The sequence below is a fragment of the Xenopus tropicalis genome, chromosome 7 (genome assembly GCF_000004195.4).
Source record: "Xenopus tropicalis strain Nigerian chromosome 7, UCB_Xtro_10.0, whole genome shotgun sequence".
Classification (NCBI taxonomy): Eukaryota; Metazoa; Chordata; class Amphibia; order Anura; family Pipidae; genus Xenopus; species Xenopus tropicalis.
The window spans coordinates 81,430,640-81,574,818 of record NC_030683.2 but is presented as its reverse complement, the minus strand read 5'-3'; the positions used below and the strand labels follow the sequence as shown (position 1 = coordinate 81,574,818).

At 39.3% G+C, this 144,179-nt stretch overlaps 5 protein-coding genes across 9 annotated transcripts in view; 2 read left to right on the top strand and 3 right to left on the bottom strand.

The window, feature by feature from the left end:
* The first annotated feature begins 34,626 nt into the window (after window positions 1-34,626).
* On the top strand, window positions 34,627-44,997 carry il10ra (interleukin 10 receptor subunit alpha). 2 transcript variants are annotated; one of them, XM_031906396.1, is made up of 7 exons: window positions 34,627-34,977; window positions 37,950-38,070; window positions 38,675-38,850; window positions 39,927-40,096; window positions 40,909-41,056; window positions 43,179-43,303; window positions 43,563-44,997. In XM_031906396.1, the coding sequence occupies exons 1-7, from the start codon at window positions 34,902-34,904 to the stop codon at window positions 44,328-44,330; spliced, it is 1,584 nt and encodes a 527-aa protein (XP_031762256.1). In that variant the 5' UTR covers window positions 34,627-34,901; the 3' UTR covers window positions 44,331-44,997. The 2 variants fall into 2 exon arrangements, with proteins under 2 accessions (XP_031762256.1, XP_002932948.2); XM_002932902.5 differs by having other exon boundaries at window positions 34,628-34,977; window positions 43,560-44,997.
* A 9,446-nt stretch (window positions 44,998-54,443) lies between these two features.
* Window positions 54,444-58,518, bottom strand: smim35 (small integral membrane protein 35). The gene is made up of 4 exons (XM_031905445.1): window positions 58,484-58,518; window positions 56,641-56,751; window positions 56,413-56,446; window positions 54,444-54,683 (listed from the first exon to the last, which is right to left on the bottom strand). Exons 2-4 carry the CDS (start codon window positions 56,747-56,749, stop codon window positions 54,566-54,568), a joined length of 261 nt encoding a protein of 86 aa, XP_031761305.1. The 5' UTR covers window positions 56,750-56,751; window positions 58,484-58,518; the 3' UTR covers window positions 54,444-54,565.
* Window positions 58,519-71,232: 12,714 nt separating this feature from the next.
* tmprss4 (transmembrane serine protease 4) lies at window positions 71,233-96,541 on the top strand. 3 transcript variants are annotated; one of them, XM_031905145.1, is made up of 14 exons: window positions 71,233-71,546; window positions 79,919-79,988; window positions 80,394-81,033; window positions 81,172-81,503; window positions 83,409-83,561; window positions 83,646-83,775; window positions 85,671-85,784; window positions 87,481-87,524; window positions 88,843-89,005; window positions 91,117-91,283; window positions 92,519-92,617; window positions 93,540-93,676; window positions 95,098-95,253; window positions 95,702-96,541. In XM_031905145.1, exons 1-14 carry the CDS (start codon window positions 71,544-71,546, stop codon window positions 95,711-95,713), a joined length of 2,220 nt encoding a protein of 739 aa, XP_031761005.1. In that variant the 5' UTR covers window positions 71,233-71,543; the 3' UTR covers window positions 95,714-96,541. The 3 variants fall into 3 exon arrangements, with proteins under 3 accessions (XP_031761005.1, XP_012822151.1, NP_001039074.1); XM_012966697.3 differs by having other exon boundaries at window positions 71,237-71,546; window positions 80,394-81,503; NM_001045609.1 differs by having other exon boundaries at window positions 71,297-71,546; window positions 79,919-79,967; window positions 80,394-81,503; window positions 95,702-96,084.
* Window positions 96,542-102,134: 5,593 nt separating this feature from the next.
* On the bottom strand, window positions 102,135-129,957 carry scn4b (sodium voltage-gated channel beta subunit 4). 2 transcript variants are annotated; one of them, XM_031905038.1, is made up of 6 exons: window positions 129,778-129,799; window positions 129,552-129,655; window positions 109,143-109,324; window positions 106,384-106,627; window positions 103,892-104,021; window positions 102,135-103,274 (listed from the first exon to the last, which is right to left on the bottom strand). In XM_031905038.1, the coding sequence occupies exons 2-6, from the start codon at window positions 129,622-129,624 to the stop codon at window positions 103,190-103,192; spliced, it is 714 nt and encodes a 237-aa protein (XP_031760898.1). In that variant the 5' UTR covers window positions 129,625-129,655; window positions 129,778-129,799; the 3' UTR covers window positions 102,135-103,189. The 2 variants fall into 2 exon arrangements, with proteins under 2 accessions (XP_031760898.1, NP_001011311.1); NM_001011311.1 differs by lacking the exon at window positions 129,778-129,799 and adding an exon at window positions 129,863-129,957 and having other exon boundaries at window positions 102,137-103,274.
* Window positions 129,958-136,205: 6,248 nt separating this feature from the next.
* Window positions 136,206-144,179, bottom strand: part of scn2b (sodium voltage-gated channel beta subunit 2) — a 17,709-nt gene continuing 9,735 nt past the window's right edge. Inside the window, exons 3-5 of the mRNA NM_001123431.2 lie at window positions 142,592-142,802; window positions 140,487-140,683; window positions 136,206-139,158 (exon numbers count right to left, since the gene is read on the bottom strand). Of these exons, the coding sequence (NP_001116903.2) occupies window positions 139,135-139,158; window positions 140,487-140,683; window positions 142,592-142,802 (432 nt within the window). The 3' untranslated portion in view covers window positions 136,206-139,134. The remainder of the gene's footprint in view (window positions 139,159-140,486; window positions 140,684-142,591; window positions 142,803-144,179) is intronic.

The window sequence follows — 144,179 nt, the reverse complement described above, 5'->3', positions numbered from 1 at the left end:
GTGGCTGATTATCTCATGTTTGCTGATAAAAGGGACAGATTTATGATTGCTTGAGTCTTTGGGTTTGAGCAGTCATAAAACTGACCCCCACCCTGTGTTAAGATACTTAATTCCCAGTTCCTTTGGTTTAGGTATGCTATAAAGCCGTGCTTGAATCTTCTTTCTTGTTAAAGAAAATAGAGTTTCTAGGTTAAATGCCAGCCCTGCCCCAGCCCATTCCCTGCCCCATAAGGTAGGGACAGGGGTCCATAGTTTTGAAAGTGTCACACAATGTTTCCACAACTATACCACTGACCCCTGTCAACTGTGATCATAAGAAATTTCTCTAAAAAAAATAATAATGAAAAATGACTCTATCATGGCAATAAAGATAAACACAGTCAAAATTAACATCATAAACTCTGCATTGCATCAAATTGAAGATTAAAAGCCCTCTGTCTTCTGTTTCCTATAATGCAACAGGGAGCAGCTGCCCTAATGGTACCAAGTGATGTCAGCCATGTTAAGGCCCACTTTGGTATAACACTCAAACTCTTTAAATAAGTTCACCAGCTTGCTTGCCTATGTTTTTCTCTAATGGCTACACATGCCTATTATTAAATGGTGACCCCCAACACTGGCTTACTTTCCCACTGGATCTTTTATGTGGCTGGGACAGAGAGGTGCTTATTTAGACCTTATTAATGGATGGGATGCTTTATAAGCATATATTCTGGCCTGAGCACATAGTTCATAAAAATGTGCACACACAAGTTTAAAATGTGCACAAAAAAATAATTTTTTTGCACATATAGCCGAAAGGGAATTAGAGGGAACTTGGACAACAACTGCTATTGGGCCTACGGAGTACATTTCAATATATAAAAGTATGGGCAGCCCAGAACTTCCTTCGCTTTATTTAAAACTGACTGAGGGGATTATTATTTTATTATATTATTTTTCAGAAAAATACCTGCATCTTTACATTCTCCTCAATACTTGTGTCTTTTGTTAAAACCATGGTTGCACCTGATATTTTGCAAATTTGCAAGGTGGAAATACATACTCAGATGCAAGGAAGCCCTGAAATTAACTATTTGCCGTGAGGAATTGCTACTACCAGGGCTTATTCTCAGTGTTGAAGATCTTTTTTTTGCTTTGAAACTTTAGAGGTTTTTAGAATTTTGAAATTGGTTTTTGTGTGACATAGAAGTTGCAGTTATTGGGCAACAAGTCTAAAAATACAATGTTTTTGCGTAGTTTTTCCCAAACGTACTTTTTCAGTTCAGATTTTTTGATAAATGTCCCACATTTGTGGAAATTAGTTTATTCACAGGAAATGTTTTTCTGCTGAGACAATGTTTTTCACCTAGACATGTGTCTAGGTGAGTGCCAGATTATTCAACACTTGTTGCATAAAAATCACTTACAGATCCCAAAAGCCACCCCATTGTGGCCAGTATAGGGTCCTTTTTTGAGGGCTCAGTTGATAACTGTTTTCAGCCAATTGTTATTCAAAAAATGTTGGTCTATATTCTGCAGACTTTTTAATCTTAGCCTTTAAGTCTCTATGGTCCCACGTGTATCTTTCATTGACGGTTATTACTATCTCTGGAGGTGAGTGGCCACAATGGAGTGGTGGGGCAATCCTTTTTGTAACCATGTAATTTGGTATGGCTGCTATATTGACAACCTGATTTTCATCTGGTCAGGCTCCACTAAGAAACCCTGGTGTCCTTTGTCAATTGTGTAAATAGAAATGATCTGAATTTGATTTGCACCATGATTAAGATATTTGATTTTTTTTTAAAATTTAAAGGAGAAATAAGTACAAGGTGTATTATGTCCAGATCTATCTTGAACCTATAGCAAGGAATAAAATCATATACGCAAAACTGTTCTTTTGTAGAACTATATTTGACACGGCCATGACTTTTTTTCTTACTTGCCGAATTTTTGCGCCAGTTTCTGAAAAATTTATAAATGGCGAAATGCGGAAATTCACGGCAAATCCATGCCTTGTAAAAAAAATTCACTCATCACTAGTCAGGAGATGCAGAGCTAACAGTCTTCATGATGGTTTGGGTTTTCATGCTTCGCTTCAATACAGTGAGCCGTGATTGCCTCTCTGCTGGCTCCTTTCTATATAACTGCGATAAGCATCATAAACTTAGGTGGTATGCAATATGTAGTGTCTAAGCCAGGGGTGGGCAGACTTTTTCCATCAGCGATCGACCGATGACTCCTCCCCCAAGACGCAGCGTACGTACACGACTCAGTGTACGTACGCATTCACGCGCACTGCCGCATCCCCCGGCTTCGCCGCAGTACACCAGAAATCCATGGGGGATCAGCTGGTTGACCACGATCTTCTTGGCCACCCCTGGTCTAAGCCCTGCACTGAACACAAATAGCAACATGAATGGCATCATTTTCATTTTTTATATGTGAATTGCAACAATTATGATGTCTTATTAGTGAACTTGCTACAGAAATATATATGGGAATGGTAACATTAATATCTCTAGTTCTTCTGCAGCACGTTTGCTTGCTTTTTCTTGAAACTACAGCACAGTTGTTTACAGGTTTACATGGTTACACTCTAGTGTTTTTGGCACCCTTTTCATTAGAAATGGGGGACTATACTGTGTAATCACTTTCTGTTTGTTTTCTTTTTTTCCTTGACAAAAGTTACAAGTGGTGACCAAAACGTTTTTTTTTTTTTCAAGACCTGTGGAGTGCTATACTTTCTTCTTTGTATCTATTTGTTATCAGGACCCAGACGGATATTTTTTTTACTGGTGTGTGCTCCTTCCAGTATGTATATATATATATATATATATATATATATATATGTATACACGCGTAAGATAGTAAGTTAGGTTGAAAAAAAAAGACTCACATCTGGGGCCAATACATTGGATAGCTTTAACAAGGGGTTGAATATATAGTGCTACTTAATCATTGTCTGCATATAACTAAGGGCAAAAGCACACAAAATGGACCTGGTGCTTGATACTGTCTTGTACATGTTTATAATGTGGTGTAAAATGCCCTTAAATGCCACCAATTCCTTTACATGTTTTTGGAGGAATAGTTTGGATTAATAAAAAAAGTCAAACAGATGCTAAAGCAGCTGCACATTAATGTCTTCACAAAATAAAGAGATCAACTCAAAAGTCAATGTTTCGTTTACCAGTAGGAGTTGCATAGTTAATATACTGCCCCAAGTACGTAAGCATATATGTTTAAAGATTCAAAAATTAAAGAAAATGACATTAGGTTACTTTTCATGAATTTTGTAGTTATGCATAAAAACACAGCTTTTATTACTTCTTAATCCTATATCACATGCAAGTTTCTAGCTTTTTTTTGCCATACTTCTGAAAACACATATACCATGCTTGCAGCACATTCTTTAGTTGTCAATTGAATAATGGGAATTGCATTTCATCAATTATATTTATGTCATTAGCATCATCATTTATATACAGTGCCAACCAGTGTCAGACTGGTCGCCCTTGGGCCCTCTTGAGAACCTGACAAATTCAGAGAGTCAGCTCTCACAGAAATTACATATAGATTGCATAAATAGTATAGGTAAATGGAATAGATTTGGTTGATGTGAATTCTTCTAGAATGGGGTCCATTAGTGTAAATGTCTTGACACATTCTGACTTGTTTTCAGAACTTACTCCAAACACATGTTCACTAAACATTTAGGGGTACATTCATCAAAATACGTTTGTTTTCCGAATCCAATAAATTCATATTTTTTCTATGTTTTCGTACTGTATGTATTTTTTGTGACTTTTTCGTACTTTGCAACAATTTGTGCGACAAAATCGTATTTGTCGCAACGAGTATGAAAGTTTCAGATTCATTAAAGCTTTGTTATCGTGACTTTCCTTGGGCCAGGTGGTTGCCATTGAGTCCTTGAGGCTTCCAAAATCATGCACAGAAGGATCAAAGTCAGAAAGGGTGCCGTTTATGATCGTTTGGAAAATTTTGTGATTTTCAGAACGCCATTAGAATTTATCGTGACTATTCCGATTTTTTTTTTAAGCATTTTCGTGACATTTCTGATCATCAGAAATTATCGTATTTAATCCGAATTTTTCCCATTTCGGGATTCGAACTTGTACTTTGATAAATCTGCCCCTAAGTCACATCATATTATCTGCACTTCATAGGACTGGGCAGAACATGTTAATAGTTTGTGGCTCTCTAAAACCAAGGCTAGGTCATGGCTGTAGTTTAAATGCCAAGGTATAAATATATGAGTTATAAAAGTAAAAGGGGGCAGACAATCTTGACCTCACTCTAATGCTACTCTACTAGAATAAGTAAAGGTACCTAGTAATTGTAATAAAATGTTTAAACATGACAAATGATTCTGCTCATGACTAATTACAATGAATACTAGCCAAAGCAAACATACAATAGTTTCATTATATACACAATACAAATAAAAAAAATGGATGGCAAAAAGCCCAGAAAATTAATAAAACAATCAGGGAAATAAACAAGTGACAAAACACTTTTCTGAGTTTAGCAGGAAATTTGATCCAGTATTGGGGGAGAAGTAACATTACCAAGCCTGAAAGATTTTTTGATATATGCCTGCAATTCTGGTCTCTGGGGGATACTTGTCATGTACCTGTATACCCTTATGTAAATCTATATTTCCCTGCCCTGTTTTATGTTCAAATTGAGAGTAAGTTTATCACCTGAATTTTCTTCCAGCTTTTATACAGTCTCAAGTCCAGTGATACTGGATGCATATACTTCATACTGATAAACTTTTTATTCTGATCTACTGCTTAATCTCCAGAGCAATATTAGGGCAAGTCTCTTAAACCATTAAGCCCTGGGTCTTCCCCCATAAGATTTATCGCTAAAATCTGCAAAAGTAAGGTCAATTAAATCAAAGCTATTTACAACTTTTATTAACCAGCTGCAGATCTGCAGACTGCTGTGACTCTAATACTAGTTTGTGGACCCTTGAAACACGGCTCAGTTTTGGTTGTAAAATGTCTTCTTTATAATTAGGCACAAATATATCAAATACAAAAAAAGAGGAGTCTTATGACCACAGTTACTGTTTTACTGAAGTAAGTAAAGGATCTTAAAACAAATATTTAAGAAATAAGTATCAGTGCAACAAATACAATTAAAAAATGTATTGTGATGGATTTGAATTATATATCAGTGTTTAATAGCACCCAAAATGTTTGTGGAATTACTGTAACTAGTTCTCAGAGGCCAATTCAAGAAAAGGAGACCCCAAGAGTTACCTTACTATCAAATTTTCTATCAACTAACTACAGATCAGGGGCCCTGGGTACAGTTTCACACTTTCTGCAAAGAGTTTGTGTGTTCTCCCTGCTCTATAATGGGTTTTAATAGATACTCCTACACTCCAAAACATACAAGTGTGACAGGAACCTAAGACTGTAGGTTCCAGTGGGGCCTGGAGTCATGTGAATAATGTGCAATCTATGTAAAGCACTGCACAACATATCAGTAAAATATAAATAATAATCTGTACTAGAATTCTGCACATAAAGAAAAAAGCCACTGCTGTTTTTATGAGAAAGAAAAACTGAGAGAAACACTTGTACCAGAATGTATACCCAATTCAAGCACAAAAATGGATTCAAACCTTTCTCAGACGTAATGTAATCGTTGTTTCCACAAATTCCCTGAATAAAATACTGTAATATTACATGTCTGTTGTAGAATTAAGGTCAAAACATGAAAAACAAACAGACTTTGTTGCCTTTATTTAATATTTATAGATAAATTGAGTGTGTATAAAATTACATTTACGTATAATAAAGGCAAAAATAAGAAAGATATACAAACTGGCTACACTGAAAAAGTCATTGTTTTGCAAGCCGCACATCATCAGAAAATGGAAACCACAGAGACAGGCGTATGTACAGTGCACATACTTACTCCCTTTTTTGTTGTTGTGTGCAATACATAATGAGTCATTGTGTAATTACTGAGTTGGAACCAAACACTGGGCTATTAAGTCCAGCCTTTAACAAAACCTATTTAGTGCACTTTTGTTAGTGAGCTGTTGATTCGACTGGGTACAATTGGAAACATAAAAATTGGCAACTTGCACATGATCTTGGTGTGTATGGCAGCTCCATGTATTTCTATGTGACAAACAAAATCAGCTGGCAACAGGGTTTCTTAAGCAACCAGATCTAACCCCTTTAATACCTGGCCATAGGTTGCTACACAGGGATAGCTAGACAATATGAATAAACACCTCTGAGCCATGTGTGGCCTGCTTAAAGGGGAACTATTTCAAAAATGTACATTGAATATAAGCTTCAGCTCATGGAAATAAGAATCTTTCTACATATAATTACTTAAAAATGCTGTCCCTTTCAAAGATATTCACATTACTCTATCCCTCTCCATGCAGGTCAGATTTTGATTGCCAGGTTGATCTTTCTACATATAATTATTTACAATGCTGTCCCCTTTCAATGATATTCATGTTACTCTTTCCTAGCAGTGTTAAAACTAGTGTTAAAACTAAACTCAATTTTCTGACTAGAAAATCTAACAAAATTGCACAAATCCTGCATGTAGAGACTAGAGTAGAGTATTTCTGGGCAAAGAGAGCCACTCCCCGAAAGGATTAGACCCAACTGTCACTCAAAAGCTGACTCTGAGTCCTGCATGAAGAGTATGAAGAAAGACAAATTGCTGAGGGGGGATTATTTCAAAAGCAGTACATCATTTTTTATTGATTATAGTTACAAAGTCTCTTATTTCAGTAAGAAGCTAATATCACATTTTAATTTTCACAATAGATCTGCCCAACTAGCAGTGTGTAGGGAGCTACTTATGGGGCTTCCAGCTGATCACCAGGGGGTGATCTGCTGCATGGAAAATGGGGCAATTGTCCTACTGGGTACACCATAGAAACATTTTGGCCTCAGGAATAATAAAAATTATTCTAATGGCAATGCATTTGCAGTGCTCTGGCAAAATTGTGGTTTATTTGTGATTTCTGTGATTTTCCTATACTATATATGAACTACAGATTACATGGCTCAGCTTTCAATGAATACTCTCACCAATACAATCAACTAATTCAGTTATAATGGTATGTTTTTTCATATATATTTAAAACAGCCTCAATTAACAAAAATATTATTATAGCCCTTTAACGTGGCATAGACAACAATCCAAATGAAGAATAGTTAAATAAAGGGCTACATATGTACCTAAAGTGAGGCACTATTGCACAATAAGGTAGAGTGATCTACGTATCACAACACTGTTATCTGAGGAGCCCTGTGCTCCAATGAGGAGGTGTTTGTGTTCAACATAATATTTGGTTTAAAGTGCTGTGTTTAAGATATTGAATAAATCATATTTGAAATATGATATAGTGTTAATGTGCTGCCTTAACCTAATTTTTGTGCTCTTTGGCATTCCCATTCACTGAATCATGGTGCCGTGACAACAACCTGCTGCTCAACGTCAGCAAAACTAAGGAGCTCATTGTGGATTACAGGAGACTGCAGGGAGGAGGCCATACCCCCATTCACATTGAGGGAGCAGAGGTGGAGAGAGTCAGCTGCTTCAGATTCCTGGGCATCAATATCAGTGAGGATCTGAGTTCTGCGAAGCCTGAGGAGGTTTGGCATGGACTCCAGAATACTCACAAACTTCTATCGATCCACCATTGAGAGTATTCTGTCCGGCTGTATCACCACCTGGTATGGCAGCTGTAATGCTTTGGACCGCAAAGCTCTGCAGAGGGTGGTGAGATCAGCACAGCGCATCACCAGGACTGAACTGCCGGCCATGCAGGACCTGTACAGACAGCGCTGTAGGAGGAAGATGCAGCAGATCCTCTCTGACCCCGGCCACCCCAGCCACAGACTTTTCACGCTCCTACCATCAGGCAGGCGGTACAGGAGCATCCAGACCTGCACCAGCAGATACAGAGACAGTTTCTACCCACAAGCCATCAGGCTTCTGAACTACTGACATTCTGCCTAACACACACTCCCCATAACTACTGGACTCTTCGCAGTGTCACTTTAAGCAAAGCCACTTTATATCCTCACTGCACAATTCCAAATATTTCATTGCATTTTTTTATTGTAAATACTTGTATTATATTTAATATTGTTTTTTTTTTGTCTATGTAAAGTTGGGGGGAACAAGGGTCAAAAAATTTCATTACGGTAATGATGCTTCATTGTTATTTGTATATGACGATAAAACTTGAAATAGACCAAGAAACTCACTGACTGACAAAGGCCTAAAATAATCAGTTGCTCTTGCTATCAGTCAGAGGTTCAAAGCATGTTGCTTGGAGCAGAAAACAAGGTTAATACAGCACATTAATACAATATTATTGGGGTAATGTAATGAAAGTCACAAAGTTTGCACCAATTCTAGAACCCATAGCAACTAATCGACCTTTAGAGGTATACCAGAAAATGTTTTCTTAGCCCCGTGCAATTGAAATGGTATTGTTTATACCAGATCAATAAAAAAGTAAAACACATCTAATTTGCCTAATGTAGAGCTTAATATTATTATTATTAATAATAAATTTCAGCCGACCCAATGTTATGGTGTATTGGGCATCTCTTCATTTACATTACATTATATTTTAACATACCCACACACAACTCCCCTTACTTTAGGGAATACTACAAGTAAGGTTGCCAGATCTTCAAGTTAAAATTATATTCATATACAGTCCACATGTATCATAGCTTTTTAGCAATTCATTTAGATAAAGGTTCCAAATAGCCCTGTTCCACTGCAGCCATGCATATCTATTTGTCATGTTTCTAAATCATTTATGTTTTTGAAGGTCTTTTATTGTAATATTTCAGGTTAAAATACAAATTAATTATAGACATATATATACTACAGGCCTTTATGCATGAATATTAGTCTATGCAAATCTATGCAAAAAGGTGGGTTCCAGCTTATTCATTTTAATTGAGAGACTTTTGCTTATGAGGCATATTGATTTCATAAACATATACAGGTATAGGACCCGTTATCCAGAATGCTCGGGACCAAGGGTATAGCGGATAAGGGGTCTTTCTGTAATTTAGATCTACATACCTTAAGTCTACTTAAAAAACAATAAAACATTCATTAAACCCAATAGGATTGTTTTGCATCTAATAAGGATTATTTATATCTTTATTGGGTCAGACTTGGGGGTGCAGGGCCCACCGGGGCTCCCGCCCCAGGGGTCCTGCAGGTGCCCCAGCCAGCCGTGTCTCCTACCCCCCCCCCAGGGGCCTCCTAAACCCCCCCCCCGCAGGGCCCCCACTCGGCGTCCTCCCTGAACGCGCATAAATTGAATGCGTCAGGGGAGGAACAGTCAGTAGGGGGAGCGCCGGCAAGGGTCGGAATGGGCCGCTGGGGCCCACCGGGATTTTTTGGTCCAGTCTGACCCTGATTGGGATCAATTACAAGGTAACTGTTGTATTACTCAGAGAAATTATTTGATTAAAATGGAGTCTATGGGAGACAGGCTTTCTGTAATCGGAGCTTTCTGGATAATGGGTTTTCGGATAAGGGATCCCATACCTGTATTACTATTGCATAAAATGCCAGTATTTTAAACTGACATATATTGCATGGCTGAAGAGAAAACAGAGCAGCCTGCAGCACACATCTGAAGTAAATGATAACTATTTACAAAATGGATCTGGTCTTAAAGGACAATTATGCCTTCAAATAATGTATGCCTCTATATAAATGTAGGGGATCAGAGAACCCTGTACCCTGTTTCTCAGTCTGTGATCTCATCCAGCCTAGCTACAGCCTGGGGAGGGATCCGGTTGGCTGGCTGCCCCAGTGCACGTCTGGGAGAGGTGTGCCTAAAGGTGGCCATACACGGGCCGACTATAGCTGCCGATATCGGTCCCTTGGACCGATTCGGCAGCTAATCGGCCCGTGTATGGGGAGAGCAGATCGGCCTGGCCGACCGATATCTGGCCTGAAATTGGCCAGATCTCGATCGGCCAGGTTAGAAAATCTGGTCGGATCGGGGACCGCATCGGCTCGTTGATGCGGTCCCCGATCCGACTGCCCCATAGCCGCCCACATAATCTGATCGTCTGGCCCCAGGGCCAAACGATCGGATTATTATTTTTTTTACCTAAATGGTCCCCGATATCGCCCACCCGTAGGTGGGGATATCGGGGGAAGATCCGCTCGCTTGGTGACATCGCCAAGCGAGCGGATCTGCTCGTGTATGGCCACCTTAAGCTTTGGAGCCAAAAATCTAGGGGCGGGCCCAGCAGTTTATAAAGGGAGCCCCTGCTGTTGTTTGCCAGAGTTGAAAGAGATACAGTGTGAGCAGCCATATTGTGTGTTAGACTTGAAAGAATAAAAGTCTGCTGGGCTGCCAGGAAGGAATCAGTCCTCTGTGGTGTCTCTAGGTGTGTCCCCTGCTGTGAACAGGTATTGTTCGTTTGCCTGCTACGTGGGAGCAGCCACCTTTATACAGGGAAGGTACTCTGGGGCAGGTAGCGCTACCTGGGGGGACTAAAGAGCTCTTGGGGAAGGGACTGAACTAACCTAAAGGTTGTGGTTTATCCGGATCCAAGTGGGGATTGGGCATCTATAGAGAATGTCGGTGCCAGCTGTGGATAAACTACATGGGTTCCTCAGAGCAGGAAAATCAGTTATACATAAAGTGTTAACTTCCAACTCCAACAGTTATATAAAGTTTAACATTTCTGCCAAACCTGTGTGTGATTATTTCCTAGTGGAAATCCCCTAGAGGTGTGTTCCTCAGTGTCCACTAGGTGGAGGCACTGCGCTGTTCCCAGTTCCCAGTATCAAATTCTTTGAGAACACACATCTCCTGAACAAACAGCCCATATATAAGTGAATGTGCCAAGAAAGGGTTACATAAATATATCAGCTCAAATGTACCCTGCTTCATCTAAACCATTTTCAGATGTGCCATTGGGTAATCCTAAATAGAAAATTGCCAGCCGCCTCAAGGTGCACAAAAAAAACCAAGGACACACATACATGTTAGGTCACATCAGCCAATTAATGGGCAATTTTCTTTTACTCAGACACTTCTTCCTGGTACAGTAAGAGGTGATTTCTGAGGGAGCACACAGATCATCACAAGATGGTGACTAAAGGGAAGGGAAAAGATATAAAAGGGTAATATTTACTGATTTATTTTACTGGAACATATATATATATATATATATATATATATATATATATATATATTTATATTCCAGTTAAGATTAAGGTTCTTTAATAGGCCATGTAATATGAAATAAACTGTTGGTTAAGTATTCATTCTGGAGGTTCAGTTTTCCTTTTAAGGAAATGCACTGGTGGCATATATTTGAATATATGCTGCCCCTTTTGTATTAAAGTAGAACCTCAGTAAGCCTGGTTGCTAGCTGGCATGGTTGTTAATGCCATATTCATACTGATTTATGCCTATTCTGCATTTCAAACAAAACAAAGTCACATGGCCAACAGGAAATCCACTATATATTCAAAGGGTCGTGAACACCCTTCCACTAAGAATTATCTATTTAAGCCAGCAACAGGTTGGGGAAGGCCCTTTCCTGGAGAACTGGTTTGGAAAAAATGGAAATGAAAGAAAGTAACTCGACCTGCACAAAGCCTCAACCCAACTGAACACCTGTATGATGAACTGGAAAACTGATAGAAGCCAGGCCTATGTATTCAGCTTGTCCTCTGCTATGGCAAAAGCCAAGGGAACTGAATCATCACTATTACTATGTTGGGCTGAAAACCCCAACCTACTGTTCTTCGACTTCAGCTTATTCTTCCGCTTTTTCTTATTATTATTATTTTTAATGCCCCCCATTTTCTAAACGCTACGCCTCCTACAGTTTTAGGGGTACAGTACCCAAACTCTCCACACTTCTTCGCCCTATAGCGGAGCAGGTTGCTTGTGCTTTTCTAAGCGATCCCACCCCCCGTCTTTTTGTGGCGCCGCTCCGAACCCCCCAATTTTTCCATTGACTTTTACAGGGAAAATTTCCAAACTGCTGCCACACTTACAGCTTTGAAGCTACACCCCACAAACTTGAATGACATAATAATGGGGTCACCCCGAATGAAACAGCGACATTTGTTGGATGACCCCAAAGTGGGAGGGGACAACAACAGCCAATCAAATATCACGCATTAACCTTTATGGGGAAATTGAAACTGCTGCCAATCTTACAGCTTTGAGGATACACTCCCCAAACTTGAATCACATAGTCATGGGGTCAGCCTGAATGAAAATATGACGATTGTTGGATGCCCAAAAGTGGGCGGAGCTATAAACAGCCAATCAGTTTTATCTATTGACTTGGCGGAAATTCAACCTGCTGCCATTTTCACAGTAATAACATCAGGGTCCCCAAACTTTGCAGAGTTAGGCAACAAGTAATTTTGGTTCAAGATTAGAAAAAGTGGGCGGAGCCCCCAACAGCCAATCAGATTTTACCCATTGACTTTCAACGGGGAAATTCAACCTGCTGCTATTCTCACAGTATTAACACCAGGGTCCCCAAACTTTGCACAGTCAGTCACTGGGTGACTATGTTCCAAGTTTAGAAAAGTGAGCGGGGCCAACAACATCAGATTTCACCTATAGACTTCATATGTTTAAATTTAAACTTCTGCCATCCTTTAAATATTAATACTAAGGTCCCCAAACATAGGTACCTATGAATATGTGTGCAGTCACACTAAACATGTTAGGTTTATATCTTTAATAAAGCTTTTTTTAAATTTTATCCGCTGTCCTGGAGTCTGACGAGTGCATGCTGTTTTGTGCTGGCTATTAACACCAGGGTTCCCAAACTTTTCACACTTGGGCAACAGGGGGCTGCAGTTTTAGTTTTGAATAGTGGGCGGAGCCACCAACAGTCAATCAGATTTACCTATAGAATTTTATGGGTTTGATGCCACGGTTCTACGTATTTAAGTTTTTTTTTTTTGTGGGCGGAGCCAACAACAGCCAATAAGATTTCACCTATAGACTTCATATGTGTAAATTTAAAATGCTGCCATTGTTTAAATGTTAATATCAAGGTCTGCAGAGCTAGTCCCACCAATCAGATTACTCGTTTACTCACTCGTTTACTTTCAGTGAAGAAATTTATAAATTTAAATTAAAACCAGGGTACCCAAACTTTGCACAGTGGTTTTTACTGTATAACTGTGGTCCAAGGTTAGAAAAAGTGGAGGGAGCCAACAACAGATCAGATTTCATTCAGTGCCTTCACGTTTTTCAACCCAACATGAAGTTTGTTCTCAAACTTCCCTTTCTAGTTTGGTATACTCTTTCATACAGAAGTAGTTCTTATTTTAGCTATAATTAGCACTGTGCTCCAGGGCATTGTGGGTGGCTCTTTATGTGATCAGAAGAAAACAATTATGAGCATTAATCATAAATGCAGGCAAACAAGTTAGGAACAAACTCATACTTCACTTCAAATTCATTTAATGACAGCAGGATAAGTGCATATATGATCCCCATGCCTACCTGTACCTTCACATTAAAGGGAAACTTCACTTGTAAATTACATTTAGTATGTTACAGACAGACCTATTGTAAGCAATGTTTTGAGTGGTCATTATTTATTTTAACAAGCAAAAAATTGAGTGAGTCAGAAGGCAGAACTCAGAAATATTTATTATCAAGGGATACTAGATAGGGCTAAGGCCAATGTGTACTGAGACTTTCATTGTAGCAGAAAATAAATGTCAAGAGGAAATGTTTAAATTCCTGCAGGGGTTCTTTGTCACCCGTCAACAGCAAATCCTGATTTAAGATACAGAAGTTTCTGCAGTATATGTTACCCTATAACCTAATTTCTCCTTATGCCTATAGGCCTCAGAATACCTTGGGTGTCTGAAGAACCAAGTCTAGGTGCTTGTGCTGGTGTGTACTTCAGGTAATTGGAATGTTAGGATCAAGGGATTTTCAGCCGTGTGTACTGCCTGGGAAGGTTGCTGGTAATTTGGGGTTAATTGTTTATAGTAGTTTTTCTAATAACCTCAGTGTTTTTCCACCACTGTATGGGTGCCTTAGAGTGAGTAGCCATGTGTTTTGTTTTTAGGGTTATGATGACATAGTTCATAAGTGGGGTCACCAGAGGCAGGGCCACAACTAGGGGTAGACAGAAGAGGCAACTGCCTAGGGCGCAAAAATTGGGGGGCGCCAGGCAGGAACTTCTCCTGCTTACCCCTAGCCCACGCTTCCTTCTCATTGCTCCTGCCGGTTGTCATTACATGGTGGGGGCAATGACTCCCACCCCCGATTGACGGAACTGCGTATGCGAGCACATGCGGGGGGGGGGGAGGCGCAGGGGCGAGGTGGTCGGCCGGGTTGCCTAAGGCATCCGGTCGGCTAGGCCCACCCCTGACTGGAGGGCTATAACTACAGGGTTACGACTTACTTATTCCATTCATGCTGGCTTTAAGGCATCTCGAGTCATACTTGTCCACGATTGGCCTACCCTCCCAATTTTGTCAGTATCCTCTTCACCTCTGTGACACCCTTTAGTAGACCATAATCACCTCCAGAACCACAGGGAAAAAGCTCTAACCTAAACTGTGACCCACTATGAGACCTAATGTGGCCATACACAGTCAGAGTTTAGTCTTCTTCCGCCAACATTCTGATATCAGTCATAAATCTAAATGCAATAATTTGGACTGAAATTGTGGGTGATATATCCCTAAAAATACAAATCAAGGGATGTTCTGAACGTCCGAAAGTGACTTCATGGAAATGCATCGTAGGTCCCCCAAGGATATCGTCTGACACAAATTACCTGTGCAGATTTTAGAAAATCAAAAATTATTTAGGAAAGGGGTATTATTGTTGGAAAATGATAGGTGTTGATGGGACAACATTGGGACAACACTATAAAAATTGATCAGGGCGGCAACAGTTAAATATGGGCATGCCTTGACTAATGGTTTTCTACAAGTAGCAGTAATACAACATGTTCCCTATAGATGGCGCTATCCACTCACAGTTTTTTCATGCTGGCTGATGCTTCTGAAATGCAGCTTTTTACACTGCAGGTCTTATTTTAATGTGTATTAGTAATAGTGATGCTCATGATTGGGCCACAGAGCAGGTGATTTGTCCTCAGGATGCTCTGTTACATAGTTACATCAAGTTCAACCATTCCAAGTAAACCCAGCACACACAAACTTATACTGTCTTATTTATACACTCACATACATAAACTATATATACCAACATCAATACTAACTGCAGAATTTAGTATCACAATAGCCTTGGATACTATGCTTGTTCAAGAACTCATCCAGGCCCCTCTTAAATACATTAACAGAATCTGCCATTACAACATTACTAGGAAGGGCATTCCCCAACCTCACTGCCCTCACCATGAAAACTACCTACACTCCTTCAGATTAAAGTTCCAAATGAAGTTTTGTGCACATGGGGCCCAAAGATTTTTTTGCAAGGAGGCCAAGTGCAGCGAAAAAAATCACACACGGCGGAAATTATCATGCATGCGTTAAGATATCACTTAAAAATCGCTCATCGCCAGATAAATAATGCCAACAACATCGCTTCTTAATTATGACAAGTGTCCTTTTAGTGAATCGATTGTTAACTCTAAAAAAATAAGAAGTGATAAAATTTTTAACGCATACTATAAATAACACTCGTTTTACCGACCTTTAGTGAATAGGCCCCTTAGATGGGTTTCTTTAGCTCTTTTTGGGCTTGTTTTTAGTTGACTGGAAATCTGTGGATTTTGCCAGAGGGCCTGCTGTAATCTTATTGCACAAGATGATTCCCCCTCAGATACCTAAAGCTGCTTGGCAATATAAACTAAATTACAGCAGGCTTTGCCTAATCTAAGCCACTATTGTATATCAATCCTTAGTAGATATACTATTGACAGTAGTTATACACATGTGTTGTAGGGGACAGGGCAGTATTTTCTATATAGGCACCTAAGACATGTTGCTAGGGTAAAAACGCCCACATTTTTTTCAACCCCCCTAGGGCCTAGGCAACTAGTGAACTCTTGCGCTAATTTTGGAAGCAAATTTAGGGGGAGGGATGACCCCCTCCTACCCAACTAGAACATTTGCACCAACTGTACTGATCAAGTGCCACAATAAGAAAGAAGTCCCTGTCTCGTAGAACTTGAAATCTAAGTGACTGAAAGAAATATTAATGAAAAAGAAAAAAATATTATTTTGGTTCACAAGAGTCTGGAGATCTTATCAATAAGAACAGCCCTTCAAGTTCCTGGGGTCGCTGCGGCCTGAGGCAGTGGCCCAGATGCTGCCCCTCGCTGCCACCTCTTCAGCATCAGAGCGAGTCAAGGGGAAGGGGGAAGCAGCATCACTAGTGCAGAGAGCACTTTTGTACTTTCTTCATTGAGTTGAATTTCCATTTAAAAAAACAGAATTTTTGCAGCTTTTTGCCACCCTTGATAACTGGCCCGCTCACTGCCTCAGGCGGCAGTGAGTGGCCTTTCTAAAAACATCAGTTTGAAGAGAAATGGCACGCACTCCTTGGTCCACTAAAACTTGTCTTTATTGTAGAGATCTTAAAACAAAAAGGTCCTTTCTAAAAACAGAATAGAAGAAAAAAGGATTGTTGCTAATAAAATTTTGGCTGTGGTTACATGTGTTCTTCTTATGTTCCCATAAATCCACCCCAGTTTGGAAGTTGAAAGTTTTTTACCGGGCAGTATACATATGGTTCTCTTTAACCCTTCCTTATACATATTGGGATTCCAATTCAGTACAGTATCTTGGTGAGCAGCTTAGATTGGCAGAAGAGATGAGTTTGGCACATCAGGGGGAGGCCTGTGAGGGAGCTGTCTGGTAGAATACCAGAGACTATCAGTATCCTCATTGGAGAGACATTCTAAAGAATGCAACCATCTTCCTCATGTTCCAGAAAGACTTGTGTAGGACCCACAGTATAAGGAAAGGTGACTACACCCCATACTGAACTACATTCAAAGCCTTGTCTGATAAGCTACAACTAAAAGAAGAGAACAAGCATGTTTCACTCACCAGTTATGCTGTTACCTGGAGGACTACTGACAAAATTGTGGTCCCAGCTGAAGTCCAATGGCTTAATGATAGAGGGCAAGTATGCCTGACAGAACAATTTCTGGAGCAGTTCACATGGACATTGTAGGAATTAAAATGTATACTACTTTAGCCCTATTCTGCTACTGAAGAAAACGATCAGGACAGACTGGGAACTTCTGCGATCCAAAATCACACAAAGGGATAAGGTTGATATGTTCATTTGCAGGACGCTGTACCTTTATATAACTGTACATATAGCCAGATGCAACTTTGCATAATAGTGCATATTGTTTGACTTTTGAGCTGCTGGGGGATCCCCACCTATGTGGTAGTTTCTTCAGAGTCCTGCGAAGGACCCCCATTGTCTTCTGAGCCTTGACAAGCACACTTTGTTCTTCAAAACCCTGGCAAGGACTCCCTTTCCTCCCACAGCCTAAACAAAGCATGATTTTCTGCCACTTGGATTTCCTACTAACTTTTCACTTTTAGTAACACTGCACCTTTCTCCCACTGCTGCTCCTCTCCCAGCACTTGCTCTACAGGCCTTCCTTTTCCTGTCAGCTAACAGGGGTGGAGGCTCCACCCCTCCCTCCACATAATCAGCACAGAGGATGGCAAAGGTATACACAGTCTCCTTAAACTACAATTAATGAACTGACAAATACAGAAATTAGACCCAGGCAGGGTTGCTCCTGCATTGAAGCAAAAGGAGAACCTTGCCTCAGGCGGCAGGGAGTGGCCAGTTACCAGGGCAGCAAAAAGCCCCAGGATCGCCACTAGACCCAGGTGTATTATATACTGGCCCAGAGCAAGTGGGATCATAACTAATGAAGTCTCATGAAGTAAAAGGATCTCACTGAAAGATCCAGGTGCTGATTGCCTTTGTGTGTCACACAAAATTTCTCTGATCTGTGTGTTCATAAATAGTGACGAGCTAATCTGTTCCGTTTCACTTAGCCGAAAAATTTGCGAATCTTTCAAAAGATCCGCAAAACGGCGAAAATTTTGTGCAGCAAAAAAAATTGTCGCCCGTGGCTATTCTTTTGTCGCGCGGCTATTCTTTTGTCGCCCACAGCTATTATTTCGTCGCGCGGCTATTATTTTGTTGCCCGCGGCTATTCTTTTGACGCCCGCGACTATTCTTTTTTGACGCCGGCGACAATTTTTGGATGTGGGGCGAATTTTTCTGCGGCAAATTTTTTCATCCGTTTCGCAAAACAATCCGCCAATGGCGAAAATTGGCAGCGAATCCATGCCTGGCGAAACATTTCGCCCATCACTATTCATAAAGATAACAAGAGACAGTTAAAGGAGAAGGAAAGGCTAAGTCACTTTAATCGATTACTTTTTACCCCTGGCTGGTGCCCCTGTTAGAAGAAAACCGCACCAGCCCGGGGTACCTGCGAGCCAGGGTCTCCTTTTCCTTCTTTGCGCACTTGCACATGCGCAGTAGAGTAAAAAGCCGAACAGAAAAGTCGGCTTTTCAGTCTACTGAACATGTGCCGGCCCAGGGATTTTGACAACAGAAGAAAGAAGAAAGCGTGCTGCAGGTACCCCAGGCTGGTGCGGTTTTCTTCTAACAGGGGCACCAGCTGGGGTAAAAGGTAAGTGATTAAAGTCACTTGGGGGTGCCTAACATTTTGGCACCCCAAATGACTTAGCCTTTCTTTCTCCTTTAAAGCTAATGCCACGCGTAGCGTATGGAGCGTATTTTCAGCAAGCCAAAAAACGCTTGCTGAGGATACGCTCGGGTGCAGGCACATGTAGCCGATATCCGCCGAAAATATAAAGTCTTGTGTTTTTTGGCAGATATCGGCAACATGTGCCTGCACCCTAGCGTATTACATTCATTCGGGTGCAGGCACAAGGTAGGCTGAATATACAGTAGCAGGGCTTATCCTCGACAAACGTTTTTTGGCTTGCCGAGAATACGCCCGTGTGGCATTATCCTAAGACTATTATCCCACAGGTGACTAATCGCTCAGAAATGCCTTTCCACCAGCAACAAAGGCAATTCTGCAGGAGGAAACTTTGTGCAACTTCAGAAAATCGAAGCGATGTGTAGGCCTTTCCACTGGTGATTGCGGATCCTAAAGTACATGGGCTATACTTGTTTCAATCTTTGGAACAGACCATGGCCTGTTTCTGATTTGTGCTTGTACTCTGCCTGTTCCTATTGCATTAACATGGGATCTGAAACTGTTTAACCCTTTGGTGCCTTAATTTGCCCTGTCATTTCCTGCCAGTTTATCCTGCAAGTGTTAGTAACTACATTATGCCATGCCTTGCCTTTTTGCCGCTTTGCCGCTTTGTGCCTTAATAAAGTTTGTATCAGCTCTGAATTATATATATATTCTGTTCTACAGAATGATTGCTCATCGCTCAGCTTGAAAAATGGAACTGCTCTCCTAGTTGAAGATTCTAGTACTGTAAGTAAGGTTGGGTAGAAGAATGGTTAATATTTTTTAAAATAATTGTATGTTCCCACAGTAGTAGTGATAATGACATTTTCCTATGAATTATCAGAACATGTCCATAACACTTCAGTCATATTATGGACAGCACTGCATTAGAATGTTTGAACAGAGTTCCTATTTGGCTGAGCTCTCTAGAAGCTGGGACTGTGCACTTTAAATTACTAGGAAAATACTTCAAAAGTTATTTTTTTTAATGTACTGGCTGTGGACCTGCAAACTGGACTGCGCTGTCTCCATAAGGAGGTTCAAGCTGCAGGGGAGCTATGATGTATGCCAGCCATAGGAAAATGGCAGCCCTACAAACATACATTAAGCTTTTTGCCTGTTTTTCAATTTTGTACCTTGTCCTTTTAATATATATGCCCTTGAGTCTAATCTAAATTAACACTTGATAAATCTGCTCCTTAGACTTAAAAATGCAAACATACTCCCAGGCATCACATATACATGTATTATGCAATAATTATACAGATTATCTGCTGTAGGTTGTCATCAACATGTTTGGCCAAGTCCCCATAAAAGAGAGGTAAGGGAAAAAGAGGAGACTCCACTGTAGGGGGTGCTGAAAGAGCAATTTGTAAAGTAAGAAGGCCAAAAAAACTAGGGCTGGAGGAGGAGAGGGTGATCAGTGGTGACAAAAGTCAGATATCTAGGAGTAAGAAGTATTTTTGTCTTTTGTAGATAACAGGTCATGGTGTAAATTTCATATGGAATATTGTGGCTGGAAACCAGATTGCAGGTGGTTAAGCAAGTGAAAAATAGCAGGTCAGTATCTTACACCTAAATGGAAGCCATTTACAGGAGTACAAAGGGCCAAAAAGGAAATTGCTGGCCATGTATGGCCACCTTTACACCCCCGCCCTGCTGAATTATGGCAACATGCCTTTTATTGTCATGTCACATTCTCTTCTGGAAGGACTTTCTCCATTATAATAACTAGGGCTGCTCTCTTGGCAGATTCACTTCAACCCTGTCTCCCAATTCGCATTTAATTGCATATTGGCTGTATTTAATTTTGTAATTATGTAATAATTAGAAATTCCCCCCTATATTTCTGTTTTAAAGATACTAAAAGTATCTGTTTGAGAGGGTTTCCTTTTTAATGTCTAGTATGAGGAATAAAAGATCCTGTATATGACATTTCTGAAAATAAATAGGAACTAGAAATCCCTTTCAGTTACCATTTGAACAATAACACCATATATTTTTTTCTTATTCCACCCACCACGTCCCGCAATCTGAATTTATAAGCAGCTCATAAACAAAACTTTATAATAAATTGTCCTAAAAAGTTGACTGCCAGGATAGGTGTGTGTGTATAGATATGCATTTGTGTGTGGGGATATATGGTTTTTTACGTCTATGGAGGGGTGGTACTGATGATTACAGGTATGAGTGTCACCCAAGTATGATGGCCACCTTTTCTGATAATAAATACTGGCCTCCTCTATGCAGTGTCTTTTTTCCATGCTAGACGTATTATTTACAAAACTCACTCCTAGTATAATGTAGGTAGTAGTATTCTTTTTTTACATTTTTGTGTTTTTGGTGTATATTTAACTACTATAGTGGTTTTTGTTCTAGAGTTTTCAGGCTTAAAAATTATACCGTTGCATTCTGGCTTTAGGGTGATTATGCCCAGGACTTGGCGAAGCTGACTCTGTATTTTTCGTTGCATCCTTCTCAACAGAACGATCAATCACAGAAACAATCAACTCTGAATTTTAATTGGTATTAAATTCATCAGGAACTACTTTGATTAATACCAGAAAATGAAGTGAAATAAGTATTTATATATAATGGCATTTTACGCAGGAGGTGAGGTGCAAAGTTAAGAATTGGTGTAAATCAACCTAACATTAGCCCTTAGTGCACCATTTCACCCACAAGTTGCAACTGCTGCTCAAAGGTGCAGCTCTTTGTTCATCCTAAAAGGTAAAAAAAAGTTTTGCACCATTCTGTGTAAGTAGAATTTATAGCATCCACTGTACAAAGAGGGTTTAGCATATAGATGTGACATGTGTGTCCCTTGGCACAAACTTTCCTTGTGCATGGAGTTTCAGACATGAAATAGACCTTCCTTGTCCATGGAGTTGTAGACATTAAATAGACCTTCCTTGTGGATGGAGCTGCAGACATTAAATAGACATTCCTTGTGCATGAGCCGCAGACATTAAATAGACTTTCCTTGTACATGGAGCCACATACATTAAATAGACCTTCCTTGTGCATGGAGCCACATACATTAAATAGACTTTCCTTGTACATGGAGCCACATACATTAAATAGACCTTCCTTGTGCATGGAGCTGCATACATTAAATAGACCTTCCTTGTGCATGGAGCTGCAGACATTAAATAGACCTTCCTTGTGCATGGAGCTGCAGACATTAAACAGACCTTCCTTGTGCATGGAGCCACATACATTAAATAGACCTTCCTTGTGCATGGAGCTGCAGACATTAAATAGACCTTCCTTGTGCATGGAGCTGCAGACATTAAATAGACCTTCCTTGTGCATGGAGCTGCAGACATTAAATAGACCTTCCTTGTGCATGGAGCTGCAGACATTAAATAGACCTTCCTTGTGCATGGAGCTGCAGACATTAAACAGACCTTCCTTGTGCATGGAGCCACATACATTAAATAGACCTTCCTTGTGCATGGAGCTGCAGACATTAAATAGACCTTCCTTGTGCATGGAGCTGCAGACATTAAATAGACCTTCCTTGTGCATGGAGCTGCAGACATTAGATGGACCTTCCTTGTGCATGGAGCCACATACATTAAATAGACCTTCCTTGTGCATGGAGCCACATACATTAAATAGACCTTCCTTGTACATGGAGCCACATACATTAAATAGACCTTCCTTGTGCATGGAGCTGCATACATTAAATAGACCTTCCTTGTGCATGGAGCTGCAGACATTAAATAGACCTTCCTTGTGCATGGAGCTGCAGACATTAAATAGACCTTCCTTGTGGATGGAGCTGCAGACATTAAACAGACCTTCCTTGTGCATGGAGCCACATACATTAAATAGACCTTCCTTGTGCATGGAGCTGCAGACATTAAATAGACCTTCCTTGTGCATGGAGCTGCAGACATTAAATAGACCTTCCTTGTGCATGGAGCTGCAGACATTAGATGGACCTTCCTTGTGCATGGAGCCACATACATTAAATACACCTTCCTTGTGCATGGAGCCACATACATTAAATAGACCTTCCTTGTGCATGGAGCCACATACATTAAATAGACCTTCCTTGTGCATGGAGCCACATACATTAAATAGACCTTCCTTGTGCATGGAGCTGCAGTCATAAAGTAGACTTTTGCATGGAGCTGCAGGCATTAATTTATCCCTCCATGTATATGAAGGTACAGGTGGTAAGCGCAGGGGTCCCTTGTGCTACACTGTGTGTCTTAAACTGGATGTGTTATTAATGGCACAACTGGCAGGGTGCACTGCACAGCAATAAATTCAGTGACAAGTACAGATGTCCCCTGTAACCATACTTCATAAGCTGCCATGATTGTGTCTGCTATCGCTGTTAGTCCTTCTGCCACTGACAAGTTCCTAGGGAGCCTATTGCATATTCACACATTTCTTTGCACTGTGCCATTTGTAGTTTTTGTCTGTTCTTGATTCTTCTTCAGAAATATATAAAAATTATAATGAAACCAAGAATGCCTTATATCTTCAATAGAACACTGGTTATCTCATGGTTTGACTACTTATGGCAATATAACAGGATTTTTTACTAGTCTAAAGGACTAGTTAAAACTAGGGAGCAGGAAATATTTACTTTGCAATAGTATTCTACTGTACTTACATTATGAGCACAATATGGGAACATGCCCATTAAAGATTGTTATAGCATAAGTCTCTACAGGCCATCTGCTAGGGTTGGTTGTGTGGGTGGAATAAAGGAATAAAACTGCCTTCCTTATATCTGTGAAAATAAAAGAAAATGGTTTCTTTGATGTTTTTCTGATCCAACTTTTTTGGGGTGCCAAATAAAATGTTACTTAGGAATACTGGAAGATGCAGCTGTCTTGCAATGTTACCAGTACACATATAGGGGCAGATTTATCAAAAGAGCTTAATACATAAAAACTCACCCACATTCTATTCATTCCTATGGGATTTTTAAAAGCGCATTTATCAAATGGTGAGTTTTAACTTTTACCCATTGATAAATATCATTATAAAAATGCCATAGGAATGAATAGAACGTGGGTGAGGTTTTTTGTATTAAGCTCTAAACTCACATTTTGACAAATTTGCCCTATAATGTGATTTAACAAATGCAACAACATTATGAGCAATTTAGCAATCCATTACTAATGTCTAACTAAAGAACTAAGGGCATAGCTGCTTCTCAAACATCTATGAAATAAAACAGAGAAAAAAGAAATTCTATACTATGACCTCTGGCATAGTTTTGGTTAATTACATAACTTAGATAAGTACATAAAAGGCAGCAAAACACTTTAAATAAGAGTGAATTTAAAAGACAATGTTTTCTCTTTCATTTTCATCAACTAACTGTAAATAAATAAATAAACTGTAACCTTGTTCTTGCCTACTCATCTCTAAATTTATTGTTACTGTATCAAAGAGTGAAGTTCTCAAAATAACATACATCATCTAAATATCTAAAAACTTTAGTTTTAGTAATGGCCATGGGGTTAATCCAGTACTTAAAAGGGGTAGATTTAAGATTGCTTGAGCCTGTCAAACATTTCTGTATTTAAGAAAGCCCACTTTGTGAAAAATAGCTCAATTAACAAGGTTTTTCCCTTAAACGCCACGTGAGTTAAGGAACTCAAGCAGGGTTTTCATTTATAATTGCTGAAGCAGTCATAAATCTGCCCCTTAAAGATAGATTTTAAAGGGACACTGTCGTGATTTTTGATATACTTTTTATTTCTAAATTATACCGTTTAACAATAATTCACTTTACCATTTAACATTTTATTCTTGAACCAACAAATGTATTTTTTTTTATTTCAGATAACCTATTGTTTCCCTTACTCCCATGTAACTCCCATTCCTTTAAGCATAGTAATTTATCATTTAAAATGTTACAGATTTGTTTCAAGTTGTGTTCAAGTCAATCTATAAAGCTACAAGGAAGAAGAAAGTGCACAAAATTGTTCATACTGCATAAAGAATAATATATAAATGTGAATTCTTAGAATCTCCTGTTTCATTTAGTTATAATCTGGTAAATATCCTACAGCATCATCCTTCTTCATACACTTACTCAGATACACTGGTGCTCAGGCCCGGGCCTAGGGCGGCACAAATTTAGGGGTGGCATGCTGCCCCGCCGCAACAACATTTACAAATTTTGCTCCCATACAGAGCAATGGGGACCTCTCCTTCCCCTCTGGACACATATTTGTGCTGAATTTGCACCGATGCGAACATGCTTTATGGGGTAGCAGTCAAACTTTGACAAAAGAATTGTTGCTGCCCCGCCGCAACAAAATTTAGAAATTTTGCTCCCATACGGAGCAAAGGGGACCTCTCCCCACGTTTGGGGGGGACGAATGGGGGGCTGCCCCGGGGAGCCTGGATTAGAAATCCGGTGCTGCTGGGCATGTAGAGTTGGCGCCAATGAGGAATTATGGTACCACCCGTGGCAGGTTGGAATGAAGGCCATTCATTAGTTTCTGGAACACACCTGGTACAATGCAATCTCCAAATTGCAAACAAGGTTTCAATGCTGTCTTGTGTGCGATAATTGTTTGTGCATCAGCAGCTGCATCATTCACAGGCAACTCAAATCACTTTTATTGTCACATCATATTACTGGTACACTGGTACAGTACATGAGAGTTAAATTTTTGTTTGTAAGCTTCACAAGCAGCCATGGAGTACAAAATATAGAATAAATATGCACATGAGTAGGCATGTATAATGTATGTACAAAATATAAGAATGAGTGCATATGAATAGTGTCGTAGTGTTGCTGAAGTGTCTATGAAGTGTTAGTGGTCAGTGTTCAGCAGTCTGATGGCCTGATGGATAAAGCTGTCCCTGAGCCTGCTGGTTTGGGACCAGATGCTGCTATATCTCCTGCCTGATGGAAGTAGTTTAAACAGTCTGTTGCTAGGGTGACTGGAGTCATTGATGATCCTCTCCGCTTTCCTCAGGCACCGCTTCCTATAGATGTCCTGGAGGGAGGGAAGCTCACCTCCAGTTATCCTTTCGGAACACCGCACCACTCTCTGCAGAGCTTTGCGGTTGTAGGCAGTGCTGTTGCCATACCAGGTAGTGATGCATCCAGTGAGGACGCTCTCAATGGCACAGCAGTAGAAGATCCTGAGGATGCAGGGACTCATGCTGAATCTCTTCAGCCTCCTGAGAAAGAAGAGGCTCTGCTGCTCTTTTTTCACTGTTTTGTCCATGTGAACTGACCATGTGAGATCCTCCGCTAAATGCACACCCAGGAAATGGAAGCTACTCATTCTCTTCACAGCAGCTCCATTGATGGTGATGGGGGTATGTACTCCTCCACACTTCTGGAAGTCCACTATCATGTCTTTGGTCTTTGTTCTTCAACTGTTGGTATGCTTGCGCAAAATCAAGTTTGGCACTTAACATTCCTATAGCCAAAGTGCTGAGAATTTGATTGACAGCAGGAATTTGATATGGATGTTCCTTTGATGCCTTGCCTATTATATATAAAATAATAAATAAAGACCAACTGCAAATTGTTTCAGATAATAATTAAAGTGTATTTAAAGGTGAACATCCCCTTTAAACCTGCCAAAGCCTTTGCCAATTACACTGCTAAAGTCTCTGCTGTTGCATAATTTACTCCTGCTAAGTGAATGCCCAGGGGCTCAAACCACTCTACTCATAATAAGCTTACTCATTGTCCTATAGCAATGATGAGGTGTAGTTTCCCTTATCTTTTCCATGTTCAGCAATATACACACATTTTTATTGTAGTGCACAAGTCTAACTTCACATGGTTAAATAGGTGGGCAATTACTGGGCCACAATGCATGGAAAATTTCCCCTGAAATTAAGGAATAGTCACAGCCAGTATCTACATCCAAATAGATTCTACCAGTGTAGTTCTTTTTGTGCATTGGTTGATTTTCAACATTATTTCTAATTTCAGAGACACAGATATCTGTTTCTGCTTTCTTCCCAGTAGTGTCATTTTTGATTTTTACTATATATGTTGCATCCCCAAATGGAGTTTTTCTGGCTTGCTTGTGTCTCTGCACGACGCTTGCTTTTGTGACACACAGCATTTTGGAAACAATAGTTTCTATGCAGGTGACCTGCCCCACAACTGTGGCACCTTGGTTTTGGAGGAGTTGATACCTGTGCTGCCGCAGGCTGTAATTTAACATTAGGCTTGTTATACACAGCTCTGGTACAATAACTGAACTGGATGAGGCCTGTATTTCCTTGGAATGCACAGATGCAGCCTCATAAGTGCTTATGAGGCTGCATGAAAGTAAGGTAACTGATAGAAAGTTCATACAAGTCCCACTATTAACCAATAGCAAAGGTCATACATCAGACATCTCTAATTTTCATAGATTTTCTCTGCTTGTAGTACAGGTATGGAGCCCATTATCCAGAATGCTCGGGACCTGGGATTTTCCGCATAAGGGGTCTTTCCGTAAGCCAGATCTCCTACCTTACGTCTGCTAATAAAATTTATTTAAACAGTAAGTAAACCCAATAGGGTTGTTTTGGCTCCAATAAGGATTAATTATATCTAAGTTGGAATCAAGTACAAGGTGAATTATTTGATTAAAATGGAGTCTATGGGAGATGGCCTTTCCGTAATTCAGAACTTTCTAGATAATGGGTTTCTGGATAAGGGGTCCGATACCAGTACAGCCTTTCTGCTTTGTCCCTCTGGTTCTCCTGCTTCCACCCTGACAGTGTAATGCATTCTCTCTTAGCTCAACCTGTAATATTTTTATACTTTTTCTGTATTTTTCTCTAGGTTTACTTTTTTCATAATTAAGTGCCTAAGTCATGACTAGATAAGTGTGAAGTTAACATTCATTTACAAATTCATCTTTAAGGATAAAAGTCTAGACTTTTGGTATAACCAGGAGAGGGCCCGCATATGTTAGTTTCAGCTTCCAGTTAGCCCTGCCATATCATCTTTTTGTTTCTTGGAAACTAAAAGTAAGTCTGCCCACTTCCCTGTTATCTTAAACTGACTAACTGGTAAAAAAAATGTTTCTTTTATTTAGCTCTCATGACTCCCCTGTTTGTTCATATATTTACTAAGAATTTATTTGGTACATCCCAGGTTATTGAAACCTTTTCATTTACATTCCATCCAGCTCATGATAATAATGACCACATTCTGTTATCAGTACCATGATATACCCAGCTTGTAGAAATCTGAAAAAGGGCCCCAGTAAGGGTGAAGACACACAGAGCTACTTGTAGCAGCTCCTTGTCGTGGCTACTAAAATAGACAATACTGATCATTTACTGATAATTGTCTCTACATGTGTTTTAGCAGAGGCAATTCTCAGTATTGTCTATGGCAGGATATTTTCTGGCGTTTAGTAGCCATGACAAGTAGTTACTACTAAGTAGCTCTGTGTGTCTTCACCCTAAGGGCTCTGGCACACGGGGAGATTAGTCACCCGCGACAAAACTCCCTGTTCGCGGGCAACTAATCTCCCCGAGTTGTCTTCCCCTGCCATCCCACCGGCGAAAATGTAAGTCGCCGGTGGGATGGCATACGCGGCGGCGCGATTTCGCGCAAATCGTCGAAAGAGCCTCGCGAGGCAACTTCGGCGATTTGCGCGAAATCGCGCCGGCGCGTGTGCCATCCCACCGGCGACTTACATTTTCGCCGGTGGGATGGCAGGGGAAGACAACTCGGGGAGATTAGTCGCCCGCGAACAGGGAGTTTTGTCGCGGGGCGACTAATCTCCCCGTGTGCCAGAGCCCTAAAGGTATTATTGTGTACAGAAAAGGAAATCTGAATGTGTAGAATTTATCACACAGTTAAATGGGTAGTTAGGGCAATGATGCACTAGTTCAGACAATGTCCTGCCACTAGGATTTCCAAGACAAAACAACAAATTGCAGGCTGGCTATAAGAGACTAGTCGAAAAGAACTAATTGCTCAGGGACTGCCCTGTGCTGATGTTGCCCATAACCTCACATGTTTTATATATATATATATATATATATATATATATATATGTGGGTATATAATCCACCAGTTTGACTTATACTGTATTTTGGGGAACCTCCCTACTGGCTTTCACAAGAAGTGTAAAAGAGAAGCAAACAGAAATGAAACTGCCTTATTGCTTGTGGAACATTTCCCAAGTGAAGCTTTGGTAGGGAAACCCCAAGAATGACTGGTGTCTAAAATGTGATTACAAAGGGAGGAATCACTTTCAGACCGCAGAAGCAATTTTACTATTTGACCAATTTGACCACTAAGCAACTGAATAATAATGCACATTCCCCCATGTAGTTAGGAAGTGTGCAATTAGCATAATAAATTGAAATAAATTCAGTGGGTCCATGAAAGTAAGGCCATGGACTGTGTCTTCATGACTCATATAAGCCTAAACTTGCATTGTCGATACGCAAACACATTGTACTAGCTACTCTGGCACCAACATGTGTAACTCTATGGCAAGGTAGTTGCCAATACAAAGTGTTAGCAGAGTGCTGATCTGAACTGCATGTGCAGCTTTTTGTAAAACAGGACAGATACACCTTGTTTGCTTTATAGAACCTGCTATAAACACTTCAGCATGACCATAACTTCCAACATTTGAAAAATGTAAAGCGGGACAAAAAGAAAAAAAATTGACCACGCCCATTTTTGCAACCACAAACCCTAAATACCACTTCTATTTTACTAAATTTGGCAGGTTATTTAAAGTTTGAACACATTTCTGAGGGTTTTGGTCTTGTTTCATGTGTTATTACAGTTTTGTTGAAAAAGGTGAAATTGCCCTTTAAGCTGCAAGTTTCTGTTCCCCCAAGAGACCTGTTTAGCTTATTAGTTACAATTGTATCCCAGGTTTTGCTGGTTAACTATTCTGGGCTTTCTGCCAAAAGCTACTTATTCAATTAAGTTTGAGAAACATTGCATTTTTTTTTGCATTCAGTGCTGCAGAAAAATGAGGGACTTTTCAGTAAGAATCTGGGACTGCGGGCTGAGCTGTTAAAATCAGTTGGGAGGCATGCCATAAAATGTCTGCAACAGAAACTTTTTTATAGAGAGAACACACAGGAAGAAGAAAGCACACAGGGGGTCAGGTCAAAACATGACATTATATTGCTAAGCAAGAATAAACCTCCCTTGCAGGAAGTAACATTTAGATGCACTGGAACAATGCAACACAAAGCAATTAACTTTAAAACCAATTTCTTGATAACAAAAAAATTTCTTCACTGCGATTACAGTAGAACCCCCATTTTAAGTTTTTCAGGAAACCAGAAAAAATGGTACAAAATCAGGGAAATATATTATTTATTATAGAGTGGTGGGAATAAAAAACTATTGTGTAATATGAGGGAAAACTTAAAATCGGTATGTAAAATTGAGGTTTTACTGTAATCTGTCTTTTTGTTCTTTTACAAATATCCTATGATGACATACTTCTTGCGCACAGGGTGATTCTGAGGATTTTGTTACTTCAGGGTTTATAGTTTTTTAGGCAGGAGACAAGACCCTCCAAATTGCCCCATCATCTCCAGACAGAAATTCAAAATAGGTCCTGGCAAATATAGGGTGCAGCTTGCATCAGCCATGTGCAAGTTCTTCATGGATGGGCCCTAAGGCAGGCAATTTTGCATCTCTTAGTACTTGAGCCCTTGTTCCAGTGGTAATGGTAAATTACCCCACTCAAGATAATGGGGACTAAGCAAATGCTGGGCAACCAGTCTGGAGTCAATGGTGAGCAATTTTAGCATCTTTTGTTTGTTTCTTTCCCTGTTAATGAGTCGTCCATGGCACTGAAAGAAAAACTTAATAAGTAGGACCTGAAATATAAACTGACACGAAATGTGACTCATACCATAAATAACATGCATACCAAATTCATAATAGTCTTTCAACAAATAAATCCTTTTATGAGCACCATTAATATAAGATCTTTAGTCATACCTGTTATTTAAGCTACCAGAACAGTCAAGGCAATTCGCTTTGGCAAGTCCTAACCACTTAGACCTAACTTGGACTTATTTATCAGTTTTCGAGTGAATCCGAGAGCTTTTTCCTAATTCAAATAAACTCAAATTTGAAAAAACACTGAATGCTTGTTTATTTATTAATATTGAAAAACTCTTTTGAATAAAAAAAAAAACTTGAATACATTGACAAACTTAATAAATACCAAATATCTGAGTTTTTGAACCATAACTTTTGGGAGTTTTAGAACAAAAAAATTGAATTGTGAAAAAAATTACATTTGAATGTTGATAAATCATTTGTCTCTCTGCTTCTGTATGCATGCTATGATATTTCTGGCCGAATTCCCTAATATTCTAATATACTGCAAACAAAAGTGCATTTAAATTTGTATGTAATGTTGTACAGAATAAATATATGGATAGACTAGATAGATATTAGATGATAGATAGATAGATAGATAGATAGATAGATAGATAGATAGATAGATAGATAGATAGATAGATGTAACATTGATGTGTACATGTGAATTAAACAATCTCTATGGGTTTTACCTATTTTGCAACCTTTGTCATTATGTTCCTGTGAATGACAGTATATCCTGTCACCACCAGCAAGACACATATTTCTCCACACTCTAAGAATTATGTGGAAATCGAAACATGTGTTGAAAGGATCATTCTAACTTTCAATACATGAAGTCTTGAGAGGAATAAATATTGAAACCAAAAGTTACAAATTTAAAGGGGACATAAACCTTTCAAGTGTAAATTATTTGAAATAAAATGTTGGGGGGCATCATGAAATAAAATACATTTCTTCACAATTTTTTTAAAATACTAATTATTAAAAACTAATAATTTTAATGATAGGAGTAGTCGTAGGGAAAAGAGCATTAGGATTTGTATGGAACCAAAACATACTGCTTATGGTAGCATTTACATTTACAAAAAAACTTTCAAATGTAACATTTTAAAGAAGAACTAAACCCTTAAATAAATGTGGCTGGAAATGCCACATTTTTTATACTGAACTTACTGAACCAGCCTAAAGATTCAGCATCTCTATAGAAGTAGTGATCCAGGTCTTACATTTTGACACAGTCATGATACTGGTGAGATGGGGAGCTACTGGGACATCTTTGATTCACAGATCTTCACTGCTAACAGCGCCGGAGCGTGCATGCGAGAACGCGCGAACCCCCCCCTCCTGGTGGCGAGCGCAAGTGTGCATGTGCAAACATTTAAACGCCCTCGCGGAGCAGTGGGGAGAGGTCCCCATTGCTCCATATGGAGACAAAATTTCAAAATTTAGTTGCGGCGGGGCGGCATGTTGCCCCTAAATTTCTGCCACCCTAGGCCCGGGCCTTTGTGGCCTCTCCACAAATCCGGGCCTGACTGCTAAGGGGCTGTTGCTTCCTTCAGCTAGGGTCAGATTTACTAACATTCGTATTTTGTTTGTTTTCAACAAACTAAAAATCAATAATTACTCTAAACCACAAAAAAAAATGTAATTTATTAAATGTAAAAACCACAAAAAACACTAATACAAAACTTTGCAATCTAAAAGTTGGAAAAGTCAAATAGAAGTCAATGGGAGCTGCCCCAAAGCAAACTGCAACAATCTTTATTTATTTTATGGTTTTAGAGGTTCTCGTTTCTTTTTTCATAATAAACAACATTTAAGCTTTAGTTCTCCTTTAATGTATATGGAAAAGTAAAAGTTTTTTTTTTAGTATGCAAAAAGATTAACTGACATGTATAAATCAGCTATTCTCTGTGACACTATTTATACAGTATGTCCTTGCCTTCGTCACCAGCTTACACTCAACACAGCAGTCAGCAGGTCTCTGTGCTCTGGAGGCCTGCGGCTATTCACACAGTGCCCCATGCAGAGTGCAAAATGCAATCAAGTTAGACTTGCAGACTGCTGTTTGAATCAAAAAAGGGTGGGTGCTGACAGCACATAGGCAGCCACCCCTCCTGCCCCTTAGCCACCCCTCCTTTGCACACACAAGGGAACAGAAGGAGGCGCTGCCCACATAGGAGCCCTGTACTTACTGCCTGCCCAAAAAAAAGAGCACAGTCCTGTTAAATGATTACTAAGGGGTGGTCTTTTTTGCCCTTAAAGCTGATGCCAAACGTGGCGTAGGGCTGATACTTGTGCACATGTAGCCGAAATACGCAGAAAAACACGAGATTATGCAAAGTCTTGTACAATGCAAGATAATGCAGGCACAAGTAGCAGGCGTAGGGCTGTATTTTCGCCAAGCGTTTTTCCACTTGCCAAAAATATCAGCCCTACACCCCGTCTGCCATCAGCCTTAGTGCATTTGCGCTTGCCCCACCCCCTTATGTGTTTCTACATATCGGGGTCTGCTTGCCTATTTTGTATAAGAACTTTATTTTACCTCTTTCAATATCACCTTAGCATGTATAATAAAAATGTTAATGCTATTGCTATGTGGTGAAAGGGTCATTTTATCTGTGTTTGTGCAAAAAGTAGCAAAATAATAGGAATTATTTATCACTTCTGAATAGTGATCAAGGCAAGCAGCTTGTAAGTAGCACAAGCAGGACAGCAGTCTGGTGATTAAGCATTTTACTTTAGTGGCAGATAATATAAAAGGAAATGCTTTATCTCAAGACACAGGATCTAAAACAATGGTAAGCTTTTTCTGACATTGCAGTGCCGAAGCACTATGCTTAGGGTGTAATTCCATCACAAGTTTTATCTACTGGGTCTGGGATCTGGATATCATTTTGTACTGTGTATTACGCGTAGACATCATATCCTGTCACCACAAGGAATAAACGCATTTCTTCTTAAATGTAAGAACTATGTGGAAATCCAGACTTCTACTGAAAGTAACAATTTTTAAAGATTTCAGTATGTGATATGCATAAAGAGATATTTATCTGATCAAGGTAGAAAGCTGGGTTTCTTGGGCTAATGTCCCATGGAGAGATTTAGTCACCTGTGATAGATCTCTGCTGCTACAAGCAACTAGTTCTCCCCATGGGACAGGTTACTAATTGTCCCACAGGCCAAACATCCAGATATCGTAACACAAACACATGTATGTCACCTTTTTAGTGTTTTTTTTGGGGCCAGCTGCCCAAAGGATCAGAATAGCAAGCACTGAGGAGGAGTTGTGGATCCTTGTTTGTTTCTGCTGTCTGATGAGAATTTCATTCAGGACAGACAATCCTTCACTAGGACTGAAGTATTATCTGCCAAAATGGCCCTCCTTGTGTAAATACCATAAAGCAGATATATCTGAATGTTCTAAAAATAAAAATAGTTTGTAAATAGCCTGTATGCTGTTTATATATCTTGTAATACACTTATTACACTATACTGGTTTTCATATTTATATGATTGACCTGGCATTTTAATGGAGTTGAAGCATCCCCTTTCATATTGGACATTTATGATGAGCTTTGATTTCAATCTCAGCCTGATGAGTAGACTGACTGTGTGACTGGCGGAAGAGGATCTTCATTGATTCACATGCGGTACAAATTTTTTTGGGGGGACTGGCTCTTACTAGTTATGCCATTGGTTTCCCTGCTTGTCATATGTGACAAGAAGTTTAGCCAAACTGTTCAACCAAATCTGCCCATGTGTGGGCTAGCTTTAGAGGTAAATATTTTACCAGATATCCGGTTCTCTGAGAGTTAAATTTATTTTGTTTCATATGCCTAAGGCTAGCTTGTAATTCCCCTGAGAAATTGCTGAGGTTACTTACAGCTTTAAAGAGAAGAAGGTTGTTTCTGGGAGGTGCAGTGTGCTGCTTGAAACAGTAGGCTAACATAAAGTTACCCGTGGAAACCCAGTGTGATAAAGCTGAGGGTTTTGTGCCAGTTGCAGTGTGTGTCAGTGTGATGCCGGAGATTCCCCAGTCTTATTGGTACAGCAATTCAAGAAGTATATTTGATGTTAGTTTATGAAAGCACTGGATCCTGTAGTTTCCTTTTGTATGTTGGTTCTGTGAGACTGAAGAATATTCCCCTGGTATTTCCAAGTGTGGGGAGACAGAACACTCCCTGTCCCTCTCAGGGGTGGGGAAAGCAAGAAGGAAGTGTGAGCTCTAATAAACCTAGTGCGTGCCACCAACAGAAACAACAATCACTAGAGGGAGATCTATGGCGGTGCTGGGTGCCTCTCTCCTGGGAACTGTGCTGTGTCTAAGTGCCTTTCTTCATTTGGGAGCCACAGAAGGTAAAATGTTTTGCACATTGTATAACCCGAACTGTGCTTTTATATTCAGAATATGCTGGGTGAAATTCACTGCACTGTGGTTACTCACAAAACCCATAGTAAAATATTTATGTCTATAACTTAACTAAGAGCAATGCACTATACAACAATGATATAGGGGCTATTTAATAAAACAGTTACTTTATGGAATTAAAATGTTAGACTGCCTAGCTACTGCAGCAGAATAAACAAACACTGCAGATTACATCCAGAAAACTTGTTATATTACCCACTTACAGATTCTGAAGAAAATAAAATGTGTTGCATAGTTCTCAATGCTCCATGCTCAGTAATACAAGCAGTCATCTTGTTCAGTTACTAGGGAACCTGGAATACTGCAGGGGATGTCAAGTTTTACCCCTGTAGCCGGCTTGGCATTGCAGTCTACAAATGTTAAAATAAATACAAAAATGCACTTACTATTATCTATGCTGAAATATTATTATACTGTAATGTAATGAAAAGGACCATTCTTCTCTAATTGTTCTAATCATCTTTGTAATTAATCTTAATTATTAATCTTTTAGATTGTAAGCTCTTTAGGACAGGACCCTCTTTGGCATTAAGGCAGTAACCCAAACAGCATTTGCAGCTTTAGCTGTATGATTGCTGTAGTGTGGAATGCATTTAACTGCAAGACAATAAATGTAATTGTGTTTGTTGTGGCCCATATCTTTCACATGATCTGGTAATGTTAATGAAACATAGCTACTTTAACGGCAGCTGTAAAAGACCTATAACTTGTTTAAACAACTTACTGGAAGTATAGTAAAGTGTAGTGTTTTTTTCTTGTAGGAGTCGCAGGCCCCAAAGGAATTCTTTGGGTCATTGACCTGGCAAAGCAGTCTATAGCTTTGTTATGCTTTGGGCATATATCTTTACTGCATATTAATATAATGGAATTTAGTTCCCTTTCTGTAAAACATGACAACATGTGAACTCATTGAGAAGTTCTGTGACTATATGAAGGCACAGGACCTCAGGGCGTGCATTTTAATAATGCAAAATGCAACATTATTTAGCAATTAATTATAACTGATGCCATCCCTAAGCACTTTTTATATGGTGACGCAGTGGTTAGTGTTGCAGTCCTGGGATCCTAGGTTCAATTCCAACCAGGGCATTATATGCAAGGTGTTTTTATGTTTCCCCCAATGCTTGCATTGGTTTTCTCTGCTTGCCCCAAAAACATGCAGGCAGTTTAATTGGTTCCTGATAAAACTGACCATATTATTTGTGAATGTGATAGGGACCTTAAATTGCAAGCTTCTCTGTGGCAGGGACAGATATGAATGATGTATAAAACACTGTATATTAAAAAATATCTAAAACATGGATTTGCGTTTATAATGTGTGAAATGTATTTTCCATCTTATCTTACATTTAATGTCAGTCCCTCACCTGCAACATTTACAAAATACCAAAGGTTACATTTATTTTGATTGCTTGTCATATGCAAGTGACTTACGGTAAAAACGTGGGAGGGAAACATGTAGATACAGCTTGAACAACCCTGATGGTCATCATAAGGCCAGCATAATCTTTGGCAATAGCTGTGCTTTTTGGAAAGCCCCATGATGTTTCACTGACGCAGAATATCTCTTCTCACTTCCCTAACCTGTTCTATAAAGGGAAGTTACCAGCCACCCCCATGCTTAACACATTCTTCACCATAGCTTGAATCCAGGGCTTGGGGTTTAATAGCGGTAATGTGAATAAAAGAAACAGCCCCTGAGATTTACTATTAGGAAATTAATTGTTAGTTCATACGTATATATTATATATACATGGAATAAAAGACTTCAGCAGTCTTTAAGATTTTTTTTTAAAATGGCTTTAGGCCATTATAAGAGAAAAAAATAATAATCAGATTTGATTTCCACTTACCTTGCATTAAACATGCAGCAACATGAGTACTCAGCCTGTTAGAACTTTCCTTATCTGTGTATTTTCTGTATGGTGCCTGGGAACATATATATACTCCAGGCTAGACTCAAGGCATTTTCCTTCAGTAAAAAGTGAAAGGCTGTGCTGTTGCACCGTTTTAGCTGAAACAACCCATACAGTAGCTATCACATATATATAAATCTAAATATATGTAGAAAAAGAATATTTTCTTTTCTTTTTTACAGCTGGCATTTTAGGTGCCATTTGCCAAAAGAAACCTTTTCATGTGCAGTAAAAACCACAGCACCTGTTTGGGTATTACTGCGAAGCTGTAGAAAAAATATGGCAGCTCCCATTCATAATCTTACTTGTTGACAAAAAAGCAAGAAAAGGAATAGTCTCTGCCCACAAGCTGTGTTCTTTTTCTTTTGCTTATTTAAGGTTAAAATAGATGAAAGACAAATCTGTCAAAATAAACTCATCTGCTAATCAGGTTAAGCAAATAAAATGTTTTGAAAAGGAACAGAAATGCAGTTGAAATGCAAACCTAATTGTGGGAGGGGTTAGTTTTGCTTACACTTAACAGATCTTGCTATATTTGGTTATAGCTTGCTGAGTAGAAAAAAAGAGAATCTAATATTGCTCCAGGAGACTGAGGGCTTTGGCACAAGACAGAGACTCTTTGTCTTTCTATACTTGGTATAAAGTGAGCATTTATAAATGATTGCTGTACCTAGCAATTTTATCATTTGGCCACATACATGTATGTCCAAAGAATTAAAAAAAAAATTCTTACTACATTTCAGTGTAGAACACAGAATAGTTCATTTAATAGCCTGGTGCACTGTGCAAAAAATTGCCATGTTTTTTACCCACAGTGTTACACAACTTGTGTTCATTTTGTGAACTGATGGCAGGTGTTTATGGTGTCACTATGTCCAGTGCAGTGACATATGCCGTGCCTAAAGCAGCATTTATATGTGTTCCATTAGGTTTATTTCTAAAGAAAAGAGCAGAGTGCCTAAATGGTTATTTTTTACTTGTAGGTGGCATCCCACCAGCCCCTGAGGAAGTCCATTTTGATCTGCAGTTTTACTCTCATACCTTACTGTGGTCCCCTGGAGGTCCTGGTGCAGAGGGGATCCTTTATGAAGTGCAGTATTTAAAGTAAGAGCTCAGTGCAGCTGTATTACATTATTCATTCTCTAGACGCATCAGTATTATTAATAATGTGGATCTCTGGTGCACTCTGCATACCAGTGCTGCTTGGGTGGCACTATGGAAAAAAATACCCATGAGAAATATATTTGTTATTTCCAATAATAAGGAAACATAAAAATCATAACATTACCCCAGTTTTCCCTAATGTGGGTTTCTGCCAAACCCCAGCTTACATCATTTTCCTTGTCTAACTGACTGGGGTAGGAGTCAATCACAGGGTTTTACAAAAAATACCCAATTTGTACAGCAAGTAAGATTCATTAATCTAGGCATGATATATATTTTGCCAGTGTTATGGGTACCCAGTAGTTTTGTGAACCAATGAATTGCTTAAATTTATGTTTTTAAGTTCTTAAAACTGCTTTATATTGATCCATGTTTAAGTATTACTTAATCTTCTTAAGACTACCCTTTGGTCCTTTCACCCTTTTTATAGAGATGATAGATGTGCTTGTTACGAACCCAACCAGTGATGCTGCATATAATAGCCATATAGAACTTTGCAAACACAGCATGCATTTGCTGATATACTCTTTCCTACGTCTATCAGGTATGGTACACAATTATGGAAAGATGTGCCCCACTGCTTCCTCACCCACCATCTTTCATGCGACCTGACAGAAGAGACTCTGCCCTTGGGTATTGGATACTTTGGAAGAGTCCGTAGCATCCTCGGAAACCAGACCTCAGATTGGGTACGGACCTTAAGAGTTGGAAACCAAGAAGGTACTTCTACAACAAACTAATAGAGGGTGCATAGGGAGTGTCAAATTAGCTTTTGTACATTGTATCTGTAAGGACACACAGTAATAAAATTATTGAAAGCTTAAAGGTTATAGCATGTCTGTAACAGGAAATATTTAATGACAGTCTGGCTACAGATTGACAAACATTGCATCATTTTTGTATGGATTGCCAGTATTATATTGTTCTTATTCACTAAAAAAGCCATTCTGCTTGAATGAATGGAGACAAAACTATACAGGCTGCTAGAAATTGATCTTATGAGGGCTGACATCTAGTTATGCCAGTGGCATTACTGTAATCCTTTGGTTTTCAGGCAAAGTTAGCTTGCAAAGACAACATTTCATTTATAAGTTAAAAGTGTTGATTGTCATGTGACCACATTGACCACATTTGATCCAACTGTGAGCGTCACAAGTTGCAGAATAGTTTAACTTTGATGTGACCTGACCAGTGTTAATTGCATCCTTGCCCTCTGATTAGAACATTGGATTTCTATGCAACAAGACAATTAAAACAATTTCAGATATGTATCTCTTATTTAATAGGATCTGAGTCACATTACAAAATTGTGAAATATCTTGGCTTATGAATAGTGTGATACAATTTTACCTTCAGACATGGGTAAGAATGCACCAGATCCAGGATTTGGCTGAATTCTGCCAATTCCTGCAAAATCTGGATTCAGCAAAATGCTTAGCTGAAGTCACAACCCTTGATGTTAAGAAACTTTAAAAAGGTGAACAAATAAAGGCTACACATTTTTTCTCCCACATGATGCAGTCTTCTTGAGTTCAGTCTATTTTAATATGCACTTTATTTGTATAAAGCCAAATTATTTCGTTCTTTTTATTTATTCAAATCCAGAAATAGTTGATTTGGTTCGCTGTAGACAAAAGTAGATACCTAGTGCTTGGGTGAAACTGGACAGTAAAAAGGTACATACAAGCAGTTCATTGCCTTTTGAGGGTAACATGAATATATAACAAGAGTATCAGAAGGTACAATGCCGCAGTGTGATGTACAAAACAGACTCTGATAGTACCATTTCTTTTCAGTCACTCTGCCTGCACCCTCGTTCTTACTCCATGTGGATGGCAGTTCACTCTTGGTTGATGTCAGTCTCCCCCAGACCCAGGCTGGAAACTTCTCACTGCACTATGTAGACCTGTTCCCATTTAACAACAAATACATTGTACATATACGCAGAACTACAGATAACCTTACGGTAAGCACACTTGTCCAAAGCCACACTCATTCAGTATTCTATGTACCAATATGGGTATACAATGAAGTATAAAGATTTTTTTTATAGGTTATACAGTTAATATTAAATCTTACAGTTGTTAACTGGATAGATAATCACATATGTTATGGTGCCTTTATGTATTGAAGTAAGATATCTCTGTGTGCTCTGTTTGCTGCTATGTTTGCCATTTCTCTCATGTTAAATTAAATGTGCCTGTGACCTTTGAAACTACAGTAAGTTTATCAGAATTTTAAAAATCAGTGTAACTTCTAGAAAATCTAGCTACAAGGGCTGCTCTCATTGCCCTGATTAAATTTCAGTGCAACTGGAGGTTTGATCACTGCAGCCCAGAAACTTGCATTTATTCTGTCTCAAATGACCAGATACTGTAGGTTGTGTGCAGTGTTGCCTATTTTTTCAGCAGTTATATTAGTCTGCTAATGAGTTATCAGTCACATTACATAAGAGTACAAAGTGATATCAACATATTCTAGTTTATTACAGTAATATCTTGTCACAGTGGAAACATTACTAACATATGTTTTTAGATTAAAATGCATACTTGCTCCCCCACCTACTGTGCTGAAAAAAAGATGTGCACCTACATTTTGTATTTTTTTTCTTTTGTATAGTGTGAATATATCCATATTGTTTATACTGATTTCATGCACTCTTTAACTTATTTTAACATGTTGGTTATTAACTGTATTTTTCCTTTTAAGTAATCTTGAGTATTTCCATATGTGGCAAAGATTACTCTGAACAGAATTTTTTTCTTTCATATTATGCAGGTTGTACAGGAAGAGAACACAACAATGTTCCATATATATAACCTGAACACAGAAAGAGAGTACTGTGTGGCAATGCAGCTTAAAATCACCTCTAGACTGAACAATGGTATCCTTTCTCCGGAGACATGTATCTACCTGCCAGTAGAAGGTAAAATGGCGTTTTAATATTATTATTGTTGTTTATGTGGCCAAGGGAACCCAGTGTTGCTATTTAGCATTAGGGTCTAATATACATATATTTGTGGGAGTACTCCAAGACCAAGTAAAATAAAAGTATAATGGAAGTGCAACTAAAGTGTAATTTTTACTACAAGCATACCAGAAAAGAAAATGAATTGATCAATGAGAAAAAGGTTAGCAGACCACATTAAAGAAAATTGTAGAAAAATACCATTGCAGAGGAGGAACAAAGAAGAAGGGACATGGGGATAAGAGAAGAAAAACAGTAAGCAGAATACAGAAAGAGAAGAAGAAAGAGAATTAGCAGCATTGCACAGAAGAGAGGTTGCAGGGGCGGGCTGAGCTGACCGGGCGCCCTAGGCTACCCGGTCGGCCGCCTCGCCCCTGCATCGTGCAAGCCACCCCCCACCCCTTTTGTTTTGACGCGCATGTGCAGTTTGAGAATCGCGCACCCCCCCCAACCTTTTGTTTGGCCGCATGCGCAGTTTGAGAGCGCACCCCCGTTTTGTTTGGCGCGCAGTTTGAGAGCGGAGCAGGGCGATGTGCGGACTAGGGGTAGGCAGGAGAGGCTGCCTGGCGCCCCCCAATCATTGCGCCCTAGGCAGCTGCCTCTTCTGCCTACCCCTAGTTCCGGCCCTGAGAGGTTGAGAGACTTATGTATATAAATATATTGTGTACAACAGTGCTTTCCAACTTCTGTGGTGCCGAGGGCCAGAATTTCTCTAGCATACATGGTGGAGGGCCACTAATGGAAGCCAGTTTTGACCACTCTCCCTTTTTAAGCCACACCCACTTCAAACCACACCCATGTTGTCACAATGGTGGTAGCGCAACAAAAACCCAAATGCGTGGTCCTCACTGTGGGGACATTAACCATTGTTCATATGTGAAAGAATTATATTATGTCCTATTAAGACACACCTTAAATCCATATGGCTCCTCCTCCCCTGTGGATAGCACAGCAACCCCCATCACATAATTACACATCTTAGGGACCATTTAATGGCTATTTCCAACTGCTAACAAACTCCCAGAACAAACCCCTGCTAGGTTCACCTCCCATGGGCAGCATAGGGCAGGCAGAGTATAGCAGACACAGGCAACATGTTTGCCCTAAGATGCCTGTGTGTGCCATACTCTGTCTATCCTATGGTGTCTGTGTGTGTCATACTCTGCCTTCCCTTAGCTGCCTGTGTGTGCCATGCAATGTAAATACAATTGTACATACAAATGCAAATTGGTAATGCTCACCTATACCAACTGCTTGTTGTAGCGTCGGGTGCTGTCAGCTGAGCCCACAAGGACCAAATATAACTTTGTAATACAAACTTATTGGCACAATAAACACCTTTTTCACTTGATTCAGAGTGCTACAACGTGTTGTGTTACAATTGTAAATACAGGGACACAATGCTGGCACTGCTCCTACAGTCTGGGGTGTGAACAGGTAAACAATGTGGGTGATTACAGCCCGAGGTGTGAACAATGCAGTGGGTGAACAAAGCAGAGATTAAACGTTGTGAACAATTACAGGGGATTACATATTTAAACAATAAAGGGGGTTACAGCATGAATCTAAGGTAGGAACAATGCAGGGGGCCAGTTAACCTTAGTACTGATACCATTTAAAGCTTACACAAAGGTAAGCCATCAAAGCAGCCAGACAGGTGGGGGGCTACACAGAGGGGGGTTGCAGGCCTCCAGTTGGACAGCACTGATGTACAACATATGATCATGGGCCTTTGTCCTGAGTGTTACAACAACCTTGCTACCCTTTGTCTAATGTCTCAGGGTGAGCCATGATATATGGGTGCCTGTATGAACAGAAACTGTTTTTTGTACGGCCCATGTGTAAGAGGAAGAATTAAATAGTGGTACTAGTAAAAATCTATGGAAAGCTCTCACATTAGTTATGGACAGGGAATCTTTGCCATCTGTGTTTAATCAGGTGTGAAAACACCCTAATTAATAAGAATGCTAATTTTTATTTAGTGTAGTTTTGTAGATGTATCTGATTTTCAATTTTGTTTCTAAAGATAAGCATATCACTAATGTCATAGAATGATATTATCTTTCTTTATCCTTTTCAGAGTTGAATAACAGTGCACTGCTGGCGTTAGCTACTGCTATACTTGTCTTTGTAACCATTCTAATATTTGTCAACATCATTATCTGTCTGTATGTTCGGGGAGCAGTAAAGACCCCAAAAGCTCTGGTGAGTTTTCAGAAGCAAAAATACTTGCCTCTCACATAACAAAATTAAGTGTTTATTACTTTAGTTTTATAAATAAAAAATGTAGGTGTCCAGTAAAGTATTTTATTCCTAAATATATGCTAGTTCACAACTGAATAGTTTACTAACCCTAAATGAGTAAATATATTGAGGATGTATACTACATTGAGGCACACCAGGTTAAGCTACAAACACACTTTTTAATATGAAGCCTAATGGTGATTTTACTTGTCTCCAGAAGTCTCTTATTATGCGAAGTTGGTCCTGGATGGAGAAACCACCAATGCAGGTTTCTAATGGTACGGACTCCATAAGGTGGGAAGATGAATTTATTGATAGCCTCATGATGGAGCCTAGGAATTCCCCTTTGCGTAGCAGTGGAGACAGTGGGTTTGGAAGCCAGATACTTACCATAAAGAATTCACAGCTTCAATCAGCATCTTTGGTCCTCTGTATAGATGATAGTGGTGTTGAATTGCCAGAATCAAACTCTGACTGTAAAAAGACATTCCAGAATGAAGATCCTACTTTCAAAATGCATGTTCCAGAAATTCAGGCTGAGGACAGTGGGATCAGCTTATCCACAGGATCCCCTTGTCTCAAACGTAGCTGCAGCATTCAGGTGTGTTATGGAGAGAATACAAATGGTGTCAGAGATAATAACTGCATTGAAGATGTCAATGATTCAAGGTTAGGATACCTACAGCAATCTGAACCCAAGAAGAACCAGAATAGTCCTGAAATGGAAGAGGCAGAAATAACACAAACTAAAGACTACCTTCAACAGGTAAAGCAGGTGCTGCACATTGACAATGGGATACCCAGGCACAACAGTAACCCCCAAGTACAGCAGGAGTTCTTCCAAGGATCCTGGACTAATATTAATGAAGGGGTTCACTCTTCACCTCCATTCACTGCAGCTTTTAGTCCATTTAGTCGGGTTCTCTGTGATTTTCGGGTCAATGTCCCCTCACTAGGGGATGTTCAGCTGTTGGATATCATATCCTAAAATGTAAGGGATGGGGTCATATTCGAGGTACAACTTAGACTGGACTGACCAGTCTATAAGATTTGTAATTAAACTATTAGGACACTCTTGAAACCTTTACAGATGCACAAAAAGAACAATGGACCAAGGACCACAAATGCTGTACACCTATTGGAAAATGGAAATTAGTAAGAATACTGAATCACATAAATAGAAAAACAATAAGCAGCATCTCCTTTCATTGCATCCTTTACTATATCCTAATAGACGCTCTCCAGCAAACTTCTGTGACATTAACAATAAGCTGCACTTTAATTATCTTGCCTTTAGCCCATTTATGGGATATAGACAATACAGATTTGAACTTCCTTGGTCAGAGTCCAAGTGTTCATGTATATTACCTTGAGTTATATACTGTGTATATATATATTTCACTTTGCACAATAATTTTGCACACTAGAAAAAATATTTATTTGTACATAGGCTGATATATTTATATTTTTATAAAAATATTTTCTCTCCTCCTGTTTTAGTGCTTTTTAAGTAGATAGGAGCACAATATGAGCCAGAAATTGAGTACAACACAATATTTTATGCTATAAATAAATGGTTAAAAAAAATAAATAAAATGTTCCTTCATAGCAATCTGGAATCCTGTGCGGGTGGATTATGCTTGGGACACATGCTACAACATTCCAGTTGTATACTCCTGTATATAGTGTCCATAGTCTAACACAATGCTGTCCAAATTCTGTAGTACCGAGGGCCAGAATTTTTCTGGCCTACATGGTGGAGGGCCGCTAATGGAAGCCAGTTATGACCACTCCCCTTTTTTAAACTGCACCCACTTCAAACCACACCCATGTTATCACATGAGCTTTTAAGACCATACCCCCATTGATTGTGGTAGCGCAGTAAAAACTCAAATAGTTGGTGCTCACTGTGTGCCGTACTCTGCCTGCCCTACCCTGCCTGTGTATGCCATACTCTGCCTGTGTGTGCCATACTCTGCCTGCCCTACCCAGCATGTGTGTTCCATATTCTGCCTGCCCTATGCTGCTTGTGTGTGCCATACACACATGCAGCATAGGGCAGGCAGTACATACAGTGACACAATTCTGGTGCTTTTCCTACTGTCTGAGCCCAAGGTGTGAACAGTGCAGGGCTTTACAGCCTGAATCTGAGGTGTGAACAATGCACAGGGCCAGTTAATCTCAGTACTGATATCATTTAAAGCTTACACAAATGTAAGCAGCCTAAAAATCTAAAAATGTAAACATTGAACCCACCCAACACACAAATATCAAAATTGTGATTAAAAAGCCAGACAATATCCTGAAACAGATATACAGATGTCATGATTGCAGAGTAATGCCTAACAATTGCGTAACTATAGAGAAAGCAAACTCTGCTGTCACAGGGGGCCAGGACCACAGGGCCAGGTTTCTCTATAGGCAAATTGAACATTTCTGCGCTGCCTGTGTGGGCCGGGGGCAAACAGACGGGGAGGTGGGGAGGGCAGAGAGATTTAACTGCACACTGGCCCCCTGACAAAGATTTATTGTAGGGGGAGGGGCAACACCCTCTTGTGCCTCTGTGCCTAATGGTATACAGGGATAATGCCATACAAATATACCATTTTAAGTTCAAGTTTAATTCAGTTACCATTTACTATATAAGGGGGAATGTGGCATGAGGAAAAACATTGATTTCTTAATATTAATGTTAAATTTGTTTTCCTGGAATTAAAATGTATTGTTGGGTTCATTGGCTTCTGTTACCATAAAACTCTTGCTCTGTGAAGCTACACAAAAATTATGTTTTAATTAAGTTAAGTTATTTACTGCAAATTCCAGTTCCAAACTAATGATGGAAACAGTTGTTACTCTGGGAAATTCACTGACTGACTCCTGCTCCTCAACCTTTTTCCCTCAGATAATTCCCACTTTCTATATGACTAAGACTCACAAAATGAGTGAATTGTTTTGCAAATCCACTGTGACTTGCTGCTCTTCCCTCTTATTTTTGCTCTTTTCTCCATAGCACTTTATTTGACAAAGTTTAAAAATTGCAGTGGTTTTGCTTTAGTTTTTGGCATATGGCTAATTTTCCCATGGCCTCTTGCTCTTCCTAGTTTTCCCAGGAGGGCCTTACTGTAAGGACCATGGGGAGGAGCACATCATTTCAGTGCCATGAAAAATCTTTTTTCTGGGGTGGGCTTACCCTTGCTCTTTAAGGATGTTGAGGGTGCCTAAATAGATAAAAAATAGTAACCTTTCTTTCCTGCTCTATATCCCATAGTCACTAGGACATATCCCTAGTAATGCAGGAAAGCTTAGACATCCATTATGAAACTAATTGCTTTAACACAGTAAAGTTAATTTTCCCGATATTGCCCACCCGTAGGTAGGGATATCGGGAGAAGATCCGCTCGCTTGGCGACCTCACCAGGCGAGCGGATCTTTACATGTATGGCCACCTTAAGTCCTAGTCTAAAGGCATCCAAGCTTCTTTGGTTGTAAAGGAGATGTGAGAATTTTAGTCCATTAATAACTGGAGGACAAGAAAATCTGAAAGTGTTCTCCTGAGCACTTTTGTGATCCATTCAGTTTTTTTAAAACTGGTTTAAAACAGTTTTCTGTCTAAATCTTGTGGCAAGAACAGCAGTTTTCTTTTGACACTTAGGGGCACATTTACGCACGAATGTTCGAGCGTTCATGCGAACGATCCGAGCGTATTTTCGCCGTTTTTTTCGGGCGTCCGCACGACTTTTTCGTATGGCGCACGACTTTTTCGTACGGCGCACGTCTTTTTCGTATGGCGCACGACTTTTTCGGACGTTTGCACGAAAAAATCGCAAAGGTTTTACCGTTGTTTACAATTGTTCGGTACGAAAATTTCGTGACTTTCGGATCACCAATGCGATATTATCGTGACTAATATGATTTTTTCGTAAGCATTTTCGTGATATTTGCGATCTTATGAAATTTTCGTTTCCAATACGATTTTTTCCCATTCGTGATTCGGATTCGTGGATTAGTAAATGTGCCCCTTACTATAGTCAGTTTTAGTTTTGCACTGTGACTCTGTTCTTTGCTCCAGACAATGAGACTTACATGCAAACACCAAAACTTTTTTATTTTTCATCCTTTTGGCCATACATCAGAAGTATGGACAAGTATGGTGATTACCAGGAATTTTAGGAATGCAACAACAGACCCACAAAACATGTTTTTAAATAAACAGAGAAGCTTTTCTTTTAGTGTACCTCCCAAAACATAAAAAGTGGGGCAGTTTTGTCCATGCCCACCATTTGCTTTTAAGCCATACATGGTTAGCCCAGACATGCCCCAATCTATCCAGAACCCTGACCATTTTCTTGTAATTTGTGTCCTTGAAGTCCATGCTTTGGGATTATCCCACCTAAACTGGCACCCGTGGAGGATAACTTTAAGAAGTGTCATTAGGAAGCTTGGAGCTGTATTTATGTCTTTGTATCAATATTGCTATCATATAGAAACTGTGACAACATTGTATAGTCTTGTGACAGTGGTGACTTTCTGTACGTGCACATTAACCTCAACATCCTGTGCTGCTGGGCTGCTTTTATCAGCAGAGCCTAGACACTGCATTTAAACAAAAGGAGGAATATATGATACAAGTAGTTTCAGTTCACTAGAAAACTGAAAGTTTATATTTCAGCAGAAAAATGAGTAGACAATATTACATTGGCTCAGAAACAAAAAGCTAGAAGTCCTACAATGGCCCAGTCAGAGACAACTAAGAATCTGTGGGTAAAAACTGAGGTGCCCAAATGTCATCTGGCTAAGCTAGCAACCTGGAGCAAATCTGCTGAAGAATCTGTAAATATCAAGCAGTGTACAGAGCTGATAAATGCTTACTCCTATAAACTGAAAGATGCAAAATAATAGCAAGCTCTACATAATAATAAAGTGCCGGTAGTAGATAGATATGCAAAGAGCATATAACATTTTTCTTAATTTTTTCTCTAAGTTTGAAGTTTCAGTGCTTTTAAATAAAAATACGAGCAGCGTTTATATTTCAGAGCTGGGCCAAGATATATTGGTGTTCAAGGCTGCCCAAAACCAACATCTACAGCTACCCCTAGCCCACCAATTGTTCGTTTGTTGCTAACCCCCACTCACTGAGAGAATGTCCCCTGTTTTTTACTGCTGTTGCTTGCTTCCAGTGCCCTCATCATTAGTTCTACATGCAGAGAGGGCTAAGAGTAGTGGGGACTTTGCAATTTTTCCCCCTGAATCGCATTTCCCTCGAGTTACACCCTAGCCACTTTTCTACCCTGTCTAGGTCTGGCCCTGTTTGAATGTACAACCTTTAAATAACATGAGCTTATTGGGCAAAAATATAAATATGGCTGTAAGGCACTGTATTTCAATGTTAGTTCTAAAAGAACATTGAAACAGAGCATGTGATTTTGAGAGCCATGCAGGTGATAACCATGAGGTGATAATGATGGACAATATTTAGAAGGGTGCAAGGATGGGCTATCTTTGCAGAGGGAAACAAAGCAGTGCCTACTGCCCCTGTCCTTGGGCTTTGTAAATCCTAACAGGGCAACACTGTTTGCAGAGGGAAAGTGAATTCATTGATAGTTATGTATAGTAAGGCTGGATGTCTGACAACCTGCACCCTCAGTAGTTAAAAGTAGTTAAAAGGCATCTATCAGCATGAAACTGCTTCCCTCACCAGGGGTGTGGGCTAATAGAACCTTCATTCCCGTTGGGGGATACAATAGTTTTCTCAAAGAAAAAATGGCCCCCCGGCACTAGGCCACGTTATTCAAAGCACATGCATAATGAGTCAAGCGGGCCAAGCGGGGCAAACCAGGTTGCCTAGGGCGCCCGGTCGGCTTGGCCTGGAACTGCCTACCTGTCACATGCATGTGCCTAATGAGTGAGTTGTGACACTTGGTCATTATGTGCATGCGGGTGTCACAACATGACTGGCTGCATCCGGAGCTGTGGATGTGAGCAGCCTAGCACTGTAGGGGTCGTTTAAAGGAGAACTAAAGCTTAACTTAAGATGTAGGCTAGAATTATGTTTTGTGCTTCTGTACGAGCCTAAGCCAACCACTGCCCTTTAGCAATGAAGATCTGTGGCCCCCAAGTTGCCCCAGTAGCCCCCTATCTTTTTGCTGATTCACTGCACATGCTCTGTGCTGCTGTCAGTTGCTGAGTTTATGGATATATACTGCATATATAGGATATAAATGTCACAACCTAAGGCTGATTAGTAATTAATACAGACAATTACTGCATGGCAGCTCTGAACCCAGTGCCAATAGCATAAAACTTTAATCATCAGGCCATTAGGAAAAGCTTATATGACAGACAAACATCATTTTTTTGCTTGATAATTTCCTACGACCCCCTAAGCTAAGCTTCTCAACAGCTGCTCAGAGCGCACTGAGCATGTCTGTGTCACAAACACTTCTAACAGAAGTGTCCAGTATCTCCAGTATGTTCACCCCCTGTGACAACTTTAAAGGACTGGATTATTGCTATAATAGAGATGTTGAACCATAAGCCTGGTTCAATCATTTCATTATATAAAATATGGCATGTCTAGCCATATTCATTTTAGGGGTTTAGTTATCCTTTCAGGTGCACTGGGGCTCCCAGTCAAGCTCTCCAACTTGTAACCAGGTTAGATGATGTCACAGACAGAAGAACAGGGAAAAGGGTCCTCTGATCCCCTTACGGTCTCCCCTGGGACTGCACTACTGAGGCTGGATTCTGTATTCTGCCTCTGCTCATGATGAACCCTGACACACTCCACACTATGTAACTCTTCAGAAAGGTGACATCTGAAACACACAGAGGTGTGAATGCTGTGGAGTTACTTTGAAAGGATTACCAAAGTATCATGCAACTCTTCAAACAGGTGTTACTTGTTAGAGTTGCATGAATCGATGTGTGAAGAGTTCTGAAACTGCCGGGGTACAGATGTTATAACAGCATTGTATGTAGCAGACAGATGGAATCGAAGTCCCCCGCCTCTATTTAGGGATGGTTTCTCCACTTTGACGAGTTGCATGATACTTTGGTAATCCTTTCAAAGTAACTCCATAGCATTCACACCTCTGTGAGTTTCAGATGTCACATTTCTGAAGAGTTACATAGTGCCATTGTGATTGGATTAGTGGAAGAGTATATATGCTGAGGACTTCCCATACCAGTCAGTTGAACTGAAGAAGCTGAGTAGTGAAACGTCTTCAATGATTACCAAACAAGTCCAGTTGCTTTAAATTTATTTATACTAGATATACCATGACCTGGATGAATGAAAATCTTCATACCCATATGAGAGTCCTATCTATTCACCTCTGGTCATATTTTTAAAGGCTGGTACGTCCCTGCACGGTAGGATTTCTTCAGATAAATGTCTCCTGACCTGGGCATTGGTTTCAGTCACAAGGCTTAGTCCTCCCCTGCCCCCTCCCCTTCTTTTATAAGAGAAAATAACATAACAATAGGTTGTAGGGCCAGCAGCTGCTCCCCTGCACCCCCTCTAGACTGGATTTGCTTGTGTAAACTGCTGGAGGGCCCAGTGGGGTGCATGCCTGGTAGTTCCACTACTCATAGAAGAGTAGAAGAAACTTCTAAACTCAAAACAAAAACTGTAGTACCATGTTAGCCAGTGTAAAAAATAATTAAAAAAAACACAAATATGAGTATTGTAGAAATGATACCTATATTGGCTAACAATAAAAATACATTGCAAGCTTTCGGAGCTGGAAGGCCCCTTCATCAGGCAAAAATTTAAAAAACTTCTAAACTGTAAGCATTGCAGCAGCATAGCCGTTCTTTGCTGAGTAGCTGAGAGGGACACACGTGGCTTGGAGGACACGTGTGTAACAATAGTGGGAGGTGACCCTACGGCTACTGTGAGGGAGCAGGAATATACCAGTCCCCGACTGATGATTACATTTTTGCTGCAATATCATTTGAGCCCAGCACCTTATATGACTTAAAAAAGTGCTCAGAGGGCAGTATTATTTGAGTGTGGAGTGTGTCAGGGTTCATCATGAGTAGAGGCAGAATACAGAATCCAGAATCCAGCATCAGTAGTGCAGTTCAGAGTGCAGCATTGGAGCAGAATGGAGTAAACGTTCTGTGTTAGAAGAGAGAGAACATGTAGTTAAGCCACGCACAGCACAGCATTTATAGTATAGTAAAATTCAGTGTAGGCAGCATTACAGGAAAGTGGAGTTTAAGGCGCAGCTTTAGAAATGAGAAGAGCTTTAGGTACAACTGCGCATGTGCAACTCAAATCTGACATATGTGTAAAGTGCAAACCTCAAACCTCAATTGAATTTCCATGTCATTTTACTGTAGAAGACAGGAAACAACCTTTCTGATAACTTCATTTTAATAGTTCAACAGAAATATAACTTATGGGCTTTCTTTAATAGAAATGGAGACTATGAGCATTTATTTAACTTCAATTATTTGAATGAACAAAGGGAAGTGTTTTTTAGAGATTATTTGAATGCTGAAACATTGGGGCAAAATCAAATGGAATGCAGAAGGAGATTTCAGAGAAGTGGTACAGCTCTAGAAAAGTCTTGCATGTGAAAAGGTAAAATGAGGGGTGTTTTACAGTAGATCATTAGTGGGCACATTTATCATATTACAATAAAGGTTAATGTAAAGGGGGCCATACAAAGACAGATTTAAGCTGCTGATACCCAATCAGAATCTGGCTAAAATTTGGTCAGATGTAAATGAAGGAGGTTTGAATTTCACTTTGGTTCAAGGACTGCATCGGCTCATTGATGTGGTTCTTGCTCCAGTGGTTTACATTCCCTTCCTTGTAACTTTACACTATATATCCCTGTATTTAGTTTTGGTTATTTTATTAATAAATGGTACAAGAAAGTATAAAGTATAAAGCAACTTTGCAAAATACATTAATTATGCATTTATTGTTTGTTGCTTGAGAAAGAGATTACCACCCTGAAATTCTCCACTTAATCATGTAAAAGAACAAAATCTGTACCAATTCTCTTGATTGAAGTAATAAGTGGAACATAAATGTAATAAAGCCCCTACAGTGTCATTTTTGTTTTTGGCAGTAGAACATACAGATCAAGGTGGTCAAGCCATGAAGCAGTTTCATTCTACTACATTTTTATTATGGTAGATTGCAGTGCACAGTTGCTACATTCCTTTCAATTTAGATACAGGATGACAGTTGAAGAATCAGACTGGCCTACCAGAGTATCAAGGATCTTCCAGCGGGTCCAGGTCCAGTGGAGCACAGCCTATTGGAATTACCAAAACCCTATCTTTATTTCTACAATTGCTACAAGATTGGACCCATGGTGTCAGTTGGTAAGCCATAGGAGAACATGTCCAACACCAGACACTTGCCATACCCATCCACATAGGAATTCTTATTTCTACCAGGGTGAAAAAAACCTATACCATTTGGCAATAATATAATTGCTCTGAGAGTGGGTCCAGGGTGTCAGGTTCCATAAGGTAAGGTGAGGACCTTGCCTCAGGAGGCAGTGAACCAGGGGAAGCAAAAAAATGTAGCAGTTGTTACTAGAAGTTCCTAAACCTGACCGTTATGCCAACCTAGCTGTCCCTTCTCAACCTGTCATTCAGAGTTTCTAATGCTAACGGACTCTTGATGTACAAATATGGCAGCCCCCTTATGGAGGAACTTGGGGGATCTGATACATAATGTAAAAGCATTGGGAAATACTTTTATGGTAAAATTATAAAGCTCATGCAAAGACAATGTGATATATTTAAAAAACAATTTCATTTTTTAGTGTTAGTAACTCTTTAAGCCCTCAAGACATGATAAAAGGAAAAGAAAGCTCAAGAAGAGAAAGAGAAGAGAGGAACTTGGAACTTGCCGCTGAAATATTATTTAAAAAAATGTTACTTTTAATACTCTCTGCCCATGATGTAAGTGTTATTTTGGCAGTTAGAGTTATATTAATACATGTTGTGGTTTGTGTATTTCCTGTGATACGCAATTGTGTAAGCTGACAGTTTCCATGTCACTTGGAAGCATTTTGTGTTGTGCAGTTTTCCAATACATCTCTCAGTTTGTGACAGTATTCATGGAAATTCCACCTTTTGGCAGAATTTTCTGGCAGCTGTACAGTATATTGGGTCAATGTGGGTCTGGGGTTTCATTTTCAGGTAAATTTCATGTGATTTTCATGGTATATCGGTGTAATGAGACTTCAGAAACAAAAAGGATATTTTTTATTTGTGAACTGGATTTCACAGCAAACACTCAACTTATTATCTCCTGTATGACTGTATATGAAATGACATGCACTCAAATAAAATGTTTTCTTTTAATTGAAATACCTTTTATAGTATACCCAGTACCTGGAAAAATGTTTTTTTTGGAGGGGGGGATATTTCTGCACTTTCTTTGTTTGGTGTTATTGACTTAATAATTATGACTTGTAATATAGTGCAGTATTTTGATAAATTCCAGACAGACAAGTGAGAGATTTAGATAGCCCAAGCCTAGGAAAGATGTACCTTGTGTACCGTTCACTGCAAAAAACTATTCAGTACTAACTAATCAGTACAAATCACCAGTTACTGAACTGAAAGAGTAAGATGTGGCCCAAACTTGTGGCAAGGCCACAATGACCCGGGCCTAGAGCGGTGCTATTTTAGGGGTGGCATGCCTTAGGGCTCTGGCACACGGGGAGATTAGTTGCCCGCGACAAATCTCCCCGAATTGCCATCCCACTGGAGACAATGTAAGTCGCAGGTGGGATGGCACACGCTGCGCAGGCGATTTCGGCTAATTGCCGAAGTTGCCTCGCAAGGCATTTTCGGTGATTTGCCGAATTCGCACCGCCGCATGTGCCATCCCACCGGCGACTTACATTGTCGCCGGTGGAATGGCAACTGATGGCAACTCAGGGAGATTAGTCGCCCGCGAACAGGGAGATTTGTCGCGGGTGACTAATCTCCCCGTGTGCCAGAGCCCTAAGATGTGGCCCAAATTTGTGGCAAGGCCACAATGACCCGGGCCTAGAGCGGTGCTATTTTATGGGTGGCATACCTTATAGGCTGTACAGACACAAACAATACAACAAACATATCACATTATCCTTTACTAAGATAGCAGGACATTTTTACAGGCTGCTTAAATCAAGAATGGCTGGGGTTAATCAATGATGAGTTAGTGGAAAGTAACTGGCATAGTGATAATATCCAAACCCATCAGACTTCACTGTCTTGGAACTGGGAATAATGGTATATAGACAGGGGGCCTGGAGCATTCATTGATCCGCTGACAGTGAAGGGTGGGGATATCTCCAGATCCATTGACTTCAGCTGTCTGAAAAAAAATTAGGAGAGGAGGTAAGTAAAGTAGGAAATACAAATGCTGATAAATGACAAAAAGGATGAAACTGGTGCGACAGTAAGGAAAAGCTTGCTCATACAATGGAGACTGCTGTCCCACGCCCTCCCCTGACCCACATTTAGGCTGAATAGATATACCTTTGGCTATCAGTCAATACCGGGGCTTTGATATTTACCCAACGTAGAGGAAGTGACGTCTTTAATTTCTTCTGTTAAGTACATTGTAAACTATTTTCTTTTTTTTTGTCTTACCTTCAACATTTTTGGTCAAAGTATACAAGCCCATATATAAAGTGTAATGGAATCTTTGTGTACATGCAAGTCCAGGCATTTTCTCTTGTTTAATTGGGAACATTTTTTTTAAATAAAAAAAAAACCTTTTGAGTTTTGAAAACTCAGATTTGCCTCTGCAAAATTCCATTTTTACCCACTGGATCAATGGGAATGGATCCACATGAAAGGACATTCCACAGAAAATTCCACATTTCCAAGTTACACTGAAAAAGTAATTGCATAATGCAAAAAAGATGTATATTATAGATCATTTATGTATTATACAATAAATATATATATATATATATATATATTGTATATAATATATTTAGAGAACAATGTGGCAAAAGCAAGGTTGTAGTTACATTGTTCTGACATTAGTACCCTAAACATCTATGGTGTTTGGTGACCTTTAATGATGAGGGCAATTTTTCGGCAGGCATGGATTTGCAGCAAATTTCCGCATTTCGCCATTGGCGAATTGTTTTGCGAAACCTTCGGTGAAAATTTGCAGTGTAGAAATTCGTTGCACAGAAATTTTTTTTGTTGCGCGTCAAATTGGGCGCAGTAGCGTCAAAAAAAGGGTGCGGACGCGTCAAAAAGCACGGGTGACAAAAAATATACGTGGGCGACGAAAAAGACGCGGCCAACAAAAAAAATCGTGCAACAAATGCGGTTTGTAAATTTTAAGCCGTTTCATGAATTTTCTTGCCGTTTCGCAAATTTTATGGCCAAGCAAAATGGACAGATTCGCTCATCACTAGTGACCTTGTCTGTCTACTAGTAATTAGCGCAATATATTTTTACTGCTTTTTTAGAGATAATAATTAACCAGGTCAATGGAGTATCCTATTTTTTTTTATAACTTTGCCTGATAAGCCCTGCCACCTGCTTCTAAGGGTGAGGCACACTGGGTGTATAGAAGCAGATCCTCTTCCATACACTCTAGTGTGCAGCTGTACTGACATTTGGCCCTTTAGAATAGTCTTTAGAATAGTCACAAAATCATCTCCTTACCCCAATTTCAATGAAAGATATCTTTCATAAAATATTTGAAATCTCCCTATTTCCCTTTGATTAACATTCTCATATGAAGTCCCTAGTAATGAATGTGGTGCCTCTGCTGACGCAAGTAAAATTGCTACAACACACAAAAACTCTGTGTGTGTGTCTCAGCAGGGGAAGAATGGGCCCCAGATCACTACCCAGAATCACCCCCATACCTTGGGCCCTATCTGGTCCTAATCCTTTAGATGGTCTGTTACAAGGAAATACAGTTATAAACAGGGTATATTTGCATGCACATCTGCCATTGTTGTCAGAATGTCTTGTTTCTTGTATGTCTTGTTTCTTGAATGTGTTATAATTCTTTTATTTGTGTTGCTATGGAAATAAAGATGTGCACAACCTAGTTTTAGATTTTCACTCACCTGATATTGTATAGATTAAATACAAAGCTTGACTCTGAAAATAATATGAAACAAAATATGTATTAATGTCTCAACTAAAACAGGTTTTAGGCAGGGACAAATTTAGGGTAGGGCAAAGTGGTCACTTGTTTGTACAAATTAAATATTCAGATTTTAGTTTAATAGAATGACACCTTCTGCCACCCCCTCCCTTTACTCCTTCATCTCCTGCATTTCTGAGAATCTTACCTTGCCAGCAGCGCCCACTTTGGTACCATCGTATCAGGATATAGAGAGCTGTGGCCCCAAGCATGACAGTTAGGCTACTGCCCAAAACAATACCAAGTGCATCTGCCATGACTGTAAAAGAAAGGGCAAGAGGTTTTAGGTATTTTGTAATAGGTTTGCTTGCCTTCTTTTAAGCTGAGTTGGGAGTAATTGCTGTACATTTGAAGGGTGGACCATGGAAAAAAAATCACTTTTAATTAATACAAGTTGCTGGGTTGCATTGATTTAAATTCAAAATCAATACTGCCCTTCTTGCAGAGTTTTCTAAAAGTTTCAATGATTTTCCAGATATTCTGGTTACCCTTTGCAATTCTCAGCTGCTTCTAGAAGAGTGGCAGCTGAACCCTGAAAAAAATCCACTCTAGACGGCTACCTGTTTGTCCATAAAACTGTAATCCAAAGTGAGGCTAACATATCAACACTGGGCAACTTTGCACCTGGTAGGCAAACTATAGCTTTTTTCAGCAAGCTGCAGGAGAAATAAACATTTGATCGGTTGCCATGGGTTATTGCCCACATGCAAATTTGTCCAGTGTTCACAAAGAAGCCAACAAGCTACAGTGATCAGAATGAAATGTTTTACTGACTGGGCGAATCCCTCTGGAATTTTGTTGTTTATAATTTAAAGTAAAATGTGTTAATATGTGTCCCCTCCTCCTCATACACCCACCCACTTATCAATAGCTGCGTCATTTACAGGTGAGAAATGGCATTAACCAGCAGATGAATAAAATTACCACAGACCAGTTAGCACTCCCACTACAGGCATCATGCTGGGGACATATATTCAACCAAATGAAATGTCAATACAGAAATGTATAAGTGATAAATTCTGTTTAAATAAATGGGGAAAAAATATACATTAATGTTACTCAAGAATTAATATGAAACTAAGGAAGTCTGCCCCATGTGTACAGCCACCATCTTGTATTGGGTTCCATGGGCTACACTGTAATGTAGGTCTGAATGTAACAAATAAAAAACAACTGACTGGTACAATTAACATAAATGTCTTGCTGATTAATGTGAACTTCTTAAGGTTATTAATTCTTTAGCTTTACAGTATCTAGTTGTTTAGCCGAGTTTCTTTAGATTTAGCCCTACTGGATACTATCATAACCTGAATGAATAAACACTTTTATAGACAATTCTTAAGGTTATCCATCCCAATAAAGACCTTGGCATTTAAAAAAACTGGGTCGTTGTTGCATTTCTGCTTGTTGATAACAAATGGAGGGCTCACATCACAGTCAACTGCAGAGTGAGTTAGTCTGTTGTTTTCACTTGTGGTTGGCATGACAGAAGGGTTATTTTCAACAACAAGGGGCTCTCCCATGTTAATTACACACTTACAGACACATCACAACAATATTCACAACATTTGGTTGGATTTTTTTTCACCTATGCAATGATAAAGTTCCCATAAGAAAAATATATAATGTAATTGAATGAAATTTATATAATGTTGGCTATAGACTTTACTTCAGAAGCAAAGCAATCATTACATTACATTACAGCAGTCTCTGCTGATTTGTACTACAATCCTGTGCGTAGCCTGTATATGGGCAGGTTTTATTTTTAATAAATAGTATTACACTATGTTTGTTTTCTCTCATTTTACCATAATTTGAGGATCCCGCTTTATCACTACCATCAAGAATCTGCAGATTTACTTTGCCTTGCTGTATTTTACATCTGGTGAGTGCATCAGCTCACCATTTTGCACTGGTACACAGAGCACTATAATCTGGCACACTGGAGCACAGGTCCCTACAATTTCTAACCTCTGTACCACAAATCTTACCTTTCGTTCTGCTCACTCTGGTGGGTATCGGCCAGGCTGTTGGGGAAAACACATGTTGAATATTTGCCAACAGAATGCTGTGGTAAATGACCAGGGCCACCAATATCTCTTGCAAACAATTCTTTATTAAATCCCACGTACATAATATAAATTATTTGGCAGAAACTCACACACGAAGCAACTTCAGGCACACTCCCCCTTAAAGAACTTTTTTCCTTGGAGGTAACTCACTTTAATTTAAGTTTGATATGCCCAGTACAGAAGATCCTATAGCGATGTCTTTCTCCCTGGCACACTACTTGCCCCGGATCTCACCCACTCCCTGAAGGGATCCTAACCCATCTAACCTTCTTTGTGGAGCAAAGGGCTGCTCTGCTACTTTTCCCCTACTTTTTTTTCCTAGAGTGACTATCACATCAAACTCAACACTAACTTTTCTTAGCTAATCTTTAATCATGTAACCCCCTCCCATCAAGGTGAGGTCCCAGAAAAGACCCTAGAACACACTGCCATCTACTGGGCAAAAGAAATACAGGATGTATTTTCTTCTTTCGTGTATACATGTCCTTCTGTGTTCCTTCTCTCAGAAAAATTGTTCAGGGCACAGAATGAGTCTGCTCAGTTTGCTCCTCTCTCCCACTCCCTTCTACTCCTCCCCTTCCCATCATCTCTCTCTCCCCTTCCCAACTGTGCTCCAATCTGAGCTACCAGCAGCCAGATCTGCAGCATGTAAGCTACTGAGACCAAGCTAAAATGGCAGCTGCTATCTTAAACAAACAGGGAGGGTGCTTCTAGGGCTGTTTACTCAGGTATGGTAAAGCTTTCTACAAAATAAATATAGCATTCTAGCTTGTACTATTGTCTTTCCTTCTCCTTTTAAAATCTCTTGGTGTCTGAAAATTTTGTTGATGTTATTGTTACTTTTGTGCTTGAACAAAAGTATTCAAAAATAAATATGATATTTCAATTATAGAATTAGATTCAAATTAGACACAAATTAGTTAATCTATACGGTATGATAAATCAACTATTTGTAAAGGACAAAAACATTCCCAGCTTTCCAGGAGGCTCTCTATACTTTGCACCATCATTCTGGTGTATGTATGTGGTGGCTGTGCACTAAATAGCTCTGGAGTAACACAAAGATTTACCATGGGCATAAAACTCTTTTATGACATAGCTGCCATCTGTAATTTTATCTGATTTTAACCCTGTCTCAGGATATGTTTGTCCTGGTTGTTCAGGTTGACCAATTCCACAAAAGTCTCAGTATTGTGTCTTACCAAAAAGTTACTGAAAAGCGAGTCCGTAACTATGCACAGTATGGTGTATCATATTTGGTAGGCAGAGAACACTATTGCCCTTTTTAAAATGATGCCCAAAAAGAACATAATAAAGGCAGCAGTTAGCAGGCCAGGAAGGAAGTGCTACTTTTTTTATTACTAAGCTCAGAATAGGCAGTGTCTGCAAGTAGAACCCACACAGATGTAGGAAACCACAGAAACAGCAGCAAGATTAATATTATATATAAATATACTGTACATGGTTAGAATGCAATAAAACATCTTACCACAATGCACTTACAACATATTCAATGGCTGAATATTAAGACAAATTATATTCTAAAATGCTAGGCAAGCTCCTTGTTTCACTGTAGTACTCTGCACATTTTGACCTCTATATTGAATAAAGGTTAGTAAAACTTTAGTTGGCACTAAAATAACATTTTAATAAGTTGTTAATGTTAAGGGGAATGTTAAAAGCCAGATTTAGCAGATGCAAAAGAAAGCTTCAATGGGTCCAATATGCCAAGGAAACCCAGTTAGGAGTATGCCAAGGTAAGCCCAGTTAGGAGTATACACTTGGCTTTTAAATAGGTTAGGTATACTTTCTGCATTATATTATCCTTTCTCAGCGCTGTCACCTCTGTTTCAGAACACCAGAGTGCTGCATAACTACTGACATTCTAATGGATATAGAACAATATTATTTATGGGCACCCCCTGGTACTGACCAGCTACTCTCTACAGAAGGAGCCTCACACATTTAGGCTTCAATGTAGAAAAGAAATATTCTATGCACACAATAAACTCTGCAATCATACATTGGGTACGAAATGTGTAAGAAATGATGCAAAGTTTGCACCAGACCTAAAAACCTATAGCAACCAATCTCCCGATAAAATTTATTACTCCCTTGTTTAAAAGTAAATATCTGACTGAATGCTATGGGTTACTAAACCTGGTCCACACTTATAGTAACTTTTTACATTACTTCCCTAAGAGAAGGTACATAGACCTGTCACCTGACTCAAGCACATTATTCCAGAATGATACAAGTACAAGCAAAAGTCCAATAGATGGCAGTAAACACAAATGAAACAATTACACTGCAAATTGTAAAAAAAACTGTAATCTGGCAATGTCAGATAAATAATCAAATATATTCACTAAAAGGTTAAATGTACTGTTTCTTAAAAGTAAGGAATAGCAGCCTAAATACTAAGAAGGCAAGTTCTATGAAAGGGCATGTCAACTCTAAATTTTCCTACCATGTTTTTAAGTTGGGTAGTTCCCCTACCAAAATAGCATCATTTGTACTGCATATATCCCATCCGGTCACTCCCATATATCCCATCCAGCACTCCGCGCACGAATAACACAATAATACGGATAATACCTGACAAAAAAGAGAGACTATGCCTGGGTATAAGCAGTGCTAGCGGCTACTGGCGAGCACAGGGGTATAGAGGGTCCAGTGGGGACTGCAGACTAATTATCCAATTAATAATATACAGTATGTGTAACACAGAACATCTTCTGGACCCTAGTAGCATGAAACTGCATACTATTGAACAAAAAGGAACATTTGAAGTGGTTAGAAGAAACCACTGTCTTGTATTTTGTTTTACTGTATCTCTCCCATCCACCCTAAGAAATAAGGCAACCAATGAGCCCATGTTTGCTTGCTGCTTGTCTGTTAGTTGAAGCTGGAGTCTCCTTACTCTTAGCACTATTCCTGATTGAAGTCTGACAGTGCTTACAAAGATTGTTTTGTTTAATACAGGGCCTGACTTTCTGTAACAATTACCATGATGGCTTAAGGCTCCATATTTTTCAGTGCAATAGAGGAGCTATGCCCTGGGCCAGTTTGTTTTTACAGAAGAGTTCATTATCAATGATAATTGGCACCCACTTAATTCTTCATAAAAGGGATGTCAACATTATACAGTGAGAGGCAGAGTGAAACGTACTAGTTAGGCAGGAACCAATGAATTATAACGCTGGTGAAAATCTGACTCCTTCTGTAAGCAGAGACACACTGCTAATTCCGGTCTTCACTGACGCCCTTTTGGGGCCCGGAACTTTCTGCTGCAGTCCTAGCTGGGGCCCTACAGACTGCAGAGTACATATAATCAAATTCGAGTTACAGACAAGGATCAGGCAGAAGCGTGGTCAGGAAATGGGCAAAGGTCAAGTTGAGCAGCAAGAAACATAGTCAGGAAACAGGCCAAAGTCAAAAACCAGGATACCAATCAAAACAGGCTTAAACAGGAACTGACACAACCAGAAGCCAGCTTGGGCAAAGATGGAATGAAAGAAAAGGTTTAAATAGGCAGTTTTGGCACCAAAACAATAAAGGAAGTGAGGAAAAGGAAATACACAAAAATGTATACCAAGATGGCACCTAAAGCTTCATGCACGGAAGCACTGATTATTATAGGAGTGTGTCTGCCGGCCAGTGTGACCTAAGGTAAGGGAAGGCGTCGGACTGGCTGAGCGACTTACACAGAGGATATTGACACCCCAGATACATTAAATACAGTGAAAGGCAGTGAATCTTTAGCCCTAAATATATTATGTACTGAGGTAATAAGTCCTAACACCCCAGACCCTGCCCCCTTACCATTGGAGGTTTTAGCATTGTACAGATTAAAAGAAATCGTCTGCATTGCTAAAATCGTTCCCATGTAAGTAAAGCACCGAAGCAGTAGAAACAGGAACAAAACTCAAAACTGGGAGTTAAGAATTTAATATGTGAGATAATGGGTGCATTAAAGGATTTGCATTATTCTGAAAGCACAGGATCATGGATTGTTGCCTATACATTATTAGAGGAATGCTGAGAGAGAGACACACATAAAGATATTAAGATGTGGTCACCAATGTTGAGAAATTCTGTAGTACAGTAGTATTAATTCATGACCGCAAAGCATTGTCACAATAAATGTTCAATGGGTGGTTTCCTGCAACAGTGTGAAATACTAAAGACTGAAACATCAGGACTTCATTCATGCCTAAGCTGCTTACAAGTAAATCATGTATTTTCCAGGGAGTTTCCCACAGTAGGAATGGTTAACTCCTTACATGACCTTCAAAACTCATATTAGCCAACTAAAAAAGCAGCTACTAATCTTTTGTTGTGACCTGAACTTTATTCTTACTTCCATAGTATTGTATAACTGCAAAAAAGGTATTACTTTATAGATGTGAAATATCTCTTCCAAGCAAGGTCTCAGGCTGCCTTAAAATTTCGTTTAATCAGTGATCCCTTACCATTGGCTTGTGAGCAACATGTTGCTCACCACCCACTTAGATTTTGCTTCCAGTGGCCTGCATACATGGAAATTCTTATTTAGGAGAAACAGTTTCAGTTTCTACATTCAAAGAATAAAAGGCTTACCTAAAAGCTAGTGGGAATTAAGATGCATTGTGCTGGGGTGTATGTGACCCCTAAGTGAGACAATTCAAGGAGGTTATGAGATATATAGCAGTTCTAGGGGTTAAGGTAGATGCCAGGGCATTAAAGGAGAAACTTGTATGTTGCCCATCAAGAACATTCAAACACTTTGACTCATTGGTTCCCAATACATACACCTATGCAGCTTGAATGGAAAATGTTTGACAATCACAGATTCAGTTAATGATGATTCCCTTGTAGAAAGAGTTAGATATTATGGTGCATAGTAGAAAACAAAACACAACAGCCAAATGTATTTAATCACATAGCTATTGCTGCTTTAAGTTGAAATGTATTTCATTTAATAAGAGATACAGAGAACAGAGGACTCAGCACTCACAGGTCTAGGTGAAAAGACAAAATATGTTTTTAATAAGAGAATATAAAACACTGTGGAAAATGCAGGTTTTTAAAGTTATTCTATTCCACACAAGCCACAGTTTATCACATGGAGCACGGTTTTAACAATGCCAAAATTGAATCATAATCTCTTATGACAGTTCGAGGTCCAAACTTTTGGCCAACTATTTAACAATTCTGATCAATATGTATAAACTCCAGTTGAGCCAACACTCATTTTTATTTGCCAGTTTAGCTGTTTTAGGTTTTCATACTGCCGATTAATGTGCATATTTGTTAGTGTGCGTGGCAACTGACCCATATTAGATGAACCTATGGATGAAGCAACCTATAATCTCTGTATTTGTCATTAATACTGGAAAACCAATGAACCAGGTCATCCTCTGTGCAGGACACACCCTGTCTCATATACTAATTTAAAAAAACACACAGAAAAGAGTCATACCAAAATGAATAAACAATAACCTCGTGAACTATGGTTTATAAAAGACAATGGGTTCATGATTCACTGCAACAGAATTTAAAACCCTGACACCAGTTATGTTCCTGCTCTGTTATGGCTATGCCTGCATTCATCCAATGAATTTCCCTGTCATTTGACATACTTGAATCAAGCTTAGTCACTGCCAGGTCCCAGTAGCACCCTAACATACTAGCCTTACCTATGCACTTAGCTTTGCTGTTCCAAATGACTAAGGATATCACTATAAAGTTTCTGTATTAGTTTTATGATGCGTATAAAATTGGTATCACAAATAGTAATCTCTACTGGATGTCTTATTAATGCATACATACCTCCCAACTGTCCAGATTTTCACGGGACAGTCCCAGCAGTCTCAAATTCTTACTGAAAAGTCCCTCATTTTCCTTGATCTCCTGCACTGAACGCTTAAAAAGATACAATGTTTCCCAAACTTAATTAAATAAGTAGCTTTTGGCAGAGAGCCCACAAAAGTTAACAAGCTACACCTGCACTAAGATACAATTGTAACTAATAAGATAATAAGTTCTCTTGCAGGAAGCGAGACTTGCGGCTTAAAGGACAATTTCACCTTTTTTATCAAAACTGTAATTACACATAAAACAAGACCTCAAACCCCCCAGAATTGTGTGAAAAATGTAAATAACCTGCCAAATTTTGGAAAATGGTAGTGGTATTTAGGGGGTGTTGTCGCAAAAATGGGTGTGGTCAAAAAAATTTCATCACACTATGGGCAGCATTTCTTTTTGCCCCTCTTTGCATTTTTCAAAAGTTGGGAGGTTTGGCATTATAAGGAATGTTCAATGCTGCATAAGATAAAATACTCATAGAAAAATTAATTCCAAGACCATGTTGGGAATGTTATGAATCCATATTATTTGTGACTTGATTATTTGTGTCTTCCATTTTCACCATGATAAATTCAGTTCCTAACTATCATTCTTACTTCAGTTTAGAAATTATTTAACTGGATTTAAAAAACTGTCAGTGAACAATAGTATGTTAATAAAACTATATCTACACCTGATAGCATATCCCCTCTGCTAATATGAAACTACCACTGTCATAAATAAAATCCAACAAGCCAGTGTGTGATATGTGGACTCATTTACTAACTACATTTAATAACTACACTTGCGTCCATAGAAACTCATTATGCCACTGTACTCATTGCTGTAAGTGCAAGGAACCTGCCAGTGACCAGGCATTACATACAGGGTTCCCTTGCTCTCCTTCCCCACACACAGACCAAACAGCATGCAAATTGTCCTTGAAAGCATTTGTCTGTTTGGTTCCTCCTGGGAAAAATATTAAATAGCCAGTACTTGCTGCACCACTGAAATAAGCACATACATGCAGATAAACAAGGATTCCTATGAAGGATAACCTATGCCGGTATTACTAGTAAAACTATTAGTTTTACTAAATAATTTGTAAACATCCTGCCTTCTTATAAACAGGATGCCTTTAACTCTCAAGACCAACTCTTTTGAAATAGTAATTTATGTCTGAAGAAATATAAAATGCCTGTAAGGTTATTGTTTCTATCACTTCCCCTTAATCAGCATAACAAGGAAGTTCTGTGATAAAGCATGAGAGTAGCAGATGATATTGTCATGACAGCATCTACAAACTCACATTTCTTAGAAGTGCAAGGAACTTGCATTGATTTTAATTGTGGCTATGTTTATATTGGTGCGTAGATATTTCAGATTATTCTTGTTTTCTGATTATTCTATTTGAATTATTCTCTTTGAATTGCCTCCCATGTACAGCTATTTTTGGCAACAGAAACCAGAGAGGAGGTTGAAAGAATGTAAAATGTGCCAACTAGCCCTGTGTGACTCACCAGTCTGCTCACCAGACTTGTTCTCACTGGGTAACCACAGATATGAAGCAACACACGTGTCAGAAAATGACATTATCATACGCTCAGGCTAACACCCAAACAAGTTACAGTCAGTTTCAAAATATGAGCACTAAACTGGTACTGAGAAGGTTCTGTAAGGTGATATTAGAGAATACTTTCATTCTAGTAAATGTGATTAGTTGATTTATTTAGATTTTTTTCATGTTGTTCCTCCAAAGGTTCTGGGGCATAAAATGAGGGCACTGAAGAAACAGGAAAAGTATTTGTGCTCAGGTAAAACACTAGCAAGTAACTCAGAGTTCTCATAACTGGTACGTGTTCTAGTTAAGCAGTGAAGTACAGTACAGTACCATGCAAATAATTACTGTCACATGGATCCAGTAAATAGAAAATCTAATAGCAGCATCCAGATACAGATACATAATAACTGAAGGATTACAAACATTTGACCTTTAATGAGCAGGTCCCCACCTTGAGTATGGGGTGATGTTCTACTTAGCTGAACTGAAAAAAACAAACTGATTAACTGAGGGAAATTATTATAAACCATGGAAAGTCTTGACAAACATCATTTGTTTGCTATGTAAATACAGCACGACTTGCAATTACCGCACACAAATATAAAACAGGTCAATATACATGTTTGTTAACTGTTTTTCCCCGATGATCCTGCGGTTAACAAGAAATTTTCCATTCTGACTGGAGAAAATCAGGTTTTAGCAGCGAAGTAGGGGTTTCTTTACTGTAAAAACTGCCTGGTTGTGGAGTTCAGATCTAAGTCCAACCATAAAAATATATGACGCCAAACTGTTCTACTGTAGCTTTCAAATAACCATGACAGCTTTGCTGTTCCAAGTTCTTTCCACTAATAGCCTTGCTTGCTCCACCTGGTGGCAGGATTTATTTTTGTATGTTTATATTATGTATACTTGAATATAAAAGTGACTGTAAGGTGACTTTAGTCCTGCACTGCTTACCCATAGATGTGTATTTCAGCGCTCCTAATCTTATAAACACTTGATATATATATATGGTTCATAATAAAAGATAAAAATGCTGTCCACTGCAATCCTGTTCAATCTGAGCTGCATGGAGCTGAGGACTCAGGAGCTAAATTCAGTTGTTTGTTATTTTCTACTTTACTGCTCTAGTTTAGCTGTTTAGAAGTTGTGAGGTTCCTACCCCCAAAGAAAAAGAAGAGAGTGCTCCTGTTTTCTGGCATTTACCCAGCAAATTAATCTCAAGTGAGTTATTACTGAACCAGTAAAACATATAAGCAATTAACTTCTCCCTTTTTCACAGGACAGACTTTTCAGAAACTTAAAGTGATACTGACATGTCCCACACAATGTAGAATCACAGTGTCGGAAAGAACAGGAAACTATAAACTATAGAGCATTTAAGTCTTTCTTTGTTAGTAATAATAATATATTTCTTATTGTAATATCACTCAATTAAAAAAAACCTTCATCACGATATAAACCAGTAGTTCCCAAACGGTGGAAATGGCCCCCCTAGGGGAGCCCTGAGTAGTAGCTGGCAGGGGCCCAGCCCGAAAGCCATTTGAGGTAAGATTTAGTGAAGATGCCTAAGCTTGAAGGTGATATGTTAGATGTACATTTCTTTGATGTTCTTGGAACTATAACTGAGGTCAGAAATGAAGACCAGGGGTGATGCTTTCCCCTGAGCCACCCTGAGGCAGCTCCTGCAATGCTGCCTCTGACGCTTACCTTTTTTGCACTGGTAGGGGCCTGGGGGGGGGGGGTGCAATTGCGCAATTGCTAGAAAAGCTGAATTTTAGGTTTAATAGCTGAAAATTTGACTCTTTAAGTTACCAGGTAACTTGTGGGCGCTGCTGCCTGAGGCAAGCTTCTCGACTCGACAGTCACTGTCGATTAGACAGTTTCTGAAGATCGCAAATATCACGAAAATGCTTATGAAAAAATCGTATGAAATCCAGTCTTTACATTCATTGTGAAATTATGGATTCTAGGTGTAACCTGTGACTTTCTCCTTTTTTCCAGCTTGAATGGCTGCCCCCTTGGCTACACAGCAGCTTGTTTATATAAACTATAGTAGTCTTTCTGACGCAAACATATAACTTTTACCAGTGCAGGGCAATAGTACATTATATTTTAATTACTTTACTTTTAAAACATTTTTATTTGTTGGTAATTTAGTCATTAACAATGTCTTATTAAAGTTCATTTTATACAGTATATGCATTCATTTGAAGTGCTACTACATATATCTACTTTTTCTTAAACTTTCATTTTGCCTACCTACCATGGAGTTGCTGCATTTGCATTGCTAATGTTTTAACAAGAATACAATTTTGCCCTTGGAAATGTATTTGCTATTAAAAGCAGTATCTGCCTGTTTATTGTTGCAGTGCAGCCAATGACTTGAATCACTGTTACAAAGGTCAACCAAATTTTTCCAAAATTCATTGCACAGGTCTGATAATCAATTAGCTACAATCGGTAATCCATAATACTGTAGTTTTCCACACAGAAATCAGTGAAGCCTATTATAGGCTCCTAGTCAGCCACATGTCACTTTTTTGGCCTAGCAGGATTTCAAGGAGGTTAAATTCAAAGACGTCAGCATTGTGTCTAGCGATAATCAAACAAGGCAATTTATTCCAATGTTTCACTGCTAATTACCCCTGTAATATTGTTCAGTATAACCTCTTGAAGGAAACCTCTGGACTGAACTTAACAATGAAGATCACCAGTGTAAAATACTTCCAGGCCTTTGTTTCATGTATAGCAACTCTGCCATTTCTCAAGATGTCACTGAGCTAAAAAGGGAGCCTATCTATGATTGGTGGGATCTAATGTTACAAGATTTCTACAGTTTGCTGAAAATTTAGTAAAAAGAACACTAAAAGGCAGAAAAAGTTCAACAGCTTTTAGGTGCCAAACTTTAGCTTATTTAAGAAAGCCCAGTCAGGAAAAAAAATTGCCCTCCAATATTTATACTTTTAGGGCTCATTGGGCCTAAATGCCTACAAGGGCACTGTTTGCACTGAGAGCAGCAGCAAACAGGCTCAGTGGATTCTGGCAAATGCCAGAGGGGCTGCTGTAAGATGCCATAGACAGGCTTTTTGGGCCTTTGTGTACTTGAAATGCCAGGACCTATTTTGAATACCACTAAACCCAACTATAAAGTTGTCCCCTAGCTCTCGATAAGGGTGAAGACACACGGAGCTACAAGAAGCTGCTACTTTACTCCAGAAAATACCCTGCCATAGACAGTACTGAGAATTGCCTCTGCTGAAACACAGAGAGACAATTAACAGTAAATGATCAGCATTGTCTATTTTTTGTAGCCGTGACAAGTAGCTGCTACTTGTTCTGTGTGTCTTCACCCTAAAAGTTGGTAAAAACTTAATTGCACAATTCACATACCTCCCAACATTTGAAAAACAAAAAGGAAAGGACAAAAGGAAAGGTTGCACATAGCGTGCTGAAGATTTTTTGGTCATGCCTATTTGGTGATCACACCCTTAAATACCACACCCATTTTTAAAAATGTGGCAGGTAATGTAAAGTTTAAACACGTCTGGTTGTTGTGGGGTCTTGTTTAATTTATTACAGTTTTTCTAATAAAGGTGAAATTGCCCTTTAAGATGCAGGTCTCAGACTTGCTAATCTTATTAGTTACAATTGTATCTAAGTGCAGGCCTTGAGTATTCTGACAAGCGCCTTCTTATCTAATTGAGTTTAGAAACTTTGTTTCCTGGCCATCCCCTGGCAGCATAACATTTGGGTTTATCCTCTACCAAATGTTATGCTGCCAGGGAGGATGGCCAGGAAAAGAAAATCTCGGTAAGTATGAATTGATTTTCTCCTTTCCTGGCCATCCCCTGGCAGCATAACATTTGGTAGAGGATAAACCCAAATGTTATGCTGCGAGGGAGGATGGCCAGGAAAAGAAAATCTCGGTAAGTATGAATTGATTTTCTCCTATCTTTTGCTGGGGTTCAGTGCAGGAGATCAAAGGGAAATGAGGAACTTTTCATTAAGAATCCAAGACTGCGGGCTGAGCTGCTAAAATTGGGACTGTCTATTGAAAATTTCGACAGTTAGGAGGTATGAATGCACCAGTTAGAATGCTACTGAAAATTCTCCAGTGAAAATGCTGATTGCCAGCACTATGTCAGTCATCTTGCTGTTATCTTACGTACAGAGATTATTATGTCATTTTTGCTTTATTAAATTACAGCTTAATAAAACACGAGGATAAAAGACATAATTGTGCTAGAAAAACTGCGTTTAATGTTTACAACTCTAGTTGCATGAACAAAGAACATGGAGCCAGATTTACACAGATCAAGTAGGAATCTGACTGGAGGACTATTTTGCAAAAGTTTTATTGTGCAATATTGCTCAGTATTAAAAATACAACCCAAATGTTGCTGGACTATAGCTTCTAGCTATGAGAAATGCATGCAGTATGAAAATGCATGCTGTTGCCTTTCCAACGCCATGCCTGTTGGTGCACATTGCAGATAGAAGAGGAATGCTGTTTTCTACTCCAGCATAGATACACCAGTGGAGGAAATGCATAGTGTGACATGGTCTTAACTAGAAATATATATGAGTACCTCCCATAATACTGTATAGGCCCAATTGCCTTTTTACACTAGGTAGTTTTGCCCCTTGACCCTAGCTAGTAGGTTGCAGAGAGGAGTCAGCAGTGCTTGAAAATTATTATTTTGCTGAAATCTGATTGAAAGCTGCATTTGGCAGGGCAACTGCCCTTAGTCCCAGAGCAGTAGTTAGTAGAACAAGGTCAGCTGACAGTCACACTTTATATCACCACTTCCAAACCTGTGGACCTTACATTTTTGTTAAAGAACAATTCCCAGCTGGACAGCTGAGGGCTTTCAAGGGGTGCTGGGAGTTGTAGTTCAGTGAAAGCTCTGAATGTGCCTTGACTGTGGTAGCAGCTTATATCAAAACTATATAAACATTTTTTCGTGAAGGCAAATTTTAAGTAGGGAAACTGAAACAACACAATTACCAACACAATTATTTTTAGAATTTAATTTACTGCCTATAGAAATTCTTTTTTTGGGATAATGTAATTACCTTTCCTTAAAAACACTTAGACTGAAGGGTTTGTTGCTTTGTTAATGTCATGTTGCATTGCGCAGCTTATGGCTAGATTGTGAAAGATGACATGAATAAAGTACATGTATGCAATTGCAATGCTATTACTGACTGTCGTGGTGTCAGTGTAGGAAGTCACGGGGTTCCTTTGCCTGCACTCTGGTTTCTTTCAGTAAATAAAAGGTAACACACGCCCATGCAATCCAGTCTCTAGCACAGCCAGGTGAGTCAAGGAGGAAGAACCTGTGTGCAAGAGAAGTGTCTGGGGCCGGGCCTCAGTGGGGATTCCAGTTTGACAGCTTTTTTTTCCTAGTTCAAAAACTAGCAGTGCAGTCACAGAGTCACATTAACAACCTGAAACCTACTAACTGTATGAGAGCCTCTACAGAAAGACCCACAAAGAACTGCCATATTCAGGGGATTGCTGGTCTGTGAAAGAGGAGAGAAAGAGGGCTTTATTAAAGCTGTGCTTTGTGTCCCTGTCCCACCATGGTGAGTAAATGGAGTACAAGCATACTAGTTGGGGGTAGCTGCATCTGAAAAGAACACTTGGCAGAAACAACACAATCTGTGTTGACAGTGGTTCTAAAGCCAGTTTGCAGGCCTCACTGACAGGGTTACATTATCGGGTATCCTGTGATCAGCACAAAGGTGGTAAATATATTCCTTAACTGACTCATCTGTATTGCTGTAGATATAACCTGAAATGTGTGCACTGATGGTAAAGCCTAGATAAATGGTGCTGATCTCTAACAGTATTATGGGGAAAATTCACTAAACTGCAATTTGGGAAAACAGGTGCAGAAAAAGCTGTAGTCAGAAATGTGTAACTAAAAGTAAGTATAAAGTTGTTGTTTTTTATCTCTCTTGCACAGAACAATGAATATTAATGTCTTTTGTTTCTGTCACAGCAAACATTTTTTTACAATTTTTATAAAGGACACATTTATGAAAACTACAAAAAATTTTCATTATGGAAAAAAATATATTTTTAGTATTGTAGTATTTGTAAATTTTGAATTTGGCCTCAGCTTTAGTTGTAAATATATGTATGGGACCTGTTACAGGAATCCTCTGGATCTGGGGGATCCTTCTATAGTTTGGATCACATATCCTAAATCTATAATCTATCTATAGCTATGATTATTTAAATCATACATTAAATAAGCCCAATACGATTGTTTTGCTTCCAGTAAGGATTAATTATATCTTTTATTTTTTTTTTCTTTAAGTATTACGGAGAAAAAGGGAATCCTTTTTAAAAATGTGAATTATTTAATTAAAATGGAATTTATGGGATAGGGCCTTCTTGTAATTCTAAACTGTCTGGATAATGGATCCCATACCTGCATTAATAAGCACTATCTTGCCACAGGGGTATTATAAAAATATTATTAACCCCAGAATTTTATTGATTAAATAATCAAGAATTATTTGATGGCTAGTTACTATATATAACTTGCACCACTATGGGATTTTCCCATATGTTAGGAATGGTTTTATTTGTAATATATAGTGCAGTAATATATTATATGCTATATTCAGAAATATAATTATCTAGATGTGGATGTAAACGCAGGGACATGATGAATTTAGTGGTACTGTATAACAGTATTTCTACTCTTGGAACTTATTCAAAATTGTCTAACTAATCTAATTTTCTCTGTATGTACAGTAGATATATATATATATTTATATTTGTTATATAAGATATAACAAATATATATATTTGGATTGAGGGTTTTGGAGATGCTGACCTATTTTAAACAGTATATTTAGGAGTTTGTATTAAAAAGCCATTTACATTGCTCACAAGCACAAGAGGGGTGACGTAAACATGAATATTAATAAGGCTGACTTCATTAATTGCTTAACCCTCTGCCCACAATATGCTACATATTTTGTTGTGGCTTTTCATATATCTCCAGACAATGGGTAAAAATACCTGTCATTTGTAGGATAATAATACACTGCTGGAAATTTGAAGAGATTCTTTTTTTATGTTATGAGCCTGTAAAGAGCTCAGAGAGTCATTTATTATGATATGAAAAATGTATGTGTGGGTTATTAAGCCCTGAATATGTTTTTGTGTGTGTGTTATATATATTTAACAAACAAAGAAGAATACAATGCTCACTAAATAAGTCCTGTGTGGTGTTGTCTTTTTGGTTAGTTTTCACACCACACTAGCACCCAGGCAAGTGATTTAATAAGAGATTAGTGATACCACTAATTGGTCCACATCGCTGTACAATAGAAGGGTGCATAAATCAAATTAACAGTACTTCCTGCATCTGTCAGTATTTGTATGCAAAGATGTCCCTGCCCAGTAGAGCTTACAGTACTTTCACATACTGTTGTTTTATCGGCTTAGTGATGCAGTTTCTGGGTCAGTGACGTAATGGGATGTTAGTTGACACCAGAAAGAACTATGATGTCAAAAGTAAATACGTTTTCCAAAACAATCCTTTATTCACCACAACTGTATGGTTTTCTGCACCCATATTACCATCCCATACACATACACCATGGCCATACACAGAGGTTGCGGTTATCATCACATGTAGGTTATTTGCTGACATGGGGAAAGTTACAAAAGTGGAAAACACTAAAATAGGGTTAAGCTATATTTTTGGTGTTAAACTGGAGTCAAAAGAATGTCACATTCACGAAAGCCTTAATCCATTTTGTGAATACAGTGATTTTGTACACTTTGGGGCTGTGGTAGACGGGGAGACTAGTCGCCTGCGACAAATCTCCCTTGTCGCGGGCGACTAATCTCCCCGAAATGCCATCCCACCGGCGATTTACATTTTTGCTGGTGGGCCGCGATTTCCCCGAAATTGTGGAAGTTTCCTCTCAAATAGTCTCCCCGTCTGCCAGAGCCCTTAAACTTATGTTGTTTTCACAAATGCTACTTTGGTGAATTTGGGGTTCCAAATTTCTCCAAACAAATCTGGAGCACAATATGAAGTTGTTATAAATCATTAGATTCAGATAGATAAAATTAAACTGGAGAATTTGCTTTATTCCAACTCATTTTGGAATAGAGTGGAGTAAAAAAAAAAACTGGAGTTTAGATGAATGCGAATTTAACAAATGGTTTTCTGGTATAAATGAACATTTTACTCCAACTAGACTCCAAATTTGCATCAACTATTGTGAATTCCCCCCCAGTAAGTGACAGGTTGTACACACCTAACTTCTGAAAATTGTTTTCCCCGCGGAAGGTACATACTTCCCCCCCATACTCTGGGGGAAACAGGAGTATTTTTTGATTGAACCAGCTTGGTGAGCCATTTTGGGGCATGTGCACCAGCTTGCTCATTATGCATGTGTGTGACCTAAGGTTTGCTGGCAAACACTCAGTCCTACATCATATGCATAATCAGCAATCTGGGGTAAAAACTCATTATGCGTGTGCATGTGCCCCAACATAGCCTAGTCTCCAATTGGAGTGCACCCTCTATTAGACCGCTAGCTCATACAGACTGTGTTTGGACCTGCGTTCCACATGCATTCGGTGCTTACATACATCTGTGTCAGTACAGCTTCATAAAAAAGAATGGATTGCTCCCCTGCAGTGGAGTTCTCCTGCATTTCACCGCAGCGGAACGTAGTCCCAAACACCCTTCTGTATCAGCTCTATCTGTATGAGGCCGTAGCCTGCATCTCTGGTGGGGGAAACAATTTTTGAACAATAGGTGCCCTTTTCGTTGAGCAAGTCAGGTGAATTCTGTTATTACTGCTTCTTATATTGCATGCAAACTTCTAAACATCTCACAGTCCCCCTCTTTTGTGTGTTTTTTAAAAAACACAATATAGTAAAATAGGGGTGTGATTGTAGTGTTTGACTAAAGTTTCAGCTCAGATGCAGCTCAGATTCACTATAGTGATCACAGCAACTAGATATAGGCAAGACTAGCCACACAAAGTGAATTGGTGCAGTGTTGCTACAGCAATAGACAGATAGACAGGTGGTAAGCCTGTTAAATTGTTACTTATCTGCAATCCTTAGTATTCCCTATCAGTGACCAGATGCTCTTAACTATATTTAATTGCAGTGGAACATGTTGATATCACAATAGATACAGGTAGCTACACAGTCAGGTCACATTATCATAGTTCAGCCAAGTGAAAAGGAACTCACTCTGTATTAAATATCACCATATAAGGATACCATGATCCCTTTTTCCAAAAAACATACTAGACAAGTTAAAGATAATTAATCACATTGTAGATTAATAGGTCATATTACTGGCCTCGGAGTCAAAACAAAAACCCTGCTAATGTCGCCTCTGTTGTGTGCACCTGAATTGTTTTATTGTAAATGTATGCTATGTAGTTACATAGAGGATGAAGTTAAAAACTTTCCTTTGGTTTAGCATTCTGTGCTAATACAGTATATATAGCTTGATGTCAAGGTAATCCAGATGGAGGAAAAAACAATTTGAAGCTCCAAAATTAGACTTGACTTGAGACTTGAAGAACCCTGATTTCAAAAGTGCAATTGCACCAGCCCCTGAATCAACTTTCTGTATTACCAGGATTAATTTCAGTAACTTATCCCCATATGTAATAAAAGGCACTAATAAGGTTATGTATAAAAGGCACTAAAGCTGGCCATACACGGGCAGATCCGCTCGCTTGGCGATGTCGCCAAGCGAGCGGATCTTCACCCAATATTCCCACCTACGGGTGGCAATATTGGGGAGGCATGTAGGTGAATTCGATCATTTGGCCCTGGGGCCAAACGATCGAATTCTGCACGCGGCAATGGGGCAGTCGGTTCGGGGACCGCATCAACGAGCCAATGCGGTCCCCGATCCGACGAGATTTTCTAACCTGAAATTGGCCAGATATCGATCGGCCAGGCCCCTCGTTTCTGCCCCTACACGGGCCGATAAGCTGCCGAGTCAGTCCAAGGGGCCGATATCGGCAGCTATAATTGGCCCATGTATGGGAACCTTAAGTTTGCTCAGGAGCAGTAATCCATAGCAACCAATTAGCAAAAGGCTAACCTGTTTAAAAGCAAACATCTTATTGCTTGCTATGGGTTACTGCTCCTGGGCAAACTTAGCATCTTTTCTTACATAACCCCTTTAATATTTTCTTGTTTGCTAAAAAATGCCCCCAACCTTTTATTGACTTGTCAAATTAAACTGCCAGTGTGAAAGCTTTAGAAAGGGAAGTCCAGCCCTGTTGTCAAATTCAAGATCTTCTGGTGACAAAAGTTGAATGCCATGCCCTACATCAGCCTTGGACAAACGTTTGTGAAGTTGGATCTGTCTTTGCACATGAAGCATTCTGTTCCTTGTTTTGCTGCTTTATTACATATGATTTTTTTTACTTGTATTTTTAAAGGTTTTCTTCCTAGTAATTTATTTACAACTGAGATAAGCTTAATGTTTGCAAACTCTTGAGCTACACTGCACTGTTGTGTTGGATTTGTGCTTTACTTAAATCATTTTCAACAAGTTGTCTATTTTGCATACTGGGGTATTAAGTTGTTTTGTCATAAAGATAGCCCACTTATAGGTGTTACCACCATCCAGTATTCTTTGGCTGTGAAACTAAAACTATCCGTGAGATGATTTTTTTTGAAGCAAAGGCACATTTGAACACTCTTATGTTGTAGCCACAGACTTGTGGCAACTGAATGCAAACCATGTTTCAGGTGTAATCAAACCAGGGGAAACTTACCAAAACAAAATGAAAGACTTCAAAATATGAAAGCTGATACATCCACATCTGAACTGGAACATGGCACACATGGCACCAAGCACTTTTGCACATTGCTGTGTTGTGATTAACATACATGCTACAGAGGTGTCAGGACAGATATCTATTCTTTTATGTCTGCCTAAGCAGCACATGGGTAGTGCCATTAACAAAATAGTTTAGGGTTGAGAAAATAAAAATGATTAAATAATTTGTGCAAGTCACAACTATATTGTTGTGGGGGAGTACACCATTAGAACACCATACAGACATATAAGCATAGCATTTTTCAAAAAAAGATATCATATCATGCAGTCAGGTTGCCACCTATATGTATGGTAAACCACATTCCCCATGCCCTTGTATGGGGGACATGTTCGGCATCCATTAGCTTAATAAGTAAATTAATTAAAGGTAACATATTACAGGTATGGCACCTGTTATCTAGAATGCCTGGGATTTAGGGGTTTCCATATAAGGGATCTTTTCCATACCATACTTTAAATGTACTAAGAAATCATTTAAGCATTAAATAAACCCAAAAGTATTGTTTTGACACCAATATTGATTCATGCAGCTTATTTAGGATCAAATACAAGATACTGTTTTATTATTACAGTGAAAAAGGAAATCATTTTCAGACAAATGTGAAGTATTTGATTAAAATAGAGTCTATGGAACATGGCCTTCCTGTAATTCAGAACTTTTTTGATAATGGATCCCATAACTGTATTCAAATCTTTTAGCCATTCAGTCTTTGTAGGGGGAACAGGGACCATCCAATGCATACTTAACACTTGCTTGCCTCTTCCATTTTGACCCCATTTTCACACTTAGATGTAAGGCACATACCTGCTCTCTGTATTTGTACCACTCTGCACTGTTGTGTAATAGAGAAACCGCTTGATGAATCAGTTGAGTGTGGTTGGGGGTCTCATAACAGGATTCTGTACGCTGTCAAAACACTTTAAGCAGCAGCTGCCACTGCCTTTTTATGAAAGGAAAGAATGAGCAGTGGTTCTCAGAGTGATGTGTTTCTGCTACTGTGGGGATGCTGGGATTTGTATCTGGGGTCTCCTAGCAACCTGGTCTACTTCCAACCAATCTCCTCTGAGATTCAGGATCTCTGCATCCAAAACAGTAGCTGCCTTAACTCATACAGGTGTAAAGTGTTCTCCGGATGTCATTGTTTGCTTGATTAACGTGCAGTCATGCTCAGCCTTAGGGGAAACAAATACACCCAGTAACGTGTAATGAAGTTAAATATCTCCAGGCATGAACATTTTCAGAATTGTATTTAGATGTGATAAGCCAAAGAATTAAACACCATCTGAGTGATCGCACCTTTTGCTTTCTAGAAAAGAACATTTTCTGAAGTGTGTGTTGTGAGAACATTTTGTTTCTGAATATCGAGAACACTGTTCTACACATTTTGTTCTTAATGAACTTAAAGTTACCAGGAGCATCTTTTTGCCACCCCTAGTAACCTGCGGGGCTCTGCCACCTGAAGCAAGCTATCATCTTGCCTCATGGCAGCTTAGAGCTTTGAAGGACTGATTAGAGGTGAGCTGCAAGGAGCTTGCCTTCCAGTGCCACTATTAGTGGTTATAATGCACACTACAGTGACAAAAATGCATGGTAATGTAACAAAAATCTTACATTTGCCTGCATCTAGTAACCAATTGTAAACAATAAGATGTTTATAAGCATGAATCTATAATGAAGTTTTTAGCTGTCCTCAGATCTTGCCAAACATTTTCCCTCAAACAGCTAAAAACTTTGGAGTAGTAATGTTTTCAAGTTTGACATGCTTCTCCAGATTCTGTTTGTACTGGAAATGCCTATTTATAGCTTCATAGTTAAATAGTTGTTGTTGTAGTAATGGGAATTTAGCCTGAAAAATGCTATTGAAATCCCACTATTTTAATTTGACAAAGTATAAGCCTTACAAAAGTTCCAAAAAGAGAACATTTTTGATTTATTTTCTTATTTTGTCTTTAAGAACTTCTATATCAACCCTCAGGAAATAATGGCATTTCCCCAGCACAGGCTATCACAGTGAAACAAGTTTAATAAACAGATTCGGTTTGAAAAATTGGCCAAATCTGTAGACTTTGCCAATTTTATTTCTTTCTGTACTTTTTTAAAGTGGGCCTTGGTAACAAAGGGTAATATTAACAGATCCGCTTACTGATGTACCTGTGCTGCTCAAAACCTGACTCTAAAGGTGGCCATACACGCACCGATAATATCGTACGAAACCTCGTTTCGTACGATATTCGGTGCGTGTATGGTATGTCGGCGAGTCGACCGATATCGCAGGAAGCTGCTGATATCGGCCGACTCGCCGATCGGACCAGTTGGAAAATTTTGATCGGGCGCCATAGAAGGCGCCTGATCAAAATCTCCCTTCAGAGCTGAATCGGCAGAAGGAGGTAGAAATCCTATTGTTTCTACCTCCTTACCTGCCGATTCAGCCCTGAATGGTGTGTGGCACATCTGAGGATGTTTCGTGCGACCATCGGTCAGAACATCGTCAGATCGCCACGTGTATGGCCAGCTTTAGGGTAAAGACACACATAGCTACTAGCAGCTATTGTCATAGCTACAAAAATAGACAATGTTGATCATTTTCTAAAAAATTGTCTCTCTGTGTGTTATAGCAGAGGCAGTTCTCAGTATTGTCTATGGCAGGGTATTTACTGGCATTTTGTAGCTGTGACAAGTAGCTGCTATTAAGTAGCTCTTTGTGTCTTTGCCCTTACAATGGCAGTCACACTTTTTGTTTTGGCAACTGTGGCTTATTTGCAAAAGAAGTGATGTACTGATAAATAGCTAATTTATGGATAAATTAAATAGAATGCTTGGGTAGTTATAATTAATATGTGTAACAGATGGTATATTCTAACAAAAGAGATGTGTAGTGCTTCTCTCAAAAAAACATGACGGGAAGAACAGGTATAACAGCTCAACCTGCACTGCTGTGTACACAACCTGAAAACTGCTGTAAATGAGAGCTGGGAAGTATGTGGGAAATCACTTCTGGTATCTGTGTTTGCTGAGTCAATGTGAGACAGGTTGGTTTTTGTGTGATTTGTAAATATTCAGTCAGTCTCTAAAGTTTTCCATTTCTGTCTCCACAGAGCATTGGAGAGGAGGATGTGACTATTGTAGTTTCTTCTAGTACAGCAGGTAAGGGAGACAAAACAAAAGGTATGGAATGAGAAAGGGGGGTGGGGCATCAAAAGCTGTGTTTATATCTATATATGGCTACTTGTAACATGTATACATGTGCTAAACTATGAGATTTACTGACTGGCTCCCTCAGAAGTGTCATTAAGGGTCACCCAAAACTTAGTAGGATGACACGATTAAAAAAAATATACTAAAACTGCACAATTTGCAGAGTGCCACCAAGCCCTCTACACTTCTGGACCACCAGCCACAGGGAATGCTATCCTATTGTTGCACCTCTGGATAAAGAGTGAATATTTAAAATATGGGGGGAAACATTTAATTTTTATGGCTATGAGAACACAAAAAATAACTACTATTTGGAGTTGAATCATAAGGGTCTAGTTTCTCTCTTGGTTTACTGTTTAATATCTGCTATTGCAGGTGGAGATGAAGGAAATGGAAGAGTTGCACAACCATCTGGCCCTACAAGGGCGACTGCTGCAGTTCCTACAGCTGTTTCTGCTTTTACCGCCCACACATCAGGGCCCACACGGACTTCGGCTCCAGCTACCAGTACTCCAGGACCTGCAACTTCAAGGCCATCAGGGACTCCAGCTCCCACTACCCACAATTCAGGATTAATAAGTACTGCTTCCCACACTACAGGGCTCACAGGAACTACAAGTTCAACTGTTAACCCTACTGTACCAACAGCTTCATCTAGCAACATTCCAAGGTCCATGGGGACTACAGCCAATGCTACCAACCCTACAGTACCAACAGCTTCATCTAGCAACATTCCAAGGTCCACAGGGACTACAGCCAATGCTACCAACCCTACAGTACCAACAGCTTCATCTAGCAACATTCCAAGGTCCACAGGGACTACAGCCAATGCTACCAACCCTACGGTACCAACAGCTTCATCTAGCAACATTCCAAGGTCCACAGGGACTACAGCCAATGCTACCAACCCTACAGTACCAACCACTTCATCTACCAGCATTCCAAGGTCCACGGGGACTACAGCCAACGCTACCAACCCTACAGTACCAACAGCTTCATCTACCAACATTCCAAGGTCCTTAGGGACTACAGCCAATGCTACCAACCCTACAGTACCAACAGCTTCATCTACCAACATTCCAAGGTCCTCAGGGACTACAGCCAACTCTACCAACCCTACAGTACCAACAGCTTCATCTACCAACATTCCAAGATCCTCAGGGACTACAGCCAATGCTACCAACCCTACAGTACCAACACGGACACCAGCAGCTTCCACCCATACTCCAAATCCAACAAGGACTCCTGTTCCTACTACCCATACACCGGGTCCAGTTCGGACTCCAGCTAATGCTCCAAGGGTTCCAGGTCCTAGTCGAACTCCAGGCCCTGTTCGGGGGACACCAAGACCTGTCCCAAAACCACCTACTAGCGGCCCCACTGTGACCTACAAGAAGGAGAAAGCTTTTCCCATTAGAAAATACTGTGTTCCCACTGTAGCAGTATTATTGGTGCTGGCTTCAATTGCTGTTATAGCCATACTGAGTGAGTACAGCTATATTTTGGTTACTGTGTGCAGTACTTTGGGTTGGTTTCTAGGCAAGTTTTTGTCATGTCAAGTAGACAGGATATGCACTGAAATACTGTTTCCAGCAAAACACAGTAGCTACCTGAATGCATCACAAGCAGTCTCTATTACATTTGAAACATTGTGCCAAAAATATGTAAATAGGAAACAGATATAAAATGTAAAAGGTGTCCCTGTTTATTATAACACAACCACAAGGATACACTTCTTAGTTCAGTTTCTTCAATCCATGCCTTTCATCTCAGATGTTACATAGTAATGTGACATTTTTGCATGTTCAGGGACATAGTTAGATGCCAATGAGCCACAACACATAACTGAACTAGGTCCTCATTCTTTTTGCCCTCAAATAAATACATCCACAATAACAACCTGTTTCTTACCCCTTCTATCAAGCAATTTTCTTCTACCTTTTCTTATCAGTGACAGGTCTAATTAACTTAGCTTTTGTGGCCCACATATGTCCATAGTGTAAAGCCCAAAGAGGCTACACCTTGGGATCCCCTCCATTTAATAGAATAGGGATTGCCCATAATTAACCTGGGTCAAAATGGATTACCATCCTTAAATAGGATGTGATTACACTAGTGAAGGTCCACAGTACAGACAGGATCAACTTTTTTTTACAGTTTTTTATCATGAGAAAAAGAAACATAAATGCTTTAACTGCTTCAACTGCTTCAACTGATCTCATTTATGGATTAGGGGAAAACAGAGAAAGGAAAAATTATTATGTCAAAGACCTTTGTTCTTTTTCGGTTACCTAATTACCTAAAATATCTAATAATAACTAGTAAAAGAAGATAGAGATCAATTTGACTTAAAGGAGAAGGAAAGGCATTTTAATGCCAATATATTAGTCACATCAGTGACAATGGAATGCTATATTTATTCTGCAGAAAGCTTTACCATACCTGAGTAAACTGCTCTAGAAGAACCATCTGTTTAAGATAGCAGCTGCCATTTTAGCTTGGTCTCAGTAGCTCAGATCATACATTCTGATGGGAGGGGTAGTGAGTTTCATGAATTTTTATGGGAGGGGGAGCAGGAGAAGGATAATGATAAAATCTGAACATGTATTGTGTATCGTAAGATATCCTTGGGGTACCTAGGATGGAAGTCACTTTCGTACAATTTCATACTATTTCATGTTTTATTTGTATTTTAAGGGCTTTATCCTATAAATTCAGTCCGAGTGGTAGTTTCAGATCGTTGCATTTAAACATATGACCGATATTAAAACATTTGTAAGACTTAAATCTGTGTATAGCCACATTTAATTTAATATCCATTTCTGAGTCTAATTAACTACTTCATTGCCATGGGTCTTACTTTATAGATAACTGTGACCATACACTGTAAGTTCTGCTTGTTTGGGCTATATCAGGCTCATTTGATCGTTTGGCCCTAGGTGGACAAAGGTGCCGTTGGATCAGGGACCACATCTGACCGAAAAATCAAACCTGCCCGATTGAGATCTGGCCAATTTCAGGCCAGATGTGGGCCAGGGAGGCCCCTTGGTGGTGCCCATACACAGGCAGATAAGCTACTGAATCAGGCCAATATCGGCCCTTGTATGGCCACCTTTAGCCATTGCACAGGGTGAACTAAATCTAAACATTAAATTGCATATTCAAATGTAAGCATAATCTTTTAAACTGTATCACATGCATCATATTTACCAGCTTTAGTTGTAAAGGGATTTTAAATTTGGCAAAATGGTTCCAATGAAAATAGTACATCAGCTGACACTATGAATGTGTTGGTGAAAGTTTAGACGCAGTTGATACAACCGTATCCTACTCCCTTTATGGTTGCCTGTATAGCTGTGTTGCTTATTGTGTGGTTTTCTTTTCTTGCAGTTAAAGTGGTTTTGGATAATTATTATTTTTTCTGCGTCAAGTCCTTCAAATTTATACCTTTGGACCAGTGGTGTGATGGTAAATCCGACTGTACGGGGGGTGAGGATGAGAGCCGATGTGTGCAACCTTTTGATGTCACTACAAATTCCAATGGTAAGTATTCAGTAAAGATTAAAGATATGGCTTTAATTTACTGACTTGAAAATCATTAACTGTCAACTATTGCTTTTATTACAGTTAGATTTGCAGAAGCAGGTTCTGTTCTTCAACTCTATGTGCAAGCCAGAAGCAGCTGGAGTTTTATTTGCAATGACAACTGGGATACTAATAAAGCAAAAGCTGTGTGTGCACAGGTTGGGTTCTACAGGTATGTTATGTATGCACTCATGCACGTACATATATATGTGTCAACCAATAAAAACACACTTTAGGTTTATATGAAATCCATAAAAAAAGCAGATTGTGTGTTTAAGGATTGGTGGTTTGGCTGAAAAGAAAGCAATATATACTGCTTCTTGATGAATAGGAAACTATATAGCTAAATTGTGCTTTATATATTGCTGTACACTAGCAATTCAGCCTTCTCTGCCCTATCTAAATTCAGGAGAGGTAAACCTGGCTACAGAGCCTTAGGTCAATGACACATGGATCTACTTGTAGTCAGCTACTTGTTGCAGCTACAAACTAGACAATACAGATCATTTTCTCTATGTTTGTGTTAGCAGAGACATTTCTTCTATTGTCTATGGCAGGGTATTTTGGGTATTTTGTTTGCGAGTAGCACTGTGTGTCATAACCCTTAGGCTTAGAAGCAATATTAGCCCATGCATGTGCTATTAATATGTTGACATTTCATTAGGAAGATGCAGCACCATGGTTGTTCTGCATATACTAAGATCCGTGCTTTCAATCTGTTAAGGCAGTATTCCCCAACCACCTGGATGTTGCTCCCAGTGACCTCAAAGTAGATGCTCATTTTTGAATTTCTGGTAAGGAGGCAAGTTTGGGTTGCATAAAAACTAAGTATAATAGAGACTTCTATAGGCTGCCAGTCCACATAGGGGCTATTAATAAGCTAATTATAGCTCTTACTGGCACCCCAAGGAACTTTTTCCATTCTTGTGTTGCCCCCCCAACACGTTTTCCATTTAAATGTGGCTCATGGTTATAAAAAGTTGTGGGGATCCCCGTGATAAGGGAATATATTCTATCATCAGACACAGCAACAGTATATACAAAGAGGCCATACTATTATGAGGAAAAGCTTATTTATAAAAAAAAAACGGTGTCATTGTCCTTCAAATGTGTATGTGTCTTTCAGTATTTAGCAGTGATAAATCTAAAACAACTGGACTGGATCAGTAATCTTCAAAACCTTTTGCCACTCATTCAAGTTGTTTCTCCAGTTCAACTGAGTGGTAGGGCGTTGCCTCGGCAATCTAAATGCTAATGCTTATGACGACTCAATAATCAAATCACAATGTTCCACTGAACTTTTTTAGGCTAGTAGGCCTGAAACTACTTGGTGTGGAAATATAATCAATTCCAATGGTACCATGTAGCTATTTGTGTCAGGTTCTATTTGTTTAAGTTACACAGCTAGAGGTGTGAGTCATTGTGCAACCACAGGGCTTACATGATTAAACTGCATTGTATGCTGCAAATTAACAGTATCGCAGCCCTCTCCCTTAAGGTTAGATATAGATTTCTCCATCTTGACATAAATGGCCTCTGTACTTCTTTCACACCATTTGTTTTTTCTGGTTAAATATATACCGTGCTTTTTTTTTTACTGTCCCTTTTACTATTAGGTGTAGATAGACTGACGAGTCTTTGTTGGGTATATCACTTCCTAATTGATTGGCTATTTTTTGTCACCCACGCTTTTTTTGATGCAACCACGCCTAAGTTTGCGCCCAAGGTTGCTCCCGATTTTGGCATGACCACACCCGATTTTGGCGCAACCGCAACTTTTTTTGCTGCGACCGTGCCCAATTTGACGCACTAAAAATAACATTCCGCACAACAAATTTTTCCACTGCGAATTTTCAAATCCATGTCTGGTGAAAAAATTCGCTCATCACTACCTAGAACTGTAAAAATAAAGAAATTAGTTTTTAATCATTTTCACTATGGACACTATTTTCTTTGGTTTCATGATCCCTGCTATCTAGCAGCCACAGAAATAGCGGTATTCCTCTTGCTATAGAGAGAAGTAAACCATGAGATAAATATTCTTGCCTTTTTTTCTTTGCTTCACAGTGAACCAGTGTCTGGGACTGTGTCTATTTCTGACTTGTCTACATCATCCGCTTTGTTGTATAGTACTGTCCAGGTGCTGAGCGACAAAAGTATCCAAGTTAATCCAACTGTTTGGTAGGTATAAGCCTTCTCTGTTGTGATGGGCGAATCTGTCCCGTTTCTCTAAAAAAATTGCAAAACTTTGAAAAAAATACGCCAAAATGGCGCACGTAAAAAAATTACTTTTTTGCCAACTTTTTTTGGTGCACGGCCAATGGCAAAATGTGGAAATTCACCACAAATCCATGCCTGCAGCAAAAATTCAATCATCACTACTTCTGTGTGGTTTTATGACAATGGGGGCACAAAACTAGAGATAAAGTGGAGTAAAATGTTTGTTTATGCCAGAAATTTATGTAGAACTAAATTTACAAACACTTCCAGTTTCAGTTTTCACTTCCCAAACTTCCAAACATTTTTGAGTAGGAATTTTAAAGCAATGCTGTTTCCACTTGTATAACTTTTATACAAAACTGAATTTGGCTTAATTTGGAATTATTGGAATATTTTTGGAATTATTGTCAAAAAAAATTAAGATAGTTAATTGTCTTTACTTATTTGTGTGATTTTTAAAGGGTAAATAATAGTAAAATGTTTCTACTTTTAAAAGCACATTAGGTATTTTTTTAGCATTGGGGAGCAGGCTAGGCAGGCATAATAAGCAGAACTGGAAGGCCTGGAGTAGGGGTAGGCAGGCAAGAGGTATATGCCTAGCTCCCTCCAGCGTGGCACCCTAGGCACATGCTTGTTTTGCCTACCTCTAGCTCTGGCCCTGTTGAATACATTAGCTGGTCTTACACCGCTAATATCATGACATGTATCGTATCATACTTACGTGGTTTCGTCTAGCATTACTGTAACAGATTGAGCACTAAACCCAGCATTGGACTGGCCCACCAGTACACCCTCTCTGGGTTGGGCGCATGCAGCTGGTAGGTGTGTGGTACAGGGGTTTGTGGCAGTGGGGAAGGAGGTGGCAGCATTGGGGCAACAGCAACAGGGGAAGGAGGGGTAGTCGACCAAGCCACTGAGGATACATTTCATGATCACAAATGTGAATTTCAAAAGTGTTTATAGTAGCATTTTGAGCAATTCTACATTCATTTATAATTGACCCTATATGTCTCCTTTAAATAACAATTAAATAAGGTTTTTGTGCATGGAATCATGTTGAAGCATTTGTGAATGTGTCATTATTTTTCCAACAATTTGATTCCCATGAATTATTTTTAATCAAGTTGTAACATTACTCCAGCGCTGTGAATAACCAACCTTTTTCTAGGGCCAGCCTTAGGGTAAATAGCACAACGGCAAAACAGTGTTATAGACACCAATGAAAAATTACAAAAGCTCTGCACCAAGTCTATAAAATATATTGCTCTTTTGATCTACCACCAACCTGAAACAGAGTCCAAAGTTTGCTACAATATCTTTATATATATCTGATATAAGTTGTACTTTGGCAAATTGAATATAGCCGTTGATAACCCTGAAAGCATTCAGTAAACCCCATGCAGCAGTGGAAGAAAGACTGCAAATGTTAAAGTGTATATAGTAAACCTAGATAACTAGATTTGTTTCAAGCGTCATTTTTGCACCACATTTAAGCAGTTCTAAAAAGGTGTGATAGGTGCATGAAAAATACTCCATGTAATAATAAATGTCAAATAATATTACATTGCAAATTTCTTTCCAAAAAGAGCAACTTATGTGATGATAAGGCTGAAGGAAAATACCATCTCTTATTTTATATTTATTTATTTTTTTGCAGGGGAAGTTGCACATCTGGCCAAGTTGTATCTCTTAGATGCGCAGGTACGATGATAGTTTTTAGCTCTGATCTCTGTGCTCAGGTGGCCCAATATGTGCTGACATATAAATCCATCGCTGGTATAACTCACATGCTGTTATAAGGCTATCCCTCTACCAAAAAGCTTCAACCTGTGCCTCCAGCTATTGCCAAACCATAGAGCTCAGAACCAACGTGACATCCCTGTAAGGTGAAATTGTTCTGTAAGAAAAATAACGAGGAATTAAAAAAAAAAAATATGCAAGACAAACAAAACCCTGAAATACACTGCTTGAAAAAGCATTCAGCCCCCACATTTTAATATTTGTAGAGCCCTCTTTTTGCAGCAAGTATTTTGAGTAAGTACATACAGATTTGGACACTGTTTTAGATTGATTGAGCCTTTTTTCCAGGCTCATTCAGGTTGGATTACATCTCACAGATTCTCAGATGGACTGAGATTAGGTTTGCTACCTGCATGTTTTTGGAGTTTTTGTTTCAAACTTTTTTGGGTTCCCTGATCTGTCCCAGTCCCGCCATTATTGCGCTCCTGCTGCTTGTCCCCCTTGATGTCACCATCCGATCTAAAAACCTGTGGGACTATTAGAATACTGAGGTGCACAATCTCTGACAAGGCGAAATAACATGGAGAAAATCTAACTCCCAAAAAGTGTGCAAAACTGGTATGTATATAATAATATACATATAATATATAAATAATATCTACACGCACACAGTACTTTGCCAATGTACTCATCAGAAGGCATGTGCATGAATCAGTCTGTTGTTTTGCATGCTATTTCCCCAGATTAGTCCCACTTCCACTGTATTTACTTACATTTTACTAAACTTTGCACTTCTCTCAAAACCCACTTTGTGTATTTTTTATTGCGATTTGTGTAAGGATTTACAAGGATCTACAGTAGATAATGACAAACACATAAAATATATAGATTTATCAAACAGCTTTTGTCTCAACAGCTCTAAATATTTTAAGGTAAATACTGATTGATTCATGCACATTCCTTCTGATAAGTACTATGGTATTGTGTGCGTGTGTAGATATTATTTATATATGTATATATTTATATCGCCCACCTTAGGTGGGAATATGGAGAGAAGATCCACCTAACGAGTGGATCTTAACCTGTATGGCAACCTTAAGTTTAGTTTGGAGCTGGAGCTGATAATGTGACCAGGGTCTTAGAAACCAGCTGGTATGTTCATAGTATTTATACTGACAAACACAAATAACGCATAACACATTATTTATAATGCCAGCTTAAGACTTTTTTAGGTGAACTGGAAACCAGAATGTTAAGTAAATCTCTGTCATCCCAACAGCATGTGGTACCGGACATAAACAAGAGAGGATTATTGGGGGTTCTAATTCTGATATACTGAAGTACCCATGGCAGGTCAGCCTACAGTACATGGGGCAACACATATGTGGAGGAAGCATCCTGAACTCTCGCTGGATCCTTTGTGCCGCCCACTGCTTTGACAGGTAAGTCCCTATGGAGGTGTGGTTTTAAGGGACTGCCATAGTTTTAAATGGACAGTAGACTCCCATGTTCAGCATTCATGTAAAGAATAAGGCTGGTGCTGAGCATAATTTTGCACACTCAGGTCTCTATACTCTCAGGTCATGGTGTACTCTATACTGTACTGTATATACATATACTGTATACTGCTATACACCCACTGATTCAGAACCGTATGTGGGCTCTGTATTATCGTACCGATAATTTTTCAACCATGGCGATCGGTCATTTCATTGATCCGACAGGTTAAAAAATTTTGGTCTGATAATGATAAAATTTGTGCATGTATTGTGTATCTGACAATTTCCTACAATCAGTATCTGCCAACTATTTCATGTTCATAACATCCTCTGATTTGTTATTTTTAGAGCTTTATTTTACAATTTCAGTCCGAATGTTAGTTTTAGATAATTTCAATTAACAGATTTAAGAATCTGTTAAGACAGCTGAGAAGAATATAGAGAGGGCTGGTATCATTAATGGGGAAAACTGAATGATGAAAGCATCAATGTATTCTGCACTGTGCTGCTAGGTGGAGAATGCAGTTAAAACTAGCGACCATCTCCAAAAGTAAAAATGGAAAAATGTCTAGTGTTTCTTGTGAGATGTGCATCCAGGATGCTTTATGGCTTTTCTGACAAATGTGTTTTTTTCAGGGATTTTCTTCTTATGCATTTTTAATAAGGGTTTCAGCCTCTCTATAGGATCATTTAGGGCTATGCAGTGGCAGGCTAAAATTATACATCCATTGTTTTTTCTTAAACAAGATGGACAGAAAATCACTTGACTGTACTACAACATGAAAATGGATACAAAAAATGTATGTGAGGGCAGTAAAGACCTGGTTGTTCTGCTGCAGTCATAACCACAAATCCCATCCTTTTCAATCTGCTATTGGGAACTTTCCTCTGAACACTGAGCATTTAGTGTATATGTTTTTGTGAGATAATTATGCCCAGAACTGTACAGAAAATATTTCAGGTGTAGATTTGAGTCCTCCCCCTTCCCCTCACAGCTTAGTGCCTGCAGCAAAGACAGATTAATTTACCCACCAAAGGTTAAAATGGGACAATCTTTCCTAGTGCCGAAGGCAAATCTGTCAGCTGTGCCCCAGAAAGGCAGATGATGTAAAGCCATAGTGCACTCAGAACCCACATGCGCAGACCATAGTTACTAATATAACTATAATAATATATTAAACTATGTTGGTAAAAAAGTAGTTTTAGAATCCACTTGATATTGCCAGTTTGACATTGCATCTATTTAAGATAACACATATTTATAAAGCTGTGTATGCATTTGTGCAGACATTAACTACAATGGGTTATTCCATGCCTAAAGCAAAGTATTTTTTTTTTACATTGGGCTTGTGCAAAAAAGTGCATACCTTTTATAAGTACACCAATACAACTAATAGATTTTCTGTGATTGCAGAATGACTTTCAGGTCAACAGTGGCAATTAGTTTACATTTTGGGCTACAATACCCATCAAAAAATAGCGCAAGTAGGAAAAGTGATTTAGGGGAAAGCTTCTGTTTTGTAGTGTAGGAGTGCAGCAGTTTTGGTGGACAATGACAGCTGCAGAGGAGATAAACAAGAACTTTTTTTAATACTATAATTCAGAAGTTATAATATTATAATATTTGGTACTATAATATATTTGTTTCTTTTTTGGTTTAAAGTTCAGAACACTGTTGCTGTGGCTCTGGCTAGTGTAGTGTATGGGATGAATGTGCACTATTCTGCAGTGCACATAAGAAATGTCACTTGTTTAACATCTCCAGAATACCACTAGGCACTGGTAATAAATTCATTTACTATGTAAATTAATATGACTTCTAGGATTATTACTCAGGGAACAGGCACAGACAGAGTGTTCCAATGCAAAAGACAGACAATGTACTCCATATTAGCCCATTATCCTCAGAGGCTGCTCTGTCCCACATTCTGTGCTATTCCTAGAAATACAGGTTACTTTACTGCACCAGCTCTAGGTCACATTGTCCTTCCAGCTCTAAAAGTCACAGTGATAATCAATGTATGAGATGGTTAAAGTACTTGCCTCCTCTTTAGGGGACAGAGACAGGTTGATCGATGGCGTGTTCAGTATGGGATAACCACCCTTACATACTTGTTTGGAACCTTTGTGGATAAGATCTTCCTGAATTCCAAATATGTTACAGATCAAAAACCAAATGACATTGCCCTGCTCCAACTCAAAAGTGATATAGTTGCATCAGGTGAGTTTTAATCCTGCAATATGTCTTTCCCTTGAGTAACCTCAAAAGAACTACTATATAGTACTAAACATATAAGAACTATAATTTTTATCAGTTACTTTGGCTAAATACGCAGCATTGTTAGACATTTGCAAAGGCACATCATCCATCAACAGTTCTGAACTGAGATTTAATACCGACCCTGGAATTTCAAGCACACAAAGGGCCAAACAGCCACCCATTTTTACTTTTACTTTTTGGGCAGAATGTGGGCCCAGAACCCTTCCCGCCCATGATGCTAGTTTCCCTGTCCCAGTTCCCTTTGCTGTACTTCCTTAGCTCAACCCTGGCTTTCAAATTTAATTTGTATACTTGTGACTGCCAGCCTCATATCTACATTTTCAAAATATAGGCTTCACCAAAATCTTTTTAACAAAAGGATCCTGTTTAAAATCCCTACCATATAATATTTATTGCTGGACAGTGTTTAAAGGCTATCTTTCATAGAGCAGCCATTGATTTATGTGTACAAATAATATCATGTTTTTGACTAAAGAACTACTATATACAGTAGCCCAAGCTGCCCTCTGATCCCCTGTACTTCCAGACCTCCATGCCCTCACACAACTTCATACAGCACATAAACCCCCTAACTTTAAAATTTAAGCATATTAGAAGTAACCTTGTACTACTGTGATGCTTTTTATAGTCATGGAACTACGTGGAGCCTGACACCATCTAATTTAATTATATACAAATAAAGAATGGTGCTCTTGGGTCTTTAAAAAAAACAACACTGAACTATGTCTAAAAGCAATGGAACCCTTTTTAAGGACCCCTGCATCCCTCCATGAAATTTGAAATGTTGACCACACAATACTTTTTTTTCCCAATGACTTTGGATCGAGGTTCTTTTTATCTTGTAGTTACCTTCCCTTCTGCCATCTAAGTCGCTGCATATTTGCTATGGTTAGGATCATCCTCGCAAACACAAAGCAGTTTAAATCATTAACTAGAGAGCTTTCCCCATTCCATGTGTTTAGTGCTGTGGAGACTTATCCCTATATACAACATCATAAATATGTAAGTTATATGTGGTGTTCACTTGTTTGTATTGAGCATATAGATGCATTACCTTTGGAATATATAGATCAAAGATATTAGTGATTTCTTAATTTATTTTATATCTTCTTCTCCAAGTTGTATTTTCCATATACAAATTCAAATTTTTTTTTATTTACCTTTCCCTTTTCCAGCGTCAGTGCAACCTGTCTGCCTTCCTGGATATGATAATAACTTAGTGGTTGGCGCAGTGCTGTACGTAACAGGCTGGGGTCATACAGTGGAAGGAGGAGGTAAGTAATATTTTTTATTCTTAGGGCTGTGTGGCCATTACATATGTGATGTCTTATCCAAATACCACAGTTTTCATACATAGCACCCTGCTGTGGTTCCCAACACTGACTAAGGGGTATATTTATCATGCTGTGTACAAAGTGGAATGAAGCATTACCAGTGATATTGTCCAGGGCAACCAATCAACATTTAGATTTCAACAATTAGAAAACCAAAGCAAAGCATAATGTTTCACTCCACTTTTTAAACAACATGATAAATATACCCCTTAGGGGCACATTTACTAATCCACGAACGTCCGAAAAGCATCCAAATGCGTTTTTTTCGTAATGATCGGTATTTTGCGCCTTTTTCGAGCGCTCACTACGAAAAAGTCGCGACAATTCACGAAGTCATAATGGCTATGAAAAAGTCACGACAATTCACGAAATTTGTAATGGCTATGAAAAAGTCGCGGCAATTCACGCAAGTCGTAACGGCTACGAAAAAGTCGCAAAATGTTCGTTTTCCAATCCGAATTTTTCCCATTCGGATTCGTGGATTAGTAAATCAGCCCCTTAGTCTTCTCTGAAACCTCCTGCTCTAGACTCTGGAGCAATATCCTTCCTCCACTTTGAGAGGTATCCAAGAGAATAGACACAGCTCTACCCAACCTTTTATACTACCCAGAAGTTAGCCTTACCATTATATATGCTATCCTGGGCATTTCCATACAGAATCTAAAATCACACATAACTATGTTGAACCACTAGCCCTACCCAGGGAGACACTCATTTTCACAGATATGTTATTTTACTATACTCCTTTGTTTGTGTTAGGCAACATGGCCCAACATTTTTTCTCATATCCTGACACTATAATTTTTTTTTATGTTTGGTTGTCATTCTGGGCCCCACTTTATATATTTGTTTGTTTTTTAAGCTGCATTGGCTTCCCAACTTCAGGAAGTGGCCATTTCTCTTATCTCCAGTACAACGTGCAATCAAGAATACGGTGGGCAGATTTTGGACACCATGTTGTGTGCAGGGAAGATAGCAGGCGGGGCTGACACTTGCCAGGTACTGACCAATATACTGCAAAAAGAAATTGTTAGTTACCAAAATCTTTCTAATCTAAGCATTAAGCTTAATGGAAATATCCAATATGCAGGAATAATTAAACTTTCAGTTTAAAAGAAAAGGAAAGTTAAAATTACTGGGATGGTGCCAAGCTGTATGTGATTCTAGTAGCTCACCTCCTACCCTGGACTGGTGCTCCACTTCAAAAAGCGCACCTGCCTGAGGCACTGTTTGCTGAGCTCCAAGCCGCCATATTTTTGGCCCAGTTCTAGTAAGAGCATACTCAGAAATCTTGAAAAAAGTTCTTTAATTCACTTTTGCTCACCAAAGCCCAATGAGGATGACTGGAAGAGTGGAAAAGTGTTGGTGTGGCACTCAGCAAAAAATAACCCAGGCTGGTGCATTTCAGGATAGGTGTTAAAAGCTTGGCTTTACTTCTCCATTAACATTTGGAAGACTAGAGGTTGGTCTTTCCTCAACTGCAATCTCTTTACTTTACAATTAAAATAGGCACAGGTTATGCACCTATACTTTTATTTATCCAGTTTTTTAAATGGAGGCCGAAGGCTAGGTGCACATTTTAATCCTGGACAACCTCCTTGTCCCCCAAAACACCCATGCTGTGTTGGCAGATACATTTTTTTCTAGTACATACTAGTTTGTATTGTACAGTCATATACTGTACTTTTACTGCACAGTTATTCTGCACATTGTACATCTCATTATGTGACTGAATTATTTTATATAATTACATAGTCCATTTTCCATAAGGACTAGTGCGCAGAATGAGAGGAAACAGCCTTAGGAATGAAGGGAAACTGCTGTATTGTTCAAGAGATTCCGAGGTGCTGGAGCAAAACATTAGAGAGGTCATTTACAGTGCAGGGCGCAGTGTGCAAATACAAAGAAAAGGCATACATGCACCGTGTAACTTGCTGAAAGCCGTTGCACTCTTTTTCATGCGGCATGCCCCTTGAATTGAACACGCCCTGTGTTAGGTGCTCGATCCAAGATGGGAAGTTGCCCCTGCCTGCCCGCTAACTTGTGCTTTAGGGAGTGTCAGTGCAAGTGGTAAGGACAGGGCAGCTCCTCCTGATGCTGCTCTATGCACAGAGCACCAGATTTTTGATCCTGAGCATGGTGCAAAGAGCAGCATTCCCCAGGACACAAGTGTTCCTTAGATGAGCACATTCTTTCGTGCCCCTTAGCACTTTGTTACTTGCACATCAGGGGGATAGTATTTGGCCCCTCATTTCTGTTATATATAACTTGTTCCTAAACTTTATTTAAAAACTGTAATAAAGTAACAGTTAATAAGACTGTATTGTCTTTGTGTGACCATTTTTTTTGAAACACCATTTGAGATTCTGCATACAATTATTGCTGAAATAGATTTACACACTGACTCTCTTTTCTTGCAGGGTGATAGTGGTGGCCCTTTGGTGTCATTAGGACAAAGCTCCCACTGGGAACAGGTTGGCATTGTGAGCTGGGGCGATGGTTGTGGAAGACCTAATAGAGTAGGAGTATACACAGATGTGCAGTCCTTTTTGAACTGGATTTATGGAGTGATGAAAGTAAGTGTGGTGCAAATCTGTGCATTGTGAAATATAAAAATGGTTAAATATTCTACTTGCTATATGCCCAGATTTGGTTGGAGAGTTTGGCCAATTTGTACGGTACCATACTGCACAAACACCTCCACGTGTATGGCAAGTCAGTGGATTGTTTAGATTAACAAGTGAACAATATAAATTAACAGAATTATATAAAGAGGTTGTACATATGTATGGCCACTTATACATACTTAGTCTGTTTGGCCTGTGCCCGAATTGGTTGTGGTACTGTACCACCTTTAGCCACAATTGTTTATTGAAAATGTCTAATCAAGCAGGGCTAGCAATACTCCTGGATCCCCAGCAGCTGTTGGGTCTGATCTCTCTGTTGTTAAACCTCTGTGGCTGTGCTCACTGCTTTATACACAATTGGGCCACTACAATAATTGTTTGTTTGTTTTTTTATCAGCAAGTACCATAAGCCCTAGGGCAGAATATATGGTTTACTGGAACCATCTTGCAATGTGAGCAAGTAAATAAGTGCACATGAAGTAATGCAAGAGTGCGACACTCTGCTGGACTGAACTGTCTTCTGGGAAAACTCCTCTGCTGGACCAGAGAATTCCAGGAGATGGACATATTTGTTAAAAAAATGGGCTGACGGTGAGATCACGGGTGTGAAACCTGGTGTTTTGGAACTGTACTCTGAATAATGTGAACTTCCCCAAAGTGGTATTTTGGGAGGCATATTCTGAAGATGTTTCTCAGGAACCATTTGCACATAACTGGAAGGATACATTCACTAAACTTGGGTGGCAATTTTTTTCCACAGTAAATATTTTACAAAAAAAATAAAAAATGTTTTGCTTTTTTTTTTGGCGTTTCCCCTATCTAAAAAGTGCCAAAACCTGAAAGTGTGTGTGGGTCGAGTTAATGTACTGTGTGCAAAATAATTAACAATTAAAATGACAACACAAATTTCAATTTTTTTTTTATTTTTCATGTGTCCACTGACATGCAAACTACCTATAAAAGCTGTTATTAGTGTAAAGGTTTTTGTAGTGTAGGTGTACAGCTAGAAACAGCTAGATTACTAATGACTTCACCCAATATGCTGAGTTACAACCTGCACCATCCCAATCCTTGTCCTGAGCCACACATGATGCACTACACAGCTGACATTTTAGCACTCAGGAACCCTACATTCAGCAGGCAGTTCTACATTTATTGCAGTTGGATGTATAATTGTGTCTATATGTATATATAGACATTATTTTTTTCTTAAAAATAAAATGTTACATACTGTAAATTGTGTGACTGTGAAACTAGTTTTTTGGTCTTCCATTGGTCCAGTTTGTCTTCATTTGAATTTGAATTGTTTGCCTTCTTCTGCCCCTTTTGAGACAAAAGTTTTAAATGCTGTATAGTTGTCAGCATCCTCTCTGTGAGGCTACCTTTTTCAAATTGTTACTTTTTTATTGCTTACAGTTGAATGCACTAAACAACATAGCTGCAAATGTTAATTGCATAGTACATTTTATTTCAAGTAATTTAAAACATAGGAACTAAGAAAATATTAATTGTGGCATGTGTAAAAGTTTGGACACACTTTTACTTATTCAGTGATAAACACTGTTTTTGCAAGGTCCTGACCCTAATTACCTCATTAGGCCTTATTAGCATTTAATTAAATCTGACACCACAAATTTTGGGCTGTCACTTAAAAGAGAACTAAACCCCCCTAGGTACATAAGTCCCCTTAACTGCACGACCCCCCCCACCTCCCTCACCTCTCCCTTCTCGCACATTCTATTATATTGGTAAGTGGCCATATTTAAAAACCTGAGCTAAAAAAAGCAAACCAGCACAGCAGAGTACCTAGGCGCCACCTTCCATACATTAGAAAATGCTTCGGGGCTCACCGCTCACATGGACCCTGCGTGAGCAGTAAAAGTTGATGGGGGTCCTGTAGGATCCGTGTCGGCGGTGCTCTGCTCAGGTAAATAGGGGTGCTTATTAATGTAATAGGATGTGTGAGAAGGGAGGGGTGAGTGGGGTTGATGGAGGGCAGTTAAGGGGGCTTTTGTACCTGGGGGGTTTAATTCCCCTTTAACAACCTGCACAAACTCACCCCTTCTTTCACTGCCTTTAGGGAAAAAATGCTGGCCAGTTCAGCACAGTGCTCTTAAGCTGCATATATAACTATAAAACCAAAAAATAAAAAAAACGCACTCCTACTTAAAAACGATCCTTTATTCAAGAGTTAAAAACATGAGTGGTTATTATTGTACAAACAGCCTGACATGTTTCAGGAAAAACCCTTAATCATAGCCTATGATTAAGGATTTTTCACATAAGGCGTCAGGCTGTTTGCATCGCAGTAGCCATTCATGTTTTTAACTCAAGAATAAAGAATTGTTTCTTTTTAGTAGAGGAGTGCGCTTTTTTTCTTTTTTCGTATTGCACTGCTAAGCAACTGACTGAGGATCTGAAACTGAAGCTAACTGATGCCTAGAATTTACAGAAAGCCATAAAAACAATTGCCAAATACTTTCAGCTAACAATTTCCACTGTCTGTAATGTAGTTAAGAAATAGCTGTTAAAGGAACTGTAGAAGTCAAGGCAAGACCTTAAAGACCAATAAAATATTGAGAGAACTGCTCATATGCTGACCAAAAAGGCAAAGGATGACCAACCCTTATATGAACAAAAAGGAACATGCAGGAAGATTTGGCTGACACAGGGGTGGTGTTGCCCTGTTCAATGATGCAGGTTGCTTGAACAAACATCATCTTCATGGAACAGTCATCAGTAGGAAGCCTTACCTTAGTCTTAATTAGAAAAAAAGTACATGACTGAGGGCTGCCGAAGAAAAGCCTTTTGGGAAAAAGTGCACTGGAGTAAAAGTGGCCATACACAAGATGTCCGAGGTCACCAAACAAGCAGCTCTTTCCCCTGATATGCCCACCCAATTTCATGCTAATGAAATCGTTTGGCACTAGGGCCAAATGATCGCTTTGCAAAGAACGGAATAGTAAAAGTCTGAGTGAAGACCGCATCAATGAGCTGATGCAGATCCCCAACCTGATGAAAGATCAAGCCTGTCTGATTGACATATGGCCTGTCGGAGGACCCCGAACACGGGCAGATAAGCTGCCAAGTCGGTCTTAAGGAGCGACTGGGGACGTGTGGCAGCCATTGGCACCTGAAGCCTTGCAAGTGTAAAGCAAAGAATACATTTCACTAAATATCACCAAATTTTGCATGCTGATTTGAAACAGTCAGCCAAGATGCTGAAGCTCAGAAGGGGATTTCTTTTACAAGACAATGATCCTAAATATACCCCAAAAGCCAATGTGCACAACTCAAGGAAAGCAAGCTGCAGATTTTGGAATGCCCTTACAGTTACCTGACTGTCTGTGGGCAGATCCTAAACAAGTGATCTGCAAGGAAATGTGAGCAAAAAATCCAGACAAGCTGGACACAAAAGGTGTTTAAAAGCTGTCATCTTTTAGAAAGGGGGTGTCCAAACATTAGCAATAAGGCTGTGACCACAAAATTCATAAAGACAGACATTGACATAGTTGGCAAACTTTTTCTTAGCAGTGTGTATAAAAAGTGTGTGTATATATATATATATATATATATATATATTATATTGCAGGAGTAATGCCAGCACACACAGGGTTTCATACAAATGTATATAAAATGATATTTATTAAGAAAAAAAGAGCAAAATAAACATAGCAAGCCTCAACGTTTCAGTCCCCACTGGGACTTTCATCAGGAGGCAAAAGCTGAAGCACCTGTATATATGTGTGTATATATATATATATATATCCAAATGTTTAAAACCGATGTTTCGGTCCTCATTGGGACCTTTCTCAAGGATCCTTGAAGGTCACATTACAGCCACAAACATGAATCAATTTTATTGGAATTGCACTTAACTATTCAGCCCCCTGAGTCAATACTTTGTAGAACCACCTTTTGCTGCAATTACAGCTGCCAGTCTTTTAGGGTATGTCTCTACCAGCTTTGCACATCTACAGACTGAAATCCTTGCCCATTCTTCTTTGCAAAACAGCTCCAGCTCAGTCAGATTAGATGGACAGGGTTTGTGAACAGCAGTTTTCAGATCTTGCCACAGATTCTCGATTGGATTTAGATCTGGACTTTGACTGGGCCATTCTAACACATGGATATTATTTGTAAACCATTCCATTGTTGCCCTGGCTTTATGTTTAGGGTCGTTGTCCTGCTGGAAGGTGAACCTCCGCTCCAGTCTCAAGTCTTTTGCAGACTCCAAGAGGTTTTCTTCCAAGATTGCCCTGTATTTGGCTCCATCCATCTTTCCATCAACTCTGACCAGCTTCCCTGTCCCTGCTGAAGAGAAGCACCCCCCAGGGCATGATGCTGCCACCACCATATTTGACAGTGGGGATGGTGTGTTCAGAGTGATGTGCAGTGTTAGTTTTCCGCCACACATAGCGTTTTGCATTTTGGGCAAAAAGTTCAATTTTGGTCTCATCTCACCAGAGCACCTTCTTCCACATGTTTGCTGTGTCCCTCACATGGCTTGTGGCAAACTGCAAACGAGACTTCTTATGGTTCTCTGTTAACAATGGCTTTCTTCTTGCCACTCTTCCATAAAGGCCAACTTTGTGCAATGCACGACTAATAGTTGTCCTATGGACAGATTCCCCCACCTGAGCTGTACATCTCTGCAGCTCGTCCAGAGTCACCATGGGCCTCTTGGCTGCATTTCTGATCAGCGCTCTTCTTGTTCGACCTGTGAGTTTAGGTGGACGGCCTTGTCTTGGTAGGTTTACAGTTGTGCCATACTCCTTCCATTTCTGAATGATCGCTTGAACAGTGCTCCGTGGGATGTTCAAGGCTTTGGAAATCTTTTTGTAGCCTAAGCCTGCTTTAAATTTCTCAATAACTTTATCCCTGACCTGTCTGGTGTGTACTTTGGACTTCATGGTGTTGTTGCTCCCAATATTCTCTTAGACAACCTCTGAGGCCGTCACAGAGCAGCTGTATTTGTACTGACATTAGATTACACACAGGTGCACTCTATTTAGTCATTAGCACTCATCAGGCAATGTCTATGGGCAACTGACTGCACTCAGACCAAAGGGGGCTGAATAATTACGCACAACCCACTTTGCAGTTATTTATTTGTAAAAAATGTTTGGAATCATGTATGATTTTCATTCCACTTCTCACGTGTACACCACTTTGTATTGGTCTTTCACGTGCAATTCCAATAAAATTGATTCATGTTTGTGGCTGTAATGTGACAAAATGTGGAAAAGTTCAAGGGGGCCGAATACTTTTGCAAGCCACTGTAAGTATAAAATTTAATAAGTTCTGTCCTTTGGCTCTAAAGACTTACATACCTTGTTTACATGTGAATGTATTAACTGCTTGGCTGTGTGTGTATTGAGTAGGGGGGGGCAAGTCTGTGTAAATACTAATTAACTAGTTGACTGCTAGCAGGAGAGTGCGTTTGACTGTAATATTAACCCTGTGGCTGCTGGCTAGTGTGTTTGTGGAATTAGTGGAACCTAACCATAAGTATGGTAAGAAAGCTTGGGTGATATATTTGTGTATTAGGTTTCTATCGCCTGTTAATGATAGATGGTGGCAGCAAATAGTTATTTGGGGCGGTGGTGTGTTTGGGGGTGCTTGATGTTAGTCTAACCTGTGTGAAAGGTGACTGAGTGTAACCCCTTGTTGCCCCGTCCCCATGTCATACGCGCCTGAGAGTGGCGTGTTCCTGACAATATTGATAACTGATCTAAAGTTTACTGCAATACATGGACAAACAGTCACTGTTTTTTTGTTTTTCTTTTTAAAGGGGAGGGTATTTCTTTTAACAGATATGCTCAGTTGAATATTATGGGCCTTTATCTGTTATCTGCTAAGTAACCTGTGCCCTTTTTTCTTTGAATGGCTCCCCCCATGGCTACACAATAGCTTTGTTTATATAAACTACGGTAATCTTTCAGAGGCAAACACACCAGTTGCGCAAATGCAAGGAAACAGTACATTATATTGTAATTACTTATGTAAACTTTCATTTTTTGGTGTTACTGTTCCTTCAATGTCCTATATATATTGATAAGTGGTGAATGCAGAAGACCACCGGCAAATATGCTGTTTTTAACACACTGATTCCTGCATTAGTTGGTTTCTACTTTTCACTTACAAAATTAACTAAATAGGTAATATGGAAAGGGGAGCCCAAACATTTGCACAACTGTATCTTTCTACTTTTTCATGCTGAATTTAAAGCTGATCCCTGGTTGTTGGGGCAAACAAGGACCAGCTGTTAAAATTCAAATAGGAGAACACAAAAAGTACACAAATTCAATAAACACAAATGTAGAAAATGAAGAACATTTTCAGATTCCTAGAATGCCAGTATGTCTACTTCATACTGAAAGTTAGTTCTATAGCAAACTCCCACTTTAACATTACAAACAGCAATTTTAGCTTGCAAACTGATACTGGCAGCAGCACTGATTATATCACCCCAGCAGCTTTAAGCATTGGTGACTGTCAAGGTGCTGGCCAACTGTCCTTCTTCCAAGGTTGGCAGGCCTCTAGGTTCAGCTGCTGAAAGCAGCAGCAATGTTTGAATACTTTTGCAAGGCATATCAGATAACTTGCTCATGTCACAAACCAATCCTGCCTTTGGTGATATTAATTGGGTATGAACTGCTTCAAAATAATATAGTTAATACAAAAATAATGGAATACAATAGAAAACTGAAAGTTAATACAAAACTTGGGCACTGTTTTTAACCATGTACTGAAAGTATCAACTGATCAAGTTATCTGTGAGTATCGGCAGATATATTCTATGCACCATACACAGTAACAAACACATGTATATTTATATAACCAGTGTTTATTAAATAAGTTTTTATTACATTCATAAATATAAGCAGCAGCAATGCCCACTGAGGGCCTACAGGATCGCGGACATCCACTTGTGGATTGGCAGCCATATGTGCAGGCAGCAGATAACAGGAGAGATGCCTAAACAGTCCATTTTAATTCTGGGGGTTGCAGTGCTTAGAAAGGTCTTGTTCATGTACTGAAAAAGCCACTTTAGCATATGCTACAACAACCATTTCCGAGAAGTAACAATTTGCACAAAGGCCAATTTTTTCACCCCTTTCTCAGAGTACAAACAGCTGAGAATTACACCCTGAAACTTAATCCATACAATTGTTAAAGGGGGAAAGTCACTTATGAAGTGTAACTTTGCCCCATGCAGTAATGCATAGTCAAACCCTTGCTTTCATTAGCAAAGTAATCAAAGCAAAGTACTAATTAGCTGCTGTGTGTCACTGCACTGATGACAAATTGGGCTAATACTTGGGAATTTCCCAGTGTGTGCTTAGGAATAAGAGCATGCTATTTATGGACCTTGCCAGTATTAAGTGTGGAGAGATTTCACAGGTATGATGCTTAGTATACCGTACATGTACCGCCAAATGTAAATCACTTCAACCCATCAGTGCCTAGGGGAGTTAAAGCCTAATCATACATTCAAGCTCATTCCCTATTATTACCACTTTGTGTTCGTACCATCCATCAGCAGCCCTTATTCCAAAAAACCCACCAGAAGCAACATAATTGATTTTTCATCCACATTAGTGATCTGCACAAAGGCATATATATATATATGTGCAGTATATATCATGTTTTAATTTCTTAGTGCTACAAAGCCTAACCCTAGACTCCTGGATGAAACCCTATTGTAGAGAGGAAGTTGGTATGCAGAGAGTGTCATGCTGTAAGTGTTTCAAATCACTATAGAGGGTGCTCTGCCTCCCTTTACAGTGCCTGCAAAGTCGGTGACCTTGCTTGCATTGGCCTCACAATCCATTCTTGGAAGTCCTGGGTCCATTGTATAACCATCTGATGGTTTGGAAAATCATGCTTTGGGTTTGGCCTTGCTTTCTTGCTTGGAGGCATTGTCAGTATTGTCATTAACAGAGGAGCTTACAAGGCAGTCCTTCCTAAAAATGTAAAGATAACAAAGTTAATGCTCTCACACTGATCCCTTCTAATCTCCAAAGCCAGAATTGGGACTTATTCCCACTGATACATTTTCATCTGTAATGGTATGAAACATGCATGCATGGAACATAGATGAAAATACTGGCACTTCATTCTTTTTTCCACTCTATACATGTGGTTGCAACCCCATTATTTCTCATATACAAGCAGTATGAAACATAAGAAAATGCTTTGTTTAAAAATGCTTCCACTTTTCTAAACAAGGCAGAAGGTGAAAACACAAAGCACACGGGGTAGACACCTACTCAGGTATGTTTTTTTAGGCTTGTGCCCAACCCGTACCTGCTTACCCCAGCCTGACGCACACCCGCTTGTCCCTATGCAGTACTCCCTTCCCTTTGCACATATATGCAACTAACTTTTGACGCAATTTCCAACCCCACTGAGATCAGCAAAACACAAACACAACTTTTACACAATTTACAAACCAATTCAAATGTGTGTCTGGATCGATAAATATATCACTGGTATCTTATGGCTCTTGTTTTATTAGACAAGCCTTACGGCTTATTGCATTCTTTATGTACCCAATTACATAAAGTTGTCTCATACTCACTTCTTGTCACGGTTCCTCTTAATAATAAAGGTTATAATTTTCTTCATTATTAGAATAAGAATAAGAAGTCCAATCACTCCACCAACAGCAGCCACGATAATCAGAGTCAGTGTGTTATCCACATCCTCAACTGTTGGACGATGTTCAAGAGGTGAAAAAAGGAGCAAAGGTGCAAGGAAGTGGAGACAGTTGTGTACAGAGATCACACAGATTATCCAGTTTTTTATATATATATATGTTATAGAAGAAAGGTGTTAATAAAAAAAACCCAGTTTTGGGGATATACCTTTTATATCTCTATGAATGTATATAACTATATATGAAATGTATATTCATAACTCTATCAATGTATATAATAAACTGATATCTGCCAATAATAACTGCAAATATTACAATAAATGTTTTTCCAAAAATAGTAAAGCTAGGACAATAGCCTAAGTACACTAAGCATAGTAAAATCTTTTTAGTCCTTCAACCCTAGAACTTTCAGGAAGGCAATCTGTTTTGCAAACATATACTGACACTGCGTACCAGAGACCCCACCAAGCCCTGTGGGGCCTGTAAGTACAATGGTTACTTAGTTACAGGATTACAGAGGGATTGGTGGGGCCCTGGTGCAGACTTTGCTGCAGACTGGGCTAGAAAGCAAAAGCAATAGGAAGCCAGGTCCATAAATGGAGGTGTAGAATGCGTTCATGGAAAATAATCTCTGTGACAGGGTTAGGAGTTAACAATCATTTGTTTAATTAAAGGGAAGCTATAACATCCTCTGTTTTAAGCTAAAACTATAGAAAAAAATGTTAAGAAACTAGCAAATTTTAATGGCTGAGCATATTTTGGGGCCAAAATATTAATCCTTTACGCATTTTTCTGTATCACATAAATGGGCATTGCTGCATTCTTTAATCTTGTCAGTGGCATACTCCACAGACTTCAGTGGATCATCTGTGCTTTTTCATCTATGCCTTTTATGAAAAGTGCTAGCAAGGCAGTCAGCATTGCACACATAGCATACAGTACTTGGTGCCTTATGAAGAGTACATAAATGAAAATAGCTCATTTATAGCTCAAAAATTTTCATTCTTTTGTCAGTATCCTAATGTTCAAATCACAGTTTAAATTTTCCCTGTCAGTTCACCTCAACACAGAGTTGTATCCTATGATAAAAGGTCCTAGGAAAATCTGCGCCAGCTAGAATGCTTAATATTACACTGGATTATAACTGAACCTTTTCTAAGCAAGGCAAAAATGAAAAATTGATGGAGTGGGAGATTGACGAAATGTAAAATATGTATTTAATCCCCTCTAAAAAGTAGGAAGTAAAAATACCTGGTCTATTCCTGTATGTTCATTTCTGTCTGACCTGGCCAATGTAAAACCTTTGGAGTTCCAGAGCAGAACACAATAAACATTTTCTCATTGTTATTAAAACATGCATGTCTCAGTTGAATTGGGACTATGGCATAAGGCTGAATTCCAGAGCTTTGACACCTGCCTGATTTTCAGTGGACAGACAGCCATGTGCTCATAAGTGCCTCTCCATAGACTTTCATGTTAATCTCCTAGGCTCTGCCAATGCACTCGTGGATCAGATCGTTATCACTAAAACACTTGGAAGTGAGCATTTCTGAACAATTATCTTCTGACCCACAGATGCACCACTACTTCTTCTATTTAAGGTTACACGCTGATCTTCAGCTTGGTACATATCTGCCTATTAGATTTAGCAAGTTCACAATCATTCAGTGACAATGGGGGGTTCATCCTGTAATATTTACCTGTTTAAATATTATTCAATAAAAACTGCTTAGTTTATGGACTAATAAAAAGATAACGTGCAAAAAAATAATCCAAGTGTTATTAATAAAATGGTCTTTTATTGCCTTATACATACTATTAAAAAAAAAACAACTCAGTCCTAAAAAAGCCTGGCCGGGCAATATATTTAACAATTCCAGGTTTATTCATAATATATATATAAACCTATAAAAAGAATAGCAATAAAAAAATGTAAGCTCAGTTTATTAGAATATAAGTATTAAAAGCCAAAACCAAGATGGTTAATGCAGTTTCTTTCACTATAATTAGCCAAGTTACTTCAAATGGGCACTGAAGCAGTACTGAGATAAAAAAAATAATTTGTTTGCAATTTAAAAATCACCCATGTGTCCAGTAAGCACAGAAAACTTATAGAAGCTTTTAGTTACTGTAGCATTGAATGACACTGTGATACTAGGATAGAAGAGCAGGTTTTGTGGAATTATTGAACATACTGGCCAGCAAGGTGTTTTTTGGAACAAATGTTTGGTTTTAACAGCGTTTAACATTTTATTAATAACATTTGGAATATTTAGTGGGACCTTTATATTTTTTTATGTATTTGGTATCCCTAAGTGACCTTAGGGGATCAGTGGCCTTTTAATCCTTTTGGAACTATTATCTATAGAATGTCACAATCTGTATGGCATAGTTTATGGACTATGAAAACTCACATTTGTCTACCACTTTCAGTATAATAGTGGCATTGTGCGTGGCACCCTTTTCTTTCTCATTCTTCACGACACAGGTATAGCGGCCTGTGTCATCAAAATCCACATACTTCAAGAGCAGCGACAGGTTGTAATCTTTGGTTTCATTGCTAGGAAGAAGCTGTACTCGTTCCATACGTTCATTCCTGTTCACAATTACTTCAGGTTTAGGGGTTGACTTCTTGTCCTTTAGCGTTCCTTTATAAAGCTGGGCAGGAAAAGAGCAGGGAGGTGTGAGCTAGAAGGTGAAGGGGCATAAGATACATAGAACATAGAAAGATTCTCGCAAAACACTTTGATAAAAGGGTATTGTTAAATATAATCATGGGTTTACGTTCATTTTTTGTTTTTCTAAAATTTCAACAGAACATATTGCTCTGGGCTATTCTGCCCAGTTAGCAAATGCCGCAGCTGTGTACCATTAATCTTTATCCAAAAGGACAAAACATAAATCTCACTGAAAATGTATATTTAGATTTTCTGCTTGCATGTGTATTTTTTGTAATCTTCTGACTGTATTCATTTTTAACCCTCGCCACACCAAGTAAGCTATGTACAAGGTTAAAGGAAAATTATACCCCCGAACAATGTTGGCCTCGATAAAAATATGCCTTTTTAGTAGTGTCTGCCATTTGATAATCCTAAATAGTAAATTGCCAATTTAAGAATTAAGATGGCCACCTCCTGGGATCATACGGTTCCCAGTAGAAGCCTAAAACTTATGAAGGAGGTATCTCTCATTTTCTAGTAGGCAAAGCGGGGTTTATTAAGCCTCACGGCCATACACATTCCAGGGTGTCTCAACACAGAGGCAGATTTCCTGAGCAGACACATTCTGGATCAACACGAGTGGGAGTTGAATCATTGTTTAAAATCCTAGTGGAAATCTTGGGGTAGCCTTGCTTAGATCTGATGGCAAAAAGGAAAATGCGAAATGTGAAAAAGGTTTTTCCCAGGAGATGGGGGACAGGATCTATGGCAGTGGATACCCTGTCTCAAACATTAAATCTTCCCCTATGTTACATTTTCTCTCCAATTCCTCTGATCACCAAAGTTCTACAGAAGGTCATCAGAGACATGGCTGAGTTAATATGTGTAGGGCCCTTCTGGCCCAGGCATCTGTGCTTCACAACCCTACAGAGGTTGTCATTTTGTCCTTCTTGAAAGCTTCCAAGCTTCTATAGAATCTTTTTCACCCGGGATCTTTATTATATCCAGACCCAAACAGTCTGAGGTAGGTGGCCTAGAGTTGTCAGAATTGGTGATTGACACCCTTTGTGTTCAACTAATGAAAATTTCTGAGCTGGAAAGAATGAAAAAAGTTTCAGGATAAGGAAGTTACAGTGACTTAGATCTTGGGGTTCCTGAAGTCTGGGATGGTCAAAAAGTATAGTACATGAACATTGTAGGTGCACAGGCCTGGCTGCAGATTACAGCCATCTCAGCCATGATGGCAACTAGGTGGGCAATCCATCATCTCATTGTTTGTTTTTTATAGGGCAACAAAAAAGTTTAGTACCTTCCAAAAGAAAGTTGTGTCCTGACCAAGAATCCATTTGAGTCCATGGAAAATGTTTCCTTGTTGAATCTGACTCTTAAAACTCTGTTCCTATGGCCATGATCAGCTAAGAGAGTTGGTGAACTCCTGGCCTTGATTTATGATTATTTAAGTTCATTTTTTTCCCAGGATGGGGTGGTCAACAAGGAGTTTTAGGCCTAACGTTCTGTCAACCTTCCATGAGATGTTGGAGATAAGTCTTCCTTCCTTCAGACATAATCCAAATTCAGAGGAGGGTATTAGACTGCTTTGCCTGGACAAACAAAAATGTAATCTGTTAAGGCTGGAGTGAATAGATGTCTAACAAAATAGCCAGAACACTACTACCTGAGGGGGGCCATAACTGTTCAGTCAGGTTGCTTTTGAATCTGACCAAACAGTTATGTCCCATGTTGCACCCCCTAAAGTCACTGACTAAGAGGTTAGAGAGCTAAAAGCAGGAAGTAGTGTTTAGCTATTATGTTAGACATCTGCTCACTCCAGCCTTTATAGATTACATTTTTGCCTAACTAGCTATATTAGAAATCGTTTTTATTTTGTGCAGTCTATTTTACGCAGTTTCATTTTTACACTGAACTGTTCCTTTAACAAGGACATTAATGAGCTGCAGAGAGTGCAGAGACTGCACATAAACTCGTAAAGGGGATGGACAATTTAAACTATGAGGTTAGACTGTCGAGGTTGGGGTTGTTCTCTCTGGAAAAAAGGTGCTTGCAAAGGGGACATGATTACTCTTTACAAGTACATTAGAGATGATTATAGGCAGATAGGGGGTGTTCTTTTTTCCCATTAAAAGGATCAGCGTACCAGAGGCCACCCCTTTAGAGCAGCAACATAGGTGGGTTTTTATAGTGAGGTCAGTAATGCCCTTTTAAGTGATGTCGTGATGGCAGATTCTGTTAATGCCTTTAAAAGAGATTTCTTGAATAAGCATAATATCCAAGGCTATTGTGATATTAAGACCTATGTTGGTATATAAGGTTTATGTGTATAGATAGGTCAGTATAGGTTTGTGTGTGTGTGCTGGGGTTCACTTTGAGGGGTTGAACTTGATGAACCCAACTTAACTATGTAACTGATCACATTAGGCAAATAACCTAGAAATGTATAGTGTAAGATTGTGTTGTGGTGAATGGGTGTGTAATAGGAATTTTCAATTTCTTACTTCCTCAGGTTTAAGTGAACTGTTGAGAGAGCTGTATATCCAAGAGAAGGTAACAGTATTGAAGCCAATGCAGGCCATAAAAGAACAGGGAAGCGTTACATTAGACCCATTGATAGCTGTGATCAGGTTATTCTTGCCTACCGACACCTCCAGAGGCAAACAGGCGTGGGCAAAAAGCACAACTGTGAAAAGACACAAAGGCAATTTGTATAGGTTACAAAATGCTTAAAATATAATTACAATTTTTTCCCATTCTGATTTTTTCCAGTAAATGCACACATGCACTCATATTTCTTAATAGAGCATCTGCAAACATCACAAGTTACAACATCACTTCTTGGCTTGTTCTTGCACCTCAACACCTTACAGCAAAAACAGCTATAGGCTGCTGGGAGCTGCTTGTAATATAGCTACAACCTATACACCACACAACCAAACATAGCTTTCAACAAACAGTGCAAACTTAGGAGAGTTGGAAGATATGATGCATGTTAAATTCTAATTTTGCCCCTAAAATATCTGTGTATCTTTCCAATTCCAAGTAATTGTTTTATTACACAAATTTTTATCCTTAAGGCACTAGAATAATAGGATGCCACTGTTTAGCAGTAGTGTAAGTTCATATTTGTGTAGGAATCCCTATTCAGTATATGTTTGTCATCTTTGTTGCTTCTTGTAAATACTCACAAAAAACAGGTAACATGATTTTGGAACTACACTGGTTGGTAGCGGGCTCTTCTATCAACCCCAACTATATTTTCCAGTTTAACCAACAGTATACGTACATTTAATCTAGTAAAAAGATTTTTTTATAAAAGACAAAAGGAGAAGGAAAGTAATTTTGCCATTTTACTGCCAATAGATTAGCCACATTAGTGCCACGCTATATTTATTCTGAAGAAAGCTTTACCATACCTGAGTAAAGAGCCATAGAAGCTCTCTCTGTTTGTTTAAGATAGCAGCTGCTATCTAGCTGCAAATTAGTGTGGTCTTAGTAGCTTAGAGCTGCACTGACTCCAGCCTGTGAATGAAGGATTTTTCTGAGAGGGGAAGTCTGACATCGAAGTACATGTTTACACAAAAAAAGACAAGCCATTCTGTGATAGAGGACTGTGCAGCATTTCTATGAGTGCTTATGGCTGTATTTACATAGACCTTTCTGATAAAGCTTACTTAGGTTTTACCTTTCCTTCTCCTTTAAACAAAAGTGGGCACATATTGCATCTTCTGTGCAAAATATTGTAAATATCAAATATACATAATTATCAGAACAGCTGGACTTCTGGCTACCTTATACCATACACCAATCAATATGATTTGCTGTATCTGGAAAGATATAAGGGGAAATATTGTCACATTGTAAAATAAATAATACATATTTCAACACCCAATCATGTATCTGTATCTTTTGTATTTAACAGTATCCCTTATGTTTTGAATTAGTTTCTGTGCATTTATACAAGTTCTAAACGTTTGATTTCATGTGCATGGATCATACATACCAAGCAATTTCACCCATATATTATATATATTAGTTTGTGATACTTACACAATATGCTTCAGCTGTATATAGAACCTGCAGACTTCAGCATTTATAGTTGTGTGCTCCTCAGCTAACTGCAGTGTCCTAGAAGCATGCTTTGCCCTTATATTCACAAAGGGAGAATCCTCTGCATCATCACTGTTATTTTTATAGCTAATGTGCCCTTTATCTGCATCATAACATAACTTGTTTCATAGAAAATAATATAGTTTTTCCACATTCTGGAGCAGCAAGTTTTAGACATTATGTATTTTCCTGGAGAAGAAATCATAATGCATACACAGCAATTCTGCTTCTGTAGGAGTTTTCTGCTATCAGCTGAATTGTGCATTTCAAAACAACTGCCATTAGTAGGTGTAAAATGAGTCCCTAGGTTGTTATTATGAAATTATAGATGGGGCTAGGGAATCCCAGTGTAAACTAGGGGGCTAATACACCTCAATAAGGCTAAATAATCTGTAATATGCTGGAGTCTGCATGTTTTACCCATGTAATACACCTGCAAAGAAATAAAGTCAGAGCAAGCCTACACAAGCCTGCTTTGGGAATCACCATTTGAAGTTTATACCAGATGTTAAGTGTTACTGAAGTGCTGCACATATCATTTTTGCTAGTGCCACAATGGGGTATCAAACCAGGGCCTGCCTGAATCAGCACAATAACTTTTGAATGAAGCACCTCTCAGCAATGAAGAAGGAAGAGGATCACTCTTTCACAGCTACCCCGGGCTGGTGCAGTTTTCTCCTAACAGGTGCACCAGCCTGGGGGATAAGGTAAGTGATTACAATCACTGGGGGGGTGCCCAACATTTTTGCACCCCCCAGTGATTGTACCTTTCCTTCTCCTTTAAATGAAATAAAAGAAAATGCAGAAAAAAAGAACATTTAACCATATAACATTCTTCATTAGACAAATATGTAATTGCAAATTGCTGTGCAATTCAGCACCAACATCAGTAAGTTAGTTCACCGCCAGGGGCACTGGTGGAAACTATTACATATTACAACTGTTGAAACAGGGAGATGGTTGCTAAATGTTGGATACTCCATTTGGTCCATTTTCTCGTTAATGTTCCTCCTTAGCAATGCACTGAACAATGAGCTGATTCATTCGCTTAACAAATAACATTTTTTTTTTCTGCGCTTTATACACTTTGTGGGGAGGGAACATGGAGGGTAGTGGATGGGGGCTTTTGTCTGTGGAGGGGTTTAGTTGACCTTCAACAGGGGGCCCCTAATAACTTTAAGAGCAGGATTTCTGATTTTTTCTTAACTGTAAATTCTGTTCATCAAATGTAGGAATGTGCAACTAAGCAAAATAATAAAAAATTAAGTGCCTCTGATTAACTCTAGTAAGACTAGAAATGGTGGCCTTGACAAAAACTGTTTAAAATCAATTCAGATTCATTGTAATGGGCTCTTAAAAAGCAATGGGAGTGATGACATTGGTATTGAAATCAGTACACCATGGCATTATCAGAATAACAATCACTTAAAGTGACAAGAATAAGAAATAAGCAATTATAATATATGGGCCATAAGAGTAATGGTAAGGTGGGAAAAATACTAACTTCCATACATTCCCAATGGCCATCTATATTAGACTGCTCATATAAAAAGGGCACGTGCTATAAATCCATAGAGAGAACAAGGCAGTATTGGACGGATATACAGGTTATTTAACAGTATCAGTGTAACAAAAGCATTGTTTCTAGGCAGGCATTCAGCAAATATCTGAAATGGAAATAATGAGCTATATACCATGACAATCCAAATTTGTCTGTTTAAAGTGATGTGACTGGAACCCTAAGGGAATGAGGCTGCAACCCTAATGTGAGTAGGTTAGAACTCTGAAATGAACATGCTGGACACCACTCGGAAGTTTATCTAACCCTTTAATTTAGGTATAAAGCTTTGAATTCATCTAGTCTTCATCTAATTCTTTATTATGGCCAGAGCACGGTGGAAAACAATCAACATCCTGGCCTTGATTCATTATCCTGCACATTTGATATTTTCATAATAAACATAGAGACAATGCTTCAACACAACCTCAGCATCTGTAATAAATTACTGAAAATGTGTTCTGAAATCCATTTTGTGATCTGCTAATTAACCACCACTCTCTTAGTCAGAGGTAAGGGTAATGCCACATGGGACTGATTCTCAGCCTGCTGAAAAACGCTTGCTGAGAATTATCCCCTCCGCTGACATCAGCCTTCTACCTTGCATGAACCCGAAAGCATTGTGTGAATTTCGGTTTAAAATGCGAATTCTTGCTTTTTTTCCCCCAGTATCCAGCGTGTATGTCTGCACCTTGGCCGACACAATGCTACTGAGTGAAGAAAGGGTTTTTATGTGGTTTTTATGTGGTTTTATTAAAAACTTCACAAAAGAGAATTAACAGAACTCAGACCGACATGCCGGCCAATAATTTCAAGTTACAACTAAAAATTCACCCCCCCAGTCCACTGGCCAAATGTCCTGATGAAGATCCTGACATATGGACAAAAGCAGTCTCAGTCCTGGGAAGAGTCTATGATTTTGCCGTGGATTTCCGGAAGAGGACGATGGAAAATCAAAACCATTTACATCCTGTTGCTCCCGGGGGTCTGAAGGAGCAAAATCCAACATAGTGAGCTTGGCAGGTCCGGAAAGCTCTAAGTCCCATGTAAGAACCCAGTCTAATAACAACGTGACAACTCCCAGAAAACCTGGGAGAAACACATTATTACCTGAACTATGGCCCCATGGGGATCCCAGTTGAGAGCACAAATAACCAGAAAGCCAGGCAGCAGCTAACAGGGTAAGGGCGGCTAATGTGGGCCCTGGTATCACGGCAGTGGGATGTGCAGCTTGGCCAACTCACTAACCATTGCCCTCACCATGGTGTCTACAGAGGTGTTAGGGTGTCCAATGGTCTGCTTGCACCGGAACTGCCACAGGAAATACTTAAAGATCAACACAATGATGTAGGTGTGGTCAGCACGGAGGCTGATGTCAGCAGAGGGTCTGATTTTCGGCCTGCTTTTTCTGCAGGCCAAGGATCAGCCCAGTGTGGCATCAGCTTTGGTTTTTATGGCTTATCAGTTATTTGCTTTTAATTTCCAACTGTAGAAGACTGTTCAAAATTAATTGCTAATTGGTAGCAATGTGGTTTAGTACTTATGTTTGTAAATCAGCACTTTATGTAGTATGTGTCAGGAATGGCTACCTTTATTATTATTACTAAGCTGACCAGCTGACCAGTCATAACTAATTCTTGATTGGTTGCTTTGGCTTACATTTTTGAACAGTTACTTAACTGTAGGGAATTTCTTTCAAAAGTGTTATTTTCTGTGTCATAATATTATACAAAAGCATTACATAAAATTGGAGTAATTTAGCTGCAGAGTTGCAACCTGAAGCAAACAATTAATAACTGGCTCTGATTGGCCAACTCCAGTAAAACAAAGGCAGATTTTTGCTCAGACTGAAGGCTTATTTAGGGAGAAAGCCTCTTTGTTCTTCTATAATACATCTGAAAACTGAAAAAAAAGGTGGACCTCTAAGGGAAGCTTGAAATTAAAAATTCCAATAACAGCTGCTGTAGACCGAGTTTCTCTCATTTGACCTTCCCAATCAATACATACAAAGCATAATTTTCCTGTGGTGTTGTGCCTCATACAAGGCCACACCTATGCTGATGAGTTTGAATGGCTCTGCAGCAGTAAGCAATACAGTAATTCTTACTCATATGTGAGCTGCAGTAGAGTTCATATGAAAACAGAATAAATGAGTGTTTAGCATGTTGCATAAATGTCCATTACTGAAAATCATGCTGTCACCTTTTTAAACTGCAATGTCCAGGTAGGGAATGGTGACATGGTTGGGTCAGTGGGATGGTGTCATTGGTGGGTGGGGCTATGACATGATGATCAGTGATATCATTTACTTTACATTCTCTAATATGGAAATCTAGACAGGCAGTCTTCATCTGGACAGCCCTTCTGAAGGGGTAAAACTGGGAAACCCTAACTGAAAATGAGATCTGCCTTTCTTTTTATATAAAAAATAAACATTAGAGCTTACTGGCAACAGGTGCAGGCACAAATGCTCAAGCCCCTTTGGGCCCATCCATAGATTACTTGCAGCTGTACCAGATGAAGGGGCAAGCTGTGCTCAGCACACTGTGATGGAAAACATTCAGGGGTAAGCCCACCTCTTCAGGTTTGTATTAAGGTTAGGTGTCACCCTAGTCACCAAACCTAACTGTGTCCCTATGTTGCGGAAGTGAAGTCTTATGTACGGCTATGCGTGACGTCATTTACACTGGAAGCACCGTGGATTGCCATGGGAACCCTCACCCACCCCAGCTCCCCAGCCGGATTTGGTCAGCTAGTATCTAGCAGTCGCTTTATATTTTCTTTAATTATCGATTATATAGGCACCTGAGGGCCACCCCCCTAAAGGCTACCGCCCTAGGCACTGGCCCACGGGCGCCTATATATACATATGGCCCTGCATCTCTTATTCCTTCTGTAGGCAATGCTGCATGTAGAGCGAGGAGCAACACTTTGGGGCACCCCCCAAAGTAAGAGTTCAAATCCTGAAATGGGAAAAATTCGGATTAGATACAATAATTTTTGATGATCGCAAATATCATGAAAATGCTTACGAAAAAATAGGAATAGTCACGATAATATTGCATTGGCGATCACAAAATTTTTGTATAGAGCGATTGTAAACGGCGGGAAAAGCTTTCCGACTTTGATCCTTCTGTGCATGATTTTGGAAGCCTCCCATAGGACTCATTGGCACTCTGCAGCTCCAACCTGGCCCAAGGAAAGTCACAATACCGAAGCTTGAATGAATCGGAAACTTTCATACTCGGCGCGACAATAAGATTTTGTCACACAAATTTTGTCGTTAAGTACGAAAAAGTCGCGTAAATGTACGGAAAAGTCGCACAAAGTACGAAAAAGTCGCTGAAAATACACCCAAATACTAATTTTTTGTAGTTCGTACCTGTCGTACTTTGATAAATGTGCCCCTTTGTGTTCTATTTTAGGATGCAAAGAGTTGCACCTAAAGGTGCAAAAAGCAGAGCAAGTTAAAAAAACGTGAATTGAGGTAGTTTTTTACCCTTTGGACCGTATCAGACTATGGTAAATTATCCTTTTATTTATGTTATAAATGGCTCATGATGCTTTAACTTTGATGCTGTCACCCCTCTCTCCCCATGAAATGAGTATATTAAAATTATTAGACAGTGAGTTCTGCCTCTAACCAAGGGAGTAATTACAAAGGAAGCAAACCCTGCGGTTGAAGGGGTGCCCAGAAGTGTAGGGGACCCAATAAGACCCTAATTATAGAGCAATTTCAAAAATATCTTGACAGAATAGGTCAAATTTAGGGGCCCCAAACTGAATTTGCTGTGGGGCCCAGTAACATCACGCTATTGTCCCTACTTTTTTCTGTTTCAGGTTCAGAATATAATTTATTATACACAGGGTTTAGATCTAAGAGAGATCTGAGAAAATTTACTTCCCCCACAAATGCCCTGAAAGACCAAGGTATTGGAGAATCTAAACTTAAAATGGTCTTCACTTTCAATGTAATATTTAGTAAAATTTCACTAAAAATATTATGTTGTATTTAAGACAAAGGTATTTCCAACAAAAGAACTAATCGGTATCCTAAAAATGTAGTAGCTAAAGTGGGTAAATATTTAAGGGGTAACAGGGGCCCTACAAAGATTTTCTTGAGGGGTCCAGAAGCTCATCTCACTAATCATAAACCTGTTTCTGTCTGATGAAACATACTCGTTAGGGATATTGTTTCCCCTGTGTTGCAGAAGCAGGAGTTAAGATAACTCGGTGTAATAGGCTGCACCATAGTATTAAATCTAAACTCATATGACTTTTCTCCAACGCTGGCTTCAGGCCAGCACTGAAAGCTTCCATATCAGTATGTTAAGCAGTGTCACTGCGGAATTTTAACAACTTTCACAAGCAAATGTTTTAACTAACACACTGTGTACCTGCACAGGAGAACCATGTCAGTCATTTTAGAAAGTTTTTTATGTAATACAGTCTGCCTGTCATACATCCAAAATATAGGTTGTGCACCTCAGTGTAAACAATGTGCAAGCTACAATGCAGGTTATGTGTATTAATTATAATTAGTGTTACATAGAAGAATAATATAGCTAGCTCCGTTTCAGCAGTGATCTGAATCTAGGGAGTTAATCAGGTGGAGATTTGGGATACCCACTCAGTATGGCAATACTGATACAGGAACCAAAATGAGCTGGAAAGCAGATTTGAAGAAACAAGAATCAAAAGGCAAGCAGAAGACTATCCTGGAGTCTATTTTGAGAGCCATGCAAACTAGGAAAACTTCCTTACTGAGAAGCAAGCTAAGCAAATGCCCTGAGGATCTGAACAGCTTAGTATTAGCAGGTGTCCAAGTCATGGAAGGAGAGGCATTTCCTGCAAGTGTTATGTACACCAGAAATCTCAGGTTGCACTCACTATTATAGAATGTACAAATATAAAAAAAAGCATATTTCATGATGGAAAAGAGGAATCAAGGACATGACCCCCAACAGATACTTAGTTATAATTAGGTAAACTTGTAACAAATGTGGTTACCTGGGATTGTTATGGGCGATAGTAACACAATGCAAATGTGGAAATCACAAAAATATTGACTCATGTACCCTTTAGGAAACAGACTGTACATTTCAGATGATATAGGGTTGATATGCATTAACCACATGCATTTCTTTCAATCAAATATTAATTTGCTTTATTATATTATTATAATTGGGATTTGTCATTTTTGCCAAAATGGCTATTTGCTATAGCTTTTCAAGCAAAACTAGCAACATGTAAGGAGAGGATTGGCTGTATTTCCTTTATTACATGATTTTTTTCTGTCCCCTCTACAATTGGTGCATGCACAAAAATCTGTAGGCATGTGTCAGACTGGAGAGGAGCAACCCCCTTCCCTCCCCAGCCCTGCCATTTGACAGTAACTATATTCTTTATAGGCACTAAAAGCTGCCCCTAGACATGGCAGGGGCCTATGATGAAAATAGGACCCTTTGTAAATAGCATATTTATTTATGACCATATGATCAGACTTGCCAACTCTTTTGTGAGAAATATCAGCCTACCTCTCTCTGTTAACTCTCTGCCATCTCTCTGCCATATTAATATCATTGGCATCAAATATAATTTTACTTTACCAGGCCAAAAGAATACATGGCAGCTAATTACCTTATATTAGACAAAATACCTAACTATGTTCCTGTAGCATGCCTATGTTTAAGATTTAAGTATAGGCCTGACCCCATCTATTACTCTCCACAGAATTTCTCATACATGTGGCACAAGAATGAAGGCCAGTTTAGAGTTCCCTACATACAGCAGTTAATGTACAAAGACTAGGCCTCCCGGATATATGCCAAGTGTTCTTTCCAGTTGATTTCCTTTCTGTGTAGAATTAATGCATTAATTCATTAGAAGAAATATTTGTGACAAATTATGTGTTAATAAACTGCCACATTCTTTTCCGTGAGAAGCAAAATGTTGGCAACTTTTAATTGCGCATTAACAAAAATGTTGCAGTGCCCAATTTAGAAGTAGACCCAGGAGGACAGTCTAATTATATACTGCATTAAATGTTACCTAACAAAATGACCAGTGAAATGTTCAATATACTGTAAGAAAAACAAGGTTTTAGTTAAATGTCCATGGGCCCAACTACAAATGCTGTAGTCATGCCTTCTCCTCTAAAACCCCAGATTCCATCATTTCTCAATTCCATCTCAATCTATTAAGTCTCTAACCTTCAGTGACTTTAGGGATTACCCTAAGGTCACTGAAGGTTAGAGACTTAATAGGTTGGAAAGTTGTAGACATATAGACCCGTGGAGTGTTTCAGTCTAAAATTGTGTGTCCCTATGATGAGATCCCTAAATTGCCTGTATTCTTTAGTACAGGGGTTATGACTGCACAAGGGCCGTGACACTTAAGAGGCCTATAGGTCATGAATAATTGAATCTTCATTTAGCTGATGAGTGAAGTGGGTCACTTTACAGTCCCACATGTGATGCTAAGTAGCTTGTTCAGAAGGCTTTTTTGGTGTCCCTTCAACTCCTTTAGAAATCAGGTTTTAGGGAAGGTTAGATGTTAAGGAGTGCTTTTTTAATAACTCCAGGAAATAACTGTTCAGGGTACAAGATAATCCTGTATTAATATTGTGTATTAGGGCTAGTGTGTTTCATAGAAGCAGCAGATACAAAAGAGACAGTAAGCATAGTCTTTAAAGAAAATGTCACTCATTTTTTTAGGAATGTCACTTTGCTCTAGAAAATTATGTTGGTTATGCCACATTAATGCTACTAACCTCACAAAATGTAAACATTAGCATTACAGGGCAATAACCTCACCTGGATTCCATGGGCAACATGGATTTTGATGGGAGGCCATACAATGTCAATGTCTCTTGTCATTTCTGGAACATGTTTTGACCAAAATCATGGTAATAAAATTACACGTGCCATTGAGCTAGGTATGTGGTAAGCATTAGTAAGTTCTGTCAGCCCAACTACAGCAGGCCAGGCATCTAGGCAATCATTTATCAAGGTGCAGTATTATGAATTTTTACATTATTTGGTTGCTAACATCCCTACCGCTCTCTATAAAAAACAGTAAACTGATATGAAACTCCCATCATCTACAGCCAACTGCACTGGAAATGGCTAATGAATTATTGACCTTTTGTGGAGCCTGCATTAAAATTTATAAGCAACTGAAAAAAGCTGTGTATAAGAAACACAAGCGTATTGCCCCACCTTTCCCCAGGGTCTTTGTTATAAAATAATTGTCATTTAAAGGGAGAGTTCACCTTTACACTTATTATACAGCACAGTGGAATAAGTTGCCATTAATAAACACGTGTTAATAAAGATAAAAATAATACAGTTCATTTCAGTATGCTTTACACCAGTAATATCCAAATTTGCCTTCATTCTGTATCGTTTTTGATTATTTTTTTTGTGCTTCTCAGGCTTAAATTTCAACTGTTAAGGTGCCCATACACTATAACAGTGCTGTCCAACTTCTGTTGTACCGAGGGCCGGAATTTTTCCGACCTACGTGGTGGAGGGCCGATAATGGAAGCCAGTTTTGACCACTCCCCTTTTTGAAACCGCACCTACTTGAAACCACACCCATGTTATCACATGGCCATACCCATATTAATGGTTGTAGTACAGCAAAAACCTGCCATACTCTGCCTGCCCTACCCTGCCTGTGTGTGCCATACTCTGCCTTCCCTACCCTGCCTGTGTGTGCCATACTCTGCCTTCCCTACCCTGCCTGTGTGTGCCATACTCTGCCTTCCCTACCCTGCCTGTGTGTGCCATACTCTGCCTTCCCTACCCTGCCTGTGTGTGCCATACTCTGCCTTCCCTACCCTGCCTGTGTGTGCCATACTCTGCCTTCCCTACCCTGCCTGCATGTGCCATACTTTCACTGTGTTTGCCATTCTTGGCTGGTTTGTGCCATACTTGGCCTGTGTGTGCCATACTCTGCCTGTGTGTGCCATACTCTGCCTTCCCTACCCTGCCTGCATGTGCCATACTTTCACTGTGTTTGCCATTCTTGGCTGGTTTGTGCCATACTTGGCCTGTGTGTGCCATACTCTGCCTGTGTGTGCCATACTCTGCCTTCCCTACCCTGTCTGTGTGTGCCATACTCTGCTTGCCCTATGATGCCTGTGTGTATGGCACACAGGCAGCCTACAGTGACACAATGCTGGCACTGCTTCAACAGTCTGCACAATAACTATATATTAAAAAACTTTTTAATTGCAGTACCACCTCAGTATATGTTCTTTTTGTAGTGTGCAGGGTGTATTTGTGGGTTTCTACTGCTCCTGAGGTGTGAACAGGGGAACAATATGGGTGATTACAGCCTGAGCCTGAGGTGTGAACACTGCAGGGGGTGAACAATGCAGAGATTAAAAGGTGTGAATAACACAGGGAATTACATTCCCGCGGGCCGCCAGTTGGACAGCACTGCACTATAAGATCCGCTCGCTTGGCGATGTCGCCAAGTGAGCGGATCTTCACCCGATATCCCCACCTACGGGTGGGCGATATCGGGTAGGAAGGGACTTGAAAAAAAAATAATCGGATTACATTTGAGCTTATGGGGCAGTCGGTTCGGGGACCGCATCAACGAGCCGATGCGGTCCCCGATCCAACCGGATTTTCTAACCTGGCCAATCGAGATCTGGCCAATTTCAGGCCAGATATCGGTCGGCCAGGCAGCTCTGTTCTGCCCATACACGGGCCGATTAGCTGCCGAATCGGTCCAAGGGACCGATATCGGCAGCTATAGTCGGCCCGTGTATGGGCACCTTTACCAGGTTACTAGTGCTTAATTACCATAGAAAGTGGAATGTAAGTTCAACAGGAAAGGGCCAGATTAGAAAGATAAGCAATTCAAAATAAGAACAAAAGCCCCATTTGTGTTGTAACAGGCATGAATTTGCCTGTTACTGCACACTTGGGGCAGATTTCAGGCAGAAAAATACATTTAAAGGGGAAGGAAAGGCAAAGTCACTTGGGGGTGCCAAAATGTTAGGCACCCCCAAGTGACTTTAACCGCTTACCTTGTACCCCGGGCTGGTGCCCGTTAGGAGAAAATAGCACCAGCCCGGGGTACCTGGAGCTCAGCACTTCCTCCTTCCGCCTTCCACTTCCTAAACTGCCGGTGGCCGGGCATGCACAGTAGAGCGAAAAAGCCGACTTAAATGTTTAAGTTCGGCTTTTCACTCTACTGCGCATGCGCGCGCAGCGAAGCCGGAAGGAGGAAGCGCCGGCAGCTACCCCGGGCTGGTGCTGTTTTCTCCTGACAGCGGCACCAGCCCGGGGTAAAAGGTAGGCGGTTAAAGTCACTTGGGGGTGCCTAACATTTTGGCACCCCCAAGTGACTTTACCTTTCTTTTTCCTTTAATCTTCTCAAGTTGGGTTGTTCTCAAAGTTTTTGATTCCTTTTTCCAGTAGGTACATAATCTAAAAGAGCAATATACAGCAGAAAATATTGTTTGGGTAAAATTAAGTTGAGTCCGAATAATAACGTAGCAGGTCATAGTAGGTTTAGCTATGCAAGCTACTAGATATTCTTGCAAGTATAGATCAGGTCTATTATTAGCCTCAGCTTTACTTAGTGAACTTTACTGAGGTATCTGTTAAGATTTGGTACATACTGACACACAAATTGCTATATGTGCATTCTGCCTGACTTACATAGACCTAACTGCTGTAAAAAAGTCCTCCCTGTCCCAATTCCACCTCATCTATTTGCCAACCTGCAAGCCAAAGATACTATCCCCCATAAAATAAGGGATGGGTGATTTCTTTTGTTTGGAAAGGCTTATTAAAGGCATTTTCTACATGGATTCCTTGATAGTATGCCAGAGACCCTATAATCAGGGCTGGATTTGTGGCAAGGCCCACAAGGCCCAGGTCTAGAGCGACAGAAACTTAGAGGCGCCTAGCCGCACCAGAAATTTGCTTGCATGCTGTCTTATCTTGTAGGCAATTATAAATATATGGCGCTGGTTTCACTTTGGTATAAAATGAACACTATCTTTAAAATGGTCTCTTTATTAGAAATCCCTATAGATCTGCCATGGTCACTATCTGTATTTCAAATGAGGGGTGGGCACTAATAGTCCCTGCCAGAAGCACAGTAGGAGGGGGGATAGCCAATCACAGCCCTGCAGTCACAGAAGCAAAGACAGGCTTCAGTTCCCAATCAGGTCAGCCTAGCCGGTGATTGGTTCCTATCCACATTGCAGGAAGTGGAACACATGGTCGTGACAGTGGGGTTTTTGGAGAAATAATCAATAAATCAGTCGAAAAAAACTACTTTTCGAAGCACATTCCTTTTATATTTAGAGGAGTACAACTCACTAGCACAATATTGTTTTTTACACAATATGTTCCCTTTAAAAAAAAAAAAAAAAAAGAATTAGGGTTGCATGTGTAAACTGCAAATTACTTTTATTGTACAGATTTTTATTTCTGGTTGACAGGTCCTCATGGATACACTGCCACGAACTATCTTTAAGATACTGTACTCAATTCACCATTATAACTACTATGGCATAGAACTAGGCAATTAATTAAAGATTTATCCTTTTTGTCTTGGCAGGTTGACACAGTATTGTAAAAATATTTTTTTAAAAACTTTTCCTCTGACACTGTAATCCGGTTGCATGCTAAAAGCAGGGGATATGTAGAGCCAGACTGGACTGATATATTTGATGAACCTGTGTGCCAAGGGTAAGGAGCATAAGCAATAGCACACAGGATTTCCTTAGTTAAAATTAGTCACTCCAGGCTGAAAAGACAGAGGCTTGATGTTTCTAGTTTTAAACTGCCTTAGAACTCTGTGAGAATAAATTAGCAGAAATTACCTGCATTTGATCAAGATACATTTACCCCACGCAAGCAGTGACGGACTGAGATGGCAGGGGTCCACCAGAAAACACTGGACAATGGGCCCCACTCTTAAAACTTTAATTCCTCCTCTCTTCCCTCAAACTCTCTATTCTCCTAGTCTCTTTTCTCTATATACTATACTCTATTCTTCCATCCATCAAGCTTGCTTGTTCCCGTACAGAAATAGGAAATGACTACTGACACCTGGGCCCACTGGGAGTTTTCCTGGTTCACTGGTGGGCCAGTCTGACACGCAAGCTGTGGTAAATTGTGAATGTAGGCACAGTGGAGCATTTAAAAAGGTGTGATAAATATCATATGCATGTGCAGACTAATAATAGTTTATACCCACACTGCTGCTATTATCAATTCACCAGTTAGGAAAAGGTGCAGCCAGGTACAATACTGTTTCAAAAAGAGAAAAAGAATTCCAGAGAAAAGTATCTATGCATGCTCCCAAACTATGCACAATATCCTCTTTATTAAATATAAATAATCACAACCACAAAATTACACAAAACAATTACCACAAACAATGTCAGTAAATATTAAATCAATTAAAAAACAGGCATCTAACAGGAACATCAGAGATGTGTCACAACCAGCCCTGTTCATAGCCAATCCAATACAGAGAAACTGCCTTAAATATATAACCCTTAAATAGGGAGTTTATTGTCAGACAAAAATCTCCGTTGGAATGTCCGCATACCAACAAAGTGCTAGAAAATTGGAATATGCATTATATTGGTTTGTCATTTATGCCACTGCAACAATATGGCATGACAAGTGGCATGACACATGGCACTTAACAATATAGAACTCACACACTTATTTTGAAAAGTTATTGAAAAGATAGCTGAAGAGATGTTTCATTGAATCTCCAAAAATAAGTCTATGCTAATCTTGACAATAAATGACCATGTATCAAACAAGTTTATTAAAGGCTAGATTTGTCTGATCTTGCTTGTATTGGATTGGGAATGCCTCAATCATTTTAGCTATTTTCAGTGAAATGTACTTTTTGTAATAAAACCATGCATATTTTCATGCAGCCCTGAAAAATTTCCCTGGGAAGGAACCTATTATATAAGGACAAATGCCCCAAATGAAACCTTTGAAATAAGCTTTTCATGTATTACTTTTAAAAGAAAGAAGCAGACTATTAATATGCAGATGCCAAAAACTGTAAATGACATGTACAAGATAATTTTGTGTATGTTATTGGGCATATTGGCCATGTTTACAATTGTACTCTTAGTATACAGTCTAGCACTATGCTGTATTTTGCTGTTTTGTGCGGGACAATTTATATGTCAATGGGAAGGCTGACAGCCTGAGTCTATTTGTAATATTGATCTACCTGTATAAGCAGTGACTCAGCACAACTCTACACACCACGCACTGCATCAAACTGCGACACAGAGAGCACCATACACTTCATCCTGATCCCACAACAGCCCCAGCTGTTCCTGCAATGGTACACTTTTGCATCACAATCTGCTTCTTTGCAACCCCAATCAACATGAGCTTACTGGGTCCCATTCGGTGTGTTGTAATCACAGCCAATTTTTAGAGCAGAAGAGACACAGGGGGTCATTTACAAAATGTAGGGCTCGGTGCAAAGTGCAATAAACAGGAGCAAATCACCATGTTTCTTTGCACACTTGTGCCCTTTCCTGCATATTTTTGAATTTCCAAATTTTCAAAATGGAACATAGAGACCTGTCATAATTACAACTGTGTCTGTGTGCAGCAGCAATGTATTAACAAGGGGTGGGCAAAGCTAAGCACCCTCCCACCCCCTAACTTGTGTGAGAGCAGGCCACAATTCAGCCCTGGCTATAAGGGGTTAGGGCTGCCTTGCATCTGCCAGTGCTGCCATGAAGTGCATTGAAAAGGTACTGCTGCCATGGCTGCGCTCTGCACATAGTTCTGAATATCCAATCTGGCACTGTGACAAGCACAGACATGACGCAAGTGCTTTTTTTTTTACTACGGGCAGTAATGGCATGTCCTGAGTCATAGTAAATTGTCACTATATCTTCTTAACATTAAATATTATTACTAGGGATGCACCAAATCCAGGATGCAGTTTGGGATTCTCCCTTTTTTAGCAGGATTTGGATACAGCTGAATCCATGGTCCTGGCCGAACTGAATCCAAATCCTTAAAATCATGTGACTTTTCACCACTTAAAGGAGAAGGAAAGGCAAAGTCACTTGGGGGTGCCAAAATGTTAGGCACCCCCAAGTGACTTACATTGCCTACCTTTTACCCCGGGCTGGTGCCCCTGTTCGGAGAGAACAGCACCAGCCCGGGCTAGCTGCAATGCTTCCTCCTTCCTGTTCGCATGCGCAGTAGAGTGAATAAGCCGAACTTTAATAGAGAAGTCAGCTTTTCATTCTACTGCGCATGTGCTGGTAATGGCGTCCTGGCAAAACGAAGCAGGAAGAAGGAAGCGCTCACTCACAGGTTCCCCCGGGCTGGTGCTGTTTTCTCCTAACAGGGGCACCAGCCCGGGGTACAAGGTAAGCGATTTAAGTAACTTGGGGGTGCCTAACATTTTGGTACCCCCAAGTGACTTAGCCTTTCCTTCTCCTTTAAACACGAAAGCTGAAAATCTTTTGAAAATCGGTTCTTTTTGCGCCTTCTATGCCTTTTTTTTGCATATCCAAATTAGGATTCAGTTCGGTATTAGCCCAAATACCAAAATAGTGGATTCGGTGCATCCCTAAATATCACTCTGTGTAAACTTTTTAGTCATTTTAGTGCATACGCAATTAAACCTGCATCTCCCAACAGATGTTAAACAGCAACTTCCAGCATCTTCCCCACAGTTTATGGTTTATAGGGTGGTACTGGGAGTTGAAGCCCAACAACAACTAAAAAGCACACAAGCTGGAAATTGTTATGATTTACATCATGTTACAAATGTATTATTGTCATCATGTTTTGTAAGAAGTATCTTAGATGTGGACACATGGAATTAAGCTTGTCTATCGCCACAAAATGAGTGTCTTGTATATGAACAACAGGGCACCCCACAAATTCTTATAGCACCCTCTTTTTTTTTGTTTTTGCTGCACTTGCATCTCCTTGCACTCTCAATAGCCACTATCAATCCCTGATACTTCAATAATTCCCTTAGGCACAGGTTTAACTCAGGTTTCACTAATGAACTCTTACTATAACTCATTTAACACATTTCCCAAATTCCCCACACAGAGATCTCCATTCTGTCTGCTGTGCTAATGCTAATAATACAAGCCAAGCTCCAAATTGCCTTTGCTATATTTGTAGGTTGATCTGTGTCACCTTGTGTGTCCAATGCAGAGCTTGTCAAGGTTACCATGTTTTTCCTCTCCCCCTTCTCTGTCCTTACTATCATATTCTTGCGTGATCTGCCACGGTTTTGAGTGCATAACATAACATTTGCTTATTTTTCTCCTCTGTCTAAAACTGAAAAACCTGTATATGTTATTTTTTTCCCCACTTCTGGAAAATGCATGGCCTCAAAATGCATGATTTCCCTAACCACAAACCTTTGCAGACTGTCTGGAAACAACTGATTTATCAATAACAAAATTGCCATTTTCTCCCCTTTCGACTGTACAAGATTTCTTCCCTGCAGCTTAAAGATTTCCCTGTCTCCTTGTCAAAAAGCTTTTTCTATATTTTTAGCCCTATGGTATGATTTGCTTTGAATCTTTATTTTAGGCTCAGGGAAAAGTCACATCTCAGCCTACAGCCCATTCTGTACTTTGTATTCATCCAGTAATTTCAGCAATTTGGACACTTGCTAAGTTCAATTTCAGATGATCCTGAGGCACGTCCCAAAGCTTCTCGTCTTCTCCAAGATGTCCTTCACTCTGTCCTAAGTTTACAATATCCTTCTTTCTATACTCAGTGGTTGCTTTATCTGCACTTAATCAGTCTATTCTCAACTGATTTATATCACTTATCTTAATGAACTCTTCTATGTAATTCTCTGTATGGCCCAACTGAACAATATCTGATCAAATGGCCTGAGATATAGCTTGGAATTTGACTTGTGTTTGTTCTACCGCTCGCACATCCAGCTATTAACTAAATGCAGAAATTCTTATAGAGAAAGTGCTTGCACCAAGTCTACATGGCATCTTGACTCAATACCTTAACCCATAAGTTGTTATTTACTTACAAGGCCCAGTAAGAAATATTGTAATCAGTGATATATCAATGTGCCGGGCCTGGTGAACACCCTCCACTTGTGTCCCCCAATCCTCGGCCGCTTGTGCGGGGTAGGTAAGACAGAGGCTGGGGATGGAGAATTTCTTAGAGAAAGCAGACCCAGCGGTCCCAATGTGTAGGCATGGAATGTAATCCAATTGCTTGTCCAGGGCTGGCAAAGATTGGCTGATCTACCAATCTCACCAAACGAACAGATCTCACTGCTTAAGCCCAACTTAATAATTAAGGGGGATATTTTGCACTTGCAGAATTAAATCTATGAAAATGCCCAAGGTCAGATCCTTTCTGTGATGCTGGGCACCATTGGAATTATTGGCCCCAGGAAACTGGCTGGGTTTCCTTTATGCGTTCTGCCACTGCTCATAATGACAAATTTGAACATTTCACACACTTTACTCTCACAAGCTTTGTGTACACATTGTGGATCACTTCTGACCAGAAAGATTCATGCATTCCACACTTTCAAAACAATATTGCAATCTGTGTAGATTCACAGTACAATTCAAAATACAATATGCTGACAGCCCTGTTGGGGTGCTACATGATTATTTCAAGTACCCCCAGAAACAAGTGAGCAGGAAAATATACAGGCATAGAATATTCAGCAAGAGAGCGTTAATTATTAAAATGTTTCTGTTTAAAAAAATGAGAAAAGGCTGACATATAGCATACAGTGCCTGGGTAAAATATTACCCATAGCATATATTCTGCTAATTTACTATCCCCCCTTTGTCAAACTATCATGAAAAAGAGACTGTTTTATTCAACTTCCATGGCTTACAAAATTGCAACTGATCAATATAATGCTACTTTACATCTTTAATATGTGTCGCTTTGCCACCAATAAGTTCTCAACTGATCTCAGATATCAATTGTGAAGTTTAAAAGATCCATCAGGAAGAGGACTGCATCCTTGTCCTTGTCCCCATGGCCTGAATCTCAAACAGATATCAGGTAGGCCCATTGGGGGTGCCCATACACAGGCCCATTTAAGATGCTGATTCAGCCCTTTCAGACCAAGTCAGCAACTTATCTGCCCAAGTATGGGGTGCACCAAGGGGCCTGTCCAATTTACATCTGCCCAAAACATGTGGAGCACATCCATGTGCTGATGTGGTCCGCATTTTACAGGTCTCCATGGGCCTCAATGAATTATCTAATTATTTGCCCTAGGGTCAATGACCGGACCAGCCCAATTTTGCCCAGGAGGTGAGAGGCCAAATCAGGCCCAGATCCACATGTCTGGCAACCACTCTAACTCTTACACATTCTATAAAGTGACTATTATCATACTGGTCACATTCTGCATTAAGTGTAACTGAAAAGTAGAGTATGTTAATCTGCACAGTAATATTGTTAAGGAATATTGTGACATAAAAAGATTTCTTGCTGCAGTGCAACTACTATGGGTCAGTCTTACCCTTATCAATGTCAGTCTGTGACAGGAAAGGATAACACAATGACACATCAAGTGAATGTGTAGATTAACAATTACTGAGCTGCCAGTTTTCTGCTCCACTTTATAACTGATGCCATCACTATTCTTATCACTGTTACTCCCCTTTTAGGCACAGTAAGTGAGTAAGATTATATCAAGGGTCATGTAACAACTCCAAACACAGTTAATTGCACCACACCCTCTCTCCCTCACCCCTGCAGTCCCTCTGCAGTCATTCCTAGCACTATAAGGGACTGTGCAGGAGAAGCACTATTGTCATTTCTGGCTATATATAGATGCACAAAGTGGATTCCTAGATAAGGCACAGATACAGGCAGGGGAGTGCTGCACTTAGTTGCCAGGGATCTCCAGTCTTGGGCACTCCAGCTGCTGTTCAGCAACAACTCCCAGGATCCCCAGCTTCGGCTACCGATGCTGGTAGTTGGCTATAAGAAATAACGAGGCATTGATGGGGCATTATCCGTGAGTTAGAGTATATTATGGATTATGTACACAGAGACGGCACACACACATCCGGCACGCACAACAATGCACATATACCTCAGCCATAAATTCTATATAATGTGCTGCAAATCCCCAGATGTGGCTGGTGCGCAGTTCTACCTTTTCCCTGAGCTGTGCGGCCGCAGGAGCAGCACTTCGGGGTATATATATGCGCTTCTATACTTACTGAGGCAGATGGCAAAGAGCCGCGAGTGGCGCCTCAAGGAGCCGCGTCTGTCCCAAGGGGGTTCCACGGTCATTGTGTATGGAGCAGCCGGGATGCGGAGAGAACTGGGTATCCCACAGACAGCGACAAGGATTTCAAAGGTAAAAAAAAAAGCTGTTGTGAGTTACAGTACGGACTCTCCATTGCAATAGAAATGTCTGTAGGTCTATGTACAATAGCAAGGTACCCCCTGTATCACTGTTCTGTCCTCATGTGACCTGGGCCCCTCTCTCCTCTGATTTGGGTACCATGCTCGCACTGCCATTACTTACCTGCCTCTCTGACTTTGTGTTTCCCTTTCTTCTTCCCCCCTTGTCTCTCCCTTTGCCCCCCTCTGCTGTCCCTCTCTAGCTTTCCCCCTCTCCCCTGTATCCTTGGATCGCTTCCCATGTGCAGAGACACTACTGCTGACTTTTCATCTCTGCAGTTTTACTGAGGGGTGGAGCCAGACGAGCAGCCCCGCCCCCTGCACACTGGCTGCAGTTAGTTCTTTATCGGTGTGTGAAGCTAATGAGCAGTTCTAGGACCAAATACCTGGACGGTCTGTACGTTCCTTGTAAATGTGCTGCTCTGTTCAGTAGATATTTAATTGTTTTTTTAGAATAGTTTGCTTTATAACAGCGGTGCTTGGTAGCTGTGCTTTGCTTTTATGCAGGGATTTTTCTGATTCCAGACCTCAAGCTCTAGCAAACTACAGATATATCTCCCAATGTGGGTGAGTGTTGTAGTTTAACAACAGATAGACAGCTAAAAGTTAGAGATCCGAGTTTACATACAAACTGGGACTTTCCCTTTTTCCTTTAAAAATAAGAATACTTAATAATTTCCTTTAAACAGTATTCTGACCCTTAATCCTTGTTATACAGTTGTGCCAAAATCTTTCATAGCATATTTCTCTTGATCACAAGTGAAAACTGCATGTATCTAGAAACGATTTATTAAAGGGAGCCGAACACAAGGATCAGTAAAATTTCACCAGAAATAAATTGCAAATATAATAATGTTCATTTCTGTAATATAAGTTTTCAATATCTCGTGGAGGAGTGATATTTTTTCATTATATAGAAACTAATTATAGTACAATACTTAATCCCTGTGCAGCCTGTTTGAGGATGATGGGATTTGTAATTCACCAGTTTGAAGGTCAAGGGATTTACACCACTATAAAGATTGTGAAATCCATTTCCAACATATACATTCACAATACCTTAAAAAGGGTTAATAATTATTTGTAGGTCATATTTAATTCAGAGCCCCTAGTCTTGTAGTTTTAGTACTAGGTAACGGCTATTATCATTATGGAGTACAGTATGTTTATTGGCAGAGTATAGATACTTGGTTATCGTAGATTGATTGCAAAAGGAATCCTTTAACTGCTTATATTGCATGTGCTGAGCTCAATATTAATGCAGGGATATCTATTATCAATATACAGTGCAGCATGTATGGGCTGTCTGCATCACAACTCAGGGTCATAAGAAAAACCTGAAAGGAGGGGGGGTATGTAGCGCACGGGACAGGGAGAAGAGATGAGCTTTGTCCTGAAGGCAGTTTTGGGATGAAGTGCACCAGTGGAAGAAGAGAGGCAGTAAAGGAGAGTAAGAGGGTAAAATGATAGAAATAAAGAAGAAAATAATCAATTTAGAATTAGTAGTAGTGTCAGGTGCAGAGAGGGGTGCAGTACAGGCAAGAAATGTAGGAGCTTTGGGAATGAGATGCTGATGAAACAAATTAGAGATCTTAGGAGGTACAGGCACTAAGGATCTGCTTTTAGGAGACTCAGCATTCAGTGGGTAAGTGCATTTTCTCCACATACATATTATAATTATAAATATATATAATATATATATATATATATATATATATATACATATATAATATATATATATATACATATATAATATATATATATATTTATTTAAAAATGGGCTGAATATAAACATGAAAAAAAATCAGGATATAAGACAAATGAATTTACCCTCCTGTGTCAAATCACCAACATGTTTATTTCATTTGTATTAACTGTCAAAATGCCTGAATATAGCAGCACTACTACAAATACGTGGCTGCACTTTTCTGTGAGGTACCATGTGGGCTCAGTTGTATATGTTTCTCAGGTCCCAGTATCCCAGTGTGCCATGTTCTGTAATTTGCAGTGTTCTTAACTGAATTCCAATTCTGTTCTGAATATTCACTTTTCTGTATTTTTCTCTTCTGTCTTTGTTTGGCTTTACAGTACTAGTTTTGCATGTTATGTCCTAATGTGATATTCACAGTATAATACTGGTCTCTTCTTTTTCCTATTCTCTATTCCGAGGTGCTTTAATTACTTCTTTAAGCTTTGGTATTATATTCAGTCTGAGTGCAATACAGAGTTTTCTTTACTTTACAATAACCCTGCTGCTACATTCAGTCTTAGAGTTATACCCATATCCTTTTTACTCCTGCATGTCCAGTTGGTGTGTAATACAGAGGTCTTTTATATATCCTTATATTACTTCAATACAGAAATTTCCAATTTACTCATTTAAGCTCAGATGTTCTATACAGTCTGCATGTAATATAGAGGTGTCTTATATACTTACATGAGTCTTGCTGTTATATCTGGCAGGTGGAGGCTGTCTGATTTGGCTAGGGGCAACAGTGGCCATAACTAGCAAATGGTTATAAAAATAATTAGTCATTATTAAGCTGCATTTTAAAGCAGAAGAATACCCTGATTTCCCCATTAAGTCAGTTGATAACCACTTCGAAGTATACTGGAAAGTTGCTTAGAGTTATGTTTGCAGTATGAATTAATGCAGAGGTTCTTTATTCATTTGAGCCTTGACATCAGTCTAAATATAATACAGAGGTTCCTTATTTATTCCTGTAAGCCCTGAGTTTAAGGGTTGAACTTTATGGGAGAATTTCTTGGATGTCATTGCGTCAACAGATCAACAGATCACTTCCTAAAAATCAAATGTTATTGCACATATCTAAAAATAATGTAACTGATATTAATATCTATTAAGTACATAGAGATTTGCCATCAGTTGTGACATGACTGTGGAAAGGGAACGCTATATGTATTAATTTTTTTAATATGTGATACAAAAACATGAGGTCTTTAAGTGACTCTTACAGTACCTTGATGTGAATGTCCACACAGGTTCTAGGTTGTCATTACAGACATTTAATGTGGTTAGCCAGAGTGTTCTCAGGAGATATTCAGCTCACTAGGTGTTTCTTGACATATGATATGCACCATGGTATGGTGGTGTCTGCTTTCCTGTGTTATCATCTGTTTTGAATGTTGTGCAGAGGTCACTGGTTGTACAGTAGAGGGATCCTTGCTAATAGGATTGAGTAGTTATGATTTATATATTGTTCCTATGCATAGATTGTTCCCCTTTTAATGCAGGAATCCAGGGCGCAGAGCCACAGACAATATAAAATTTGCATATGACAAAAACTTCCACCAGTCCAGTTGCCAGAAATATATAAAGGTAAAACAAGGGCACAAAGACAGAGGGGTCAGAGGTGATGACTATTTCCATGTTTTGGGCCTAAATAGACTTCTTTGGTACACAAAGAAAAACTTTTTTTCAGCACAGAAGACAAGTGTAACAGCAAGCCAGACATGCAAAAAATAAAATAATAGTTTTTAAAAGCTTGTGTGCAGAGCGGTGGGAGGTTCTGATTTGTCTATTAACATAAAAATATTTCCATGTGATTCAAAAATTCATTTGTGTTGCTAGTGTAATCACTTAGGTTTTTGCACAAATGCATAACCTAGAGGAAACATTGATGAAGGGGGCAAAAATGAATACTGCATGCAGAAGTTGATTACTTTTGGAGAAACAGATTAGGAGGGTCAGGGTAAACATCCATACCCACTAAGGTGGGTTACTGGGGCAGGAGGTTAGGGTGCCCATAGGTTGAGTATTTGAATTACTTGGTTAGAACCCATGTTAATGTTAATACATTTTTAGAATAATTTTCCTATATTCCATGCTATGCTTCCTGCTGTTTGCTCTTTTCTGTGGCTTCTATTATGTAACTCAAAATGTTTTGACCAGCTGCCACCCAGTCTTTAGTTCAGTCTGGCTCTTGGACCTACTATGCTCCCTGATATGTGTTTATGATTATGAAACAAGTTTCCTGTCTAGGTAACGGCCTGGGCATAGTTCCCAGACACAGGATAAGCCGATAAGGACAGCCTTATGTGGGTACTGCCACATGAAATTGAGCCAGACCATTACAGATATGTTTACCTTTATTCAGCTGGCACAGTTTTTTTTTTAAAGGGATATAGTTTTTTAACCAAAGAATACTGCTTTGATTATATATAGTATTTATGCTTGGATATGCAAATTTCATACCCCAAACTTATGCTTTTGGGTACATTTAGCTGTTATTTTCTCAGCAGTGGAGGGGCAGCAGAACCTTGCCAGCCACCATTCTGAGCCAATAAATGGAGTCAAAAAGACATCTCAAAATCACCAGGTATTCAGCAGAACTGTAAATGCAGCCCACGCACATTGCAGCAGTTACCTTTTATGTCCAATTTGCTAAAAAGTCATCCAGCCCTTTATTGTTGCTGTTATTTGTCATTACAAAATAATATCCACCGCTGAAGATGAATCCATCGTTCTACTAAAAACAGGGCATGCCCTTTTTCTTAAAAGACATGTAATTGAATAGGCTTCCATTGTGTTAATAGTATGGCCCTTTAAAGTGGACCTGTCACCCAGACATAAAAAGCTGTATAATAAAAGTCCTTTTCAAATTTTATTACCACATCCAAATCCATTATAAAAGCATTTTAAAATCCCAGCTGTCAATTATACCATGCCTGCCCCGCCTCTATGCCTTAGGCATAGAGGTGGGGCAGACAGTTACTTTCACTTTCAATTCAGAACTTCTTAGATGTCGCTGCACTCCTCACATTCCCCCTCCCTCCTCACCATCTAATTGTGTAACTAGTGCATGGACATGGGCATTAGGTCCCCCCATACTGGCACAGAAACAAGATTTTGGAAGGATGCAATGCCTGCTTTGATAACAGTGTCCACAAAATGGCCCCTGCCTGCTTGCTGCAATTGAGAATTCCAAGGCTGAAGAAAATAAGATTAAAATAATTTATATAGTGTAAGTAAAGTTTATTTTGCTTGCCAAACACAATAGAAAACAATTTGAAATTATTTCTTAAGGTGACAGGTCCGCTTTAATATTTATACAAAGTAATTGGCAGATTGCCTTCACACCAAAAAATCTTCCTCTCCATTTTAAGGGGCCTCAAACACCAGAAAATGAAAAACACTATGTCCATTTACACACTATGACAGGGCCTGCTGATTAATTGTAATCAGCTATTCCAGAGAACGTTTTAAAAGATACAAAACAGAAAAGATACAAATGCAATCTATTTATCATTGCCTCTGTATTTGATAAGGAGCCTGGAGCTTAGTCCAGCCCAAACACACTAAAGGTCCCCATACACGGGCCGATTCTAGCTGCCAATATCGGTCCCTTAGACCCTGAAAATCGGTCCCTGAAATCGGCCAGATCTCGATCGGCAGATTAAAAAATCTAGTCGGATCAGGGGACTGCATCGGCTCGTTGATGCGGTCCCCGTACCGACTTTGCCTATACCCGCCGTAATAATTCGATTGTTTGGCCCCAGGGCCAAACAATCGGATTAGCCTGGATTCTCCCAATATTGCACACCCCTCGCCAAGCGAGCTGATCTTAAGGTGTATGGGCACCTTTACTCCTCAGGTTTAAAAATTGTTCAAAATTGGTATACATTTTAAGATCTTCAGTAGGAAGAATCATCCTATTATAGATTTGAAAATGTGTATTTAGGACAAGAAAAGCTGCATTCACAGGGGGTGCCGATATGCAGTGGTGTAACAACAGAGGAAGCAGACCCTGAGGTTTCAGGGGCCAAGTAAGGCATTCATTAATGAGGAATTTCAATATATCTTGGTAGATAGATAGAACAGGCCAACTTGCCAGTGTTTTGTTGCCCTAAATTAAATTTGCTGTGGGGTCAGGTAACATCTATTTACTCCACTGACGATATGTTACAGGAATACTGTCATGGGGAAACATGCTTTTTTCAAAACAGTTAATAGAGCTTCTCCAGCTGAATCCTTTATTGAAATCCATTTTTCAACAACACAGATTTTTTCATTATATTATTATTTATATTATGTATATTTAATTGTGAAATTTCACATGGGGCTAGCCATGTGACCTGTGATAAACTTCAGTCACATTTTACTGTTGAGCTGCAAGTTGGAGTGATATCACCCCCCTCCAGCAGCTGATAAGCAGAACAATGGGAAGGTAGCAAGATAGCAGCTCCCAGTAGATATCAGAATAGCACTAATAGTAAGAAATCCAAGTCTGGCTTGGGACTCCTCCAGTTAAGGGAAACAATAGGTTACCAGAAAGCAGTATTAATGTGTAGCACTTTCTGAAAGCTCAGGCACAATGCACTGAGGCACGAAGATGCCTACACACCAATATTACAACTAAAAAAAATACATTTGTTGGTTCAAGAATACAATTTTAAATGGTAGAGTAGAGAGCTTCTAAAATCCATTTTTCAAAAACACAAACAAATTTCATTTTATTTAAGATTTTAATATGGCTTTGGTTCAGTATTAAATAAAATCTTTTGTGGAGGATTCGGTATTACTTACATTTTGTATTCAGTGTATCCCTAGTTTAAAGTAAATGCTTACTCACAGATATGGCTGTTGAGTTAATTAAGCACAATCCAATCAGTCATAGGACCATGCCTTCAAATATACTGGGGTGGCCATCCTGTCTTGAGGAAGAACACTCAGTACCTTTGAGTGGTGATTTGAAAGAACTACAGTGACAAAGACTGCAGAACAGATTGTGTTCCGCAAGGAACAGTGGCTAAAGTGATGCTAGTATAAAAGTCTAAGGGAAATACATTATTAACAATAGTATCTGTAGCCAAGAAAGTCATTCTGAATCAGATGTTGGAGAGTATCATGTGACCAGTAGGTCACAGCATATTGCCTTCTTGAGGGCTCCCCTTCATATAAAAAGTGTGCTTTTTGGGGTGGATGTTGTTCCTATGGATTGGGATAGATCCATGACAGTTATATCTAAGGTCTGAGCAAATCTGTACCATAGTAAATGCAGGTGTTTTCATTATTTTGTCAGATATCTGTGTATACACATGCACACACACACCAACACATAAATATACAGTATATATTTATTGAACTGTGATGCTTTAGTGGAGGTGGTTTGGTTACATGTTACGTATTGAGTCTTTTGAGTTTAATAATTTAAATAATGACACCAAAGACATCAGCAGAAAATGATTTAGCACTGGGTTCAACTCAGGATTGATCGAGTTAACAGTTGCTTACATCACAGCTGTCATCTTCAAAATACAGATGAACACATATAGTGCAGTGTAACAGTTTTCCTTCCTAGCCATGACATGCAGTGACTATACAAAGAAATATGCATTTATCAGACAAACCCAGTCCTTCCTTAATATTACAAGAATTTAGAAGGCTGTGTCATCACAAGAAGCTGGCAGTGACTTTGTTAATGGGTTGTCCCATTCTATCAGTTAAACACAAAACAGGGCAACTCCAACACTTTTAAAGGCAGTCACTCTCATACACACACATCCCATAGTATCTTATGCACACATATACAAAGGGGGCCTTTGGACTGTCATAGACTGTCAGTGTTCGAGTGGCCACACAAAATCAAATATTGGCAGTCAATTCAGGCACTGAATGTTTTTGCAATCCATTGTTGCCCAAGTATGGATCTGAAACAATTTGCCACATCTTTTCAAGGCTAAGCCACATCTTTTCAAGAACTCAGCAGTCAGCTCAGGACCACACCAAAAGATTGCCAAAAATAATTATTCTGTATAGTTTATAAGGGCCATTTACTTTGCCTCAACTATGCCTCCGTGTTGTTTCTTCAGCCACCGACCTTCCAAGCAACAGTGCAGTAAATGTTAATTAAACATTCATATGGAGAATAGATTCTTCTTTTGGCTTACTGCAGTGATCCCCAACCAGTGGTTTGTGAGCAACATGTTGCTCCCCAACCCCTTGGATGTTGCTCCCAGTGGTCTTAAAACAGGTGCTTAGTTTTGAATTCCTGGATTGAAGGCAATTTTTGGTTGCATAAAAACTAGGTGTTCTGCCAAACAGAGCCTCCTGTAGGCTGCTAGTCCACATAAGAGCTACCAAATAGCCAATAACAGCCCTTATTAGGCTCCTCCATGAACTTTTATTATGCTTGTGTTGCTCCCCAACTCTTTTTACATTTGAGTGTTGCTCATGGGTAAAAACGGTTGGGGATCCCTGGCTTACTGGTTCGGTATACTGTTTTTAAACCTATAGATAGGCATAAACACACAGATATTCGGTGTGTGTATGGTGGGAGACAAGAAAATTGGCAAAAGTCTTGGATATCGATCATCTTGACTATCGGACAGGATGGAAATTTTTTTATCAGGCGTTTAAACATCAGCAAAAGGTTAATGCTGAATCTTTGGATAGAGGTAGCATTTTTTTCTTTCTACCTGCATATCTGCCATTTCAGCTTTTAATGAACGATCTTTCTCGCGACCAATGATTGTAATTGTAATGTGTATGGTCACCTTAATGCTAATCACACACACAGTGTTTGCTGCCCAAGTGTGCATTTGGAGGAATATGGTGTGTGATGTTAGCAAGAGAACCCCTGCCAAAGTAAGACATGGCTTCTGTTCCAAAAAGGAAATGGGGATAGTGACATGGTTACGAGAAAATGAATTCCTCAACAATACTTTTATTATTATTTAGTGTATTCAATCTTTTTAGGAAAAATTAAAGACTATTTATTATGACAAAAATGGAGGCAGTCTGCGGCAGAAAGGCCTATCTTATAAGCCTATCTTGGCAACCTTTTCAAAAGGGAGCCATTACACAAAAACATATGTCTACAAGAAGTTTTAATTCTTTGCCAGTCTAACTTTCACAAACATGAGAGGATCATTTATATCAAGTAGTGGGCATGGTGCATAGCAGACTGCCTGGGGGCCCTAAAAACCCAATTGAGGGCCATATTTGGCAGGCTGGACAGGCCTTATATTTCATGCAGTGTACGTATTGCACAGTGAAGTGTTGGCACATCTGACAGTCTATCCTATTAAAATGAGTGGTTCCATTGACCCCCCGTGCACACACACGCATTAATGCACACATACAGACACATGCAGTAGTTCCTTGGTCTGTCTGAGACAAATGGGATTCTCCAGTACTCCAGTGTCACATGCTTGAAATATGTGATACACTGGAGTGGGACTCCCACTGGCTGTGTCCCTCAGTTCTTAACACTCCCTTTAGTTTGCCAGTATCACATGCACACCTGTCATGTTCTGGAGGGGAATAATAGTTGATACTGATACCAGAGAATAATCAACACATGTATAATAGCAGCATCTTGTCCCTGGGAAACAGCATCAGATTGTATGTGCTTGTCAGGAACCTAGGGCAGGTCAAGGAACCTCAGGGATGGCTGCCTGTTGAAAGAGAGGGAGAGCAAAGGTGATAAAATGAGGTGCATGTTAAGAAGGAGACAGAATACTGCAAATAAGAATAAATCAGCTCTAACATAAAATGTTATTGTGTGTCATAACAGTGCATATGTTCCAGTGCATGTAAAGTTAAGGTAGCCATACACAGGCAAATTTAAGATGCCAGTTCAGGTCCTATACATGTCATTGTAATGCGATCATTTGGCCCTTGGGCCTATGAGGCTTAAAAATCAGTATTTGATAGGGAAATACATGTGAAAAATACATATGTCTCCTTAATACAAATTTTGTGTGAATTCTGTGCAGCTCAGAGATGAATGAGTATGGGTATGTGAATGCCTTTCCAACCCATGAGGTCCCTTGCAGCCAAATACGCTGGTGTGCAAGCAGACCCGCAACATTTCTTAAGACTTTGACTAATTTATAAAGGAAAAATCAGCTATTCTAGCTGAATGAGATGTCATTCAATTTTAAGCCTAATTGCTTTATCTGCATTACAGAAACAGTGACCTAGTTAAAGGAGAAGGAAAGGCTAATAAAGAGTTAATCTTAAGCTGCAGGCATACCTAGCGTTTCTGTGAGTTCTTATGGCTGTATTTACATAGACCTTTCTGATAAAGCTTACTTAGTTTTTACCTTTCCTTCTCCTTTAAAACAGATGAGAAATGCAACTGTAGCTATAGATGGGAAACAGACTTCAGTTTGGGATTTGGCCAAACCTGGTCAGGTTTGGGGCGAATCCTTGGTCTTGACTAAAGCAATCCTTATTCTAAATATCACAACATTAGACCAAGTGGCAACTTATTATGACAAATTAGAGTTCAGATTCAGTTCCTGCATTCAACCAAATCTTTTGTGGTCATTTTGGTATTTATCCAAATCCTAAAATTCTGAATTTGGTGCATGCCTAATTTCTGGTCATATGATCACTGATATCCTACAGTGCTGCCAATCAACATGCAAGCCTCCAAAGTGTAACCTGTAAAGTTCAACTCTACTAAACTTACAGAGGTACCATAGGTTTTATGTTCTACTGTGCAGAAACCAAGCAAAGTGCTCAGAATCAGGCACTGTCCTGGGAAATAAGGAACACAACAACCATGGACTTGCTGGTGTGTATTACTGAAAAAGGGAGAATAAAATCAGCTTCCCTGTTCTACCCTGCAATCATATTTTTTTTATATTTCACAGTATCTACCATTACAGTCATTGCTGTCCCTCTGCCTCTCTTAATACTCTTTTTTACTTATTCATCTCTTGTCTTTCTTATAACCACAAGTTATTTTGATTCAAAACTTTGGGTTGTCACGTACTTTAAGTTCTCCGCCTGTGTTGCCTTCCCCATCAGTCTTCACTTCCTCTTCTGTTTTCTGATCCTCAGAATTAAGATTTTGCTGTTTTTTTCGTCTGACACATTTTACAATCACTAGGATAAGTATCACAATGGCCAGGAATCCTCCCACAGACGCACCAACTAAAACTGCCACTGTAGAATCTCTTTCAGGAGGGACTGAAAAAGAAGAAAAAAAGTGGGTGGAGCTATCTCAGACTGTCAGCACCAGTCATGTTCACATGGTTTTCAAGACTGACAATCACATGATTTTTAACTTGTAGCAGAGTTAAAATAGTCCAACAGTAAAAGTAGTCCTCTGTAGGTTGTTGGCTACAAGAAGGTGTGAGTCTGCATAAAAGCCAGTGCTTGTCAGTCTCACATGTAGAGATTCTGCCCATCTGTCATTTGCACACAAATAAACGAGTCTTGCTCTTTATGTCAATATGACTTGGTGGTGTGTAAGTTATCACTGCTCGTGAGTGTGACATAAACAGCAGTGCCTCTGCCTGTCATTGTTATACTAATACTGTCTGTCTGCTTCTTTTTGTGTAACATGCACACTGTAAGAACACCAGAATCAGTCAAAAGAATCACAAGCATGAGTTTGAATTTCTACGTGAATTTTTTGCATGCAAGCCATGGATTATAGGTGACCTACTGTGAAAATTAAAAAGGTAATATCAGCTTCATCTGATAGATGTAAGTAACATTCCAAATATAATTTTAAAATTCTGTGTAGTTTTGGAAATAATCAAGTTGTTATTAAGTAACCCTCTCTCAACAATCTGTCTCTATATGCAGGAGAGGCGCAACAAGATTTGGAGTGCTCAGCCTGGTTAAGTTCTCAGTAAGAGTACCAGGTTAGGAACTACTAGACCCAGACTGCCTTAGGTCATCTACACAGAATATGTAATGAAAAATCAGCAGCACACTGGATAAGTGATTATCAATTTCAAAAAGTTCTTTATAGGCTCATAGTGGTATAAGGACTATACCACTATGAGCCAATAAACCATTTTTTGGCATTGATAATCACTTACTTATCCAGTGTGCTGCTGATTTTTCATCTCTATATGCAGGAGATTAACAGTTCTAAGCCTGTGCCCCTATGCCTCCACAACAGGCTCCAGCTGGGATTCAAAATAGACACCGGTATTTCAAGTACACAGAGTCCCAAACAGCCACCACCAGCCCACTAAATAGTGACTGTCTATGGCATCTTACAGCGGCTCCTCTGGCATTTGCCAGAATCTAGAGATTGCCAGTGTGGGCCTGCTCCACAATGACTGTTAAAGCTAACTTAAAAAATAACCAACTACAACTCAAAGCTTCAAGCAAAGAGATAAACTGGTAAGAGGTAAATAGTAAAGTTTTAATTATAGAAAATGTCTTATTTCTCAGAGACAAAGCTTATATTTTATTTTCTTTTTTACTACAGGTCCACTTTAACTTTTTTTTGTTCAATGCTATATACTACTACAGAGCAGACAGACATGGGCATCTGGTCCCTTCCTGTATTCTCTGTCCTACATACATACGTACATATATACATGCAGAATAGACACACATTGATATGGAGTCTCCTCCTTTATTTACTGCCATACATTCCTATAAAACAAACAAAGGCACAGGACCTCTTTCTGTATTGTTGCCATACATACGAGGGCAATTTTTCTGCAGCCAAGTGCAACTGTGGTGCAGTAATTACCACCCCATACTATAATCTTCCCTGCCATTCATACAAAAAGAAAGCACAAACACAGAATCTCCTCCTTTACCCACTGTCAATTTAATAGATACATGCAGGCAAATGGTGCCCTCTTGTATATACCTATAAAACAGATGCACACATGCTTATAGTTTCTGGTTGTATCCTAAGCCAATTATACTTAGCGAACAAACATACACAGACATAATGTCTTTTTTTTTAATCTCGCTGCCTTTTGCTTTCACTGTCATACATACCTATTTAATAGACATAGAAGTACTGGGTCTGGCTCTTAGTTATGGGAAATCATTAATAGTTTTGCAATAGAAACATACACACAGGCACAGGATCTCTCTTAATCTCTTAGCATAACAAACCCTCTGTTCGGACTTCCAGATGGATTTTTCCAGTGCCCCTATCTCGGTCTGGTGGATTCAGAACATAGCAGTAATAATCTCCTATGTCTTGTAGCTGGACGTCATGGATCATCACAGTTAAGTCATTTTTAGTGGGATTCCCTGTAAACTCCACTCGGTTTTGAAAACGCTCAAGGTTGTGATAAGAGAGCTTCTTGTTATACTGAATGAACTGTGGGGTGCAAAAAGACATGTGTAAACTGAAAAAAATACTAATTAAGATTCATACTTACTCATACAACATTAACCTTTTGTATCACAGTTTGGAACAACAAACAAGGGTTCAACAGAAAGGCAAAGGGAAGAGGAAAGAAGCAAAATAAAATGGATCCCTCATGCAATGTGTCTTTTTCAGGTACTCACTATAAATGAAGAAATGATATACAAGGTAAAAAATCAAGTTGCCTTCTGAACTGTCATAGCACCACAGTTTTATATTGCGTTAACAAAATAGTAATAATTAATTTACACTAAATGGGCATTAGTTATCTATACTAAAAAAAAATTATCATAAATATGTATTTTAATTCTGTGTACAGCAAGACTTTTCTATGAGATGTTCTATTCAAATATCATTGCTTCATAATGCTGAGCATGATTTTTGCCCTCTGTCATGCTGATTTACCACAAGGTTTTATACATAAAACCTTAGGATTATGAATTTATATTATTAGTATGTGTTATATACAAAAATGTCTTTTTTGCTGAAACTATTTTATGGCATACTAACACGGCTGCCTTGCAGCACTGGGTAATACGTTTATGGGCTAGGAGTTTGTATTTTTTCCCTGTGTCGTTGTGGGTTTACCGGATACTCTCTTTTGCCCTGACACTCGCAAATACCACTCGCATACATTTATGCTGTTATGCGTTTGTTATTGAGAAATTGTATTGCTATATACATTAAGGATTAAACAAGTATGTCCCATATGTCCCTGTTATCTAGAATGATCGGGACCTGGTGTTTCCAGATAAGGGGTCTTTCCATTACTTTTTGGATCACCATACCTTTAGTCTACTAAAAACATTAAAATGTTAAAGGAGAAGGAAAGTTATTTTGGAATTTTACTGCCAATAGATTTGCCACATTAGTGCCACGCTATATTTGTTCTGCAGAAAGCATTACCATACCTGAGTAAAGAGCCTTAGAAGCTTTCCCCGTTTGCTTAAGATAGCAGCTGCCATTTTAAGTAGCTTCCTGCTACAGCTCTAACCCTTATAGCTCAGATCACACATTCCTAAGGGTGGGGGGAGAGAGATTTATGAATTCTTATGGGAGGAGGTAGCAGGAGAGAGGAGAGAACTACGCAGACTCCAGCCCCAGGAATGAAGAATTTTCTGAGAGAGTAAGTCAGATACCCTAAGAACATGTTTACAAAAAAGGAGACAAGAAATCCTGTGTTTCTTTTGATAGAGGAGTCAGTGCAGCATTTCTGTGAGTGCTTATTGTTGTATTTATATAGACCTTTCTGATAAAGCTTACTTAGTTTTTACCTTTCCTTCTCCTTTAAATAAGCCTATCATGGATTACAGAGAAAATGAAAATCAT

Excerpts from the sequence above, each read along its gene's own strand:
- il10ra (XM_002932902.5), top strand. The coding sequence starts at position 34,902 with ATGGCGGTGCTGGGTGCCTCTCTCCTGGGAACTGTGCTGTGTCTAAGT. Across the intron at positions 40,097-40,908 it reads GAACTACAGATAACCTTACG|GTTGTACAGGAAGAGAACAC; the intron begins GTAAGCACACTT and ends CATATTATGCAG. Across the intron at positions 43,304-43,559 it reads TAAAGACCCCAAAAGCTCTG|AAGTCTCTTATTATGCGAAG; the intron begins GTGAGTTTTCAG and ends ACTTGTCTCCAG.
- tmprss4 (XM_012966697.3), top strand. Across the intron at positions 87,525-88,842 it reads TGTATCTCTTAGATGCGCAG|CATGTGGTACCGGACATAAA; the intron begins GTACGATGATAG and ends TCATCCCAACAG. Across the intron at positions 91,284-92,518 it reads AAGTGATATAGTTGCATCAG|CGTCAGTGCAACCTGTCTGC; the intron begins GTGAGTTTTAAT and ends TCCCTTTTCCAG.
- scn4b (NM_001011311.1), bottom strand. The coding sequence starts at position 129,624 with ATGACCGTGGAACCCCCTTGGGACAGACGCGGCTCCTTGAGGCGCCAC. Across the intron at positions 104,022-106,383 it reads ACTGAAAGTGGTAGACAAAT|TTGAGGATGTGGATAACACA; the intron begins GTGAGTTTTCAT and ends ATCGTCCAACAG. Across the intron at positions 103,275-103,891 it reads AAGAGGAACCGTGACAAGAA|GAAGGACTGCCTTGTAAGCT; the intron begins GTGAGTATGAGA and ends TTACATTTTTAG.
- smim35 (XM_031905445.1), bottom strand. The coding sequence starts at position 56,749 with ATGGCAGATGCACTTGGTATTGTTTTGGGCAGTAGCCTAACTGTCATG. Across the intron at positions 56,447-56,640 it reads AAGTGGGCGCTGCTGGCAAG|AGTCAAGCTTTGTATTTAAT; the intron begins GTAAGATTCTCA and ends TATTATTTTCAG. Across the intron at positions 54,684-56,412 it reads TTTAATCTATACAATATCAG|ACAGCTGAAGTCAATGGATC; the intron begins GTGAGTGAAAAT and ends ATTTTTTTTCAG.